General features: G+C 33.5%; 1 non-coding gene and 2 pseudogenes across 1 annotated transcript; 1 reads left to right on the forward strand and 2 right to left on the reverse strand.

Moving 5' to 3' along the window:
- The first annotated feature begins 18073 nt into the window (after window positions 1-18073).
- On the forward strand, window positions 18074-18205 carry LOC143388003 (small nucleolar RNA SNORA72). The gene has a single exon (XR_013089935.1). It is a non-coding gene; the product is annotated as a small nucleolar RNA SNORA72 (small nucleolar RNA).
- A 15469-nt stretch (window positions 18206-33674) lies between these two features.
- LOC143389261 (splicing regulator RBM11-like) lies at window positions 33675-117779 on the reverse strand (annotated as a pseudogene).
- An 11443-nt stretch (window positions 117780-129222) lies between these two features.
- LOC143389172 (actin-related protein 2/3 complex subunit 1A pseudogene) lies at window positions 129223-131082 on the reverse strand (annotated as a pseudogene).
- Window positions 131083-144179: the final 13097 nt, after the last annotated feature.

Genomic DNA, 144179 nt, shown 5'->3' on the forward strand with positions numbered 1-144179 from the left:
ATTATTTCTTTTAAAGGCTTGGCTTAGAACCACTCCTACTGGCAGCTTTGCACTATGTTTCATAGCCAGAGTTTTCTACCTTGGAATTTTATGCTTCGTCATTCATTTAGGGCCAAGTAATTGAAATTAGAGCTTTGAATTTCAATTTTCTTCTGCCTTTGCATTCTCCTGAGGACTTAATTACCAGAACTCATACTTACTCTTGGGAGTACTGGAGACCTGGGCTGTATTTGTTCCCAGAGATTTGTAGTGATCTCCATTGAGAAAGTGAAAGAATGGGATATCACCTTTACTTGGGTAATAAGAGAGGGAAATATGGATGTCATTGATGAATATCCAAAGCAAACAAAATCTTTTTAAAAAAAAATTTATACTTTTAAAATGGTTTGGATTTGGGACTTAAGGTGGCACAGAAAGAAAGAACATGTGAATGGGTCAGTAGAGAGGAAAATTTTAAGGTACTTTGGATGAATAGAGGACTGTCAGATTTAGCCCTAAGAAACTATGGGAGTTTCAATCAATGAAGCTACAAAGTACTTGAGTGAACTAGACTGTTATGAAAGAGGAAAAAGGGACGATAGCTAAGAGGACATACCTAGAGCTGTTTACTTCCAACAACCACTAGAAGTGATATTAGATGAAGGAACATACCATTGAAAAGCCCCAAAGAAACCCCAAAGAGAAAAAAGGGTGGAGCATATATGCTACCCACAAGGAGCCAGCTCTAGAAAATTATTATAGTTTAATTTCAAAACTTTAGATAGAAACTATTGATAAGTTCTTCTTCAAAATTGGTAATTACTGAAATGCTGACATGTTCTCTCTTGAAACTGCAGAGACCCACCTCCTCCAACCACACCTGACCTGGCTACAGTTATCACCTTGTCAGTCCCTATCAAATTAAAGCATTGATTAGGCTAAGATACTTGACCCAGTCATTTTTACTCTAAACTTTCTTGCATTGTCTCCATGAGCTTTTATATATAAACCATAACAAATGGACTACTGGGTGGTAACTGTTGGCAAATTGGGTACAGACCAAGGAAGTGGGCCACTGGGAGCATACACTGGGGATTACATATCTTGTCTCTGGCCCTTCCTGCACTTTCTCTGTGGCTTCCTGGCCACTGTGATCTGAGTAATTTTCCTCCACCACACCCATCAACCATGGTGTTCAGTCTTTGCTTTCAGTCCAGAGATGGAGCAAGAACTGAACTTCTGAAACCATGAGCCCAAAATAATCTTTTCCTCTTTTATGTTGTTTTGGTCAGGTATTTTAGTCACAGTTACAAAATACAGACTTACACAATCACAGAGTCTATTTTATGGAAGATGCAACCTTTGACACGTATCTTAAAGATTATGGGGCAATACCAATGGATTGCATAAAGTATGGCAAATGTGACAGTGAATGCTGGTAAGATCAGTGTTTTATTAGTCAAGGTTATATAGATAAATAGAACCAAAAGGAGAATGGATCTGTGTGTGTGTGTGTGTGTGTGTGTGTGTGTGTGTGTGCGCATGCACGTGCAAATGAAGACTTATTTGGAGGTTTTGACCTGCATGATTTTTATAGGGGTTGAGAAATCAGTGGTGTAATTCAGGCTAAGTCTGAAGACCTGAGAGTCAGATGATGTAAATTCCAGTAGAAGACAAGGAGCAGATGAGATGCAAAGTTCAGCTCAAGCCACTGACATTGGAACAGGGGTCTGAATTTCTCCTTCTTTTGTTCCATTCAGGTCTACAATCTATTGGATGATACCTGCCATAGTTGTAACATGAACGTCTCCTAAAGACCCACACATGAAAGGACTGATTCCTGGAGTGGTTATAAGTAGGTGATAAAACTTTTGAGATGTGAGACCTAGTGGAAAGTCCAAAGGTCACTGAAGTCATGTCTTTGGGGGGACCTGTGTGACCACAGCCCCATCCTCACTCTGTTTTGTTTCCTGGCTAAAAGAGAAGCAGTTTTTCCTCCAGGTGCTTTTACCAAGATATGGTGCCTTGCTCCAAGCTCAAAGTAATGGGGCCAAAATGTTACGGACTGGTACCTCAACAAATTCGAGTCCAAATAATGGTTTCTTTTTTTCACAAATTGATTATTTCAGGAATTTTGTTATAGTGAAAGAAAGCTGACTAATACAATGTCCAATGTTTTTTGGAAGGAAGACTGTCTATTATTACTCAGTTCACTGACATGAGTGCTAATTTCATCTGGAAACATATTCACTCAGAAATAATGTTCATTCTGGACACTCAGTAGCACAATCAAGCTGATGCATAAAATTATCCATAATTTGTATAATGTATAGGGACCATTATTAGGCAAGAGGTAAGGTGACCCAATATTGTCCCAAGTCTGGGAGAGATTCTTCAGATTCTAAGGCATCAGTTCCCTAAGAAGTTCCCTTTATTTCTTAAGAAGAAAATAAAGAGATGACATAGGCTGAGGGGGATCTGAGCAGATGGTGTGCAAGATACCCTACCTGGGTTAGATATTTTGATAAAAGAATACTTCCTGGGCAAGGCAAACCAATTCATTGTGGAGCAAGTGGAAAGAATTGCACAACTGATGCTTCTGAAGATTCAGAATTTATTATGCATTTTTCTAAAATCTATCTCAGTATGTGTGAAATCTATCTCAGTATGGCTTCTCAAAACAAGAAAACTTGTCTAGTCTGAAAAGAAAAGAAAGCTAAAATGAGAGGTACAGCCAATATTAGGGGAACAAAAATTCATAGTACAAGGTTAACTTCCTAGAAGTTTTCAGAGACTCTTGAGTCTTGCTGAAGCATTGGAGGGGTTGCACAGGGAAATTATACTCTAAAATATGTGCTGTGGATACATCTTCCTTATGTACATTTGGCCACCTGAGTTCACTAGCACCTAAAGAAAGCACTTTGTGTGCACACAGCTGTCTACCTCCAGGTGACCAATCTCTCTTTGTCTGGAAGCTTGTCCAGAGCCCTGGATAGGCTAGAGGGGGGTGTAGTTAATATGCCAGGGCAACTCTTGACTGATGGGAGATGGGACTCCAAAAATAAATGGGTAGCCTCCCCAGCCTCCAGGGCACTTTTGTTAGTCATATTTTCATCACTGTGATTGGAATAACTGGAAATAACAACTTAGAAAAGGAAAAGTTTATTTTGGCTCATGGTTTCAGAGGATTCAGTTCATGGTTCATTGACCCCATTGCTCTGGGCTTGAGGTAGGCAGAACATCATGGTGGAAAGGCAGAGTGGAAAAAAGCTACTCAGATAATGGTGGTTAGGAAACAGGTGGGCGGGGGGCAGAAAAAGGAGAATTTAAAAAAAAAGAAAGAGGAGGAAGAGGAAGGGGAGAAGGAGGAGGAGGAGCTGCTGCTGCTGATAGGGGAACAAGGTATTATCCCCAAGGATATGATCCCAATGACCCACCTTCTCCAGCCATGCCCCACCAGTCTACCTACAAGTAGCACCCACCATAATAGTTCTTTTAAAGTATAAATCCATCAAATGATCAAATGAATTATTCCACTGATTAGGTTACTCCTCTCCTAATCTAATAATTTCAATTACTGCATTACATAGAAATTTTGGGGGGGCCCCTCATATCCAAACCATAATAAGCCTGGTTTACATCGGATCTCAGAAGATCCCTATAGGATGAACTCCCAGTTGCCCACAGCCATGAACTGTTAATTAATGGGTTCTTTGTCAGTTTTCTCCCGTTCTTGTATCACTTTCTCCTCTTCTTCACTTGTGCTTCTTGAGCCCACTTCCCAAATAATCTACTAAATGATCTATTCTTTCGTGCTAGAGCATTGCCATGCTGAGAAGGTCCTATCTTAGGAGGTGCATGGAAGAAGCAGCGTTCGTCACTAGGCCTGCTTGGCCATAGACTTCAGAAGTTTTAGAAAACAGCTGCAGTGCAGAAGTTGGGTGGTAGTAACAAGGGCAATGGGAGAAATCAGTGTCCAGAGAACAAGAACAAACAACTCAATGTCTAGAGGGAGTTTCCACTTCCTGCAGGTTTAGAGGAACAAATAGGGTAAAAGCGGGCACTGAAATGATGATGTTCTGAACTGTTGCAAACTGGAGAAGGGGACTGTCACTGTGGGAATGTCCTATATTGTGCAACTAGGCAACAATCTCTATGTTTGTCTGGGAAATGAAATGAGACACACAGATGAAGTTTTCCTTACACATTTGATAAAACATATTGCTGTAATGTACCTTTTAATAGGTGTCCATCTCAATGTATTTTATTGCGTCTGAAAAACTCACAGAGACTATGAGGCAGAGTTCAAGACATAGCCAGCAGACACTCTCAAATCCTCCCTCGTATGGAGAACTGCTTGGGATGTGACTGAACAGAATAAAATTCAGAATATATTTGAATTTTTTTGTACTTGACTTTTGGGACTAACTCACAAGGGCAATCCCTTAGGTTTTAATTTCTTTGAATTTATTTTGAGTTGTAAAAGGATAAACTCTGTTGCTTAATCCTTGTTAGTCTGATTTCTCCCTGCAAATGTCCTAAGGAATTATATTAAAGTTGAGAAATCTTATACTGGCATTTTTACTACTGGAACATTCATAAATTTTATTCTTGCACTATCCCAAGGTGACTTGAATTCATTATATCACCTCTTGTTGCCTACATCAGCTATCATGTTGTGACATAATACAAATGCAAAATTGAAACTTATAATTCCAGTTTTCAATTCCAATTCCAATTCCTTGACCCTAGATGAAAAATTGAGCTTTGAATTTGAAGGCACAAAAATAAAAATAAAAATAAAAATAAAACTCTGTGATTGTGAAACACAACAAAAAGCCTGCTATCCAAGTGTTTTAGTCAGCCTTTTGGTTGCTGTAACCGAAAAATCTGACAAGAACAATTTTAGAGGAGGAAAAGTTGATTTGGGCATACATGGTTTCAGATTTCAGAGATCTTGGGCCATTCCTTGGGACTGGAGGTGGGGCAGAACATCATGGCAGAAGAATGTGGTGGAGGGAAGTGTCTCACAAGATGACCAGAAAACAGAGAGAGAGAGAGACAGAGAGAGAGAGAGAGAGAGAGAGAGAGAGAGAGAGAGAGAGAGAGAGATATTCCACTCACGAGACACAAAATATATACACCAAACTCACACTCCCAGTGCCCATCTCCTCCAGCCACACTCTACCTACCTTCAGCCACCACTCAGGTAATCCCATCAGGGGATTAACTCTCTAATGGGGTTAAGGCTCTCATAACCCAATCACTTCTCCTTTCAATGTACTTGCATGGTCTTACACATGAGTTTTGGGGGCACACCTCACATCCAAACCATACACTCAGATTATAAGGTGGCTTTTTAAAAGAATTAAGAAAAACTGGAACAATTTGTGAGTATTTTGTCCTATTGAGCAGAGTAGACACACTGTCTTAGGAATGTGGCATCATACAAGTTAGGGACTGATTGAGGGAAAATTACAATTGTTAAAACTCTAGGATTTTCAGATTTTTATAGATATTTCCATATAATCAAGAAATGTGCACCATCATGTTTTGTAATTCAGTACCTCACATCTGTAAGTAACTAAAAGATAGGACAAGAGAAAAATTATTTTGGGGATACTGGTGGGATAGAAACACAAGGAGAGAGAACAGCTCTGTAACTGTAACATCTGTGGGTATTTTTTTCTCTTAACCTATTGGATTTGATCTTTAGGCTAATGATCAATCAAGGGCAGGACTTTTCTTTTAGAAGGAATCTGCATTCTATCAGGGCTAACAGCATGAACCTTTAGAAGCCAACTTCACCAAAACAAATACTACATTTTTTCGATTACCTTCTATGACTATTAGCAAGCAGTTTATATTTTTCCTCCCAGGAAGCCATGAGATAGAATAGATAGAAACCAAAAAGTGAGTTTCAAGCTGACAAAGTAGTGCCCCAACTCAGAGACGTATGTTCCAGAACTAAGGAGCTGAGTATTTCTCTAAGAAAGCACCAAGTGCCATCCGAATGCTTGGGGATATGCTGATCTACCTACCCTGTAACTATTTAAATAACTTGTTAGGTAGACTAGGAATTCTTTAGCATGAAATACTTTTGGTTAAATTCTTCTGTCCCATCAAAAGCCATGAAATTCAGACCAACATTGATTCATTAGTTGTAAACATGCCCCCATACATTAGTTTTAAACATGCCCCTTGAACTACAATGGAGTTATGTCCCAAGAAACCCACTGTGAATTGGAAAATCTGAAGTTTAAAGTGCATTTAATACACCCAACCAACATCACGGTGTAGCAGCATGGTATGCCAGAGACTATTGATGGTTTACTCTAAAAAATGGCTGAGTGAGATGCATGGCTTGCTGTCTCAGAACAGCAATGAGAGAATAACATATTGTGAGCTCATGAAAAGATCAAAACTCAACATTCTAGGTACAGTTTCTACTGAAGATCTATCACTTCCACTCCACTGTAAAATTGAAAAACCATAAGTGAAACCATTGTAAGTCGGGGACTATCTGTATAATTTTGTCTCTATCATAAAAATCTAGAAATAAAGGTAATGGAAACAAAGAACAGTTGAATAGGCATTGGCAAGCATGATACACCTCTTCCAGATCCCCATGGAGGCAGAAGGCCTGGGGTGGCTGCCAACAGCAGGAGTTTACAGTGGATGGACCCAAGTGTCACTCAGCCTAAATCATCCTTTTGCTGGTTACCCAACAGGCCAAACTGGCAGCTTCTCCTGAATATTCTTTTGCTCCAGGTATCTGCAAACTATGAGTCTAGAGTACTTTTATTGTAGTAGTAGTATATTTGTAGTTTATAAACGTTTGAGGCTATACTTTTCTTTCTTCTGGGATTCTTCATGGTTTCTTCTCCTTTAGGTTTTGGCACGTAATGCATATGATATTCATTATATGTATTATAATAAGCTTGGTTCAAACCCTAAATATACATCTTGTGAAAAACTAAAAGGCATCCCCTAGATTTCTAGGAACAACTAACATGGTCATTGCCATAGTTATCTTGTTTTTAAACTACTACTTCTAAAAAAGTACTACAAATAATATATGGCACTGTTCCAAACCTTGTTAACTCTCATTGAACTCAAAACTTTTGAGTTTACACACTACAGTACTCACAGAAGATCTCTGAAGGCATAGCTGACTTTACCTTTATTCTGTACATATGACCTAGACTGATATTGCTGCAAAATACATAATTTGAAATTGAATATTAAACACTATCCTTTTTGTTTTCTACCTCAAATAAGTCAGTCTTGAGCCATATCCAAAACAAACACTACATTTTTCTTGCTCCCCTTTATATTTTAGCCTCTGTATTTGTTTTCTTTCTCACGGTCCCATTCATTTCTATGAAGACCTAATGCATTTTGATTTTCCTAGTTTTCTGCTAATTATTGCCCTCTAGTGGTGGTAAATAAACATCTACCTTACAAAGACTCCATTGTTAGCTTTTAAGGTTTTAAGATTAGTTTCTTTCTTTTCTTTTCTTTTCTTTTTTAACTTCATTAGCAATAGACTGAAGTAATTTTCAGCACAATTTTATGATTACTTCATTTAGAAACTCATCTAAATTCTTGAGGAGAATGTTAAGAATTTTTACATATTATGCAAAACCATGGATTTTCTGAAAAGAAATCATTGATCAATGAATAATATCAAATAAGTGTATTTTCCAATATATTGATTAACTTGGACAAATTTCATAGTAGTTTACCCTGCTTTTGTGTAATAGAAGAAATAATTTAAATCAGAAAGTTTAAAGGAGCCATTCTGAGTTATTTTATTTATTTTGTTTTGTCTCATTTAATGGTATTGAAAACTGACTTTTATAACCTATTTGTAAAATTCTGTGAGCCAAAATAATATCTTCCATTCACAGTGATAAGATATCAGCTAAATACTTATACAAACACAAGTATGTGATTAAAAAATGTCTCTAAAAAAAGCTGTTAAATGCCACTCCTGCTATACATCTCAGGAGGGGTTCCTGCCTGAGGGCAATCTAGGGAGTGCTCATTTCTTGAAGCAGAGTATGGACTTGACTTTTCCCCCTCTGTTCTCCAAAATAATCAACAGTATCAAATATGTCCAGCTAAGGTACATTATTGTAATGACCTTAACCTAACTAAGTAACTCCTAAGTAACTCCATTTTTAAAATAAACCTGCAGTTCCACAAGACATAGCCTACAGAGTCCTCCAATAGGAATCAGGCATAGCCTGATTAAGACAAGTTACTTTCCACAATCCTCATAAAACTCAGAGTGAAGTTACTGTCATTTGCCTTTGCCCTGATGAGAGTTAGAGATGAGAGATCAGGGTGGAAACCACCAAACCAGACATCCTGACCTGAGAATGTAAGATGTCACTAAGAAAACCAACAGCTGATAGGGACTTAAGGGGTGAGCAGAAGCCCCCAAATTTAATATTAATGATGGAACAAATGTAGGACATTCAGCCAGCCGACACTTATGCCCACATGCCTGATAACCTGATGAGGACCTGGACAGACATCCCATCTCTTCTCATCATCTGCTTGATCCTCTGCATCATCCTCACTACTCTCAAACTCTACAGACACATCTTGACCTTGATGAGAAAGGCGACTTCTCCATAGGACCCTCTCCTCAACTGGCCTTCAGCTCTACCCCTGGAGAGACCTCCATCAATTCCAGACCTGATTACTGCAGTCTGAGTGAGTGTGCATCTGCTGGACTTCAACCCTAAGATTTTAGACTCTAGACCTGGCACTTAAGCCTAGCATGCAGAAGGAATGTCTTTCATGAGCCTGTCATGATTAGGTGTGTTGCAGTGCTTAGAATTAACTTAGAATTGTTCATTTTGAATTGATTGTGTCTATTGCAGTGCCCAGCATGAAGGATTGTCATTTTCTTAAGAACCTATAAAGTGAAATTGTATTGAGTGATTTGAGTGAATAAAGTATTGAAAAAGGCAGAAGCACATGGACATTCTTTATTTCTCCCCTGGACTCCATATGTTGCACCTTTGTCCATCACGACAATTTTAGGGACTGGCATTCAGGGCAAGCCCAGGGATGGAATATGGACACTGGTGTGATTCACAGAGATAATGGAAGAGTTCTAGTTTTGACATAGAAAGTAGGGAGAGAAGAGCAGAGGGTCAAGAAGAATTTTTGAGCAGTCCTTAATGCTTTGATTCTATGCCTTTACTAGAAGTTAAATGTCTATATCTTCTGGAATTAGGTCAGTAGAAGTTTGACTTTGCTTATATATAATTTATATAACTTATATATTGCTTTCTCTGTAACCACTTATATATAACTAATAGACAATATATAATTAACTGATAATTGCTTTCTATGAATATAAAAATTCAAACAAAAAATCCTCCACATAATAATTAGCTGGAATAATAGCCAAACCCTGTTTTTAAGGTTATTTACACCCTCCTCCAAAGCACCTATGTTTGAAACCCAAGAAGAGTACTATTGTCCAGAAGTAGCATTTAGTTTGTCTTTTGTTATGGTTTGGAAGTGAGGTGTCCCCCAAAAGCTCATGTGTTAAGAAATGCAAGAATATTCAGAGGCGAAATGATTGGATTATGAGAACCTTAACCCCTTCAGTGGATTAATCCCCTGATAGGTATTAACTGAGTGGTAACTGAAGGCAAGCAGGGTGTGGCCAGAAGAGGTGGGTCACTAGAGGCATGCCTTTGGGGTATATATTTGGTGAGCTGAACTGAGTCCCTCTCTGCTTCCTGGTCATCCTATAGCTGCTTCCCTCCACCACACTCTTCTGCCATGATGTTCTGCTTTACCTAAAGCCCAGAGGAATGGAGCTGGCTGTCTATGGACTGAGACCTGTAAAGCTATGAGCCCCAAATAAACTTTTCCTCCTCTAAATTTGTTCTTTTCAGATCTTTTAATCATGGCAACAAAAGAGCTGACTAAAACACAATTACAGTGCTAATGATTGGAATTATTTCTGTAGGTTTCCTTTGACATCTGCTAAGAAATATTGATGATTTTGTGTAATGATTCTATATTCATAACTGCTATTTGTCTTCCCCCCCAAAATGCAGGAATTCAGTACTAAGACACTTTAAAAATATGTTTTTCTTTTTTCTATTTCTCATTGCAAAAATAATTTTTGTAAGGTATTTTAGGCATTGTTATATTCAAGGTTGAAAAGGGCATGACAAGTCAAAATATTAACCTTAACTTTATGGAGAAGAATGTAGAATTAAATGATCTATTTATTGAGCACTTGAAAGAACTAAACCTGTTCCTACCTCCTAGCATGCAATCTGGGATACAAGGACAGTGGCCTCATGTTTATAAGAGGAATTTTAACTCACTCTTCCTGCTATGTCACTTTGTAGCACTCTATCCCTTACAATCTTAATAAACTAGTACAATAATGGGTAAGCAATAGGTATATTTGACTTCTCAAAATCACATTTTTTTCCCATAGGACAAGAAATATTCAGGTTCACCCTTGGCTAGGTAACTTGAATTTGAGGATTATATCAATTATCTGACTCAATGCATAAACATAGGCACAAAGATTTGGAAAACTGAGAGTACTCATATTATACTCTCATGTTAATATTGAAAACTACTAAACTGTGCTGTAGTGTTAAGTGTCAAGTGTTTATATTGAGAGAATGCCTGTCTATTTTCCATGCACCTTCTCATGATTGCAGATAGCACTCTTGAAATAAATGTGATGTATTAACATTGTTTCATAGTTCAGAGTAAAAAATGATATATACAAAGCATATGCAGGTATATAGAATAATCTTAATTACTTTAACCTCAACTTGTGAAAAAGCTATAAATTCCCACTTCGCATATGAAATGGCATAATTTTCATTGGTCCACAATTCTGTATTAAATATGGATTGGACATAGATTTCAGACATTTGTTTTTTGAAGAAATATTAGATGCTCTATAACATATGGAATTAAAAACAACTAGCATAAGGCAATTTCTGAAAATTTTCTAAGTAAAAATAAAATTCAACTTAAATTCATGTTATTGCAATCCAATAATTTTTCATTGCACATTTAAGTATTCAATATTAATAAACAAAACTGTTTCAGGTTAGCAGTAAGAGGAATCCATACTGTTTACTTGATTGGAAGGTACTAGATCTCCCTCAGAAAATACAGTGACAGAACAGATGTGCTTTCTTTCAGGATATAAGGTGGCCATAAAGAGAAAATATTGGCATAAATGTGATTTTTAAAAATAAGCTTTCTTTTTCTATTTTAAATTAATTGTCTCCTAGCATGTATTTAAATATTTTTACTGGTAAAAAAAATAACACAAATGACATAAAATATCAGTAATCTAAATGTTTTGGGGGGTCATTTGAAAACAAAATCAATGTTTTGTATGGTATCTTTCCCCACCTGCTTGCTTTGATTTCCTTTTTTTTGCATCTCATGAATAAAAAGTATTTAGTTAATGACCTCCCATCCTTTTAAGAAAATGACTATAATAAATTTGCCTCACTCAGCCTCTAAGATAATCAATGGTAGAAACGGAAGAAAATAAAATTTACAACAGCCGCAGTAGTAAACTTTTCTGAATCTGAGAAAATGCTCTATAAACAGCAGGCTGATGGAAATAAGAAACCAATCAGTTCAGCTGTAGAAAGCAATAAGCTGTCCCCTTATGATCCTTTGCTCTTGTCTTCCTGTTTTAGGATTTCAAAATCTTTATCAACTTGACAGCCATTCTTCTTTTTCTTAGATTCAACTTCATCATATCAGCATCTACATGTCAACTCAACATCTTCTATATTGAGTTAGAGACCGTTTGTGTTCATCAGCTTTCCATTACTATAACAAATAGCTGGGATGGTCAACTTTCAAATACACATTGTTTATTTTGGCTATCAATTTTAGAGGCTCCAGTCCACGATCAGTTGGGTCTTTTGTTTTTAAGGCGGTGATGAAACAGTACATCGTGACAGAAGATCGTGGCAACACAAAGGGGCTCCCTCTTGGCTAAGAAGCAAAAGAGAGAAAGGGAACAGAGCCTGGGAGTTTCACTTCCCTTTCAAGGACAATCCTCTGGTGACCTAATGACCTCTCACTAGGCCATAGTGCTTGAAGTTTCTATTACCTCTGAGTAGTGCCAACTGCAGACCATGATTCTAACACATGGGCCTTGGGAGGACTTTTGAGTGATAAGAATTTGGGTGTAGCATCTATATTCCCATAAAACAAGTGGGAGAGAGCCAGAGGGCACTGGGGGAAAAATGTTAGCTTACTTTTTTTAAAAATTAAGATGTAATGACTATAAGTTGCGTATTAGAAACAGCGGTGGGGTCAGACCACCAGTCATGGTGCACAGTGGGATTTTTACAGATTCATATGCGCTTTTCACTCAGAATGTTAAAAACTCCAGTGGTATAGAGGGTAAATGAAGAAAGGGCACCTCTTGTCACTGTAGGACCCAAATTGAGAAACTTCTTCTAGTTAATGAAGGAGCACATGAAATCAGCACACACTCCTGACAGTATTCATGTTCAAGAAAAGAATAGGACCTGCACTCAGGGTGGTACATAATGGTTATAACCATTTCTTATTCCATGTGATTTGCTGAGCACTGAAGTCTGGGGAGAATTCTCCTCATTTAGTAATGAGGGACTTTTAACAGAGAGAATATTAAAATGCATGATAAAGAAACAAAATCATCATGAAGTTTCAGAGAAGTGAAGACTCTCAAAATTTTATATTGTAATAAACATTTATGACCATTTTTTACTATTCTTTTCAGAACACGGGATGTTTCAGCATTAATTAAAAATGGGCAGAAGACCACAAGGAAGGAACAAGTTCCGATGAAAATGTGTAAGATGTGGTAAGTAGAGAGATGGACAAATAAAGTGATTTTATGTATTCTATAAGTTAAAAAAAAACATAACTTGGAAGAAGAGTGGAGAACATTTCAGGAAAAATCAATGAGAATAAATTCACACCTTAAAGATTCTATAAATGAGAAAACATGAACACCTTGATTATATGTCCAGCTTTTTAAAATTGGAATTATAAAGCAAGAACTTCTAAAAATATAAAGTAGAGGTTTGCTTGCAGAGAATAAAAGAATGTTCATACTGGCTTCAGAAATCATCTTTGCAAAAATTTTTCCAGATATATTCATGGGCAAATTGTTTTTCACCAGTAACAGTTAATTTATTTTTTTTTAAACTAAAAGCTTTCAGTTACATAACTAATACATAAATTCTAGTTCTTTTCAAACCTTTAAAAATTTTTAAAAATTACAAAAATATCAAAGTACAGAAGAAAAATAACAGGTTTTTAAAAATATTCTCTAATCTCTTCATAACTCATTTGAACAAAAATAGCCACTTTCAAATAATTTCCTACAAGCAACAAAAAAACTCATCCTTCTAAATCCATTAACTTCTCCAAATGCATGTCATTATATAATTCATTAGCAATCAGCAATTTGCACAAAGATATCTAGTATGGCATTATCTACAAAAGTAAAAAACTACTCGAATTTCTGACAGCAATGTTCTGAAGCAATTTTATGAAACGTGTATGTCTTTAACCTGCATCATCTCAAAGTTTAAAACATGATCATTTCAACTCTAAACATCTCTATCTTGGTCTTGCCTATGAATATTAATGGAAAAACAGGTGTCAGTGCATAAAGAGTGAGTTTTTAGAAATTGAAATAAGAAGAGGTTGTGGTTTTTATTAATGTGGAAAGATCTATGATGGCCATGGAAATGAATGTATGAGAAAGGTCAAGAGCTTGGCTCCTTGGAGAAGTATTTAGGGACTAAGGGACCAGTGATTTGTACTAATCATTTAGTACATGGGTATACATGGGTATACCATGGGTATACCATGGTAAATGGGTAGACATTTACATCACAGAAGTTTTGTAGAAGAGTGCTAAAAAAGAAACTGGCAGTGAGCCAGAGTTATATTCAAGACAAAAGAACTATGAAAAAACACAATACAATGAAGGCATAGCTGGTGATATATTACAATGTCAGAAAGAAGTGGGTAGGATATGAGAATGTTGATGTTGAACCAAGAGGCAACTACCTGTCTTTAGGTAGAAGGGTGAGGAGGGTGCAAGAGAAAATTGCTACCCCTTGAGAGTGCTACAAGGCAACCAGTGTCCTCAGGAGAAAATATGGATTCAGTTATACTAGGAAGGTAAAGGAACAAATTTAGAATATGAGGCATCTAGCTGTAAAATGACTGTGACTTCCAGAAACAGAGTGAGAAGATCTAGAAATTAAGAAAGGAGTAAAGATCAGAGTAGACATGTTCTCATGCCTCATGGTGCCCAGTCTGAGAGATGAGGGATAATCTGTTGTGCTTTAGGAATATTTGCAGCAAATTAAGGTAATACCATATAAAGTTGATATTAAGGGTCTCAAAGGAAATAGGGAACAACTTTGAGTACAAGAGCTAGAGGAGGCATAGATGCCAGAATAAGGGACAGCTTGTCAATACATAGATGGCTGGCCCTTTGGTTGAGACCTCCAAACAATCTATTCTATGGAGGAAGGGTTGAGTTCTCAAACTTCCACTTCTTCTTTAATAGTTTTAGGAACTCTTTGGGAACCTAGTGCGGCTTATATATTTAGAATTGGAAAGCCCAAGAGAGCTAGGCCGGATCCCTGAAACAGGGACTATGAATAAATGGGGAGAGAAGACATGGTCCTCCTGAATACAACAAAAGAAAATAAAATGTGTTTCACCATTTAGTGAAATAAAACGTGTTTTGTAAATCTTGACCAGAGAAGATCAAACCAGGTTTGAAAATTTCTAGAACATGTGGCTTGTGATAGGCAGCGTACATGCATGAGGGAAGATGACCAAGAGAGAGCCACACACAGGGCCAACTTGGAGAGAAACCAAAAGTCAATGAGAAGTAGAATATGCAAATTCTTAGAGCAGCTTTAATGTAAATCATTTCCTATGCCTTTTTTAGACCAGGTTTTAAACATATCTGTTTATGGATGTAGCATATGATCAAATGGGCTTTTTTTAATGTTTAAAATTAAATGAGAGGTTAAAACTTTAAAATTTACTTCTAGAGATTAAAGCTACATTATTTTATTCACTCTCTAACCATAAGGAGAAACATGTGCCCATGTAGATCTAAAACTCCCAGTGAACAGATATATTTCAAAAAGATTAAAGGCTTGTCGATTTGCAGAAATTCATTTAAATTGTTCAGGGAGCACATGGAAAATTATTTGAGTTGGTTAATGGAACATGACAAATCAATTCCATCTTTTCCATCTCACTGGCATATAAAAGCAAACAAAACCAAACTGATTTCATGAAAATTCTGAAAATTGTGATGGGCAGACATATAACATTGGTAAGGTTTAGAAGAGGATGAAAAGAAATTCTTTCCCCTCCCTCATCTACCTGAGTTCTGAAGATAAGAGAAATAGAACAGATGGAGGCCAAAATATAACAATTGCACTTGGGAAAACTTGGGAGAAAAATGAGGTTGAGATCAAATGGTTTCAAATGGTTTCTAATTATTGGAATCCAAAGTTTAAAATGCTTACTAACCCAGTAAAGATAGTGCTGGAAAGATTCTTGGTATTAGGAACAGAGAATACCTGACATGTGGAACCAAATCACCCCCAGAAGACCAAGGGAAAGAGAAGTGGGCTTTTTTTTTTCAACATAAAACACAGTCCCAACAGCCAGGATTTGGGTTGTTCTACTTTAAAAACTTATTTAATTTTTATATTATAGTGTAGTCAATTATCCAAAACTTAGCAACTAGAAATAACATTTTGTTATATCTTGCAACACCTGCTCCCTTTGGTGCTGACTGGGGTCATGTGGGTGACATTCAATTGGTAGGATGATTAAAGGGTTCAAAATAGATTCACTCACATGCCTGGCCTTAGCAGAAACTGTTGGAAAGTTGTGTTCATTATGACCTTTCCTCCCTCTATGCAGTCTCAAGGTTTCTGCACATGATTTATTCAGCAAGGTAATTGGAGTTCTCACATTGAGAATCAAGACTGTAAAGGCAAGAATTCCAAGACCCAGAAAATGCAAATGCTAGTCTCTTAAGGGATAGGACCAGAGATGGGCACAATATTGCTTTGATTCTACTCTGTTTTCCAAAGCAGTCAGAAGGCCATGCAGGTGCAAGGGGAGAAGTCATAGAATAGTGTAGATATGGTCTGTTTCCCAAAGTTTCATGTATGGAAAGCTTAGTCCTCAGTGTGGCGACATGACATCAAGGTGTAGAACTTATAAAAAGTAGGGCCTCATGGAAGGTAATTAGGTCATGAGTCCTTGATCCTCATTAATGTATTAATGCTTTTTATCAGGTGGGTTAGGTCTCATTGACTGAACTAGTTCCTAAGGAATGAGTTATTATAAGGGATTGTGGCTCCATCCTTGAATCTCTTTCCCATATGGTAGCTCACTAGCTTTAACCTCTACTGCCATTCTGATATCACCTGATCACCTACCATTAGGCCCTACCAGAGCTGAGAAGATAGCTGGCACCATTCTCCTGAAGCTCTACAACTATGAGCTAATTAAAACTTACCTTTATAATTTACCTGGCTTCAGGTATTTTTTTTGTATCAATAAATATGGATTAAGATAATGCATATATGTCATTACTCCATGAGAGGAATGTAAAAATAAAAACAACTTATGGCCATCTTTACAAGGTCATAATTTGCCCACTGACCACACACAAAACACATTCACAACTTCTGTTCTTTGAAGTTCTCATTGCCTTATTGTTAGGTATGATGTGTAAATGCCACTATGACTGGAATTTACAAATTTTTTTTTAAATTGAGAAATAGTCTGTGGGAAAACATTAAATTTACTTTTTATAAGAGCTAATAGGTAAACAATGAGAGTGAGAAAAAAAGGACAATTTAATAATTCACTATCCCTTTTTATTTATTTTTAATAATATATGCAAATAAGTTTTTCAAAACTATTTATCCTGTTTTATCCTTTTCATCCTGATTAAAATACACTCAAAACTAGTATGGCTGATAGAAGTGTAAATTACTTTGTCACAAGAGGGCAGAATTTTCAAATGTATTAAAAATAAATGCCAGTGCTTCAAATAATTCTGAAGCTAGGTTAGCTTACATTAGAAATGAGAAAAAAAAGAAAACCAAAGCAAAATTAACCCTTCAAAGTAATTATTTTGACAGGCTACTTTTAAATTATTGATAAGTGGATTTTGAATTTAAAATATTTTACATCAATAAAGTAAAATAAGCAGAAAACCAATTTTTAATCACAATAAAATTTTATTATTTTAAATGTTTTATGAAGATGCAAAATTCTGTGGAAATAGTATATTAGATTGTGAATCTAGAATAAGGAAAATGATGTAAAATTGTTTTAAAGCAAAGTAGTTCAATGAAATAGAATAAAAGATACAGAAAAATAAACTTAGAACTTCTTATATGATAAAAGAGTCATTTTAATTATTTGAAGAATAAACAAGGCTAGATCCTTAACTTATGCCACACAATAATATTAATTCTAGGTAGATAATACATTTAAATGTTAAGATGAGAATTTGTGAATATTCACATAATAATTTAAAAGTTTCCTGAGTCTCTCACACAAGTCATTCATCAAGATGGAGGCAATGGTGACTTGGGCACATATTTCAAATTCTCCAGTTTGTTTGAAGTTACCTTTGCAAAACTGAAGGCAAAAGACAAAGAATCTATATTTTCAAGAATTATAAATGCCAATCATTACTGTTCCTTCCATATAAGTTCTTCTTAAAAATAATTAAGAAAACTATGAACATTCAACAGAAAAAAGTAGACAAAGAATACAATTCACCCAGACAAGGAAATTACCAATAAGCAAGAAAAAAGATTCTACATTCTTTCCTCAGAAATTTCATTTATAATAAAGTATATGAAAATTTAAACAACAACAAAATGTTTTTTTTATTAGACTGGTGATTGGGAAATACTAAAGAAGCTAAATTTCTAGTGAGAGTTCTGTTGGAAAATGAGCTGTTTCATACACAGCTGGTAGAAATCTAGTGCAAATATTCTCACTGTTCTGATTTTGTAGTAATCAGGACAGGCTAAACATATGCTGTATTAGAACCATGCATTTGTCCTCAGACCTAGTTTATTCTTTAGATCTGGTTTTATAAATGCTGGTGATAAACCCTATCTGATTTATTATATGATGTTTTTGTGTGGCCACACAATGGCTATGATTGTAGGTTATCTTTGATCTACCTTAAGAAAAATAACAGAACAGCTAGTGTAATAACTTGCAAATAATCAGGCTAAGTTGCAGACTTATCTAAAGAACATGTAACCAAAATAGGGAAATTTTGCTACTACCAGTTGCCAGTAAATGTATTGTAAAATTACTGTTTTTATTTTGTAGGTGATTCTGATATCATTAGAAGCATGCCAAAACAGACTGGTGAAAAGTAAAACATGGAAAAATTTTCTTTCATAAAGCTTGGCAGAACTTGTTAAAAGAAAAGAAAAGAAAAAGAAAGAAAAGAATAGAAATCTAAATTACCACTCTTTTTCTGAAGAGAATACCAGGACAAAGAATATTAAGCAACATACCATAAGTGACAGATAAGAAGTAATAGAAATCAGATTTTACTACAGAGATTGCTACCAGATGATCTATTATCTTTACTTTTTAAAAATGGGATTTAGGGATATATTATTTAGAATCTAAATCAAAGGCTTAAGCCATAATAGAGAATTAATGTAAAACTGCTGATTTTAGGAAAAATTTTGAACCAGGGTCTCGAATGCCTTATTGTTTTCTATGGTTTCTGCTTTCTCTCCATAATATATTTAGCTACCCACCATATCTAAATAGATATGTCTAAACAGATATCTACATAATTTACATGTAAATTCATTTTGTAAAGAGCTTCAAGTATTTCACTTATCCACAACATGAAAAATACAGCTACTGAGAATGACTAAATCTGCATTTACTGTTTTTTTTTTTTTTTAGAAGAATCAACCATTATTAGCCCTACTTGGACTGGTGCTAATTCTGTTACTGTTGGTCAAAAACAAGATATGGCAGGAAAGATTGATTGGCTGGGATTCTGTCATGTACATTTAGTTCCTTCAAACATATGTAATCTAAGGAAGCTGTGCCATTATTAATAGTTAATATACTGTAGAATATGTTGAGCAGGATTGGTATTTATTTATTTATTTTTGTAGTTCACGGGTTGCCACTTTTTAATTTTTATTTTGAGATAGGGTCTCCCTAAACTGCCAACGTTTTCCTTCAACTAGAGATCCTCCTGTATCAGCCTCTTGAATGTCTAGGATTACAAGATATTATGCCTGACAGGAATTGGTTTTTAAGTGAGATTATTCAATGTGAGGCAATCCAAGGAAAGCATGCAGACATAATCAGGTTTCTGAATTTCAGAATTAAGGACCAGGTGCTGAACTATGCTGAATTCAATGATTCTACAATGTAAGGGCTTTTGAAAGCCAAGCTCTCTAGCCAACAACTCTGCCTTATATTGTATTTTTCTTTCAAGCTTCAATAAAGTCATGCTTCAATTTCAGATTTGTTTAAGCAAGAGACATAAAGCTTTAACTGGGCAAAACAAATAAGTGAATTGTTTTAAAGTAGTTAAGAATATGGCATTTCATTTTTTACTCATCTTAATAGGAAGTAGTTTTTTTAATTTAAAAATTTATTTAAATTCTGTTTGTTTTGTTTTTTGCTACTGATATCTGTCTTCTTAAAAAAACCCCCACTGCATTAGTTCTTTGCAAATATCTTGTCTATATTTTCTAAATAGTGCATACAATATGGAGAAAATACAACTGAATCTTGTGGAAATGTGGATCTGAAATAGAATGATTAGGCTATCAAAGAATAAAAAAGTAATTTTATCATATATAGCTGTTTCACACAGAATATTGTATGAAACCTCCATTTAACTTACCCAAATTTAATAGATTCGAAATTTGGACTAAATTACTGTACAGTCTTTGCATCGAGCCACATCTTTAGAAACGTTATGTTCAGATTTATACCAAGGAAGAATGATGATAAAATCAATTCCAAAAAAATAGGTAATCATGATAATGGTTCAGCATATTTCCATTCAAAAGTACTGTCCCAGAATTGCAGACCCTGAAAGCAAATCTTTAGTACCAAACATATGGTATTATACTGAGGCACTGGAACAAGTTCCATGAGACTTATATTCTGACTCTTCTCTTTAGAAAAAGGCATGTGTCTTTGGACAAATGAACTTGGGCTTCCTCTTCTCTGTGGTATCATTCTGGAGACTAATGTCTGCCACATAATAGCCTGAATAGGTAGTAGTTATGGTGATTATTAACCTTTTTCCGGGTCAGTCCTTTTGCTTCATTCTTTCATTCATTTACTCAGCTATTTATTAATATCTACTCCTGACATTGGATAATGAACATTTCTGGTGATAAACAAAGAAAATTTGATTAATGTTCTTTTCCTATTATTGCTTAGTTCTTTGAAACAGTTCAGTGAATTTATTGCCAGTGTTCCTCAGAAAAGTACACTATGATATCCGGCACAAATTCTTTCATCTGGTTCCCAACTACTTCTGTGGTACAGTGTATCAGAATGATTGTCAAAATTATACTTTGATGGGGAAGGAGAGGGGTAGAAGCTGTTGTTTAGGTAACTGGGGGGTCTGTGGGAGGAAAGTGGTGAAGGTTATCAGTCCGTCAGAAATGTAGACCTAAGATTCCGTCACCTGTAGCTGCTTCTCCATTTTCATGTATAACACACAGTCTGATCTTCTGAGCTTTTATTTATTATATAAATATTATTTATAATATAGTTAAAATATTTTTACACCTTTATGACTTACAAATAACAATGTGATACATGTATATGAGGTATAAGGATCAAATAAGAGTAATGAAAATTTTCATCTCATTAAATATTAATTATTTCTGTGGGTTGCAAACATTCTTATTGTTCTAGTTATTTTAAAGTCTATCAAAAATTGCTGTAACCAATCATTACCCTCCTTGGCTATAGAAAACCAGATATAATTACTTTTCTTTGAACTTTAGTGACTCTTATCTATAATGTCTTCCCCCTCCTTCTCACTCTATTCCACTCTATCATTCTATGAGAGACATTTTAGTTTTTTTTAAGTGGGTTTAAACTCATGCTGTTTGTCTTTGTCTAGCTTATTTTATTTAACACAATGACCTCCAGTTCCATCCATGTTGCTATAAATGACAGGATTCAGCCTTTCTATGACTGAAAACATTCCATTGCATTTATTTGCCCCATGTGTCTTCTCCATTCATCTACTGATATATACCCTGATTGATTCTGGATCTTGACTATTGTAACTAGAACTACAAAGAATGTTTGGAATACAGGTATTTCTGATCTGATAATTTAGTTTTCTTTTTTTAACATTCTTACTATGGAGATACCAATATTTTTATTTTCTGAATATGGTATTTATCTTAATCACTTTTACTACTGTGCATTTATTTTGAGGATGGAAGTTGGAGCAAATTACTCATTGATTTGTACTAAAATATCTTGTGACAGGGTCCTGACCTTTGCCACCATCTAGAAATGGACTTTTAAACACAATTAATTTTTTAAAAACTAAAATTATTATTTTAAGAATTTCTAGTTAATAGAACACACTTTTTTTAGACCAAAGTATTGTATAGGTATTTGGATTTTTTTTTAAAGTACAGTACTTGTCTGGACTTAAAGGCTTGGGTTAGTTGAAGCAAAATGCCTTATCATAATAAATGTTGCTTAAGAGTTACTAAATTTTTACCAATTAGTAATTTTGTTTCAAAATATAATGCCAGATTCTTTATATAAACAGGAAAGTTTATTTGTTATTAAAGGACCCAAAACACATCAAAATGGTATAAGGATTTTATTAAACCGAAAACATCTGAACAAACAGAAGCCACAGGAAGAAACTTTATCTCAATTTCCCTTTCCTGACATCCAAAACCACCCAAACTTACAGCTTCCATAAATCCCCCACTGAGGGAGGTTCCTGTTCAACTTTTAGACTGATCTCTATTACTGGATGTGAGTAATCAGCTGCTATAGTTCATCCATTTGAGGAGTTCCTGGCCAGGAAGAAGGCTGCCAATCAGCACTGGTATGAAAAATTGTGTAAATGAGCCCAGCAGCCCTTCCAGACTTTCCCCCTGAAGCCCTTAACACCCTTTCCTTTGTTAAGTGGGTAGACAAGCACTTGCACCTGGCTGTTTGGGAAGCCACTCCTCGCAGAGTACTGCACCTGTGTGAATTAAACTTTTATCCTGTATGACTGCTAATTTTTGTACCTTGACAGAGTCACCAGGTCAAACATAATTCTGAGTGTTTCTGTGGAGGTGTCTGAGATGAGCTTAACATTTTAGTTAATTGATTGAGTAAAGCAGATTGCTCTCCATAATGTGAGTAGGCCTCTTGCAATCAGTTGGAGGCCTGAATGGAAAGAACTAATCCTGCCTGAAATATTAATTTTTCTGCTTGGCTGCCTTTATGCTGAAACAACAGTATCTTCAGGCCTTCGGACTAGAGCTACATTATTGACTTTCCTGGTTCTCAGGTCTTCAGACTGAGATCTCTTTTGACTGCCCTGAGTTTCTAGCTGGTCTATTGACAATCTTGAGACTCGTCAGTATTCATGATTGTGTGAGCTAACTCCTTATTATAACTCTCTTTACCCATAAAAGTGCACACTGATTCTCTGAAGAACTCTGATAAATCCTGCTAATCTATCTATTTATTGTCAATCAAATTGTGGACCCTGACCACCCAGAAGTGATTTAGCATTCAAATATTTTCCCTCCAAATGTTTTGAGAACAAGGAAAGTTGTCAAAGTATGGTCAGGACTTCCTGCTTATTCTGGAGGCTGCAGATGAAATCTAGGGAACTCTGATCAAACTGAAAAAGCTAAGCTTTCCCACAGGTCATTCTGCTGGGTCTCTGCTCAGAATCTGGTGGAGCAAGGTAAAAACAATCTTTACTTGCCCTTTACAAAAGAGGAATTTCCAAAATTTAGATTTACAATTTTTTTATTGTTATTGTTTAGAACAAGTTCTTTGACTGTTCTGACTTGGTTTGATTAGTACTTCAGAGGCTTCCAAGAGATAGCCACTGTATCCATTTGTCTCTCTCTTGTGCTATTGTTCTGTCTTATACTAAGTGTACTTTGTTATAAAAAATGAGAATCAAAGGGTAAAACACAGTCAAAAGTACTATATGTATATTGTTTTAGTTGGCCTCACAGACACATTATCTAGAGGGAAAATACAGACCTATCCCATCAGTAGCCCCCAAACCTCTTTCTTGAGATGAAATTGAAAAACTGGTTTAATTATAGATTTCCTTTTACAACAGGGTGTTCTTATCCTCACCTTTTCACCCCACACTACTACAGTCTTTTCAGTGAAGAAATAAAGGACATTGGATTCAGGAGGAAGTCAAATCTATTAATTTGTGCAAAAAGTATGAACCATAAACTCTTTCATGATCCCTCACTACTCCATGGTCTTTGCCATGGCCCTTACTTCAATCCAGCTCTCATTCCTCTTCAGTGATGGAGATCCCCAGTCTATTCCACGTGATTGCCTTACATCTATAGAAGTGTGCTCAAAGCTGAAAAAATTATTCTCTCAGACACTTCCTTAGACTTAACCCTCTTCTTCAATATCCCTTGCAAATGAAATTTTTAGGGAAACACAATCTGCTGGCTGATTCATGGATCAACTTGTTTGGACCAAGAAACACCAAGATTGCTGCTAAAACATTATTTCTTAGTGTTGGTGAGACTGTTTCTAAAAGAAATAGCATTTTAATTGGTAGTCTGACAGAAGAAGATCGTCTTTGCTGATAGGGGTGAACATCATCCAATTTGTTGAGGGCCCGAATAGTATAAAAGGGTGGAAGAATGAATTTGCACCCTGTATAAATTAAGACATTCATATTCCCTGCTCATAGACACTGGAACTCTGGGTTTTCAGGCCTATGGACTTGAATTGGGATTGACACAACTGCATCCCCCACCCCCAACACACATTCATACACCATTTTCAAGCCTTTGGACTGGGACTTAGACTTAGATCCTTATCTCTCCTGGTTCTTGGGCCTTTAGACAGACTGAATTATACTGTTGGTTTCTTGGTTCTCCAGCTTGCAGATGGCAGATGATGGTGTCTCCGGCCTCTATAAACTTGAAAGCCAATTCCTATAATAAACACCTCTCTCTCTCTCTCTCTCTCTCTCTCTCTCTCTCTCTCTCTCTCACACACACACACACACACACACACACACACACACACACTTATACAGACATGGACTAAGTAACATATCCATCAGCAGTGAACCATATATAAGGCAACAGTCGCATAGGATTACAATGGAACTGAAAAATTTCTATTGCCTGCTGACATTGCAGCCATTGTAACATCATTGAGCAGACACACATGATGTATTACTTGTGTAAACAGACTTTCTGCCTTCCAATTGTATAAAGGTATAGCACACGACAATTATATACAATATAAAATATGTGTTAATGATAACAACGAGGTCACTGGCTTATGTATTCATTATTCTATGTTTTTTATTGTTATTTTAGAGTGTACTTCCTCTATTTAAAGAAAATAGTTAACTGTATCTAACCTCAGGCAGGTCCTTTAGAAGGTATTCTAGAAGTCATTGCTATTATAAGAGGTGATAGCTTCATGCATGTAATCATCTCTGAAAACCTCCCATTGGTAGAAGAGATAGAGGTAGAAAGCAGTAATAGTGATGATCCTAACCCTGTGTCTGCCTAGGCTAATTCATATCTCAGTCTATAAACCAAAAAAAAAAAAATTAAAGCTTATTGAATATGACAAAAAGAATATTTTTGTAAAGACGTGCATTGTTTTGTTTCATTACAAACTCAAAATTTGTAAGTTTAAAAAAGTAAAATATTTTGATAAACTAAGTTTAATTTATTTAGCATTAAAGAAAATTATTTAATACATTTACTGTAACTTCAATGTACATGGTTAACAAAGTCTACAGTAGTGTGATGGTTTGGATGTGAGGTGTCCCTCTAAAAGCTCTTGTGTGAGACAAATCAAGGTTCAGAGGAAAAATGATTGGGTTATGAGAATACTAATCTAATCAGTGAATAATTTCCCCTGATGGTATTAACTGAGCTGGGAAAACTGGGTGGTAACTGAAGGCATGTAGGTTGTGGCTGGACGAGTGGTCACTGGGGGCATATATTTTGTATCTGGTGAGTAGAATCTCTCTGCCTCCTGATCATCATATGAATTGTTTACCTCCAACACACTCTTCTACCATGATTTTCTGCCTTATCTTGGGCCTAGAGGGATAGAGCCAGCTGTCTATGGACTGAGACCTCTGAAACCATGAACCCTTAAACAAACTTTTCCTCTTATAAAATTGTTCTTGTCAGGTCTTTTAGTCACAGCAGCAAAAAAAAAAAAATAAAAAATAAAAGAAATAAAAAAAGAAAAGAAAAAAAAGCTATCTAAAACAAGTAGTCAATGGTAACAGCCTAGGCCTTCACATTTACTCATGAACATAGTACTCACTGAGTCACCCAAAGCAAATTCCAATCCTATAAGCTGTATTCATTGTGTCTTAATAAATGTAGCCATTTTCATAATTTGTACCCTGCTTTTACTGTATCTTCTCTGTATAGACACAAAAATAACATTATGTTACAATTGTCTATAGCATTAGGTATTCAGCCTAGCATGCTGTACCAGTGTATAGCCTAGGAGCAACGGTCTATACCATATAGCCTAGCTATATAATAAGTTATTCCATGTATTTATTTGTACACATGCTCTGATATTTGCACAATAATAAAAAATGCCTAATTACACTTTCCTCAGAATGGATCTCCATCATTAAATGACATATGACTATATATCTGTAGATAACATATATTCATACATTTAGCCACACATGTATCCTATTTGTTTTGTTTCTTCCGTGTACTCTAATGTATATAATAACTGGTTACACAATAGTTTTTTCACAAGAAACACCTGAGGCATACTCTTTGCCTTCTCTAAGATCAGCTCATTGTCAAAATCCTAGTTTTACTAGCTCTTATACTTTGTCAAAGGAGAAAATAACCATATTTACTGATTCCAGACATAGTTTTGAAGTTTTGCATGTTATTGGGACAATTACAAGTCTTAGATTCTTGGCCTTTGCCAGCACTCCTATTGCTAGTGGACATAAATATGCTGACCTATGATAGACTGTTCATCTTCCTACTGAACTTGCTATTGTTCAGCACACACCAATAAAACTAATAATCTCTACGAAACAATGGGGCTAAAAAGCTGATGAAAGTATCCTGCATTTGTCCTTGATATTACTATCAGGCAAGTGTTGAACAACCTGAAAAAGACAAATGGCTATCAAAGGCTGCCAAACAATGATTAGATGTGTTTATTATACATTGGAACAAATGCACATGCTGTAGCTCCCTATCCTTTGACTTTTATCTCCCATCTAATAGGACATATGTAAAAAAGAGAGGAGGTCAGGAAACTTAATGACAATTGGTTCTGTCCTAAAATCCCAAACATTCTGACCAAGCCACTTCCCAATGCATTGTTTGTTAATCTCAACAAGTTTCTGGAAGTTATCATCATATTTCATGGAATTATTTAAGACACATTCTGCTCTTGGCAGTAGTCCAAGTATACTCTAAAAATTTATCTCCAGCCTTTGCATATTCTTACTCTTTGGTTATTGTCTGTCTGTTTGGTGGACTAACTGAAACTATCAAACCAGATATGCTGATTCTAAAATAGTGGTGAAAAAAATAAAAACTGAGGTTTTCCCTTATTTTGGCATTCCTTTATAGATCAAATCAGATCAAGCCACGTTACTGTAGAAATAATTTTGATGAAAAATACTAGGGTAGTCATTGAAATTTAATATCTCCTATCATTCTCAAACCTCAGAAGCAGAGAAGCATTACCTCTCTCCTCTTTCTCCTTTTATAAAAATCCAGTCCAACGCTGGGTGTGGTGGCACATCCCAGCAGCTCTTGAAGGTGAGGCAGGAAGAACCCAAGTTCAAAGTCAGCCTCAGCAACTTAGTGAGGCTGAAACAACTTAGCAAGATCTTGTCTCAAAATAATGAAAGAACTAGTGCCGCAGCCGGGCTGGCTGGGCAAAATAACCGGGGGGTGACGAATGACTTGTGTACGTTGATGCAGCAGGAATGGAAGCCCTTTATTGTAGGATAACAGAGGTATTCATACATTTTGCACAGCTTATCTTTATTAGCATAAACTAGATACAGCAGTCAACCAATCAGGAATCTTCACACTTAATGGCTTGCTTTTGCTACTTTAGAAACTATTCCCTCTGGCATTTTGCCAGGCGCCATCCAGACTTGTTTACAGACTCTAACAAACTAGGAATGTGGTTCAGTGGTTAAGTGCATGCCCCTGGGTTCAATCCCTGGTACACTCACACACATGCAAATCTAGACTACCCAAATAGGAGACATGGATTCACCCTGTTTGAATTAGCTTTTGGTTGTCCTATAGCCAGGCATCTCTAAGCCTCTCATTCCAGGATTAAGCAAGCATTATTGGATTTTCAATGAAGAGTTGTTATGATGTCTATTTATATACTATATATATATATATATATATATATATATATATATATATATATATATGCTTGGAATGTATAATCAACAGGTATAAAAAGTGTGGCTTCTACCCACTGACAAATCCTGCCATCTTTTTCAATGAGGAGATAGAGTACATATCAAAGTTTCTATTTATTTATTTTAAATAAATGTTATAGTGTATATTTAAGGTATACAACAGAGGGCTATGGGACACATAGAAATGCTACAATAATTACTATAGTGAAGCAAATTACTGTGTTCATCATCTCATAGTTACCTTTGTCTGTGTGTGTGTGTGTGTGTATGTGTGTGTGTGTGTGTGTGTGTGTACAGCAAACTCTACTCATTTAGCAGAAATCCCTAATGCAATTCAATTTTTCCAACTATGGTTTCTCATGTCGTACACTAGTCTCTAGACTCGTGCATCCTAAATCTTTGTAATTTCTATCCCTTGACCTATATCCATTGTTCCATTTCCTCTGAATCCTAACCCAGGTAACTGTTCTCTAAACTCTGTATGTTTGACTTCTATTTTGGATCCCACAATCAGAGAGATTATGAAATATTTTTCTTTTTTGTCTGGCGTATTTCATTTAGCATAATGTTTTCTAGGTCCATTCATGTTGTGACAAATGTCAGAGTCTCCTTTTTAAGGCTCAACAATATTCCATATTAAACATACACACACCACAGTTTCTGTATCATTTGTCCACCGATAAACACTTAGATTGTGTACATATCTTGGATATTGTGAATAACGCTGAAATGAACATGGGAGTACAGATATCGCATCAAGGTGCTAAATACATTTCCTGTGGGTGTATACCTAAAAGGACAATTGCTGATGCACATGATAGTTCAATTTTTAATTTCTTTAGGAATCTCCTACTTTTTTTTCCACAATAGCTGCATTAATCTACATTATCACCCACAGTGCAAAAGGTTTTTTTTTTTTTTTTTTTTTTCTCCACATAGCTAATATTTGTTCTTTCCTGATGTTTTGGTACTAGCTATCCTACTGGCTGTGAGGTTATATCTGACAGTACTTTTGATTTGCATTTTTTTCATGAGTAATGTTAAGCACCTTTTCATTAACATCTGACTATGTTAGTGTCTTTTTAGATAAATGTGTATATTAAAATCCTTTCCCATAAGTTTTTTTTCTGTTATTGAATTGTATGATTTCCTTCTAAAATTTAGACATTAGCCCCTTTTTAGATATATGGTTGTAAAGAAATTTTTCCCAAATGGTAGATTACTATTTTATTTTATTGACCCTTTCCTTTGTTATGCAGAAGCATTTTAGCAGTACTGAGTATTGAACGCAGGGGTGCTCTCCCACTGAGCTGTATCTCCAGTACTTTAAAAAAAATTTTTAGGTCTAGGTACTAAGAGTTGAACCCAGGAGCACTTTTTCCAGTCCTTTATTTTTTATTTTGGGGCATTGACCCACCAAATTTCCTAGGCTGGGCTTGAATTTGTGATCCTGCTACTTTGGCCTCCCAAGTCACTGAGATTACAGATGTGCTCCACCATCTCAGCATGGTCTACATTTCATTGAGGTAAAATTACTGGAAGGAAATTTCTTCCTTTGAATTGAAAACATAAATGGCATTGAACTGTTCTTAAGTAAAAAATACCAAATAAATACTATAATCATTCTCTATAATTTGACTGCAAAGTAGGTTTCTTTCAGTTCTCTAATAATATCACAGGGAAAGAGAATGACATTTAGATGGATATTTACTCAATCACAGGAAAATATTCCTGGGCTTAAGGCTCTACCAAGGGAACATGGAATAGAGCTTACCTATTCTTATCTTTCCTGGTGACCAGAAATATAGATGAGTACATTTAAGATCTGGAGTATCCTGATTGGGTAATATTTCCTCTGTGGAGGCTAAGCTGAAGGTTTCCTGTACCTTCTATTTCTCAATTTGATTTTGCTATTGTAGCCTGATGGAGGTGCAGGGAATACGGAAATATATAGATGTTAATACAGCTGATGATAAATGTCATAAGTCACCAGACCTCATCCTTGTGGGTCACAGATTCTAGCCTGACCTTGGTCATGTTCAACCTTGATCTCTTTATTTGTTATGACAATGAAGTATATAAAAGGTTATTACTCAAGTGGTCAGGGCAATGTAGACTCAGATACCTGGTGCCACTTTCTTCACCAGATATCCTGCCTTAAATGCCAAAGTGTGAGGTCCTTTGTACACAAACATCACAGTATAGATGTACCAGGTAAGTCATTCTAGAAAACTCACTTTTGAACTGAAACATCAAGCTTCATTCAATAATGTGGATAGTTTTTCCAAATTGAGGACTTATGATTTAGAAAGAACAATTATAAGAATTTACAAAGCAATTATCTAGATATTTAATGTCTCTATGTGGTTCTTTGAAGCTTCCAGTTGTACTCTGAAATCATCCCATCTCAGATACACTGACTACCCAACAAGGAGAAGGTTGTGCAGTCTGCAGTGAACACTTCTGATTGTTTTTAAATCAGAATGGACAAGTAGCATCTGATTTACACCATTTCAAAGATGGTAATATTCTATATGACATTAAGGAGACATAGCCATTTAATTGCATTGACCCATTCCCAGAACTAGAAGACTGCTTCAATGGGGGTGGGGAAATGTGTTTAGATTTGTTCCTTCTTGCTTATTCATTCTTTTAATCTATATTATTATTTTTCTTTTCAGATATCATACAATATAAATATGAACTTGACTTTTCTTCCCATAGCAATTGGTTCAGCTCTTTGTGAAACTTCTTGTGAAGTTTCAAGTAGGGGAAATGAAGTAACCACCAACTCACCAGAATGGCATAAAAATGACTTTAAGTTGAAAACATATGAACAAACAACAGTCATTGAAAGAAACCTTTCCAAGCTTATCTTCATGGAGTTAACCAGAGCCTTCTGAATGCACAGCTGCCAAAAATCTCCCTCTTTGACTCTTAGCACTGGAAGGTGAGAGTTCACTTGCCATAAATCCTTCCCTGGTGAGCTCCCAGCCAGGAAGGAGACTGCCCATCAGTGTCTGGGTGAAAAATGGAAGGCTCCCAATGGAACCTGCCATATGTTACCACTGAAACCCCAAACTCATTGTCTTTAGTTAAGTTTACATATAAACCTTTACCCTGGCTGCCCTTGGAGCCACTTTTTATAGAGTGTTCTCATATGCTCTAAACTTTTCTGTTAATCTGTCTGTTTGGGACTGTGATCTAACTTTAATTGTAGGTAATTTTTCTGATTTTGCCACTTCCTCATGCATTAGATATTGATTTATAAAAATTAGAAAATATGAGAATATGCATACTGTCTAATTTTGTTCTCATATTTAAGATTCTTGCAGCATAGTAGAATGGATTCAGGCTTACTTAAAAGTGAACAGATTTTGAGAGTGAGAGATTAAAAATTGGAAAATAAAATCCCCAAAGTTAAATAATTTTAATAATTCTTAACTCAAATATACAGCATTGGGGAAAACTGATAACTCAAAATTTTATAGGATGGTGACAGATATTTCCAGGCATATTTTATATTTTTATATATGTATTTTTTTTAGTTGTTTAGATCTTTTATTTTATTTATTTATGTGCAGTGCTGAGGTGCGAACCCAGGGCCTCACACATGCCAGGGAAATGCTCTACTGCTGAGCCACAACTCCAGCCCCTATTTTATATTTTTTAAATAATGAAATACACCATGGTAAAGGTGACTTTTCTAGTCTTCCATGTGTTTCAAGTTGGTTGACTTGTTCAAGTTAATACTGAGATACTGTATTAGCTTTTCATTGCTGTGAAAAAAAGGTGCCTGACATGAATAACTTAGAGGAAGAAAGATTCATTTTGACTTATAGTTTCAGAGATTTCAGTCCATGGTCAGCTGGCTCCATTGCTATGGGCCTGAGATGAGGCAGATCATCATGAGAAAGGTCATGGTGGAGGACAGCTGGTCAACTCATGGCAGCAGAAGGAGGGGGAAGAGAGAAAAAGAGAGGAAAGAGAGAAAGGGAAAGAGATAGGGAGAGGGGCAGAGAGAGACAGATAAATAGGTAGATAGAGACAGATAAAGGGTAGGATGGGGAGCGAGACAGAGAGAGAGAGAGAGAGAGAGAGAGAGAGAGAGAGAGAGAGAGAGAGAGAAACAGGGACAAGATAAAGTCCCCAAGAGTGAATCCCCAAGGATGCACTCATTTTTACTAGGTCCCACTTCCTACACTGTCCACTACCTCCCAATAGTCCATTCAAATCGTTAGTCTCTCACTTAACCCACAGATGACGGCAGAGACCTCATGATATATTCACATCCCAAGGATTCCCACTTTGGATACTGCTGCATTTGGGACCACATCTTCAAACACATGAGTCTTTGTGGGACCCAACATTTCTAAGTCACAACGTGCACTTTCCTGTCTGTGATGGAAGAATTTAACAAAAATATCTTGCAGTTCTAACATTTTAATTAATGTAATAGTATTTCAAGATATATTTCTTACACAAAGCTATTCTGAATTGCTAAGAAACATTTTTTTATATACTTCCAATAATACCAATCACAACAAAATAATTTAGGTTTAAGGTAAGTTACAGAATTAAAGAAAAGATTGAGGTGAAGGTGAAGCTAAGCTTTTTAAAGATATGCTATTTCCTAATTATGCAGAAGCCATTTTTCCCTTTGGCTTGATTCTAAATTGAAAAAAAAAAATGTGAATGTAAAACGAGAAGAGTATATGTTTCAAAAGCCAAGAAAACATAGTTAAAACTACATAAAGCACAGGTCAGGTTTTCATATTGATCAGATTAAAGTATATTAATGTTTGTTCTAAATTCTACTTTACTTAGTTAAATTCAGTTACTCCTTTTGTTAAAAACAGATCTTTATTATTTTAAACAGTAAGTATCTATAAAGTGCTATTCAACATGCAAAAGAAACATTTAAGCATGGCCCTTCCTACTAAATTTGGTGCTCTACGCACAAAGGAGTTGCATGATTCTTTCAATTAGCTTTAATAAATATAATTCTTATCATTCTAATTTATGGTGGGCTATAAAATTAACAAAAATGTTTTAAAAAACCCCAATTTGTTTAATGTGTATTCTATCTTCTAAAATAAATGAACCCAAAATAGAAACATTTTTTGGACAATTAAGTATTAGATATCAAACATTAATGAAATATCATTCTATTTACTTTTTAATTATCAAGATTTAAATACATTAAGCATATTCTCTCAAACCTGGCTGGCAAAAGAGGTAGATAATGTAATACTTACATAGCCAACTTAATGTTCATTATAAACAAGTAAGAAGAGGCAGGAATCCCCATTGAACTCATAAAACAAGTTAATGACTCAAAAGCCAATCCCATGATAATAATCTTTCCTTTGGTATCACTGTCATATGTCTTCATTTGATAAAATAAACCTGAAGAACATTAAGGCACAGAAAAAACTTGAGTGAATGTAAAAAATAAAATGTTATTAACAAAGGAAACAAAGTCTATTTATAACATATTCACTAGGAACCACATGCAACACTTAAATATTTGCATTACTTTCTTTTGGCAAATCTAATGTTCCTAATTACAGCCTAATTGTACTTGAATATTATATTAACAATATAGAGAAATCACAGTACCTTATCCACAAGTGTTCAGTAGCTGACTTTTAGTTAATAGTTTAATGAAATTTCATCATCAGTACTAAAATAAAATTATACAAAGTATATTTTTATTGGCAATGGGTCAAATATATTATGACATACAAAAGTAGTACATTATATTATTTTTAAAAGCTTTTATCATTTGAGGCAAAAAGATAAGTCATGTTTTCATATATTTCAAAAACGACAAGACACTCAAGAAATTGGTCAGTTTTCTTTAAACAGAATTGAGATCAATGAAGATATGTATTATCTGAAGGTAATACTAATATATTTTCTTTTTCTTACAATTTAGGAATTTTTGGCTGAATTCATTTCCTCTATTGTTTTCTGTGCTACTATCACTGTCACTGGTTTGCTTTTGCCTCTTTCGGGTATTCATCTCATAAAGGTCAGAGTCACTTGGTTGTTGGATAGTCCATTCATAGGAGCTAGGTCCAGCATCTAGATCTGGAACATGACTCAGTGAGGAAGACCCAGACGTGCTACTGGGAATTGGGCTGTCATCTCATAGAAAGGAAGCTGCAGCACTGGATTATGTGCATGCCGCTGCTGTGGGGGAAAAAAAAGTCAACTTATATACCAAAACAAATCCAAAATGCTAAGTTAAATGCACATTAAAAAGTCTAATGTATGTTAAAAGTAACATGAATTATGCAAATAGTCATGAGTAAATCAAATTGTATTTTGGTATAAGAAAGGCAGTGACTTCATAGTAGGAATGTGGGAGCTTCCTTAAATCCTTAACATAAACATTTAAAGGTTTATTAGTTTACTACAATATAGATTATCAAAGAAATATAATGCAAACCACATATGTAGTTTTAACTCTTCTAGGAGCCACAATATAAGAATAAAATGAAATAGATAAAAATTTTTACAAATGTAATAATCTCAATATATGATAGAGACATGATAACTAAAATTTCTAACTACTCACAGCAGATTAGAAATAAACTGTGATACCTTGAACTTGTCTTTCAACTCACTTCCATCTCTACCAGAGGGGGGGGAGAAACAGAGAGACAGAGAGAGAGAGAGAGAGAGAGAGAGAGAGAGAGAGAGAGAGAGAGAGAGAGAGAAAAGAATAGAATGGAATATGTTGGGAAAAATACTTTCATAGTTTCAGGTAATGAGTGGTTGTTCATTAATATTAACTATATGAGCACCAAATACTATGAATGTTTTTCATGTTCTTCATAAATTTGTGTCATATATATGCTAAACTAAATGGGTATCAAACTTACCAATTTATGAAAGAAAAAATATTCTTGAGGTAAAGCAGTATTATTAATGGGAAAAAACTGCATGGGAAAGGAAGGTCTGCCCAAGATTTCTTCATTCCTTTTGAGAAATAAAATGGAAAGCAAAAAAAATCCTTAAAATTCTTAGGTACAAATATTCTTTTCTCTTAACAACTTAACGAGGGTTGTCCATAATCAGAAACAGAGACAGAAAGATCTTCTCTGGTAGCAGTTAGAATTAAATATCTTTAACAAACACATGCAAATAATGTTATTATATTGATAATGTAGTGTCAAAACAATACATTAATTAATTATTTCATTACTAAATATTAAAATTTCAACATTCAGAGTCACATTTGGTTTTCTGATATGAAAATGTTAGACCAGCGCTTGTATTTACATAAAGATATACAACATTTAGATAGCAACAGAACAATAGCAAGTCATTAATCATCACTGGACATACAGTTCAATCTTCTACAGATATACAAACAAAGAGGGAGAAATTATCATCAATTTATTTTTAAAGTATCTTTACTATGTAAATATATAAACTGTACTCCTTCCTAAATGGACTACTAATGTTAACATAAACATGTTGACTGATATCTTTCAGGCATTAAGATAATCAAAACATCTCTAATTAAAAAACTGTGGTGTTCCCCAAATTTCATTTATACATGTGATCGTTGCTCTTATGGAGATGTTATAAATCCTGGCTAGGTTCTGCAGCTACTCTTCAATAGTCTACTAGCTCTATAGTATACCCTAATTTTAATGCTAACCACTAATCCTTAGGCTAGGAAGCATACTCTAAGGGAGGCTGAAATCAGCACTGGCAGATTGGAAGAAATGACAGAATGTAGTCAGATGGATGGGGGAGACTCCATTTATAAATACTGAGAGTAGTATCCCAGAAGTCAATAGAAGTCAGAAGTCCATACTTCATTAAGAAAGAAATTAGAAAAATATAAGTTGTTCCATAGGGGTAAACTGAATAAACATTGAGGCTGCTGAATGGCTGATCAGAAAGTTCTCATCACCTTAAAAGAGTAGCTCTCATATAACAGTGGGGTTCAAAAATGAACAGGAAGAAAGGATGTGAAAGATAAAAATATTTATTAGTGAGAGGAAGAAGAAAAATATGGGAGCCCAGTTAGGAGACAAGGTGAAAGGTGAAGGGAAATTACAGAGTAGGGAAGACTCCACAGCAGAGGTGAGATAAGCTGCATTATGAAAACAAGTGTCAATTGTCTAAAACCAGTATTTTTCCCACGTGAATCTTTGGACACATAGTTGTCTGCATGGAGGAACCACATGTAAATTAAAAACTGTTATGGATTGATACATTCTCTTCATTTTCAGTTAATGAAACCCTCAGTACCTTAGAATGTGGCCATATTTGAAAACAGGATCATTGCATATGTCATTGGTTAAGACATGTTAATACTGGAATAGGATGGATCCATAACCCTTTGTGACTGGTATTCATATAAAAAAGGAATATTTGGAGATAAAAACAGAAGAACAACATGTGAAAATAAAGGCAGAAATGTGGGTAAAACTTCTGTCATTCAAGGAATACCAAGCAATGCTATCAAAACAACAGAAGAATAGGGGAGAAGCATGGGATAGATTCTTCTTCATAGCTTAGAAGAAACCAGTGCTTCTAATATTTTGATCCTGGATGTCTAGCCTCTGAAATTTTAAGGCAATTAATTTCTGTTGTTTAGGCACTCTATAGTACGTTGTTACAGTGGCTCTAGCAAATTAAAAATTAGTTCAATTAAGAGCAAGGCATAAGAGGCAAAAAGAAGTCAAAAAATCCATTTACAAGGAAGACTAATGAAGACTAGATTACATTTGCACATCACAACCAGGACATGATAACTCATTCTCATACTTCCTTTATGAAATACCAAATACTAGAAAAAAGTACTACCAATGAAATGTAGTGTCATGGGATATACATATGACTTTTTTGACATTATAGTCTAGACTCTGAGATGATTTACAAACGATGTATCAAACATAAGATAGTTATACTGCAATCTTCTATTGCCTATCTATTCTTTTAAACTCCAAATCCTACAAATATTTTGTTCTTTTCCCAAACCCAAAAAAAATGAAGTAGTTTTTTGCTCTTGGTATTAAAGAAGAGGGGAAGCTATTACATCACATATATGGCTCAATCCATAAGTCTATAATGATTCCCCTATCTTAGTAGTAATTTTCCTTTTGTTGAATACTTACAATATATTCAGTATTTTAAGTACCTTGTATTTATTATAAAATTTTATTCTCATAAAAACTTTTTAAGTATTATTTTAATTTTAGAGATAAGGATACAGCAAGGTAAAATAACCTCCTCAGAGTCACAGCATTAATAAAGTGGCACTGGCAGAATTCAAATCCAGGCAATCTGATTTTATTACCTACTTTATTAAGTTCTCTTTATTCTCCCCAATATAGAAATTCTGGGGAGAATAAAAATATGGAGCACACTTATTTGAGGTTTAGTACTTCTGCCAAAGATAATTCTGGGAATTTTCCAGTCCCCAAAGGTCACTCTCCCATGCCTTAGGGGGCTGATACAGTTAACAAGGGATAGGATGTTTGGTTATTATTAGTTTATTTGAAAATATTCAGTTCTGCCAAAGACAACAAGAAAACAAACAGGATGGACAAAATTCTTAAAAATGCTTAGTGTAGATTGTAAGTAAGTTAGCAGTTTATTAATAGCAACAGAACTGTGAGGGATAAAATAAGCAAGAAACCTAGGAAGCCAAGATAGAATTCATAATATATACTAATGGATAGTGAATGATTTAGATCTTATAACACACAAGAGAGATGGATACCTACTCCTGATCATGCCTAACAGTTATAATATAAAGAATAGTAGTGTACAGTTTATCATATTTATTTTATCATTTATATTTATATTCTGTTGCATAAGTCTCTTAATAAGTGTTTGTTTATGTAGTACTTAACTTGGGCACTTTAAAAGTTAGGAAAATTTGAACTCTGGGCTCCTAACCTTATGTGTCATTTTAATGTCATAGTTTATGATCATTTTCATATTGTAGTTTCACTATGAACTGTTGGGCAGACTTCCTGAGATTGTTTTGATTAAAGCTTTAGTCAGTTGCCTGAGTTTTTTAATTAGGAAAACTCAAAGAATATTACTCAAAATGTTTCTCCATTGACAGTTTCATTCATGTATGATAATGATTAAAATATAATAGAACCTTTATATATTAACAATAGCAAAAAGAAAATAAGGTAATCAAAAATTTTGGTGTGTCTTGAAATCATTTTTAACCCATGCAAACTCTTAAGATTTCTCTCATCTTCCTTGAATCTATACTTGATAAGGGAATTGTGTTGAATTTTCAGTAGATTATTTCACATGATTGTTTTATTCAAATCATACCTGCTCTTCCTAAACCCCTAGATATTTACCTCTAGGATGGCATGCTTTGCTCTTGTTGACATGAGAAATCATTGATTACATCTGTCTTTTAAAAAGGAAAAAAAAATCTGATAAGTGAAACTAGTCAGGTATTTTAAGAAAAATGAATATAATGGAAGTGGAGAGGTAACAATAAAAACAATATATAATTTATATGTCTCTCTGTGTATATTCTAATTATATGCATATATATTTGTAGTATAGTTGCTGACTCATACTACCTGTAAAACTGGCAGTTTTTGTTGTTGCTATTATTTCTGTCATTTAACAATATGAAAGCTATTCTTAGATTTCTGACAGTATTTGTCTCATAGGATATAGTTTTCCAAATTCTGTGTTCTAATATTCTGGCAAAGATGTAAAAGATAGATCAATTCAGCTTTCTCATTTCATAGATGTGAAAAGTGAAATATAGGAAGTTGAGTCATTTTCCTAAAAATCATGAAACTTGCATTTATGGTAAAGTACGCTTAGCAAACTTGGTAAAATGCAAATTCTCATTCATGGGCTGGAGAGGAAGCCCCAGTTTCTGCATTGCTAATAAGCTGTTAGGTGATGCATGGGTATGGAAGCACACTTCAAGTAGCAAGGGAATAGCATAGCAAATCATGCAACCTTAATAGACAGTATGTAGGACAGTGACTTTTCCAAGACCCATGGGATTCTGAGCTCATTGTCTCAAACAAAATTATTATTTTTGTCTAAATTGTACCAATACTCTTCTGATGTGTCCAGTAATTTATTACTGTTGACTTATGAAAATCAAGTGCATACAAATGACTAATTTACTGTACTAAAGTCACTTTAACACAAGGGTGTTGTGAAAGAACATGAAATGTGTAATTTTAAATTCATGTCCTGGTGGCTAGATATCAGGGCTAAGTGACTCAGCCTCCATGAACTTCAGTTTGCTCATTTTTAATTGAAAAGAATAGTTACAATACTACCTCATAGAATTGTGAAGCTCAAATGAGATAATGTAAATGTGTGATATGATAGATTGTAAAGCAATAATCCACTGTTTTCCCTTTAAATGCATTTTCTTTTAATTCTGTTGAATAATTTCCAACTGTAGATCTTCTCCATGCAGTTTCATGGACTACTTGAATCTCCTAGGTTATACATTTAAAAATGCAAATCTACCTATCAATCAGAAATTGCCCCAGGAAACCACATTCTGAACAAACGTACCCAGTATTTTTTCACACAGTTTTTTAAACCTATGCTTGGGAAATCCTAGTTTGTTTTGCTTGTGTAGTCAGATTTCTTGTCAGTCATTGTCCACATATTTTTATAAATAAGTGATTGAATATCTTGATTTTGTATAACACATTGAATCAATATTTATTTTCTGAATTTGCATTGGTGGCTCAGAACTAAAATTTAAAATACATTTTTGCCTTTACTTTTGCTTTTGGCCTCTATCCTTGAGGGATCTTAGAGTTTCACCTATACAATTTTGTTTTAACTGCTGCTATAACCACATAAACACCTGTCTTGGTGACATCAGTGGGTCAATTGTTTCAGGTTTGGGATTCTGCTGTCCCCAAAGGCTCTTTATTCTTGATACACACAAATAGGCAAATGGACTAGTGAACTTCTGATGGGGGTCTTATTTGTGTTGCTCAAATGTGTACAAAATAGCTTATACCATAAATATGTTGCTATGGCTTTTTGGATTTCACCTGAAAATGTTCTGTTGTTTCTTATTTTATGACCTTAGGTCATTTAATCTGATTAATCATCACTTTATTCATATGTAGAATATGTGAAGAGTAAGGAAATATAAAACAACACAGGACTTGGCATGGAGTGAGTGCTAAATAATCATATGCCATATGATTATTGTTGATATGAATGCTGTTGATAACAAATCCATTTTGTTTTCAGAAATAGGGAAAGAGAAGGAAGGAGATTTTCGGGTACACTTTTTGGGATGAGATTGTGGTTTAAGGGGATTATCATAGAACAATGGATTAAATTCAGGATATGTGTGAGGATTTGTAACTTTTTATGCAAGTGTTGGTCAACACTGAAAGTCACAAGATAAAATCATTTGTCTTAGTAGTTTACCAACCAGGAAAATGTGTTTGGAGTCAAATAATATTATAGTAGTAGAGGACATTTGTCTCAACTCCTTCCATTTAAAAATTAGGGCATTATTATATTAAGTGAGTAAGTCAGAAATATAAATGTCTCATGGCATGATCTTATTCATATGTAGAATATTTAAAAAGTTATCTTGTAGAGGTTGAGAGTTGGATAGTGGTTACCAGAGAATTGGGAGGGGAAGTGGGAAAGGAAGATCAGGGAAAAGTAGGTCAACACATCCAAAGTTACAATTGGATAAGAATAAGCACTGGTGTTTTATCACCTGTTAGGGTGACAATATCTAATAATATATTGTATATTTCAAGATAGCTGGAAAAAAGGATCTAGACTTATCACCAGAAAGAGGTACTAAGGATTGAGGTACTATATATGCCAATCTGATTCAGTTTTTTTTAAAGGTTTAGGCATTGAAACCAGGGGCACAGTATGACTGATGTATATCAATAGACTTTTTATTTTTTATTTTGAGACAAGTTCTCACTAAGTTGTTCAGATTGACCTTGAATTTGTAATCCTTCTGCTTCAGCCTCTATACAGGCATGTGCCAGTTATTCAGTGTATATATGTGTTGAAATATACTCCATAAACATGCAATTATTATATGGTTGATTACATAAAGTAAGGCAATAAAACATTTCAAAAAGTGAAGAAACCCGGGCTCAGGGTTGAGAGGCATAAGAATTTGTTCAGAGCTGTAAGGGAAGTATGAGAGGGACTAAAGGCCCTTGGGTTTTAGCTGCTCATGCCAAGGGCACTGTTCATTCTTTGGAATGTTGTGATCATTCTGTTCTCATTATTACAGCCATTGTAACTGTAATGAGAATGTATTGTGAAGATACAGTTGCACAGTGTAGAACAATTTTCCCTAACTTCACCATGTATCTGACATTTTTTAAACATTTTTCTGCTACTTTATTTAAAATTTGAAACCTAAAATGATTTTCAGCATTCTTTATCAGTGTACCACTCTTTTGACAATTTCCAGAATCATTATCTTCCTAAGAACTAGCAATAAACTCCTATATTGTTTCCCAATTCTCAATTTTTAATCACAATAATGTTACATAATCTAATCCTCAGACCCTCAGTTTGTTATTCAAAAATTAATATTTCTTTTTCTGCTTTGATTTCTTTGACTTTTTTTCCAATAACATTACTTTTTGGTGTTTTCAATTTTAATTCAGTGGGGTCTTTTTAAACCATTTTTCTTCACGATAACACCAAAACGTGAATATTTTAGATTCAAAAACCTAAGAAAACATAGAAATACAGGAAATAGAAAAGACAAAAGTACAAATAAGGAGAAAAAAATCGCTGTAATAGTAGCATCGCCATAAACTATACTTTATGGATCTGTATCCTGGTTCTATTACAATAAATATGTATGGTTGTGTATGTGCACTTGTACATGTGTATATTTGTATTGTGCATACACATACATTAAGTATTACAGATGAAATTAGGACTATACCTATGGACTACACATAGAAATATATTTATGTGATTTATTTATATGTTTTTGTAATCTTGCTTTTTATTTTATTTTATATAAAAAGTTTTATAATTTATCACTAGTTTTTATAAATGATTTTTAATTTGTTTCATAGCCTTCATCTTAAGGATCCACTATAATTTATTTTATTAGTCTCTCATTGCTATAATTTAGTTGATTCCTAAATACTGACCATTAAAATTATAGTACATTTTGATGTATTAATACTAATAAGTTCAATAGGTATGATAGTAAAAATAATATGGTAATATTTTAGTTAAATTTTATTTCTTTGATCATATTTTAATAATTTTGTGAGCCCTTTACTTTGGATAGTATCTGTTTTTCCTTTGCTTGCATGTATCATTTTCCTTTACTCATTTATGGTTTTTTTAAAAAATGCATATATATTTTTCTTTTCTACCTTATATTGAAAATATTTTTCTAATTTATTTTTTATATTTTAGCTAGTTTATAGTTTCTATATACAGACATTTTAAGTTTATGTGCTGTGGAATATGTTGGCTTGTATTTATATTTCCACCTTTGTTTTTATGCTTAAGATCATTTCTCAGTCTGTAATTGTATTAATTGTATCCTTCTAGTTCACACAACTTGGCTTTTACATGGAATGATTTAGTATAGCTAGACTCAAATAATCATCTTAGCATTGTTTATTTAGAAATCTACTGCCTTGACTGTTTTAATTGCCCTCGTTTTCATAGCTAACATGATATACTTATTGGTGTCCTCATTTTGTTTCATCTATTAGTTCTTGATTCAATTTCACAGGCCTCTTTATTTATAATATTGGGATAATTTTAACCATGCCCCTTATTATCTTCAAAAGGTCATTCTTTTTTAAATACATTTTCCCCTTCCTGTGACATCTTATTAACATCTTAATTTTAGAATTGTAAAATTAACTTGAATAAAAATTATTTCATATTAAATCTTCCATTCTGGATTGTGGTATATCTTAGTGTTATTTGAATCCATTCTATTTCTATGTACAGTTTCTTTGGCTTCGTAGCTTTGTTTTCATTTAAAAAAATGTTTATTGTATATATTTTTGTGTTTGTTTTTTTTTTCCTTTCTTCCTCCTTTTCTTCCTCTTATTCTTTTTTTAAAGGTTTTGAAGTATTTTTTTCATTGCACAAAATATACATTGTTATTCATCATCATAAAATTTGAAACCATAACAATATCTACTATCATAACATTATCTACTGATTTTTAAAAAATGGTAATCTTATTGTGGAAAATGACTTGCTTTGTTCTTCTTTTCATCATGATTTCTATTTTCCTGTTCCTTACTCCTTATACTTACTGCACACCTGCCTTTATGCCCTATTGCTTTTTTCAACTGTTCTTCTATCAAGATGGCCCTCTGATATTAATACCTCATCAAGCAAAAAAAATCACCTAAAATCAATCAATCAATCTATCTATCTATCTGTCTATAATGTTTTGTTGTTGTTTTCTCCTAACACCTCTTATTCTTTCTCCTTTCTCCTTACACTCTGCTTCCTCTTCTTTTTTTGAAAGAACTAGTTGACTTGCAAATCATAGAACCTTGTTCAAACTAGGTTAAACAAAAACATGAGTTTATTATCTTCTATAACTTAAAGAGTTTTGCATGAAATATCACTGAATACAAGTACTCAGGAAATAATAGCTTCAGGATGTATTTCCTTCTAGCTTGAGCTCTCAAAAGAATAAAAGCACTTTTTATTTCAATGCCTCTCTCAAAAAGTTCCTAAGTGGGTCTGCTTAGATTTCACACACTCCTGTGGATCCAATCCAATACTCTGTTTGAGTATTCAGAGTTCACTGAGATGGAGAGAGAATGCACCTTTGCAAATTAGCTTAAAAAAATCATTTAGGATTGGGAGAAGTTTCCAAAAATGTAAGGCAGGAGAGCTGAAAAACAAATTATACAGATAGTAATATTAATTAATATTTTTTGTGGTTCTGAATATTTTTAAAATTATATTTTATATTGACTACTGTTGCTATGAGCCAAGTTATTGACTTTTATATATTAACACTAAAGTTTCTCACTGGATTACTTTTTCAGTTGCCATCTTCTTATTTTTGGTAGAATATCATGTCATATGCAATAATAAAGAATAATATCTGCATTCTTTTGATTACATCATATTTCTTTTTCTTATTGCTAATTTAAAAATATTAAAAATGCATAATATAATAGTATTTATTTTTATATTTTTTACATTATTTTAATGGATATATGCTATTATTATTTCCTCATTAATAGGATTATGACTCTTAGCATGAAATTCACAGAATTTTCTCATTTTAATAAATAATATCTGTTTTAACTTATGTAGAATACTTTGTAAAATTTATTTGTTCTAATTAGTTATGCACGCAACAGAATGCATTTCAGTTCATAGTACACAAGCGGTGCACAAATTTTCATTTTTCTGGTTGTACAAAATGTAGAGTCAAACCATTTATGTCACCATACATGTATGTAGGGTAATGATGTCTGTCTCATTCACCATCTTTCCTATCCCTATGCCTTCTCCCTTTCCCTACTTTGCCTTTGCCCTATCTAAAGTTTCTCTATTCCTTCCATGCCTCTCCCAACCCCCATTAAGGATCAGCATCTACTTATTAGAGAGAACATTTGGTCTTTGCTTTTTTGGGATGGGCATAATTCACTTAGCAAGATATTCTCCAACTCCATCCATTTACCTGTAAATGCCATGATTTGATAATATTTGACAACTCCATCCATTTACTTGTAAATGCCATGATTTTATTCTCTTTTAATGCTGAGTAATATTCCATTGTGTATATAAATCACTGTTTATTTAACCATTCAACTGTTGAAGGGCATCTAGGTTGGTTCCACAGTTTAGTTATTGTGATTGTGCTGCTATAAACATTGATGTGGCTGCATCACTGTAGTATGCTGATTTTTAAGCCCTTTGAGTATAAACTAACAAGCATCATTGTTGATCCATTAAAATGTTTTTTTTTAAAATTTCGTCTAATGCTGTGTATTTTTGTCAATATGTTATTTAGGCATTTTGCTTTTGAGGTGTTGCATCACTTAGAATAATTTCTAATTCATGTATCTCTGTGTGTGTGTGTGTGTGTGTGTGTGTGTGTGTGTATGCATGCATGCGCTTTGTGCATGTGTGTCTTTGTCCTATTTTCATGTTTGGTATTAAGGTTATTGAACTATTTAAAGTGATTTTAAAAGTTTTTTTTTTCTATTTGCTGCTAAATATTGGGTACTTACTATGACATTTTTATAAAATTAAGGTTATTGAGGTATAATTTAAATACAGTAAAATATATACTTTAATTATGTTTTGATGAACCATGAATATGTATGTGTACGGTTTTATAAGTCTTAGTAAAAACATATTAAGATTTAAACATTTATTTTACTCTAAAAGTTAGCTCTTTGCAATTAATTCCCTTTCCTTCTCTGATTCCTTATAAACTGGACATATTTTCTGACATTCTAGATTCAAGATCCTTTTCTAGAATTTCATATAAATGAAATCTTCTTTTCTATAGGTTTTATAGCTATAGTTTTGCTTAGAATATATATTTTTGTGATTCATCAAAGTTGTTCATGAATAAATACTCTATTCCTTTATATTGCTGGTGGCTTTACATTATATAGATAATCACACTTTGTTTATTCATGCACTTCTTGATTAGCATATGGGTTCTTTCCAATTTAGAGTTTATATAAAAAAAATACTACTGAGTGGTACATGCCTGTGATCCCAGCAACTCAGGAGGCTGAGGTGGGTGAATTGCATGTTCAAAGCCACCTCAGCAACTTATTTTGAGTCCTGTCTCCAAATTAAAAATAAAAAGGGCTGGGGTGTTGCTCAGTAGTTGAACATTTTTGAGTTCCATCCCTAGTACCGAAAAAGAAAAGAAAAAGTGCTACTATGAAAATGTACATGTTGTGGTGAGGACATATTTTCAGTTCTCAAGGGTTAATACCTAGATGTGAGCTTTTTGTGGTTATGTAAATTACATATTTAGCATTATAAAAAAGCTATCAACCTTTTTCCCCAAAGTATTGTATTATTTTGTCCTTTTTCTTTATTAATGTAGAATGGTTTCAGCTTGCTTTTGCCAGTTTTTTAAAATTCTAGTGGGTGAGTAGTGGTGTATTATTTTGTTTTTAATTTGCATTTTTTGAATGACTAAAGACATTGAGCACCATTTCTTGAGATTCTTGGCCATTATTACAATCTTCTGTTAAATGTCTTCAGTTCTTTTGCCTATTAAAATATTGGTGTGTTTTATTATTATATGTATATTCTACACACACTCACACACACAAATCGTTTGAGCCCAAGTACTTGTCAGATATACATATTGCAGGTCTGCATGTTTGTATCCTTGACACTGTTATTTGAGGAGCAAATTGGTTTTATTATGAGAAGGTCCAATATATCACTTGTTTCTTTTTTGTTTCATTCTTGCAGTTTCTTATTTGAGAAATCCTGGCTTCACTCAAAATCGTTAATGTTTTCTCTTAATTCATACACATATTCTGCTTCCTGCCATTAAATGAGACTGAATCAAAGCAGGTAGAATTGAAAACATGAGAGGGCGAAAGGGCTTGTCAAAGTTATCTTTTACTTTATATGTGGTTTAGCAGCATGGCAACTAATGTCTGACTTTCTGGGGTCTCTAGAGGATGGATATGCTTTTCACTAATGTCCTTCTACTCTATCTAGTTGAGACATTAGTGTCTTCTTTCCCTGCATGACCTCTGGAGTTGTTCAGCTTGTAGCTCCTTGGGCTTTATTCTATGCATGTGTAGGTTTGTATACAGCAACAGACACAAAGAAACTGCCCTATAAATTTCAAAGCTCTTCTTCTTCATGGCTTCTTCCTCTCTAGCATTCTGCTGTTCAAACTTCAATGGCCAAACTCCAGCTTTCTCCTATGTTAGCAAGATCGCCATGCTCTAACTGGATTCACCCTTCCTACACTGCAGTCAAGAAAGGACCTCCTAGCAGAAAGATATTAGATTATAGGATTCAAATAATTTGTTTCTCTTCTTTCAGGGAACACATTCCTGTGATTGTTGTTGTCAAATTTTAAACTTATTTGTTCCAATTCTTATCCAGTGTTCTTTTTTTAGAGAAATATCTGCAATGGATATCCATCATGACAGGAATTGGATTCTGTAAAGCATTTACTTATCTATTTATTTTTGTTCTTAATTGAGGTAAAACACATAAAATTTTTACATTTTAGCCATTTCAAGTGTATAATTCTGTGGCATTAAGTATAAAAATATTGTCATGTAACCATCATCACTAACCATCTCCAGAACTTTTTCTCCTTCCCAAACTGAAACAATGTTCCTTTGAAACATTAACTCCCCTTTACCGCTTTCTGTTCAGCCTCTGGAAACCACCATTCTACTTTCTCTCTGAAATCAACTATTTTGGTCATTGAAACTAGGTTGATCATGTAAGTGGAACCATAGAATATTTGATCTATTTTTGACTTTTGTATTTTCACTGTATCATATCTAGTCAAGGTTTTCCCATATTGTAACATGTGTAAAATTTTCTTCCTTTTTAAGGTTGAATAACATTCCATTGTATATTAGAGATTTCGCTAATCCATTAATTTATTGATGGGTATGTAGGTTGTTTCCACTCTTTAGCTATTGTAAATAATACTGCCATAAGCCTCAGACTTCAATTATTTGGTTATTTACCTAAGAATGGAATTACTAGATTTGTTTCTCTTCTTTCAGGGAACACATTGTGGTAATTCTATTTAACTTTTTTTTGAGAAGACATCATATTGTTTTCACAGCAGTGGTACCATTTTGCATTCCCACCATCAATGCACAAGAATTCCATTTTTCCATATCTTCATCAATAGTTGTATTTTTTGATGTTTTAAAAAACAGTAGAGGTTCTAAAGAGTTGGAAGTGATATTCAATTATGGTTTTAATTTAATTTTCTTAAATTTAGTATTTTTTAAATCAGTTTATTGACCATTTACTTTTCCTCATTGATATGTCTATCCTACTCCTCTGCCCATTTATTTTTTTAAATTGAGTGTTTGATTTTTATTTGTTACATTGTGGTATTCATCTGAAAATTATCTGCTTTTTGATGAATATATTTTCCCATTCTGTGGGTTGTCTTTTCACTTTGTTGATTCTGTCCTTTAATGCACAAAAGCTTTTAATTTTGATAAAACTAAACTTATCTATTTTTGCTTTCATTGCTTGTGCTTTTTAAAATCTTTTTGGTATTCTTTGAGAAATCAGGGAATCAGTGCTAAATCCAATCTAATAAAGTTTTCTATTTCTGTTTTTTTGTAGGTTTTATTGTTTAAGCTTTATAGTGTTTTTCCTAATCTTTTAACAATTTTTAATTTAAAGCAATTTTGTCTGGTATTAGTGTAGCATTTCTACTCTCTTTTGAATTGAATATTTTTTTTCATCTTTTGACAAAATGAGTCTGTTATAGATAGAATATAGTTGGAGGCTGGATTCTTTGTTTTGTTTTGTTTTGTTTGTTTGTTTCCCATTCTGCCAATGTACACCTTTAGATTAGGGGTTTCAATACATCTACATTCACCTGCGGTGATCTACTCTTTTGTCATTAGTTTTCTACATGTCTTTAAGTATTTTTTGTTCCTCATTTCCTACATCAGTGCCTTTTGTTGGGTTTAGTTGGCTTTCATACTGACATGCTTTTAGTCTCATTCCCTTTCTTATAAATCCTATAGATAGTTTTTATGAGGTTACCATGGAGACCACAAATAACATACTAAAATTATACCAATCCAACTTAAACTGATACTAACTTAAATTCAATCGCATGAAAATACTACCTCTCTAAAGTTCCACTCCACCCTACTTAATGTTACTGATGACAAAACTTTTGTCTTTATACATTGTCTACCCTTGAACATGCAGTTACAGTTATTTCTATTCATTTGTCTTTTAAATCCTTTTTTGTTCCTCATTTCCTACATTATTACCTTTTCTTATGTTTAGTTGATTTTCATACTGACATGCTTTTACAGAAAAGTAAAGTTATAAACCAAAATTATGATAGTATTGTTTTCTGTATTTGTTGTGTGTTTTGTCTTTACTGGAGAACTTTGTATTTTCATGACTTCAAATTACTGTCTAGTGGACTTTTATTTCAATTTGAAAGATGCATCAGCATTTCTTATAGGACAAGTCTAGTAAGTAAAGGAGCTTCCAGCTTGTTTGGGAATATTTCAATTTATACCTAATTGTTAAGGATAATTTTATGAAGATTCTGATATATTTTTGATGCCTAGAATTTTATTCTTCTTTCTACTCCAAAGATCTAGAATTAAATCAATTTAATGTTCTTTAAGTCTAACAATACACTATGTTAACTCTTTTGTATTATTTGGTATCTCTTGTTTTCACTCTCTTTCCTACAATATTATAATCAGGCAAAAATAAAGCCAAAACAAAGTAAATGCTAACATCCTTAGTGGCACTTGATGTGAATCCATTAGTCTCACCTGTGGACTCAGTGAACATAATAAGGAACAATTATTATTCTTGCTTTTGGTTGTGAGCACCAGCATGTCTGATTGTTGAGTGGCCATCATCTGGACTGACTAGTGCCTAGCACAACTGAGGAAATAAACTTTTCCACACATGTCTCATCTTCTAGCTGGACAGAACAGTCACCTGGTACAAGTCCATTTCAAGCCTCTGCTTCCTTCAAGTCTCCTAAGGTACTATTTGTCAAAGAAAGTCCTATTTTTGTTTCTTCATTGTGGGTTTGGGGCAAATCACCCCACTTAAATGAGAGAATACCTCAAAGTGACACAGTAAATGGCCCAGACTTGGGAAAGGGTGATGAATTGGAGCCATCATTGTGCTCTAACAAAGCTACCTATGCCCCTTTTGGGAGGAATATACTTATCTGTCCATTTATATTCTTATTTATTTTTAAAATATTTTTAGTTGTAGATGGATACAATATCTTTATTTTGTTTCTTTGATTTTTTTATGTGGTGCTGGGGAACAAACCTAGCACCTCATACATGTAACGCCATGCATGCTAGGCAAGCACTCTTACCACTAAGCCACGACCCCAGCCCTGTGTTCTTATTCTAGATGTGTTATTCTTATTTATTTATTTATTTTTACAAAAGCTGAAATTGATTATTTTTTAATAGGCCAACTTTACAGTTACATGTCTATTTACATATTATATATTTTTCTCTAGTGTAACTTTATCATTGTCTTATGCTTTCTAGTTTCATTACTTCAATTTTCAAATTTTCTTTTATTTTTGTATATATATATATATATATATATATATATATATATATATATACTGTTATATGAGTAAATATTTAATTTATATTCTAAATATTTTTATATTTAGAAATTTATGTGTTATGTTTTGCATAGCATAGCAGTTGACATTTGGGTTTTCAATATTTTTAATACCCTATTTTTCTATTTCTACAGTTAAAAATTTTGAATTTTTACAAATTCCTCCTCTATTAAGAACTTTTTGCACCAAGCCCACTTTCTCTATACTCCTTTTAATATATGCTTCTGTCTTATTAGTTTAATTTGGACATACAGAAATAACTTTTGTTATTGCTTTTCTGTTTTATCCAATTTTATATCCAATATCTTTTGGTAAGTCTGGAAATTTTATCATTAATCTTGCTATACAATATATAATGTGTTATGTAATACTACTTGTGATAATAAAAGTAATACTTTTTTCCCATAAGCATTTAGAATTATAGCTTTGAAATTCTAATTTGTGCAGTCTTATTATCTTTGCATCAAAATATAATTGTATATCTAGATTTACCTTATTTTAAAATAATTCTCATAAACATTTATTATGATTAATTTAAAACATTGTAAGACTTTTTGACTCTAACTAAATTAACTTTAGAATAAAGTAGTAATCCTAAGTGGGCAGAGGGGATAAAGTATATAATCTTTTCATTCTTTGGATATTCTCCATAAAATATGTCTTAACATGTTTACATTAATCAAATATGAATTTGGTAAAAGACAGGGGAAAACAGTCTGAAAAGTAGATTAATTTTATCAATGTCAAAGGAAATTCCATTCAGGTTTGCTCAAAGTGTGGATGGGTCAGGTAAATTTAGGCCAGTTCTGGGTAATCTATAGTTTGAATGAGTTTTCTTAACCATGTCATTCTTTACGGAGACTCATGTTTGTCCTGAGAGGTGGTGGTTATGGGTAATTAAAATCAGAGGCCACTAACTGGATTGTGCTACTTATATTTTAGGAAAAACAGACACAAGGAGGTGGAACTTCTAAAGCTGTTTTATATCTCACACAGAAAACCATGTGAATTTAATCAAGTTTAGGATGTTCATGTGAAATTTGAACAACTTAGGTTACATACATGCCTATAAATCTGTCTTTGAAATGGGAGTCAGAGTATTGCATTGCAAAGACATGTGAAATCCTAGAACCTTGGTCTATTGAGGGCATAATTGGTCTATTGCTCATTGTAGAAAAAATGTTAAAGTATACCCTTGGATGAATACCCTTCTCCACAAAACTGAAAATGATGGATACAATATTTAAGAGAGTTTCAGGAATCATCTATATTTAGTTAATGTTTCTATAATTCCTGTATTTCTAAATGCCTAAGCTTTCAAACTTTAGCTTAAAATGTATGAATTTAATTATTTTTTTTTACATAGACTAACCCTTTAATAATTTTACTAACTTTGTAAGACAGGTAATGCATGTGCATATTCTTTGGGGATAGTGAACATTCTGTTTCTTAGTGGAAAATTGAGCATAGTCTGTGGCCAATAGAGTAGAAGAAACAAACTGGTTGCATCAAAAACATAGCAGCTGAAGCCAATAAATAGTTTAAAATAAAGTTACCATGCCTACCTTTTCGTGCCTTTGGTTTGTCTTGGTAAAATTTTCATTCATAAATAGTAAGATTATCTTGCTCTGCTACAAATCATATATGTATTTACTTTAATGTCATATATATGTGTGTGTGTGTGTATACACACACACACACACACACACACACACACACTTTTTCCTATACAAAGAAAGCTTACTTTCTTTCCAACATTCATGCTTTATTACTACTGTGTTTGTTGCATTTTGCATAAACAGTCAGTAACTATAGTACAAAATGTATGTGGAGTGTGGTCACCTAAAATAAAAGGTAAATATTTGTTTCAAAAATGCTAGCTTAATTTGTGTTAAATATTTATCTCTCATATACAACAACCAGATGTAACATTGATAGAGTCTCTTCCCAGTATTTAACATTCAATTAAAATGTTTCCTTTAATGTTTTATTGTCCATACAACAACATACCTTCCAAATTTAAAACATTGTATTTTTATTTCTTGTATTATATTTTATTTTTTTGCATTGTTGACTTACATATAGCATACTGTTATGGTTTAGACTATTTCACAGCAACTATAATGAGAAGTCAGCATATTATTTATATTAAAGAAAAAATAAGTCTTCAAAGTGAGGCTATTTAGCTTCTCTAATAAAAAATAATCACTTCTTAATTTGAAAAATAATTATTAAGAAAATAATATTTGTGATAAAAGTACTAACTCTTCAATAAGAAAATAGCCTCTACTAGATATTTAAAGAAAGACTCATGCAAATGCTCCTCAAATTATTACATGAAATAGAAAGTGATGAAACACTTTGAAATTCATTCCATGAAACCAGTGTTGCCCTCAAACTGAAACCAGATAAGGACACATCAAAGAAAGAAAACTATAGAACAATATTCCTGATCAACTTAGATACAAAGTCCCTAATAGGCTATTAGCAAATCATATTCAACACATATGGTAAGATGATTGAACATTGTAACCCAGATAGTTTTATCCCAGGAATGCAACAATGGTTTAAAATATGCAAATTAATAAATGTAATTCACCATATAAATAGAATGAAGGGAAAAAATCCTGTAGTCATCTCAAAAATGCAGAGAAAGCAAAAAATTCACTATCCATTTATAACAAAAACACTGAAGAAAGTAGGGAGAGAAAAAATTATCTAAAATCATAAAAATTGTATATGACAAACCCAAAGCAAAGCCATAGTGAATGGGGGAAAGATGAAAGTATTTCCTTTAATATCCAGAACAATTCAATTATGTCTACTGTCACCTGTTCAATATAGTACTTGAAATTCTAGTCAGAGTGATTAGGCAAGAGAAGGAAATAAAAGGGATTAACATAGGAAAAGAAGAAATCAAATATCAATGTTTACAGCTGATGTGATTCTATACTTAAAAGATCCATAAATATCCACAGAAGATTACTTGAACTAATAAACAAATTTAGCAAAGGAGAAGTTTACACAATTAATATACAAAAATCAGTAGCTTTCCTATAAACAAATAATGAATCTTCTAAGAAAGTAGTAAAAAAAATCCCTTTCACAATACACTCAAAGAAAAAGTACCTGATCAAATAGGTGAAAGACCTCCACAATGAAAGCTGTAGAACACTAAAGAAAGAAATTGAAGAAGACACAAGAAAATGAAAAGACTTCCAAGACCTCCATGTTCATGGATAGGCAGAGTTAGTATTTTTTTACAGGGCCAGTCTACTTAAAGCAATGTACAAATTCAATGTACAGAGTCAATGTTCAAAATACAAATGGCATTCTTTACAGAACTAAAAAAAAAGTCATAAAATTAATTTGGAAGAATAAATGACTCAGAATAGCCAAAGCAATTCTAAGCCAAAAAGTTGTGCTGGAGGCATCATGATATCTGACTTCAAATAATACAACAGAGCTGTATTAACAAAAACTGCACCATACTGACATAAAGTCAGACATATAGACCAATGGTACAGAACAGAACACAGAGAAATCCACAGATAGGGTCTGATCCTTAAAAAACGTACTAGAAATATACACTGGAGAAAAGAGACTTTTTAACAAAATGATGCTGGGAAAACTTGTTACCTGTGTGTAAAATATTGAGACTACATTCTTGTATCTTAGCCTTTACAAAAATAAACTCAAAACAGATCAAAGCCTTAGGAATGAGATCAGAAATAAAGCAAACTCTAGAAAAAAATAGATGGTATAGATGGTAAATATTCCAACTTACATACATAGGTCACACTTTTTCATTAGGATGCCCGAAAGCACAGGAAATAATGCCATTTTTCAGGAAAATGGATTGAACTTAGAATATTATGTTAAACAAAATAAAACAAACTCAAAAAGTCAAGGTCTCATGTTCTCTCTAATATGTGGAAGCTAGAGAGGAAAAATATAAAGTTGTGTAGAGGAATCTTAGGAAAATCAGAGATCAGTAGAGGAGAGGGACCAGGGTCAGAAAGAAGGTGAGGGAAAGGAGAAATACTGGGGAATGATTTTAGCCAAATTATATTATTTTATCATTGTTAATGTGTGAATATGTAACAACAAAACCCACTATTGTGTAGAATTATGATGCACCAATAGAGAAAGAAAAAGAAATAGCCAATGATCTGTGAGAAACTCAGCAAATCAATATAGGTATATTTTATAATATCAAACTGTAGAACTGTAGAATAACTGAAGATAGAACAAATAAATATTAGTCCCATTGAACATGCACTAGAACTATTTAAATTTTATGATTAAATCCTCAATTTCAATTTTCTTTAAGAGTATTTGGGAAGTAAATCACTTTTTTTGAGATTACCTAGGCATATCTTCCCCATATTATGAATGTTAAACTGATTCTAAATTTACTAGTTTAAAATAAAGGCTTATGTAAATTATAAGAAGCAAAATGGTAAGTTTCCAAGTAACTTATGAATTTAGATTATGTTTCCAGCCATTAATTGATGCTTCCACTGTAGGAGAAGGGGAGGGATAAGAGGGAGAAAGGGAATGCTATCTAGTTTGACTGAACATGACTGAAATTCACAAAGATAATTGACAACTTTCCCTTTGTAGTGCCCAGCCTGGGTGGTAAATCAGTTACTTTAAATCATCCCACATGGTGAAGTTTATCCATTTATAACGTATTAAAATCTGGGAAATCTGAAGCTACAGAATATTAACAGCAGGTCAACAGAGAATCACATCTGAAATTCAAAATAAACAATTAAAAAAAACTAGTCAATCTTAGGCTCGTTAAGTGCATTTTTATTGATTGTATTTTCTTTCTTCAGCGTGAATCCAAAGGACAAAAACTGGCCCTGTGGCTTTTACTCTTTCATTATCCCAAACAAGAAAGGAAAGATGGTGTGGAGAACAGAAACATAAAATAGCTGTTTCTGCAAAAATGATCATCTTCCTCATAGCTTCATAATTTCCTCCCAGTCCATAAGGCCCTCAGTTCCTGTGATTGCAATGATGGATGACTCTGCTTCAGCTACATCGGGCAAAGATGCTGTAGGATGTACAATAGAACAAACGAACCAGCAGGACGAAATGGCAAGCGGGTGTGCCAAGGGAATTCTCCTCAGTGGAAGAGTAGATAGTCAGTCCCCAGAATTATGTAAAATGTGGCTTGTAAATATTGCTCCCATTGTGGACATGCGCATGTATAACTTGGCAGAAAGGGGCAACACTGGCATAGGATAATGCAAAATATTTTCCACTTCAGTGCCCATATTTTTCACATGACCAGATTTTGCATTAAACAGAGCTCTAACTCAATGCCCAGTGAATTGTTGAGGATGTAAATATATGTATTTAAACACAGAGGGAAACCATTTATAGTTTCATCAATGAAATTTGGTTTACTCTGAAGCTTGTAATTCAGTACTAAGGTAATGCTAAATTGTTGGTAATACTTGATTAAAATCATATTTAAAGATTACCCTGAATCTCTCTATAAGTCAATATTAAATTTGGACTGACTCAATTAGCAAGTGCAACAATACCCTGTATATTTGATCTCTTCTGCTCATTCTGCCATCCATTAACAAAAGGAGCCTTGGATTACAAGGCAGACATACTTATTCCTACGCCTGTCTTGTGCAAATTGTATAGGGAAGAAAATTCTAAATAACCATACTTTACACTGTCTCATGTAATCTAATAGATATAGACCCTATACTGAAGACTAAACGCTTATAATCCTAACAGGACCTTAGTAGTTTAGACCTTGAATCAGCAGTGAATTAGAGTGATCATTTGCAATTACTTTGAGTTACTATTATCTGGCCAGATCCACTCCTTGGCCAGTTCTTAGGAACAATTTACAGATCCATTTTGCCAGATATGTCTTTATCTTCTTTCTCAAATAAAAACTTCTGTTTCACAGGGGTCCTATTTTTTGGGTGTGTATAGTTTATCTGTTTTGAATTTTTTTTAATTTTTATTTTTAGTTTTTTTGTAGGAAAGAAATGTGCTATTTTCCTATCATACCAACAGAGTAGAGTTGAAAAATAAAGTAAATAGAGTAGAAAAATAAAGTGAAAACTCTCAAGTAAAAATAAATAGAGTAGAAAAATAAAGTAAAAAAATCTTAAGAAGTACCCTAATATTACCCACCCATATAGAGTTCTGTCAGATTTAATTCATATAGACAAGAAATAAACTGTTGCCTGTGTGTACGTGTTTGGGATGGGGAGGGGGGAACCATAATCTTAAGATTGGCTCTCCGGACAGATGCAGTGACCTGTATTCATTCATTCAGTAAAAAATGAATGAAACCAAGATGTGAGTTCCATCTTTTTCATATTGAAGCAGTTTCATTCAATGTTTTTGACTATTTTTATCTTTTGTGGGTTTTTAATTTTTTGCCTCAGGAAAGAAAAGGAGAAACTAAAAAAGGGATGATTATCATGAAATAATATTTTGTGCAGTTTTTATTTTTCAGCAAAGGGATTGGAAATTATACTTCGGCTTGGAAATGAAGATAGGACTTTACTGTAGTTTCTCTGTACACACGATATGCATTAATTTTGCATCACTCATTGCACTTTATGCAATGTTCTTATTTCGTAGGGGGTTCTATGGAAAAAGAATTTGGAGAAACAGTGAAACAAAGTTAATTGGATAGTTTTACTATATAACTTAGCAGAATGTTTCATATGGGCATACGAAGTGTGCACATCATGAAGAGATATTTCATAAGTTTCACTCAAGTATATTTAAGTTGGAAATTTTTGTTTTCACTTTTACAGCCTATTCATATCCTGAGAAACATGCCTTGTGCAAACTATATTTTGAAAAAGTCTATCTAAATGTTGCATGAATAAGCAAGAATTGTTGATCTTAAATTTTATTTATCATTGCCAGTATTTTGATAAAGTGGATTGCTATAATACATGCAAATTTCTCTTTGTGCATTCTACTTTCTTTATCTTCTGCTGCTTTGTAGAGTTAGAATATTATGTGAGTTATCTCTTGCTTTATTGAAAAAACTTCCAAATAGGTTGATGACCATTTTTGACATGCTGAAGCATTGGCTGTGCTTTGGAAACTAGAACACTATATTGTTTTTTAACCACTATGTAAGTGGTTAGAAAACATCCCATACCCATGCAAAATCACATGTAATCTGGTGCTCTTATTTATACTGGTTGTTTTTAAAATATACTTTTTTCATTTGACATTCAGGAACTCAAGTTCAGTGAAGGAAGATGGCATATTACAATGGAAATAGCATTAGACTGAGGTTTAAGGAATGAGAGTTTAATTAATATTGGCAGTACAACTCCTGGCAGTTCATTTTATGGGCCTCAGTTTCTTATATAAAAGATGAAGACTGTATGATTTATATATTCTGAGTGTAAGATGTGAAATCAAAACTTAATAAGGATTAAGAATAATTATTTCTTTATAAATATATGAGCCATTCTTATTGCAAATAAAAATCATGAAACAAAAAATTAGCATTTCTATATTTTCTCAACATTTATCTAAAACATAAATATTAACATTTGAAATAGACTAGATGTTTATTAAGTGAGACTTCATATAATAAGGAAACATTTCTTCCCTACCTTCAGACTCAAATTATTTCTGGTTAAAATATTATTTTTAAATACAAATTGGGCAAGGAGACCAGAGAATCTTGTTTTAGTGTGTGTTCATCTATAGAAATTTTTCTCTATCAAAATAGTCTTTAGATTAATAGATTCCGAATTCAGTTGCATATCTTTCAACACATCAATCTAGGAGCACAATGCTTTTTAGTGCGTTTTTGTTTAAAGAAGAATGTGTACCTACTTGTTAGAAATCTTGGCACCTTCCCTCCTCTGTATGTAGAAGATATAATAGCTTGACATTAAAAGAACTTAGCTTCAACAAAATATACCCATTAATTGTCACAGCTAAATTCTTCTTGGCAAAGAAAAAAGGGTACAAAAAAGAAAAGTGCGAGTTCATGAGAAGAACACAAATTAAGCCTTTTAAAATTCCTTTGGTTTAAATGCCTATGTTTTATCCAATGTTCAGTAAAAGACATTCATTACGTTTTTTTTTTCTTATGATTCATTGCTAGCATTTTTATTTTAAAGATGTGTCAATTGTACCCTTTTAACATAAATGCAAAGTGCTTTATACCATTAAAATATTTTAAGGAAAAACATGATCTTGAATTTTTTAAAGACATACTTCAAAATTTGTGCTTAAAAATATACTGTGGCAGAAAAGATTAAAATGTTTGCAATTCATCTGTCTTGTGAGAGGTTTAGAGCAAATCTAAACATAAAAATGTTTCATCTTGAAATGGGCAGAAAAAAACTTTACTTTTTTTGTAAACATAAATATCTTTTATTTTGAAAAAGAAGGAATCGTTTTACTTTCTTTGTTGGGCCACTCTATGTGGGTCTGTTTAGTTTCTTGTTTATCATTTCACTTTGACATTATGGTGGCACAATTACCCGGATTAGAGGCTACTGTAAGCTTGTTGAGGATGATAGGTATTCAGTTATGGCTTTAGGGCAAGCAGATGGACTCCCCAGAGCCCAGAGACACTGAGTCTTGTTCTACCTGCAGGCTCCAAAGCAGGTGTGCACTGCTGATGGGGTTGCTCCAAATGGAAAGTACACAGGTGATGCTAATTAAGGAAGCTCAGGGACTAGGAAGGAGCTCTCAGTTTATTGCTGATGGTGGAGTGCCAAAGGTTAGTGAAAAGCAGTATTGTCTGCTGGCCCAGGGAAGATAAGAACACAAAGGGCACAGGAAAGGATTTGAATACAGGCACTTATCAGTGTGCCTTTTAAACTACATAATGCTGCAAATAATGGAGTGCTTTTACCAGTAAAACTGGGAGTCCTTTTATGAATGTACTAATTTATTAACATCAATTTGTGTTACCATTTAAGTAGTTAGTTTCATTTTTTCCTGACTTGAAGAGAAAACAACAAGAAAACCTTACACCAACCTCAAATAAGCTATGATTAAATTAAAAATCAGCTATATCACACACTTATAAATAGTTTCATATGGCATAATTTTATACCCACCTTGGCAACAATTCTTTCAATTCAATTGGCTATGTGTTAAATATATTTTCCTGTTATTTGGAAAATATGTTTTAGAGACATGAATACTACATTCCACAGAACAATGTAATTGCTTTTTTTATGTGATGATCAAATGGCTAATTTTAATAATTATAAACCTGAATTCATGATAAACTTGTAGATAATTGTGAACTTTACATATGCTACTTTGTATTAACTGTATTAGATTTGCTTTAAATTAATATCAAACTATAAATTATCAAAAGAACAATGTTTAAAATTAGAAGCATATCACTTGAATATTCCAGACTTCAGCATGGTTTTCCATAAAGTAACTTATTGAAGGTAAACAGGTCATAGATCACCTCAAGTGTAGGCATTCTATAATTGGTCATTATGAAATTTAATTAGTGTCAGGTTTGTTTTTGTTATCTTTTGTTACTCAACTATCTATCCCAATATTTAGTGGCTTAAATACAGAACAGTTTTATTTGCCTAAGATTTTATAGGTCAGGAAATAAGGGGTAGGTGTGCTTGACTGGGTATTTCCTCTGTTCCTTGTGGTATTTTCTGGGATTGAGCATTTGGCTGTATTCATCTGGGTTATCAGCTAGTGATCAGGGTCAGTTGGAGTGCACAGCTAGCTGATGAATGGAATCCATTCACATATGTGGTGTCTCAGCTTGAATGGCTGAAACAGCAGGGGGATGGCTGGCTGGACCTCTACCCATCTCCATGTTCTTTATCCAGTAGGATAGGTGAGGACTCAGAGAAGTTAAAAGCTGAATATAAAACCTGTGTCTAGAATTACAAGGTGGGGCTGGGGATGTGGCTCAAGCAGTAGCGCGCTCGCCTGCCATGCGTGTGGCCAGGGTTCGATCCTCAGCACCACATACAAACAGAGATGTTGTGTCCACCAAATACTAAAAAATAAATATTAAAATTCTCTCTCTCTCTCTCTCCCTCTCTCACTCTCTCTTTAAAAAAAAGAAAAAAAAAAAGAATTACAAGGTGTCATTCCCGTCACATTCTATCGGCCAAAGACAGTAAGCCTAGATTCAAATGGAGGGAAAAATAGATTTCAAAGCAGTATGAGATAATGGAATGGCAGATATTATTATATCTTCTTCCCAAATGCATCTGAATCATTTTAATGTCTTTCACTTTGCAACCAGAATTTGCCCCCTATTTATGGAACTATCTACCTAAATAAAACAGAGGTGACTCTAAAATACAAATATTTATTTGGAAATGGCAGAGTATTGCAAGGGGACTATGCCTGTTGTAGGAAATAATGGGCCTATTCAAAGACACTGATGCCAGGGGAAGTTTTTAAAGACAAAAATGGAGAGGATTACCTCATGTATTTCAAAACAATAATCCTTAGTCACAAGGGTTAATAACAAGTGTGGCACCAATCCAAGTTTGAACAGACGGTTGCTGGGCAGATGACCTTGTGGAAGTACTTTTTGCATGAGTTTTTTGGTGGCCTCTGTGCAAGTTAATGGTTCTAGCAGAGCCTTTTGTGATAGTTCTTATCAGGCAACAATTCATAACCCTTCCTTCATAAACTCCTGGCTGTGTTTGCTTTTTTAGAATTCACCTACAAGCTAAAAATGATTCGTTCTCATGAGGAATGGGGTTCAGGTTGAACTCTGCCCCAACATCCTTCCCTAAGCAACACCCAAACCTACCTGGACACCAAAGGCAGGAAAAGTCAAACATCCCACACCCTATTTTTAAGGTCTCATTAGACTGTAAACACAAGCTCTACATTTGGTCTTTTATGAACTAATCACTTTTAAAGAGATTCAAAGCCAGGGTCAGGAAAGGGATAGTAGAAAGACTAAAAATCATCTTGAGCCTCAGAAAAGATAGAAAAAGAACACAAAAACTTTGTTGTTGTGTTGATGTCTCAACTAAACATACATTTGTAATTGTATTCAAAAAAGGAAGTTAAATGGTAATCTATTTTAATAGATGCAAATATTTAACCGAAAATACTTAACCCTCCTACAATTAAGATTCATTAACTTTAAGCCTAACATTCAAAGTGGAAACATTCTTAAACCCCACATATGATCCCTAATAGTCATATTTAAAGTCAAAGACTAAACTTAAACCTGAACTGAAATTAGCTTGGAAATTGCTTAGCTCACCCCACTACTGTTAAATGTTTAACAAGGCAAACTGCTAGTCCATTCAAAATATTAATAGATTCTGATTGCTATGGTTTCATTGTCTGTGCCCCTCCCAAAACTCATGTGTTAAAATTTAATCACCAAAGTGATAGTATTAAGGGGTAGGGCCCTTTGGGAAATGATTAAATCACAAGGGCAGAGTACTTATAATAGGATTAGAAATCTTATAAAAGGGTTGGAGGAACTAGCCCAGACCCTTTTACCCTTCCACCCAAGTAGAACACAGCATTCAAAACACCATCTTGGAATCAGAGACCTAACCCTCACCAAATATCAAAACCTACCAAGAACTGTGAAAAATAAAGTTCTATTATTTACAAGTTACCCAGTCTCCAGGATTTTGTTTTAGCAGCATAAACACATTAAGACAGTGACCAGGCTTCAAGGATAGATGCCCGTTTGAAAGAATAAAGGATGTATTGAGACACAAACATTTAAGATGATGCACATCCACTTAAGATGGTAAATTAACAGGTCTTTTCTAAACCTTGATAACTTCAATTTTCTGCCAGACATTGTTTTTCCTTACTGGGATCTTAAGTATGGAAGAAAACTGAACCAAAACTACTTATTAAATAATAACTTCTGGGGCTGGGGATGTGGCTCAAGTGGTAGCGCACTCGCCTGGCATGCGAGCAGCCCGGGTTGGATTCTCAGCATCATGTACAAACAAAAATGTTGTGTCCGCCGATAACTAAAAAATAAATATTTTTAAAAAAGAAAGAAAGACAAGGTCTTGGCTGCTCTTTAAAAAAAATAAATAAATAAATAATAACTTCCTTGAGAGAAAAGCTGTGGTGTTACAGCTATTTGGTCACAATCTGACTATTTGGTCACAATCTGACTTGGTGTTAGCATTCCAAAATAAATAATGTGTGCCTGTATTGGTAACAGTAGGGAAGAAGAATCTAAAGTTTCTTCTGGTCCCATCCAGTGATTTACATATCATAACTATGAGTGACCTAAAAGAAATATTAGTTTTCTGTTAACTTGTCATGATTAGCCCACATCATGATTATAAGTCCATTTGGGTAGAAGGTGATTTGTTCTAGGGATTCAGTTAGCTTTTTTAGAATCCTTCTTCGTGAATTTTAAAAAAGATATTTTCATTATAGGCCTGTTAAGACTTTCAAGGAGGGGCTGGGGATGTGGCTCAAGTAGTAGCACGCTTGACTGGCATGCTTGTGGCCCAGGTTTGATCCTCAGCACCACATACAAACAAAGATGTTGTGTCTGCCAAAAGCTAATAAATAAATATTAAAATTCTCTAAAAAAAAAAAAAAAAAAAAGACTTTCGAGGATATGCCAAAATCTGTATGAATCATTTCAGTAGGTGATTTTGGGAGACTTCTGATGAGTAAATTTGGGAATGGTAAGGTATCTATGTGGTCTAGTTAGCTCCCTTACTCTACTGTTTATGAACAACATGATACTTGGCTAGTTCCTATAAAGTGACCTGACAGGAAACTATTTCTTTGAGGTTTGATGAAAAAAGATATCTGAGAGCCATTTTATATTTTCTTCTGGTTTTGAGAACCTGTAATTGCCAAGTTTATATATACATATGCATATATATGTACTTTTTATTGTTCTGAAGATTGAACCCAGGGCCTAACTGGCTACAAACCAAGCCCAATTACCAAGTTTTGTTAAAAGTGGTGAAAAGGGAATTTAAACAACTCAATTTAAAATTAACACCCCAGGCCCCAAAATTAATCCAATTAATAAATGAGTTAAGCAGATACTTCTCAAAAGAATTAAACCAGATACTTCTCAAAAGAAGCATACAAATGACCAACAAATATATGGAAAAAATGCTTAGCATCTTTAGCAATTAGGGAAATGCAAATCAAAACACAACAATACAGCTGTGATTTGGGAGGTTGAAGTAGGAGGATCAAGTGCAAGGCCACCTCAGCAATTTAGTGAAGCTCTAAGCAACTTAGAGAGATCCTGTCTCAAAAAAACAAAAAGGATTGGTGAGGTAGCTCAGTCTTGGAGCCCACCTGGGTTTAATTACCCCCCCACACACACACCAAAAAAAAAAGGAAAGAAAATACAAGTAATAATACAAGCTGGAGAGGATGGGAGGAAAAAGTAACACTTTTAAACTTTTGGTGGGATTGTAAATTAGCACAACCACTATGGAAATCAGCATGGAGAAACCATCATATGACCCTGCTAGACCACTCCTATTTATCTTAAAGAATTAAAGTCTGAAAACTGTACTGATACACGCATGCTCATGTTTATAGAAGCACCATTCACAATAACCAAACTATGGAACCGTAGCCTAGGTGTCTCTCAGTGGATGAATAGATACAGAAAATGTGGTGTAAACATAATGGGAGTTTTATTCAGGTTTTATTCAGTGATAAAGCAGAATGAAATTGTGTCATTTTCGGGAAAATGGATGGAACTTGAGAACACTATATTAAGCAAAGTAAGCCAAACTCAGAATGTTAGAGGGTCAGTATGTTTTCACTCATGTGGAAGCTAGAGAGGAGAAAGGAAAAGAAAGGTTGGGGGAAGGGGTCTCATGAAAATGGAAGGGAGATCAGTAGAGTAAAATAAAGGGACCAGTGAGAGGGAGGAGAAGGTTAAGAGGAGATCCTGGGGAATGATATATGAACATATGTGTTAGCAATGAATCCTACCATTATGTACCATTCCTTTTCTTTTTTTGTACTGGGGATTGAACTCAGGGGCACTCAACCACTGTGTCCATTCCCAGAAGTATTTTTGTATTTTATTTAGAGACAGGGTCTGTCTCACTGATTAATTAGTGCCTTGCTGTCGCTGAGGCTGGCTTTGAACTCGCAATTGTCCTGTCTCAGCTCCCAAGCAGCTGGGATTATAGCTGTGTGCCACTGTGCCTGGCCTACCTTTCCATTCTTGTGGTTGTACATGATTTGGAGTTACATTGGTCGTGTATACATATATGAAAACAGGAAAGTGTTAAATAATATAGTTCTTGTAGTTTTTATTTTGAAAGTTAAAACTATATTTTAAAGTTTTAAAAATGAAGGAAATTAAATCTCAGCAGGGAATTTATTTAGAACCGCTTGTAATCTATGATTTCTTATTACTTTATGGACTGAAAATATTGTTTTTCTGTAAGAAAAATGGTTTATTATTGGGCTGGGGTTGCTGGCTTGCCTAGCATGTTCGAGGCTCTGGGTTCAATCCTCAGCACCACATAAAAATAAACAAAATTAAAGTATTGTGTACAACTATTAAAAAAAATAAAAAATGACACTTTTTGTTTTTGGGTGTACAGGGAATTGAACCCAGGGGCACTTCACCAATGATATACCCCCCCAACCATTATTATTTTTTGAGATTGAATTCTTGCTAAATTGCTTATGGCCTCACTGAGTTGCTGAGGCTGTCCTTGAACTTGTGATCCTCCTGTCTCAGCCTCCCCAGTTGCTGTAATTACAGGCATATTGCATCACCATGCCTGGCTAAAATTTTTAAAAAATCTTTTTTCTGTATTGCCATGGATGAATCCCACAGCTTCATTCATGCTAGGGAAGCCCACTACCGCTGAGCCGCATTCCCAGCCTTTAATCACTTTATTGATTAGGTTACATGATATTTTCCTTTTAGATTAAGTGTTGAGTTAGAAAATTTCAAAATGTTTGTAAATGGAGATCTTATTATTTGACTTCTTAATTTGAAAATCATTTCTCCTAATTTTTACTTATTAGAGCCTTTTTATAATGGTTTCTTATCTTTCTTTCTTAATGGCTTTCCCATCCTTATTTAAAACACATGACCCAATGAGGCCAGACTTTGCCAAGGCTCTCTTGGGTTCCCCATGATAGTGAGCATTCAAATAATGTGCAGTTCTTGTGTTGTTGTTTTTTTAACACTGGGGATTGAACTCTGGCACTCATCCACTGAGCTACATCCCCAGCCCTAGTTTGTATCTTATTTAGAGACAGAGTCTTACTAAGTTGCTTAGGACCTCTAGTTGATGAGGCTGGCTTTGTGGTCCTCCTGCCTTAGCCTCCTGAGCCTCTGGGATTACAGGCACATGCCACCACACCATGCAGTTCTTTTTTTTTTTTTATTGGAGTACACCTTTGTTACTGAAAATGAAAGTCCCAAAAGGAATGGCATTTATCTTTTTTCCTCTAATTTGCAACTGAAATAGGAGGCAAACATTTCAGTAGATATTTTAAAATGAAAAAAAAATGATTTTTGCAACCTTTAATTATAAATTTTAATTGATGTGTCATTATAAAATATAATTGAAGGGACTCTTGATGTGTCACTTTTAGTATTCATTTTATTTGAGGCTACAGGCTAAAATAAGCATAAATTACTTATAGAAATATAAAGATATACTTTAATTTTTCAAAGTTTTTCAGGCTTATCAGGACATGAAATTTCTATATCATGTGTTTATGTTTAGGGATTAGAAGGCTTATTATCTATCTGATCAGTCAGGGAATAATTTATATCACCTTCAAATCCTTTTGGATGGTATGATAAAACTAAATATTTGATCACTTGTTCGTATATGTGATACAGGGATAGAACCCAGGGACGTTCAACCATTGAGCCACCTCCCCAGCCCTATTTTGTATTTATTTAGAGACAAGGTCTCACTGAGTTGCTGAGTCTGTCCTCAAACTTGCCATCCTTCTGCCTCAGCCTACTGAGCTTTTGGGATTATAGGTGTGTGCCTCTGCACCTGGCAGACTTTCATCTTTAAAAAGATGGACACAGCACCTTTATTTTGTTTATTTAGTTTTAAGTGGTGCCTGAGATTCATCCCAGGGTCTCACACATGCTAGGCAAGCGCTCTACCACTAAGCTAGAACCCCAGCCCCTAGACTTTCATCTTTTTGACTAGTATGGAGTATTTTTAACTTTCATCTTTAAAAAGATGGACACAACACCTTTATTTTATTTAGTTTTAAGTGGTGCCTGGGATTCATCCCAGGGTCTCACACATGCTAGGCAAGCACTCTACCACTAAGCTAGAATTCCAGCCCCTAGACTTTCATATTTTTGACTAGTAATGGAGTATTTTTATTTTTTTATTATTTTAAAAAGAGAGAGAGAATTTTTAATATTTATTTTTTTAGTTTTTGGCGGACACAACATCTTTATATGTGGTGCTGAAGATCAAACCCAGGCCGCACGCGTGCCAGGCGACCGCGCTACCGCTTGAACCACATCCCCAGCCCTAGTATGGAGTATTTTTAACTTGAATATAACTACCATTTAAATATTAGCCATAGTCTTTATTTATTTATTTATTTGGTACCGGGGATTGAACTCAGGGGCACTCGGCCACTTAATCATATTCCCAGCCCTATTTTGTATTCTATTTAGAGGCAGAGTCTCAACTGTTGCTTAGCGCCTCACTGTTGCTGGGGCTGTCTTTGAACTTGTGATCCTCCTGTCTCAGCCTCCTGAGCTGCTGGGATGTCATAGTCTTTATTGAGAAGGCAGTGTGACTGAAATGGCATTAAACATTGTATTCTTAAACAACTAACCCTCACGTGTTAGAACTTGCAGGTGGGCATTTCAACTGAAGTCTTTTATATCACTAAAACAAAACTAAACTTCTATTTTTTGTTACCCCCCCACCCCCATCCCTGGTACCACTGGGGATTGAATGCCAGTGTGCTCTACCACTGAGCTTCATCCCCAGTTTCTTGACAGTCTCATTAAATTGCCCTGTTGTTATCCTGGAACTTAATCCTCCTGCCTCAGCCTCCTGAGTTGCTCTGTCATGCCTGGCTTGTTTTATTTTTAAACAAAAAACTATAGTGATAAATTCCTGCAGTATAGGTTCGAAAGGTGAAAAAGCCTTTCTTCCTTCTTCCTGTTATGGTAGTCTTTAAAGTACATAAAACTGTGAACACAATTTTTCATGTTTTGTTTTTGTTTACTCATTGAATCTTAGCTATTTTCAATGTTGAATGTCTAGATATTTTATTTATTACCGCTGATTAGTTTTATTATTTACAGATGTACCAACATTTGTTTAACTTACTCCTCACTGATACATATTAGGGCTTTGTTGCCATTTATTTTTGTTTTGTTTACTGAGGACTGAACGTAGGGGCTGTCTACTGCTGAGCTATGTCCCCAGTGCTTTCTGTTTATTTTGCTCAAGCTGGCTTTGAACTAGTTATTCCTCTATCTCACCCTCCCAATTAGCTGGGATCACAGCTGTGTGTACCACCAAGCCCATCTTAGTGTATTTGGGTGTGTTTTTTTTTTTAATAATTTTTAATTTATATGTTTATTTTTAGTTGTTGATGGACCTTTATTTTACTCATTTATATGTGGTACTGCAAATTGAACCCAGTACCTCACACATGCTAGTTAAGTATGCTACCACTGAGATACAATCCCGGCCCAAGTATTTGGTTTTAAGTTGAAACAATTCTACAGTGAATTTCCTGTGTCTACATCTTGTTATTGTGAATACTAATGCATATTTGTAAATTGCTGTCAGGGCATTTCTGGGTCAGAGGGCATATGCCTTAATAAGCTTCCTAAATATCTTACCATTAAGAGTGCACAGTTTGTCACAAATTTCTAATATCGATGGTATGTGTATTTTTAGTCTTTGCTAAGTAAGATAGGTAGAAACAATATAAGCTTTGATTATTTCTTATTTGGAATTAATTTGGACACTAATCTTGGGATGATTGGTCATTTTCCATTTCTTTTTAAAAATTTGGTTCGGGGGATTAAACCTAGGGCCTTGTGCATGCTAAGCATGCTCTCTCACTACTGAGCTACACCCTAGCTACACCCAATTTTTTCTTATTGATCAGAGATTCTTTATAAATCTGGCACTTGCAAATGCTGTATGTTATTCATTGTTATTTTAATATCCTAATATTTCTTCCTAACATAATACTGCAGTTAATTTCACACATGAAATTTGTTCACTCTGGTTGAATTATTCTCTTAGGATAAATTTCTGTGTATGAAATTCAGTTAAAGGATATGAACTTCCTTGAATTATACCTTTTCAATATTTTATTTTTCTATTTCAAAGCCTCTTTTTCTTTTTTCCCTGATCTCCTTGATCTACTTTATTGATTTCCCTGTTCCTATAATAATGATTATGATTGTTTTGGTTGAATACATTTACATTGTTGTGCAACTATCACTGCTATCCATCTCTGGACTTTTTCATTATTATTTCAAATGAAATTCATTAAAAAGCATTTTTAAAATATTTTAGCTCTTACCTTATTGTAGATTTTTGTTTGTATTTAGCTCCACATAGGTAAATTTATATGTTTTTCTTCTTGCTTGATTCTTTCCTCATGATCTCAGTTCTCCCAGTATAGAAGGATTCTCTAGAGATCAGGTATCTATATGAATAGACATATTAAGGATAGTGAAAATTGGTTTTGGATGTCAGTTTCTCCTTCCCCCTATTGAAGAACTTATCTTCAACTTTTTAATAAAAGCTAATGTGACTAGAAGTTTAAATATATAAAAATATATATTATGGTGTTGATATAGCTGTTTTGTAGTAAGATACTTCTGTAGTAAATAAGAAGTTAGAGTCTCTTTACCTAATCCTGTTTTTTCAACACAGGCTGGGGCTTAGTGATGTTTCTGGGCTCAGCAGGGAACGGGGGGAGTATATGTGATATATCATTCATTCATGTATATATTTTGCTACTAAATGTCAAATAATTATAAATTCTTCTAATAAGAGCTTTTGCTCTCTCCTAGGATTGGCAGCCACCTTTTGCATGTGATGTTGATAAACTTCATTTTTTACTCCATGGATCCAGAGGCTGAATGAATTGGAAGTAATGTCTTTACTATTGTTCCTGTTTCCTGTATTCCTGAGGGGTCCACTTTGAAGAGGCTTTGTCACCAATCTGGTAGGGAAAGAAATTATGTCCAATAGTTGATGATCATGGTAAAACAATTTGCAGTAAGGCCATTGAAACAGACAAATTTTATTAAAAGCAATGATACTTGTCAGACACTTTTTGGTCTGTTAGTAAATCCTATATTAAGGCGATAATCATTAGAATTTAGGTTTTGAAAAGAATTACACAGTAGAACAGATTCTATAGTCCTAATTTCTTTAAAATGCATAACTTTGTCACTTAGATTTAATAACACTTTAGTTTCCTAAGGAAGAGTGAGGAACACAGAACATTCTCTAGAGAACAGATGTTTTTTCAGTTTCTAGCCACCAAGAGCAGGGTAGATAAGACTTGTGTTTTTTGTTAGTTTTAAAATCTGATTTTAATATTGAACTAAACATCCTTAACTGAAACAGAGCACATATCCAACAGAATTTTATAGACATTGATAATAGGATTAAAATGTGTATATTGTAAATAATTTCAGTGTATTTTCAAATTCAAATTAAACCTGAAAACAGAAGATAATTACTAACTTGAAATCTTGGTATGATTGAGAATATCTGAATATTGATCCAAATTTTGGTCTGGCTTCAAGTTAAATCTCCCCAAACTGTCCAGCTTATATTTGGCAAGGAGAGTAAAAATAAAAATGACTGTATAGTAATAATATGTTTAAAAAGTTTCCTTTTTTATCTTTAAATTATAGGCACTTTTAAAAATTGATATGGGGGCTGGGGTTGTGGCTCAATGGTAGAGCATTTGCCTGGCATGTGAGAGGTACTGGGTTTGATTGTCAGCACCACGTATAAATAAATGAATAAAAATAAAGATCTTCTAACAACCAAAAATATATATATTTTTTAAAAACTGATATAGACCGCATCTGGTGTTGCATGTTTATAATCCCAGATACTTGGGTGGCTGAGCTAGGAGGATCAGAGCTGGGGATGTATGTAGCTCAGCAGTACAGTGTTTATCTAGCATGCACAAGGCCCAGAATCCAATCCCCAGGACCATTGTAAAAATTTGCTATAGAAGCACTATTATAAATCTGGTTTTAGATTTGTGTTTGAGCAAGTAAGAAAATTTCTACTTGCAACAAGCCTTTGAAATCTTGTTGTAAAAAGACCAAGGTGGGCATATAAAAACTTAAGCTGTAAAATGAAATTGTGTTTACTCTGGTACCTCTTAAATGAAGCACATTTTAGGGTAAGAACTTATGTTATAAGACTATTTATTGAGTGTAGAACTCCTTGCCTGACGCATGCATGATAAGGGCTAAATTAAGGTTTTGTTGAGTTAGTGTATAAGTTTTTAGCCAACTTCATTTATTTACTTTCAGCTATTTCTCAATTAAAGTATGATTGTTTAATCAGCTTTATCTTGTATCCTTTGATTATTTCTCTTGAATTCAGAAATAGTTTTGCATTTAAATATTCTAAGAATGAAAATGTGGCACAGGCAGGTAATAGACATGAGCTTTAAAATAAAACTAGGTAAGTTTATTTTATAAGCAGGCATATGTGCCTGTGGTCTGAGCTATTCAGGAAGCTAAGGTGGGAGGATCCCTTGATCCCAGGGATTCAAGCTCATCTTGGGCAACATAGTGAGACATGTCCAAAAATAAGTAAACAAAGACATAAACAAAATATCTGAGATTAATGCTCAGTTTTTTGTCATTTAGGCTCAAACTCGTGTAAAATTGAATTTCCTGGACCAGATTGCAAAGTACTGGGAGTTACAGGGAAGTACTCTAAAAATTCCACTCGTGGAGAGGAAGATCTTGGACTTGTTTCAGCTAAATAAGGTAAAGGGCTAATGACTATCTTACTCATTTATATAATTGTGAACAGTGCATTTGGTTTTCTTTGCCTTGTGAAGAAACTTGTTTAAAATATATAAAGTGAAGCTGGGTGAAATGGCACACTCCTGTAATCCCAGCAACTGGGGAGGCTGAGGCAGGAGGATCGTTAGTTCAAAGCCAACCTTAGCAACTTAGCAAGGCCCTAAGCAACTCAGCAAGGCCCTGTCTCTAAATAATTGAATGTAATAAAAAGGGATGTGCCTCAGTGGTAAAACACCCCTGAGTTCAATCCCTGGTACCAAAATCAAAGTAAAGTGAGATTTTTAGTTCCGTTGAGTGATAAGAATCAGGTTCCATCTGTCTGGTCTGGAAGTCTTGTGTATTTTGCTGCCACCCGTTTTTGTCATTTTTAAACTCACCAATAATTCTGTAAACTATTTCTTTCCATTTTAGTATAGACAGACAAACTGAAGCTCATGGGGATTTAAACAAACAAACAAACAAAAAAAAAAAAAAGAAAAAAAAACGACCCAGTTAAAATGGCTGAGCTCATAGTTAAATTCCAGGTCCCACTTTTTTTTAAAAAAAATATTTTATTTACATTTTATTTTTCGGCAGACACAACATCTTTGTATGTGGTGCTGAGGATCAAACCCGGGACGCACCCATGCCAGGCGAGCACACTACCACTTGAGCCACAACCCCAGCCCCCCAGGTCCCACTTTAATCTAAAGCCTGCATTCTTTCCACCAAACATTATTTCAGGCTTTCTGTCCCTTAGTTTGTGGAGATTTTAAGGGTCACGGAGTAGGACCAAGTACCTAGGGCCTTTGCTTTAGTAGAGATTTGATTATGATTCTTTTAAGATGACTGCTTTGGGGAAGCAAGAAGTCATTTTGGGAGGGACAAAATGTTTATGAACATATTGTTAAAAGAAATGTTTTAATTGTCTAGCTTGATATTAACAGCACATGCATTTTTTCTTTTACTTGGGAAAAGTATTTTTAGAATATAACATTAGCCAAGAACATTTTGTTCTTGGAGTCTACCTAGGCATGATTTCCACATAAGTGTTTCTAACTATTGCTATTTTAACAGTTAGTTGCAGAAGAAGGTGGATTTGCAGTTGTTTGCAAGGATAGAAAATGGACCAAAATTGCCACCAAGATGGGTTTTGCTCCTGGCAAAGCTGTGGGTTCACATATCAGTGGGCATTATGAATGAATTTTCAACCCTTACAATTTATTCCTGTCTGGAGACAGTCTGAGGGTGAGTTTTGGGGCTCGCCACATACCTGTTTCATTCACTGCTTGTTGGTATATTATCTTTTAGGGGGAATAAAAAAGCTTTAGTTGTGTTTGAATGACACTGTTCAGAAGACCTTGGTTTTTGGCTGTTTTCTCCAGCGTTGTTATTCTGTTTTGAGAGCAACCATACTTAGACATTTGTTTTTAGAATGAGTAAGATTATAGAGGACATTTTATTTTACTGTCAAAACCTGAAATCTGTATTTACTCCACAACAGGTGTTTATTTACAGCAAGAAGTTATTTATTGTATACTGTTAGGTTTATACTTTTGCATTTGCTTGCTATTTAAAGCATCCCTGGTTCCCATATTATGAAAGTATAACTTGGTAAATAATTTATTTGTTCTTTTTTGCCAGCAGAGATTCCCAAGGAAAGGGTCATGTAGAATGCTTATATTTGTAAAGGAGAAGGAACTTAAAAATACTGCATAGCTTCAGGGTGTGTGGTGGGATTTAAAACTGTAATCCAGTTAATGGGAGGCTGAAGGAGAAAGAATACAAAATTTAGGACCACCTGGGCAATTTAATGATGCCCTATCTCAAAATCAAATTTAAAAAAAGGCTGAGAATGTAGCTCAGTGGTAGAAGATTCGCCTAGCATATGCCATTCCTGGTTCAATCCTCTGTAACACAATTCAAAACAAAACCAAAAAACCCAAAAGCTTTGAAGCTAATGGGTTCCTTTTTCAGTAGTTCTTACCTAGCCATGTTTGTTTCCATACAGAAATGGTATTTGTGAATTTACTCAAATAAACACTTTTGTTCTCATTAATTAAGGTAAAACAATATTGTAGAAACTTCCCACCTATTTCAAGATTCTGGCAAAAAAGAGAGTCATAATTTATTTAAATCCTTTGAGTTATTCTAAGACTAGAGCAGTGAGCCCTATAATTTTAAAATTTGTTTCTATGTTATAGAAAGGTAGATAATAACATGGTTTCTGAGGGCAAACCAGTAATCAAAACCCTGTTCTAATATTATAATCTAGTACCATTTGTAATGCTTAAATCCTATAGATTTTCTTCCCTTTCTCCTTTCTTGATTTCAAGTAAATTTTCATTTTAGCCTAGAAGAAAGTGACCAATCTGATATTCAGAAAGCTATGTGTCTATTTTTGTTACTTGGAACTGAACCCAAGGGTGCTTTTATTACTAAGCTACATCCTTACCCTACCACCGGCCCCCCACCTTTTTTTCCTTTACTTTTTTTCCCCCAATTTTGAGGCAGGGTCTTTTTGTTAAGTTGCTGAGGCTGACTTCAAACTTGATCCTCCTGCCTCAGCCTTCTGTGTAGCTGAAATTACAGGCATGTGCCACCATGCCCAGCTCTTTTAATGTATATTACGTGAGTGGTTAGTGAGTCCATGGATGAAATTAAAAACAATATTGAATTTGGAACTTTTATGGTTCTGTTTTATAATCAGACCTAGATAGAGTTGTCCATATAGATTTTCTCTTTTTGAATCTGAAGTGTGGAGGTTGCAGTGACTCAGGGGAGAGAAAGTTCCTGCTTTAAAGTTCCAACATTTCAGAAATATGCCATCTGTATACTTAGGCAGTGGAGTTTTGTTGTTTAAAAAGCATTTAAAAACACAGGGAAGTATCATGAAAATAAATTGCCCCTAATCCTCCTGCTTGTTACTTCTCTTGGCTGTTTTTTATGCATGTATATACAAATTGGCAATGGGTTCTTCCTATACAATATTGTTATCCTGTCTTTTCGACATGAGCATCTGCTATGTCATTGAATGTTTTTAAAAACACAGTTTTGAATGATGGTGGCTTTCCATTTTATATCCAGGTCTTGATTTAATTTCTCCTACTATTGAAAGTTTATATTGGTTTATATTGGTCCCCCTTTTTTTGAGGGGGGGGGCGTGGACAGGGAATGGGGGTTCTGGGATTTAACCTAGGGTCTCACACATGATGAACAGGAGCCATACCACTGAGCTACACCTCTAGCCCCTATGCTCATTTCTCATTGTCAAAATTTGTTTTTATGGTAAAGGAGAATTAGAAAATATAGAGTTTTAAAAAATATGTGCACATAATGAAGGATTTATTGCAAATTTATTGCCTAAATTTGGAGAAACTTGAGTAAAGTTGAGCAATGATATATGGGCATTATAGAACACAGGTCTCCATCTTGCATCATCATGTTTTTTAAATGTCTTAAGGGATTACTCTGTGGGATGATGTGCTTATGGTGTGATGCTATTAATCATTTGTAAACTTCTGTTTCTCAAGTAAAGGTTAAAATTAGTGTTTGTGGTAGCATTAGATATAAAACCAAGGCTTCAGGTGTGTGTTTTGATTTATGGTTCAGAACAAAATAATGAAGCTCTTCATGCATATTTCTTTTTTTATATATATAGAGAGAGGATTTTAATATTTATTTTTTAGTTTTTGGTGGACACAACATCTTTTTTTGTATGTGGTGCTGAGGATGGAACCCGGGCCGCAAGCATGCCAGGCGAGCGTGCTACCGCTTGAGCCACATCCCCAGCCCTCTTCATGTATATTCTAAAAAGCTGCTAAGCTCGTAGGTCTCAATATATAGAGTCCCTATAGAACTGAACTGATCATAGATAATGGAAATCATTGAAACTAGTGGGAAATAAAAATGGTCTGAATATTTAGTATCTGAATTTCTGACCATCCTTACAGTAATTAGTATTTCCCAACTTTGGTGTCTCAAATTGAGAGTTCATAGAACACATAAATGGGTTAATTAATGTGATGGGCAAGTTTATTCTTCTCTGTTTGCTTTCTTTAAATGTGCTCCAGATGCTCAATAGAAGACTTGTTATAGAATGGTAGATATTATTTCATAACAATTTTTTAAAAAACTCAGGTTCTCTCACTTATTACTGGTATTTTATTCATAAGTTTTTCAGACTGTTTAATTATAATATTAATGATATAATAATAGACTTCGAAATAAAATCACTTAGAAAGAACAAAATATTTAGTATTGCTATGTTGTTGTGTCTTTGGTATATTCCTCACTTGATATTAAGTAATCACTTGATGTTCTGTTTTATATATTATATTTCTTAAACATTAGAAAATAGACTGATAATTTGTTTCTCTATGGTTTCTTTTGTTTATTCTCCCCATAGCATCTCTATTTTCTCTGCAAATGTAAAGGAAAAGGAGCTAAACATGTAAATAAGACTATATGGTAATAGTGGTATCCATAATGCCAATAATTCTGGAATTTTGTTATTTGGGTACCTATCATAAAAGTAGGACATTTGGCAAGGTCATAATCTTAAGGCAAACAAATCTTTATTTAAAATTGTATTTTGGCATAGATAAGGGGTTATTACAAATCAGTCTGATGGAAGAATTTTTTTATAGAGTGAGGGGAAGATTTAGGTAGGAATTCTAGGAAGTTCTAGATGAGAAAACAAGCAATTGAAGAAATGAAAATAACAAAAGGAAGAAAGATTTCTGTGATTGCAGGATGAACTTCACGTATTTTCACAGGAGGTTTTAGAGGAAACTTGAGGGACACAGTAGTGTAGTGGGAGCAGGGATAATAAGAAAATATCAACATTTGAAAACAGTGATTGATTAGATACAAGAGTGAAAGGAAAGTCACCATGAATGAAGACACCCACCATTCTGACTTGGTAAGGTAACTGAATTTAGAGATCCCATCTTTCAAAGGTGAACTTACGTATAGGAAAAGTCTCATTTGGAGCACAGTAGCTTTGAAGTGTCTATGATTCACTGCTGACATGTAGTGGGCTTTATAAGGTGAGTGGAGGAGAAGCAAATTGAGCAAGAAATAATGATTTTTGACCATCAATATTTAGATTGGAAACATAACTGTGAAAATGAATAAGTTCACTAGCAGGAAATTTAGAGAAACAACTTAACATTGAAGACCTTTATTGTAAGACGTTTGAAATAAGATATTACTATTAGTGCATCATAGTTACACATAATATTGGGATTCATTTTGGCATAACTATACAAACATGAAGTTTAATTGGCTTCAATTTGATCCCTAATACTTTCCCTTCTTCCCCTTATTATAGCTCTTTCTTCTATTTATCTAAAGCTTTTAAAAAGTTAGTGCACTATGATAGATATACATAAAGATGACATTCAATGTTGTATATTCATATATGTACATAAAATAAGTCAGTTTCATCCCACTGTTCCTCCCTTTTCTCATCCCTCCTCCCTCTCCCTCAATCCCCTTCTTTGACTCCAATGATTTCTCCTCCATTTTTATAGGATTCCCCCTGTCTTTTCCTCCTAATTTTGGTCTAGCTTCAGTAACTGAGAATAAAATATTCGACCCTTGATTAATTTTCTGGATCTAACTTATTTCACTTAGCATGATGACCTCCAGTTTCATTAATTAACCACAAATGCCAAAATTTCTTTCTTCTTTATGGCTCAGTAAAACTCTATTGTATATGTATGTATACCACAATTTCTTTATCCATTTATCTGCCAATAGACATCAGTGCTGACTTCATAATATGGCTATTATTAATTGTATGGCCATAAATATTGATGTCACTTTATCCCTATAATAATGCTGCTATTAGATCTTTTGGATAAATAACAAGAAGTGAGAGCTGTGTTGTACGATGGTTCTATTCCTTGTGTTTTGAGGAAATCTCCATACTGCTTCCTGGGGTAGTTGTACTAGTTTGCAGACTCACCAACAAAGTATGAATGGAACGTTTTCCTCATAATCTCACTAACATTTATCATTATTTGTATTTGTATTCTTGATGATTGCATTTCTCACTTGAGTAAGATAAAATGTCCATGTAGTTTTGATTTACATTTCTAGATGTTGAATATTTCTTCATGTGTATGTATTACTTCTTTTGAGAAATGACTGGTTGGTTCTTTTGCCCATCTATTAATTGGGTTATTTGGTGTTTAACATTTTATATTTGGGATATTAAGCCCAACTCTTGGGAAAGTGTGGTAAATATCTTCTTTTTGTAGATTCTCTTTTTATGCTCTTAATTGCTCCTTTTGATGTGAAGATTTTTAATTAGATAATATTCAACTCAATGATTTTTGGTTTTATTTCTTGTGCTTTAGGAGTTTTGTTAAGGAAGTTGGGGCCTGTTCCAATGTGTTGGAGTTTTGGATTTATGTTTTACATTTTACATTTGTGTTTACTTTTTTTCTCTAATATGTTTTTGAAACCTTAGTCAAGTATCAAACGACTGTAACATTGTGGATTTCTCTTTTCATCTTCTATTCTATTGTGCTGGTGCTTGTGTCTGTTTTGGTACAAGACATTATCTCTATTTTTTTTTTTGTATTTGCTAAGAGTTGCACTAAAATATGATGTATTTTAAAGAAACTTCTATGTACCACTGAGAGAAAAGTGAATTCAGTTATTGATGAATGAAATACTCTATAGATGTCTGTTAGGTACATTTGATTAATTGTGTTTTTTCATTCTGAAGAATCTTTACTTAATTTATGTCTGCATAACCTATTTTTTGGTAAGAGGGATGTATTGAAATCCCTCAGTATTATAGTTTTGTGGTTTATTTATTTCTTTATGTTAGGAAGGGTTTGTTTTATGTACATAGATGCATCTTTATTTGGGACGTAAATATTTGTATTCATTGTAACTTGGATGATTTCTTAATCAGTATGTAGTGAGATTCTTTATTTCTTCTGATTAATTTGCATGGACATATACTTTGCTGATATGGTATATTTTAGGGGTTTATTGCAGGGTCATAATGTATTCATAAAAGGGCTATTCCTCTTGAGAAAAACTGTGATGATTCAGTGAGCCTTCTCTCTAAGACAAAATTTGACACTTTGACATTTTCCTTAGTGGGTATCCCTGAAGTAGCTGTTGGGGCTTACAAAATCACTATAAAAATGAACCCTGCTGTGGTAAATAATATTAATTATTCCTGTATGGCAATTAATATGCTTCATGAAGAACAAAAACAACATCGTCAAATGATACTTGACAATTGAGCTGCAATTAATTATTTGTTATTATTACATCATAAAGGATGTCAGGAGTTTAATACTATGTATTGCTTTAACTTACGTGATAACAGTAATTCTATTTCAAAGGAGCTAGATTATTTTAATGATATAATTGATAAGGTCCCACAAGATGATGGAGCTTTAGACTTATTGGGTTGGCTAACTTCATGGTTACCCAACTTTACTTGGGTCAAACAATTATACATAAGGTGCATGTTTACTAATACTGGATTATTAATGTTGTGCTTGCTGTTCTCAATGCCTATTCTATTTTTTTTTCCACCAGATTTAAAAACAAAACAAATATTATTCATCCGAAATGCCTTAAAAAAACAAGAAAGGGGAGCTGAAGGGATTCTGTGTTTGGGATTGGGGCCCCTGATGACTTCATGGCTGAGGTATGTTTGGTACCTGGGAAAGCTTCTGTACATGCTAGAGTCTTATCAACTTTGACCTTAATTTTAGGCACATAACTCCTTGGAATAAAGGAATTTGCTTGCTTTATAACCTCAGTGTTTCACCAAGCTCTGTTGCTCCTGGAGCTGCCCACCTAACAGTAACTTCAGACAATGGACTTCTTGAGAACTGCACTAAGCTCTAAAGTTGCATATTGTAACTATGAAATGTAACTGCAGAATAAACAACCTTACTGATACTCTAAACAATAATGTGATTATGGTACTAATGACCTAATGTAACCTATTGTTATAAATAAACTTGGCCACTTAGACAAAGAGCCACTCTGCACCTTGTCTCTCTTCCCACTCTTTATTATTATTCTTTACAGGATATTGCCTGCTTTTGGTTTTCATTTGCATGGCATAAACTTTCCCAAACTCTCACCTTCTTTCAATGAATGTTTTTGCTGGTAAAATAAATCCCTTTTAAGCAACACTTGTGCTTGACTCTTTCTTTTCTTTTCTTTTCTTTCTTTCTTTCTTTCTTTCTTTCTTTCTTTCTTTCTTTCTTTCTTTCTTTCTTTCTTTCTTTCTTTTATTTTTTTAATTAAATGCTTAGCCACATTTTCACCCCCTTTTAAGATTGTTTTTAGAGACAGGGTCTCACTAAGGGACTCACTAATTTGTTGAGGCTGGCTTTAAACTTGCTTCTGCCTCCTAACCCACTGAGGTTACAGATTTGTGTCACTTGCACAGCTTGTAGCTTGTTTCTTAATTGAATTTGTCAATCTATGACTTTTTGAATGGAGAATTTAGGCTATTTATATTCAATGCTTTTATAGAGATGATTTTTATTTCCCCCAATTTTGATTTATTTCTACTGATTAATTTGGATTGATTATTTTTCATTACACTGTTGTGCTACTGCAATAATTCTGATCTAGGCTGTTTTTCACTTTTATTGTTTCAATTTTTCTGCAAGAAATATGTCATCGAGTATGTTGTGTAGTGAAGGTTTAATGATTATGATTTCTTTTAGAGTCTGATTGTAATGGAAGGTTTTTATTCACATTCAATTATGAAGGATAGTTTTGCTGGATATAATGATATTTTTTTTAAAAAAATTTTTAGTTGTAGATGGACACAATACCTTAATTTTATTTAATTATTTTTATGAGGTGCTGATGATTTATTTTTATGTTTTGCTTCACTCTTGCTAGGCAAGCGCTCCATCATTGAGCTACAGCCCCAGCCCCACAATTATAATTTTTGTTGGTACCTATTTTCTTTCAGGCTTGCTATGTATCATTCCAAACCCTCCTTGCTTTTAGGGTCTGGGTTGAGGGTTCATTTGAAATCTTATGGCTTAATGCTAAATGTGTCCTGCCTTTATTTCTTATGGATTTTAAAATTCAATTCTTATTAAGTATATCAGGCATTTTTGTTATAATGTTTTTGGAGAGGAGATTTTTTGATCCTATTTGGTGGTTTAAATGCCTCTTATATTTTCATTTCCATCTTGTTCCTAGAATTTGGAAAATTTTCAGTTATTTTCTCATTGAAAATTTTGAGCATTTTTTAAATTTTGTATTTTGGATCCTTCTTGTACTACAATTAGTCTTAAATTTGGTCTCTTCCTATTATCCAAGATTTATTAGATATTCTGGTTATGGTCTCTTAACCTCTTTTCTATATATCCACTTTTATTTTTTTAAGCTTATATACATTGGGGTTGGGCTTGTGGTTCGGTGGTAGAAGGCTCATCTATCATGTGTGAGGCTATGGGTTCGATCTTCAACACCACATAAAAACAAATAAAAGTATTTTGCCCCATCTAATATATATATATATATATATATATATATATATATATAGAGAGAGAGAGAGAGAGAGAGAGAGAGAGAGAGAGAAATGCAATGTCTTTATTTTACTTTATGTCATACTGAGGATCGAACCCAGTGCCTCATGCATACCAGGAAAGCACTCTACTTCTGAGCCACAACCCTAGCCCCAATATATATATATATATATATATATATATATATATATATATATATATATATATATATATTTTTTAAAAAGAAAAAAAAGATTGTGTACTTTCTCTTCATGGCCTGAGAATCCATCTTCAAAGTGGTTTAATCTGTTGGTGATACTTTTTACTGAATTTTTAATTTTATTTATTGCATCTTTCATTTTTATTATTTCTATTTTATTGTTTTTTAGAGTCTCAATAACTTTATTGAAATTGTTCTTCCATATCCTGTATTTTCTCTCAGATTTCACTCCTTACATCTTCTTTTAGCTCATTGTACATTTTAACTAAAAACTTTCTATAATCTTTCTCTAACATTTCCTCCACTGAAGTGTGAATGGGATCAAATTGTTGAAGTGTCTTGGGCTGTTCGGGGTGGTTTGTTTCTCTGATTTTTTTCATACCACTTGTATACCTACCCATCTGTTGGGATGATTATTACTTCTTTGGTGCAATGGACTATTTATTAAACTTTTTTTTCTCCTGGGCTGGTTGAATATCCACATATTAATATTTTCACTAGCAATGCATTCTCTGCTGTTCCCAGTATCAACATCTCTTTGAGAGAAGACCCTAAGCCATACTTACTTTGATCACCTCAGAGAAGAGTCACAAATTAATCAACCTTAGTAAAAGCAAGAAATTGTGGATTGATTTTTCTGCAGTTCCTCTAATCTTGGTATAAACTTATAATAATGTTCATTTCTTGGCTTTCAGAGTGACCAGTATTCTCCTACCAGGTCTTCTAGAATCTGCATGGCAGAGCAAAATGGATCTCCAGAACATAGGAGAAGGAGCCTAGTGATGGATCCTAAGAATCTAAAATTGGTTATTATTCTAAGGCATCACTAGGCTCCTAGTAAATTATATGACCTTTTAGAACTTAAAATTTATCATCTGTAAAATGCGGAGCCAGAAATATAGAACATATCATTCTAAAGTTCAACAAATACAAGTCTCTTTCTATTTTTATATCAGTCCATTGCCTGAGCCAACCAACAAAACTGGCACATACATCTATAATGAGTTGGCTTCAACTGGACTGAGAATTTTCTTTTACGAAAGCCACATGTATTACATAAATTGCATTTGTGGATAATATGGATACAAATGTTTTACCATTCTCTATAGTTTCTACTTAAATTTGTCTGATATTGTCCAAAGGTGGTTGAGTGAACAAATATTTGTCAATTTTATGCTTTATGATGAACATTGGTAATGGAACCTCAAAAACATCATTTACTTACTATAAACATTGACCTATGTTAGAGAATTATAAAACTTTTCAATTTCTATTATTTATTATTTTTCTTGTATTTAGCATTAACTTTTGTGAAAATAGTAACTTTAGTGTTAAGCATATATAATATCCTCCCCAAATTTTATCTAATATTATTCTGACTAGGAACTTACAACAAAATTCAGTTAGAAGTAGCAAGGGTTAAATCTAAGCTGGTTCCCTAGTCGTGAAGTCCTGGTAAGCAACTTTCAGATCCAGTGTGTTTTCCAGCGTTATATTCTCTGAAAAAGAAGAGAACCAAAGAAAACTCTAAACTATTCACAAAGTCTAGTTGCCTTTTAAATGCCATCTGCTTCATCTGTTCAGAAAAATCACTTTCATTATATTTCAAGTCCAAAGTCTCTTTTCTTTGTCTGTGATAATTTTTTTTCCTTATCCAGTGAAAGAATCCACACCAATTTTATGGTGTTTTTTCACCCATCTCTTCTCTTATAGAATTCTTCATTTTGCCCTGTAGAAAGCAGCCCAAGAATTACTGGTCAATTGACAATTTATTCTATTTTATAAGGCACATTTCATTTTTTCTATTAGGTTTTCTTTTAGGTTTTCTGAGACGGGGGAAGGACCTACTTCTATTCACAATCAGTATGGCTTTGTTTGAGCTAAAAATTCTACTACATGTAATATCTTTGCTGAAATGTAATGAATAGTATTAATAATGCCAAAGAGGGTCACATGGCTAGAAAGTTATTAAAACTTACAGTAATTAATAAGCAAAGTGAGCTTTATCCTGAAAGACTATTACTGAATAGCCAAGTCACCATTTGTTAAGATTTACAGCTTCTGTAAAAGTGGTACTTTCACACTTCAGATTACACAGTTAAATACTTAATGAATATTTACAAATTATATAACAATGATAAAGAACAGTGATGTATCTGTATCACTACACAGATATGTTTATGTCCATCTATTCACAGGCCATATTAGAAAAGATACACATGCCGAAATTTTTATGAATTCTATTTAAAATAAAGTAATCATACACACACACACACACACACACACACACACACACACACACTATTAAACAAAAGGGCATGATTTCCGGATTAGACAATTTCCATTTATTTTGCTCTCCCCTTCCACCTTTGACATGCCATTGTAAATTACTGAAATTATGGAAAAGAATATTAGGGTCTTGGGCCAGGGACATAGCTCAGTTGGTAGAGTGCTTGCCTTGCATGCACAAGGCCCTAGGTTCAATCCCTACCACCAAAAAAAAAAAAAAAAGAAAGAAAGAAAGAAAAAATTAGCATCCTGTAGAGTGACCAAGCACAGTAAGAAATAGAAACAGAGTGCATGTTACTAAGAAAACTAGTTGTTGCATGTATGCTTCATGTTAATCCTAGATATACTTTTATTTTGTTGCTAAGCATTTTATAATTGCTGCTAATTGCACATTTCAAAGTTTTGTACAGGGACTGGAATTTCTGTATAAACAATAGAAACATACATATTATGAGCATCCATAAGGCTATTGCCCACTTGTAATTCTGTAACAGAATACTTAAACCTGGTAATTAATAATAAATATAAATGTATTTGCTCACAATTCTGGAAACTGTGAAGTAAGTTCATGATCAAGGGGCAGGCACATGGCAAGGATCTTCTTCAAATATAAATACTGTTACAATACCAATTAAATTCCTACATGAGTTTTAGACAGGATGAAAATTCACACCATGGCAGCCATATAAGATATATTTACTTTTGATGAATAGCCAAAAAAAAAACCATTGGATTACTCATTAATCATATGACCAAGCATGGAATTTTCATGTTGCATACGCATATGAATAATTTTCTGCTTTAGAACTTATAATGAATTTATACATGGAAAAGAATATATAGTGTTGCTTTATGCTAAAATAAGCAGTATGGTACAGCTCCTTGCAGTAACATGATAGGAAATAAATTAGTGCATTGAAAGATAAATCAAAAAGGAATTTAAAAGCAAAGCATCAAAGATCACATTCTGGCATGTTTTAATTAGTGCATAATGTCATATGTTATAGTGTGATTCACACTGACATAATCATAAGTTCATATAATATAATTAGCTTCAGTGGACACAACATCTTTATTTTAGTTTTATGTGGTGCTGAGGATTGAACCCAGCGCTCCACGCATGCCCAGCGATTGCGCTACTGCTTGAGCCACATCCCCAGCCCTGGTCAGTTTTATTCTGCAGCTTCTCCCCCTTTTTTCTCCATACTTTCTCCCCATCAATCCCTTCCTTAACTCAACTGTTTTCCCTTCTCTTTTCATGAGATCCACCCATCCCTTTTATTTTTTCCCCTTTTCTTTCTAGCTTTCTCATAAGAGAGAAAATATTCAACTATTACTTTCTGAATCTGGCTTATTACACTTAGCATGATTTTCTCCAGCTCCACCTATACCAGAAAATGACATTATTTTCTTCTTTTTATGTGAATATATATCATATTTTCTTTATCTATTTGTTGATGGGCATCTGAATTGTTTCATTTATGTGACTTCTTTTGGATAAATACCAAGGAGTTGCACTGCTGCATCATACAGAAATGGTAGTTCCATTTCTAGATTAATCTCCATACTACTTTCCAGAGCAGTCACATTAATTTGTAGTTCCACCAAAAATGCATGAGTCTGTCTTTTCCCCATATCCTAACCAGCAATTATTGTTATTTGTATTCTTTATGATTGCATTCTAACTGCAGTGAAATAAAGTCTCAGTGTAATTTTTTTATTTGCATTTCTAAGATTGCTAAGAATGTTTAATTTTTTCATATATATGTTGATCATTTGCAATTCTTATTTTGAGAAATTTCTCTTTCATTATTTTGTCCATTTATTTTTTTGTCTTCTTTATATGTTATGAATATTAATTCTGTATTGGAAGAATAGCTAACAAAGATTTTCTCCCGTTCTGTAGACTTTCTCCTCATGTTCTTAATGGTTTCATTTGTTGTACAGAAGCTTTTTAATTTGAGGCCATCCCACTTAATGGATTCTTGGTTTTGTTTTTGTTTTCCTCAGTATTAGGAGACTTATTAAGGAAATAGGTGTCTATGCCAATAGTTGGAGTGTTGACCCTATGTTTTATTTGTAGCAGTGTTAGTGTTAAAGAAATGTAACATCTTGCCAGAATCCTTTGTTCTGTTTTTCAGACAGCTAGTGCCACACCACACTTTATTTTTATTTTTGTAAAATATTATTATGGTAATATCACTTAAAAAGTAATTTATAAAATCATTGTTTAAAAAAATATATTCCCATGGACACATTAAATAAGTAAAAAAAATATATAGAATTACTGAAGTAATGTCTTAATGAAAGAATTTTCTGTGAAAACTCTTTCCTGTCATAAAAATTGAAAATATACTTATTAAAATTGTAAAATACAGCATTTGGGGAGAAGAGCTATTTTGAAAAATAATAATAAAGGCCTGAAATGAAGGCATATGTAAGGTGATAATGGTGATGGCAGAAACATTTTGACACATAGAGATAAAATACCAGAATTATTTTTCTCCAACTGTTTCATAATTTTATAACTTCGATAAACACAAATTGATATTATCCTGTAATCATTTTTCATTGGTAGACATTCTAGTTATTTCTTTTTCTGTCACTCCAACTCAGAACCTGGACACTGAAGAATAAAAGTCATTAAAAATGATTATTTATAATTTACCATATATAGAAAACTATAACAATAACCCAACACATGTATTTTAGATTTTATTTATTGAAAGAGTTGTTTATTTAAAAAAATGAAAGAAGGAAAGAGGGTTATGTAAGAAAAAGAAGAGAAAATATTTGGCATTTGGTTTTGGGGGAATGGCTAATTTCACTTAGCATTATCTTCCCTAACTCCATTCATTTAAGATTCATAGTGGGGTAGGGAGGGGGAGCATGGGAGGAATAGATGAACTCTAGATAGGGCAGAAGGGTGGGAAAGGAAGGGAAAGGGCATGGGGTTAGAAATGATAGTGGAATGTGATGAACATTATTAACCAAAGTACATGTATGAAGACACTAATTAGTGTGGATATACTTTGTATTCCACCACAGATATGAAAAATTGTGCTCTATATATGGAATCAGATTTGTAATGCAATCCACTGTCATATATAAATAGAAAATAATTTAAAAAATATAAAAAATAAAAAGAAGAAATGATGCTAGAGAGTTTTGAGAATCACTCCCTCTCACCTTTTTCTAAACTGTAGTCGATTAGTGTAAATAATTTTTGCATGACAAGAACTTACAATTGGAGACTTTTCTGAGTAACTGAGGATTAGTTTCTGAAAATTACTGTACTAGCTTATAAACTTACAAGCAAACTTTTATTGCAATTTTATGTAGCCTAAGATATCAGAAATAGCATGCATAAATGAGAAGCATCTCCAGAACCTCTGAAGGAGAATTCAAAGAAACTGCAAAACTGTAGAAAGAAATGCCAAACAGTAGCAGAAAAATCAACTATGTGATACATGGAAGAAAAGAGCTTCATTAAAATAATTCACTCATTTGAGTTTCCAGAGTAAGTTTCAATTTCCATGGAAACCTGTTAAGACATAATCAATACTTGAGTTTGTAATCCAAAGATGCTGGTTTTATGCATCCACCCAATTTTACTGGGACTATGAGTAAGTATGATCAACAGATTGGACCCTCAGCACCAGGAGGAATAATTCACTTGTAAATTAGAGGCAAAATATCAATATTGTTTTTCCCACATATAGCAGTCTTAAAAATAATTCTGTAATAAGAAGAGAACCTAAATTACTTGGGGGATGATCAAATGGACACTGCTTTTCAAGATGTTTTTCTTTCCTTTCTCTTGGACTTCATAGAGGTCCTTAGTGATACATTGTGATCCTGAAATTAAAAGAAAATGTTACTCCGAGTTAACATCTATGTATCAGGCTTGAAGTTGTAACTTCTAGGTATAAAAAAACAATATTTTTCATATTCTAAGCCAGAGAATAATTTAACATAGCCACATCATGAGAATAAATCAACTTTCTTGGGATTGAATTACCAATCAGTTGACTTTCAATTAATTAAAAATTTTATTATCCTGAGCATGAAAGAACTATTAAGTTCTTTACTTAAAGGAAGCATTAAAGAGATACTTTCCTGATGGCCTGTAAGAAAATTAGCAATGTTTTAAACTATCTGTGACATTTGTCATCTAAGACTTTAGTACTTCAATACTAAAACTATAATGTTTTTAATTCTGTCAAGGATCTGAATAAGCAGGAAAGAAGATGCTGAACTTCTAATGAAACTCCCGTCTTCCCCAAATTAACTGCAGTCTTATGAAACCCTGAACAGAGGTCTCAGCAAGGCTTTACTCAGTCTTGTAATTCACAGAAATTATGAGATGTATACATATATATATGTATATACATATATACCAACATATATTTTACATTTATATAATGTAAATATTATATATAAATAAATAAATAAATAAATAAATAAATATATAATATGTATAATATATCTGTTAGTCTAAGCTGATAAGCTTGGGTAAATTTTATATGGTATTAGAAACCCTTTTCTACACCTCTGAATACAAACCTTGATGTACCATAAAATACCTGTAAGTGTATATGGAAAACTCCAAAGCCCATCTACATTGCAGTTGTATTTTCTCAGTATCAGTTACCTTTCACTTTTCTTATAATCTATCTCAAACTTAGAATTATCAGAAGAAAAAATTGTGAGTGAGGACTCAGAAGCTGGGAAATTATCAATTTTCTTTTGCTTCTTTTTTATGGTTTTATTAGTGCTTTACAGTTATATGTAATTGTGACATTCATGGTGACATATTCATAGATGCACATAACATAATTGCTCCATTTCATTCCTCAGGACTTCCCTTCTCTCTTCCCTCCTGCTGATCCCCTTCCTCCAGTCTTTTGGTCTCTGTTCCAGTTATTTTTATAAATGGTGCACTATAATTATACATAAGAGTAGGATTCATTGTGATATATTTGTACATGCCCATAGCATAATTATTCAGTGTTCTTTAAAGCACTGTTTATGAAGTACTGCTTAAAGTTGGTTACAAAGTACAGTTTAGGGAGAATTATGCAATGTTGCGGTAAAGGAGAGGCCATTTTGGAGTATTATGGGCTGAATTGAATTCCCCCCAAATACAATATGACGGTATTTAGAAATAGAGCCCATAAAGAAGCAATTAAAATAAAATAAGGTTGTAGATGTGGACTTAAATTCAATATGACTGATGTCCTTTAATGGGGGGAGGGGGCAAGGAGGTGTTTTTAACACAGAAAACACAAGCCAAGGGATGATAATGTGATATGTGAGTGAGGAAATGGCCATCCACAAGCAAGGAGAGGCCTCAGAAGAGCCAAATAGGCTAATACCTTAATCTATGACTTGTAGCCTCTGGAACTATGAGGAAAGAAATTTCTATCACTTAAAGTCATCCAGTTTGTGATATTTTGTCACAGCAGCCCTAGCATATGAGTACATGGAATAATATAATTGTGCTTGGAAAGGAATTTTGGGGGGGATTAAGTATTTACATCAATAAGCATTTTTGTTGCAATGCAAATACCCTTGACATACACAGCATATGATTAAAAATTCCTGGTCCCTGACTCTTTCCTTCAGAACAGACATGCAATTACTATGGAGACCTAAGTAGCATTGACTCCTGAATTACCTTAGGCTGTTGGAATACTGATCTATTAACATAAATTTATACAAGACAGTTTCTTGTTGAAATTTAAGTGGGATATTGCATTAGCTTCCTGGTGTGTCCTGAAAGATCAGAAGAAAAATTTACCCCAATTATTCTTCTGAACCTAGAAAGGAGCATAAGTCTCTCTCTTAGATCTTCTACCTACTCCCAAATGCTTAATGTTCCCCGAGGAATTAGCTGCTCTAGGTTCTTTCAGGAGATAGGAAGCTTTCTTCCAAAACAGACATTAGCCAGGTAGGCTATGTGGTCATGCAGAATTTTAAAAATAATATTTCTATTTTAATATTTTACTTATAGCAAAACATTGCAAATATAGAACATCAAGTTCCCCTAGACCATCAACCATATTTTTTTCTATTATTGATATTTTAGGTTATGGTGCATTTGTTGAAATTAATATTGATACATATATCATTTCTTCCTTCAGATTATCTTTGTTTTCTCTAATATCCCCCCTGCCCCCATAGGACTCCATTCAGAATATATATTACATGTTCATTGCTATGCTTCCTCAGTTCCTCTTGCCTATAACATTTTTCTTCTTTTTCTTCTTCGTCTTTTTTTTTATCACCTTGACAATTTTGAAGAGTTCTTACCATATATTTTGTAGAATTTCATTACTCAATTTGTGCTTGATGTATTTGTTATGATCAGATTTGGCTTCTGTAATTATGTATATTTATATATATGATTGCAATATATGTTTATGTGTATTTAAATTATACATACACACACAAGCACACACACATACACATACATATACATACACACAAACATGCCTGAAAGTAATTTATTCTTTCTACTTCTTCTATAATGGATAGTTGGTCTGAAATTTTCTTGTCTACTTATGCTGAAAGTAGATAACTTATAAGCATGTTACTAAATTAACAAGAGAGATTTCATGCTAAATCTTTTCAAGGAATCAAGTTGGCATAGAAACTGTTGCAAGTTTATAAAATAACAGGAAATAATAGGTTTTTGAAAAAGTATACATTTTAATCCCACCTAAAGGAGGTAGGAAGGTTTCTGCCAAAACAGAAATAGTATACAAATATAGAATATCCTCTGTATTGACCACATAAAAGGCATTAATAAGAAATTTTGTGCATAGATTTCAGATGTAGAACATTCAAAATGTGGATGTGAACAACACTGAAATTTAGGATTTTCTTTATCTCAGTAATTTCTTCCTTTTTATACTAGCAAACTACTTTTATAGAGAATCAGTTTTTAATCTTTATAAAACTTTTCCATACATTTTTCACTTTACAAGAATATAAGTACTCTAGAGAGATATTTGTTATTGCATAGTTGATAACTGGAATAATTGAATATGAAGTTATTTTATTTTAGTGTCTACATAAGATTGCATAATAAGAGTATTATATTTTGTAAAAATACACAGTGGTAAATGTTGAGAGATTAGCTCAAATTGTACAATTTATAGCATGCTTTAAAGTGACAATTCATATACATTATTCAACTATGAGAAGATAAGGTATTGGATAAAAGTTCCCAAAAATAAATTCTCAAAATAATAATTTTGATCATATTATTGAGAGAGAAAGCATTTACTTAGCAATATGGATGTGATTGTGAGTGGAGAGGCCTATATCATATGGTATTAAGTTATCACAAGGACGTGATAATTTTTTAAAAAGTTTTCATTTCACTGTAAGAGATTTAAAACTTCAGTTTATTATTTCTATAATAATAAGTAAATTTATGATGTTTTCCCCACCCACATTACTGGGGATGGAACCCAGAGCCCTGTGCATGATAGGCAAGTATTCTTCCTCCAAGCCGTATCCCCAACCTTTTTTATTTTGAAACAGGGTCTCACTAAGTTGTCCAAGTTGTCCTCAAACTTGTGATTGTCCTGCCTCAGCTGGGATTACGGTGTGAGCTGCCACCCCAGGCTATATTGTTTTAAGTCTCAGAAACTCTAGCACATGCTTACTTTAGGAAATTACTACTCAAAGATTTGGAAAATCTCTTGTTAAATGTATTGTCAACTTATTAGTAGTATTTTGTGTTAATCTTGTGAAATGATATAATTTTTTCTTATAATTTCTGATTGTCTATGACTGAAAATGATGACTAATAATGACCTTATTTGTACCCAATTCTCATGAGTTTTCCTGATTAAGATTATGTGTCCTGCAAACCTTGTAAAAATTGATTTAAAATACAATACAAATAAAAACAAATATACAAATTTATTCTTCTTGAATGAGAATTTAAACTTGATAAATACAACAAATAAACATCTAACAGAATATTTTACTTAATGTATTCTATTACCCATTGAGGCATCCATTAATTTTTTGTACCATATTGTGTATGCTGTCCCCCAAATGCTATCATTGTAATACACGATAGGTAGATAGGTACTTGAGTATTATTTTTGAACTTTCCAGGCAAAAGTGCACAGAAAAGGAATTTTAGTATTTTCTAATTTCATAGACATTGAAAGTTAAGGGATTCTGTTTTGGTTTGAAAATGTTTCAGCTTTCAAAATTTCCTTACATGCATCCCAAGGAAAGAATGATATCTTGAGGATGCTGTCAATCAACAGTTAATGAGAATTTGTTAAAAGACAGTTGAGACCGAATCCATGGAATCACTATTCTAACAGTAAAAAGATTGGTACTGTATGCTACCAGTAGGAGAAAAGCATGTTGATTGTGACTTAGAAAATACTCATCACTTATTTAGCTTTCTAGATTATATGACCCAATACTTAGTTATTTTATACCTTTATTCAAAGATATGCAGAAATACAAACTAAGGTGATAGAATGTTTATATGACAGACTTTGACAGTGTTTCTAAACTTATTAAGATACATAATGCCCAAATAAACATTTAGAACGTTATCTTGAGATGTTAAGATTTAGGAAACTTTTTGAAACAATGTTTCTGACTTCAAACCAGATTAGAGGAAGCTTCCACTGAAGCAACCACCAACCAGATGGTGGTGTAAAGAATAACTAAGCTTTTGCATCTGGGAACTTCCACATAAAGAATAATGCACACCTAAAATAAACATCAAATGGTTATTATGTAACACTCTGTTCTTTTGCAACATTAACAAATGAGTTGTGAAACTAAAAATGGAAACAGTCTACATTTGCTCTAGTGTCCTGATTAAAGTGTTGTCAGATGTGTGAAGCCTTGGGTTCTGTGAGGACCAAAATAATCTTGCACCTTTTCTTTCTGCACTTGATAGGGAATCTCACATATTAGCATTTTAGTATGGTAGCTCAGCAGTGAGATATGTAGTAGTTTTGAGATATCAGAAAACTAAACACATAGTTGAATGGTTGGTTTCCAGTGAGCTTTCCATTGCATTCTTTTTCCAAATATGTCAATTTGCAACTTAAATTCAGAATACATTTAGAATGAATCTTTCAAACAACTTCATTTAATGATTTTTTTGGTAAAACAAACAAAGAAGCTCCATTCTTTTAAAAGACACCTTGTTTTACTTTTCTTCTGCTGCTTTTGTGAGATTTCCCTCTAATTTTATTACTAAATAATAAACAGCATGTATAATAGGAGGAGATAAGCAAATGTTTATCTAACCACATGTCCATATTTTACTTTATACAAATGCATGAAGTCTGCAAATTCATATTATAAATAGTATGAACAGTTTGAGGAACTAGACTTGAGAGTGATTTATTTTATTCTATTCATTCCCATTCTATTTGCTCATTTAGATACTCTGATATATTTGTTTCCTGAGAAAACTCATCAACCATTTTCTCAAAAGAAATTACTCATCAAAAGGAATAAAATGAAACTTTCCTTTGAAAATGTCCTGCTTTATAATTTAGTATTTTTGATTAAAATGTAGCTTGTCAACAGTCCTTACATATTGAGTACTGACAATGTTGTATCTCAGAATTTCTATTGAAGTATGAGATCCAAACTTACTTCTGACATACTAATGAATGATAACAGATGTATGGAAAATGTCTGGAATAATTATTGAATATAAATAACTACTAGGACAGGGCACAGTGGCACACATGTATAATCCCAGCAACCTGGGAAACTAAGAAAAGAGGATTGTAAGTTCAAGGTCAACCTCAGAAACTTCACAAGATCCTCACCTATTTATTGTGAGATAAATAAAATTAAAAAATAAATTAATAAAATAATAAAAATAGTAAATAAATAAATACCAGGAACAGTGAATACATATCTAAAAATCCTTGTGACATTTTTGGGAGTCTTGAATATTTCTCAGTTAAAAAAGTTCATTTTGGAGGCAACTCTATCAAGTTAACAACTCTTAGAATAGTTCTAATTTGCATTTCTCTGATTGCTAGAGATGGTGAGCATTTTTTCGTGTATTTGTTGATTGATTGTATATCATCTTCTGAGAAGTGTCTGTTCAGGTCTTTGGCCCATTTGTTGATTATTTTTGTTGTTGTTGTTGTTTAACTTTTTGAGTTCTTTGTATACCCTAGAGATTAGAGCTCTATCTGATGTGTGAGGGGTAAAAATTTGTTCCTAGGATGTGGGCTTCCTATTCACCTCACACATTATTTCTCTTGCTGAGAAAAAACTTTTTAGTTTGAATTTGTCCCATTTGTTGATTCTTGGTTTTTTTTTTTTTTTTGATGATTCTTGGTTTTAACTCTTGTGCTATAGGTGTCTTATTAAGGAATTCATGGCCTGACCCCACGTGATGGAGATTAGGACAAACTTTTTCTTCTATTAGATGCAGAGTCTCTGGTTTGATTCCTAGATACTTCATCCATTTTGAGTTAACTTTTGTGCATGGTGAGAGAAAGGGATTAAATTTCATTTTGTTGCATATGGATTTCCAGTTCTCCCAGCACCATTGGTTGAAGATGCTATCCTTTCTTCATTGCATGCTTTTGGCACCTTTGTCTAATAAAGGTAGTTGTAATTTTGTGGGTTGGTCTCTGTGTCCTCTATTCTGTACCATTGGTCTACCAGCCTGTTTTGGTGCCAATACCATGCTGTTTTTGTTACTAATGCTCTGTAGTATAGTATACTCTAAGATACCAACTCACTCCAGTAAGAATGGCAGCCATTATGAAGTCAAACAACAACAAGTGCTGGCGAGGATGCGGGGAAATAGGTACACTCATACATTGTTGGTGGGACTGCATTGGTGCAACCAATTCAGAAAGCAATATGGAGATTCCTTGGAAACCTGGGAATGGAACCACCATTTGACCCAGCTATTCCTCTTCTCGGACTATACCCAAAAGACCTAAAAACAGCATACTACAGGGACACAGCCACATCAATGTTTATAGCAGCACAATTCACAGTAGCTAGACTGTGGAACCAACCTAGATGCCCTTCAATGGATGAATGGATAAAAAAAAATGTGGCATTTATACACAATGGAATATTGCTCAGCACTAAAAAATAACAAGATCATGGCATTTGCAGGGAAATTAATGGCATTAGAGCAGATTATGCTAAGTGAAGTTAGCCAATCCCTAAAAAAACAAATGCTGAATGTTTTCTCTGATATAAGAGGGGTGACTCAATATGGAGTATGGAGGAAGAGCATGAGAAGAAGATTACCACTAAATAGGAAAGAGAGGTGGGAGGAAAAGGGAGGGAGAAGGGGAATTGCACAGAAGATGGAAGGAGACCCTCATCGTTATACAGAATACATGTATGTCGATGTGAGGAGGAAAAAAAGTGTGTCACATTAGATTGGGTAGAGAGAAGTGATGGGAGGAGGAGAAGGGAAGGGAGGAAGTGAAGGACAACAGAATAAAATAGACATTTTATATATATATATATATATATATATATATATATATATATATATATATATATATGACTGTATGACCAATATGATTCTGCAACCTGTACACTCAGAAAAATGAGAAATTATACCCCATCTGATTCAAATGTATGATATGTCAAGATCATTGTATTGTCATGTGTAATGAATTAAAACAAATAAAATAAAATGAAATGCAAAAAAAGTTAACAACTCTTGATCTTTATGTCTATTTCATAATTATACACAAAGCTCAAAACCCCTGGTAGCAACCCTTTCCTGCAAGGTCGCTGACTGATCTTAGCCAAAATATTTCTCCCTTGAATTTAACGTTTCCTCATTTCTTAACACTTAAAAGCAAAAGGAAACATAAGATTCAGAAGAAGAAGAACAGAAGTGTTATTTGGATGCAAGTGAGGCAGATTTACTCAACTTTGATTTTTAGCTCTATTTTCTTCTAGCCATGTGTCATGAATGTACTCTTTACTTTAGCATATGTAAATCAGAAATTTATGCTTCCTGATATGATTATGTGGCCATCCTATGAAATTATGAGCCATTCAAAAGCATGACTCATCAGAATATATGATAATTAATGCCTACAACTAAAATATTTGAACTTGTATATGTAAATGAAATTTCATAACAAAACAATAGTTAAGCTTAGGGAATTTCGGAGAGGATTTATGAGCAATTCCAAGAATGAGAGTTAATGAGAATGCTGAGAAGAAGCAATGTTAGGTAGGAAAAAGACCAAAAGGGTAAGCTTTTACAGATTAATGACTATGTATTATATTGGTATCAGTCAAGGATTAAAAAATAACCCAAAGAGAAAAATGAGCAAGTAGAGTAATTCTTCATTACAAATGACAGTGAAAATGTGAGGAGCCTACTAGATTTGGAGATGAGATAATTTCTATATTTAATATAGTAGTAGAAAGAGTTCAAGGGAGAATTTGTAGTAGTTCATGGAATGTGTGAGAAGTAAAGAATTAGAAAGGAGCTTTTACTTTTGCTTTTCAAAGGATGTGGTGATTACAGGAGAGAAAAATTGATGCCTCTGGATGTGAGAAGCATAAGAAAGAATTTTGACTATGAAAAAGAGTAAAAAGACTGAGGTCTATTTATGTTAAAAATGGAATGGAAAAGAGGGTGATACATTCTGATTTTGGTGCTGGTGATGTACTAGTGTAAAAAGGCACTCACAAATACTGACCTCATAGGACTGCTGAATTTATGAACAAAGAAGCAAGTGGGGCCCCATGATCTCAGGAAGATAAATCAACCTTGACATCATTAAATAAATGCAAGAGTGAATGAAAGCAGGGGTTTAGAAATGTGGGGGATGAACCTTAGAGAAACCACATCCAATTCACTCAGTTTCTTCATATATGGAACCCACTATTTGACTCAGAGTAATGGGCTAAATTTGAAAAGTAAGTTAAGTTTCAAACTGCTGTGTCTGTAAATGCTCAAATAGAAAAAGGAGGCCTTCTAGATTATTTTCTCTGCATTGCTATTCCTTGGCCCAAATTACTAAATATCAGTGCAATGGCTGAACTCTCAAGAAAGGCATTAACTGACTTGATCCCCACCTTTCCTGCTCCCTGAAAACTATTAATTTAGCAGGAGATAACACATAGGAAGCCCATTTGGTGAGAGACTTCTATTAACCACAATTTTTGGTCCACTTGGTGAGCAAATGAAAAACTGATGATACATTCACTTAAATACTTTATTTAATTGTTGGATGGTTGCTCTAGGTACTTTAAATAATTAGATGTTGTGCCTTTAAGTCAGAATATATTAAATGAATTTGATCTTAGAAACTGAAAGCATAGAAGTGCTTCTATAGTTTGTCTGTCTTTAACAATGCTTACCCAAATAAGATATCAGCTTCTTGCTCATAGCAGTAAATATTATCTGAACTAAATGCTTTGGCAGTGAAGCAATTCTCTATATCCTATCTACACCTTTACAGCAGGCTCTCCTGTTTTTCGCCATGAGTCAAATAGAATCTGTGCAGCCTGGAATCACATAGTTATTTGTCTACTCTTTCATGCAAATTGCAATATGTTAATAAAACTGATTTTACTTTGTAAATCTCTGTTACTTTCTTTAAAATTCTGATCTATTCAAAATGATTTAAGAAAATGCAACCTGATACATAGAATTTGAATTAAATCTCTAATTTAAGCATAATACTTCTTATTTAGTAAATTCTGTGTAATAAATAATTTCTGAAATTTATGGCTTGTATGAAAGCTTTGAAGATGACATTATTTCTTACTTTCTTATAATACCTCCAGAAAGATTGTATAACAAAAATAAATTTGTACTAAAAATAAAAAATATTTTAAAGTGGAACAATAAATTAGAATTTAGGCAGTAAGATAAACACAGCAGTTTAAGGCTGTATAAAAAGCTTATACGGTTTTATTTCAGTAGTTGTTGAGTCACATTATCCTGAAAATGTTGATGATTAACTTCAGTCAATATTAGATGTTGTACATGAACCTAAGTATAAAACCTTCCAGATGTATAAAACATACATGTACTTACCTGTGTATTTAAAATTGTCGAATTGGTAAATTTTATGATTTTACATATATACCAAATATAAATATATTTGTATGTGTATACACACACATATATCCCCAATAATAGTACCTTCTATACATAAGAAAAGTCAAAGTATATGTTAATTTTATATCAATAATCTGTACAGATGTATCAGATGTTAATAATGTAAACTGAACACTATTAATATATATGAGATCTTTTGAAATGAAAATCTATTATGTATAGGGCACTTACATTTTATGGGGCATGTATAAAGTTGTTCAATATCAGTTTTTATAGATGTTCTACAAATAGGACAATGGGAATAATGAGACAATTATTCATTAATTATTTATTATTTTTTGCCTTTTCTTCCTCATGAAGCATTGTGTCTTTGCTCTTTAAATAATCTTGCTACTTACATTCTTACTGAAATAATATGATGAAAATATCACATGCAAGCTTCATATGATCAGAAATTTTGAGTCTGATGAGCACAAATATTGATGCCATAAACAACCCAACAAATTCATTCAGACATGTTTTGATAAGTGGAATTCTTTTAATTCCGTGGGATCATGTGATGATCATTTAATTTTAAAAGTGTAACAATGCCATTAATTCAGATTAATACACAAAAGAATAAATTTTCAAATTTATATTAATTTCTTGTACATGTGTACTTAAATAAAATTATCTAATGCCTGCCACATATATTCTTTATAAAAGAAATAGAAAAATGTGACAAAACATCTATAAAGTAAGAGATCATAATAAGTTGTAGACCTAGCATAACACTTTGTGAATAGGCATTTTATTATATATAATATGATCTTAAAAATAATGGCTTCTCTAACTTATGCATTTTCTTAATTTTAGTAGTAGATGTATGAATTTCATAAACAATACTTTGTAAATTTTGGCTGAGATGGAAAAAGCAAATTTTAAGATTTATAAATAAAACTTTAAGATATATGCTGTGTGTATATATCTATCTACCTATCTATGTATACATATATAAATATTAGATACATATTTGTGGAATAAATGAGTGAATGAATGAAATACAGACCTATTCAAGTTGATTTTCAAGTATAAGAGTGTTAGTTTGTGATTTAAATTATTCTTATCAGTCATACACTTAGGACAATATTTTATTTTGGCAATTTAGGGCATTGTTTTAAGCAATACTTTTCAATTTCCACATAAAGTACATATTGGAGGTAAAAATGAAACATAGTTCTTTAAGCTTGTTTTTAACAGCAAATCTACTTGGGAAGACTATATGTTCAGATATATAAGCAGAACTATATGTCTGCATGAATGTGTACATGCCTGGATTATTATCTGTAGGTGTATGTCCTAGTGCTGTCCTCTGAGGGCAGGGGAGCTAGAATAATGGTGCCCAAACAGAAATGAGCAAAGATCTTGTTTTCTAAATTTCATTTTCCAATGTAAAGAACCAGGAGTCTTTATAAAAATGACTCAGTTTTACAAATGTGGTTGGAGAAAAAAAACATGAATATTTGCAGTACCTAGTACCTGAAAGCAAAGTAAAACTCAAAAAAATAAAATAATTAAAGAATGGGGAATGCCAAAAGATCAGAGAAACGAAGGCTAGATAGCTCCCAACGGCCAAAGTGGGAATAACATGAACAATATATAACCAAGAAAGTATAAAATGCATATGCATTAGCTTGTATTTATATAAATTAATGGGGGCAGAGAAAAAAATTTTTACACATTGGGATATATACTTACACAAAGCTTTTAGAATATGTCTTCACTTCTCACATTTTAAAAAGATTTCACAAATCATAGTATATGTGTTGAATGTCACTATTCAACAATTCTTCCCAATTTCCCAGTTTCAACCATACCAACACTATGATTTTGTTTGTTTTGGTTATGCTAAAAAATGATTTTTTGATAAGGGGAAATAAACACGAAAACAAATAGAATAATCAGCTACAAAGGAGACATACCATTTAACCAGAAGCTAAGATTTCCATCTGAGAAATTGAGAACTACTTATGCCAGTTACAGACAACACAACAAAATACAGGTTGTATAACAGGCTGGCATTATTATGTCACAAACTGTAGGAAATACAATTGATTTTCTAAAGAATGGGACAGGGAAATAAACAGATTAATTGGAGAAACTCTTTGTGTTACCAAGTCCAGAGTGATATAATAATGGAGAATCTCTATGACCTTATAAAGGCAAGGGCACTGAGGGTTCCAATTTCTCAGAAATGGAGAGATAAACGCCCTCCTTGGGACAAAATTTATGCATACTACAGAGCTCTGTCAGTTAGACTCTATTGTGTAGAGTTGTCAGTTCTGAGGAAATGGTCCATTCTAATTGTGGAACTTGGAGAGATTATCAAGTACTTCTTATCTCTGAGCCCTTCAGAACTTGCCAGGTTCTATACCTTCCCTCTATTTTTGTAAGCTGCCACAATGCCCTCTAAATTATTCCTTTTTTACTTAACTGAGTTTCTTTTTTGCTCCACTTAAATTGAATCTGTTGTGTTCAGAGAGGCTTAATTGACACATGCTACCAAGCCCTCAGATTGACTAATACTTTGCACAAAGTATTTATACACTTTCCACATTTTGTGATAAATTTCAGAAAATTGGGGACATAAAATAGACCCTTGCATGATCTTATCTTCCATTCTAAATATGTACTTGAGCATATATTTATTTAGATAAACAGCTTCGAGGATGGTCTTGGCAGATGCTGCTTAAATAGTGGGAAACAATCTGAGTTAAAAACTGAATTTTGTCAAGCTTCATGTACTCAGCACGAATCCTTAGTTTTAGTTACAAATTTCTATCTTCTTATCCAACTCTTTAGCTATTTTTTCAATAATAGATCATAATACTACTAAGCTGGGGTTGTGGCTAAGTGGTAGAATGCTTGCCTAGCTTGTGTGAGGCACTGGGTTTAATCCCCAGCATCACATAAAAAATAAATAAAATTTAATTCAATTAAAAATAAAATTAAGGTACATGTTCATCTGCAATTTAAAAAAATCTAAAAAAAATTAATGAAATAAGCATGTGAAAATTCAAATTTAAAAGTTAAAATGTGAAAATTAATATTTCCATAAGAAAGTAAATCAAAGAATAGCTGCAACAGCATGGTATAGGTGTAGAAGTCAGTTGGAATTGCATTTTACATAGAGTTGGATCTTGGCTAAAATGAACACTTAAAGTATTGTATCAAGTCAAAATAAAACAGTGTGATCACAAAATAAAACCTGATATTTTTTAAAATGACTTTGATCATTCTCTCTTTAAAGCATCTTCAAAACTATATTAACTATAAACATTACTCAAGACTTAAGTACAAAATAATTAAATTTGTATAATCATAATTTATTTATCTGGGCTAAAGTTATTTGCAGTTAAGCATGCCATCATATCTTTCTATAATCTTGTCAGAAGAAAAAGAAGCTATTATGTGGTGTGTATTCATCTGGATGCTCCAGAGAAACAATATCAATTCAATATAATTTAAGAACACATACTCATAAACCAGGTAGATACATGGTGATGTTAGTTGACAGAATAAAAGGAAAAGAGTTATTTTAAGAATTGGTTTATGCCAATTGGGAGACTGGAAAGTCCCAAATCTGTAGTGCATATTAGGCTGGCTGGAAATTCAGGTAAGAGTTTTAATTGCATTCTTGAGTTCAAAAATCTGCAGGACAAACCAACAAGCTGAAATCAGAGGGAGGATTTCTATATTGTAGTCATGAAGCAGGATTCCTTCTCTTTTGGGAAATCTCAGTCTGTCTAGCCCTTCAATTGATTGTGCAATTTCCACCCACATTATGAAGTACAATTGGCTTTATTTAAATGAACTCATTATATATAATGATATATATATATATATATATATATATATATATATATATATATATATATATATAATTTCAGGGGTAAGAATTATTGAAGAGTAGAAACAAAAACAGAAATCTTGCAATGCAAGAGGGGAGCAGATAGCAGTTTTTCTCCCTGATTGTAAATATTGATCACATACAAAAATGTCCTCAGAGCAACATCTAGTAGATATGTATTTGATCAAAGAACTAGATACCATAATTTAATCAGGTTTATGATTGGATTATAGTATCAAATGAGAAATTGACTATCACTGTTTTGTGAAATACTTCATTCCCTGGATTCTATGAAGGTACAATGAACCGCACACTTATGTCATGTGCCATACACCAATATTCCTGGTGTCTTTCCTATCTAGTTTTTGAGACCTATCTTTGGCATGAGAAAATCCTTCTCACAAATAAACTTTTTATACCTATATTTGTCACACAAAAGTTTTTAATCTGAAAAATTATAATGAAGAAGGAAAGTAAGAAAATCATTTATAGTGGCTCAAAAATCTGTATAAATTAGCCTGCTAGGTAATGTGATGATGAAATTTTATCTATCTATCCTAGCTAGAATCTACTTAGGCTTACATTATAGCTATATATTTAAGTTTGGCCTTATAGCAGTATGCATACTATTATTATTCCACAACCTATATAAAGCAACTGAAAGCTTGAGGGCCATTCCTAGAAATAAGGGCTTTCCTTTCTTGAATCATGATCATTTTGAGCATTCATATGTGGAAATTCTAGTTGCCAAGCCGATGACATTAGGAGATAGTGTCAGCACCCTTAGGAAAAGAGAATCCAAGAGCTGCTGGGCCCTTGCTATCACCTACATAAAGAAGTCCTCAGCTATGAGCTTCTGGTCCTCACCTAACATCAAATCTGCCAGGTCTTTAATTTTTAGCCTTCCAGCCTCCAGAACTGACTAATAAATATTCACTGCTTATAAACCCACCTATTTCCAAGATTTTTGCAAAACAACACCACAATTTGTACTGATATCATTCATCAAAATATTATAAATGGTATTACTTAATTTAATTAAAATTCCAAATAAATATTTCCATTTTGAACTATGTCAGCTTTGAAATTTATATCCTTCCTGAACAAATTAGTTAGACATTTAATTAAAATAAACATTACTCAGAATACATTTGTGATTACAAATTTATTTAATTTAATATAATACTACTACTAAAAGTGAGGAATTTTCTAGGCTTTTCAGTAATAAAGTGGCAGGATTGCAACAACTTTCTTAACATATGGGCTACGAAGCAGATCTTTAATTTAAATACAAATAAAATATAAATTTGTGATTTATCAATAGAAGCTGGAAAGTGACAAATTTTGCTGTTGTTGTTGTTTGCCTATATATGTGTGTATGTATACATAAAATGTTATCTGTATGTTATAATTTTATATTAAATGTTTAATATTTAATGATTTTTTTCTATATATAAAAAGCTACAGTGAAATACATTATTGATCTATTTCTATGTAATCTAAATAGACAAAATATCAATCACATTTCTATTATTTCTGATATTATTTTTGTTTCCAGAGAGTCTTTCTTAGTTTTGCAAGAAGAATGAGGTTTAAATTTTTTTTTTTTTGTTTCCACTCATACACTCACTAATGGAGATGATAGCTTAGTTTGGGGAGGCACAGGGGTTAAGGGGTTCATTCTAAGAGTTCAAATTGTTTCTAAAACTTCAATACACATATGATTTTTTAAAAATCATGGTTTCATTTATATGTAAAATATGGCAGCCTTTCTCCTGTTTTTTTGCCAATCAGTAGTTTTTCCGCTCAAGCAACCCTGTATTTATTCTGTAAGAAAATATCTATTCATGTGAAAGAAATCTTGTTCTTCCAATTTTCATTTAATTTGTGTTGGTATCTCAGAGTTACTATGAAATCTATTTTCTTTCTCACTAAAAGGCCACTTTTCTTCATGCTGCTTGATTTGTAAGTAATGTAAGAAGCATGGTGTACACAGACTAAGGTGAACAATAATATTTCCTTTGTCTTTATGAATTTAGATTCAGAAGCAAAAATATAAGCCAGCAGTGCCAAATGATAAACCTTGGAAGGTAAATAAAAAATGGAGAGGAGTGAAAGGGATGGACACTTCCACATGCTGCATTAAGGAGAAACCAAAAATAACCTGAAAAATAACCTGAAGCCTCAAATGCTAACCTACAGTGGAGTTTTTTAAGTTGTTCTCATTTCTAGTTCTCCATGAGAGAACCAGAAACATACCATTAACTTCATGCTGAATGACATCATATACAATATCCCATTGAGATTGTGTAGAGGAAATTCTGACATATTCCCACACAAAACCAAAAGATTTAACTGGGTAAAGTAGCAAATCAAGCTTTATTATCATCCAATTTTATTTAAGATCAAATGCATGTCTCCTCTTTAGTGGGAGGTTATTGTTACGAGATGTAACAACTGTTCTTCTATTCACATTCCTATTTCACTTATGTAAGATTTATTACCATAATGGTGGACTGACTTTGGATAATAGGTCAGCACTCTAAGTTTTTCTACTGTGCATTAGTAAACATGATCATGAGATAGAGAGAGAAGAAGAAGAAAGGAAAGAGGTAGGAAAGGAGAAGGATGGGGAGTGGGAGAAAAGGAGGCAGAGTGAGTTGAGAATCTACAAAGTACATTAGAAAAATAAATAATTGTATAGCATAAATAGCATCATTTAAGTCACTCTAAACAGGCATTATATTTAACAAATAATTGTTGAAAATCTTACCATGAAAATGATAGAATATGAAAAGTAAATTTTCTGCTTCTTCCACAAGGTCTAGTTCATCCTCATTTCCCAGCTCATAGATTACAGACTTGAAAAATAATGTAATAGTTAGTTTAGGCTTCTGTAAATTTTTGGTGGATGAGGATATAGAATCAAAATAATTTTCTAGGAGGATCCAAAATGGTGGGCCAGAGGGAGGCAGTGTCCTGTGTCACTCCATGATCCGGGTGTCAAATAGTACGAATACTGCTTCTTTCAGAGTAATAAAGGACCCCTCCACAGGTGCTCCTGTGCAGGAATCATGGCCGCTGTGCCACGCAGGGCCCCAGCCTCAGCATTGAACAGGACTCCCAGCTCCTGACTACTCACCCATGCAAATCTCAAGGGTGCCTTAGTGGGACCACAGCATTGTATCAACACAGAATTCCCAGATGCCACTGCCATGCAGGACACTCAGCAGCTACCCACGCTCAGGAACTCCAGCCGCCACTCCCTCCCGTGTGGACCAATATAGGACTACCCCAGTCGCGTCAATCTTGGGACTCAGCAGCTACTGCCACGTTAGCCACCGGTGTGGTAGCCTGCATGCACCTGGAGACATCACACAGGAACTAAAGACAACCAACAGCCACAACGCTGCACAACACAGAGCTCATCTGTGGAACACATTGCACAACCCCATCACATGGCTCCCCCATCTTACCCAATACCCCATGGCTGAAAGCAGCCCTCCTTCTTGGGTCACCTCTATCACCATATTTGGTTGGGATGACTACCAGTTTGGAACACTGGATAGCCAGGAGAGGTATTGGAACCCAGCAGGGACCCTATAAGCCTATAGGGTAAAATGGTAATGCCTCTGATCTGCAGTGTTAGAATGGAAGACACAGGATCAACATGAATCATCAAGATATTACATTATTAAAATTGATGGCCATAACAGCAAAAGAAATGACAGAGAAAGCGTTCGAGATATACAAAATTAAAATGTTCTGTGAATTAAAGAATGAAATAAGACAGCAAATACAGGCAGCAAAATATCATTTTAATAAAGAGCTACATAAGCAAATACAGGAAGCAAAAGATTGCTTCAATAGGAAGATAGAGGTCCTAAAAAAAATAAACCAAACAGAAATCTATGAAATGAAAGAATCAATAAATCAAATGAAAAGTTCAATTGAAAGTATCATCAATAGATTAGATCACTTGGAAAACAGGAACTCAGACAATGAAGAAAAAATATATTATCTTGAAAAGAATGTAGACCACACAGTGAAGATGGTAAGGAACCATGAGCAGAACATTCAAGAATATGAGATAGCATAAAAATACCAAATCTAAGAGTTATTAGGTAGAGGAAGGCATAGAGTTCCAAACCAAAGAAATGAACAATTATTCAATGAAATAATATTTGAAAATTTCCCAACCATGAAGAATGAATTGGAAAACCAAATACAAGAGGCTTACAGGACACCAAATGTACAAAATCACAAGAGGTCCACACCAAGTCAAGGAATGAAAATTCCTAGATACAATATAAGGAGAGAATTTAAAAGCTATGAGAGAAAGGAATCAGATTACATATGGGGAAAACCAATTAGATTCTGTGCAGATTTTTCAACCCAGATCCCGAAAGTCGGGAGACCCTAGACCAACATATACCAAGTTTTCAAAGAAAATGGATGCCAACCAAGAATCTTAAATAAAGCTTTAGATTTGACTATGAAATAAAAACCTTCCATGATAAACAAAAGTTAAAAGAACTTACAACAAGAAAGCCCACACAACAGAGCATCCTCAGCAAAATATTCCATGAAGAAGAAATGAAAAACAATGAAAATCAGCAGAGGGATGTATTACACTAAAGAAAAAACTTATCAAAGGAGAAACCAAGTTAAGTTAAATAACAAAAACAAAAAATGGCTGGGAATGCAAATCATGTCTCAATAATTACCTGAATATTAATGACCTAAACTCATCAATAAAAAGTCACAGAGTAGAAGACTGGATCAAAAACAAACAATCTGCTGCCTTCAAGAGATTCATCTCATACAAAAAACACCCACAGACTAGAAAAATCATACCACTCACATGTGTTGCAGAAGCAAGCAGATGATTCCATCCTAATATTAAATAGATTTTAAACTAAAGTTAATCAACAGGGATAAAGAAAATCACTTCATATTGCTTAAGGGAACCATACAACAGCAAGATAACAATTATAAATATGTATGCCCAAACAATGGAACATCTATGTTCATCAAACAAACTCTTCTCAGGTTCAAGAGTCAAATTGACCACAACACAATAATTCTGGGTGATTTTAACTCCTCTTTCACAACTGGATAGATCTTCTAAACAAAAGCTGAACAAAGAAATTAAACTTTCACCATTGAACATCATGTTATCCCTTGGACTTTAATATGGTATTCTTTATTATGTTGGGGTAGTTTTCTTCTGTTCCTAAATTCTTCAGTGTTTTTATCACAAAACATTGTTAAAGTTTTTCAAATGCTTTTACTGCATTGATTGGTGATCATGAGGTTTTTCTTTTATTCTATTAATATGGCAAATTATGTCAATTGCTTATTGTATGCTTAACTATATTTTCATTCCAGAAACAAATCTCACTTGATCATGAATATCCTCTTATGATGCTGCTGAATTCAGTTTGTTAATATTTTCTGGATGATTTTCCCATCAATGTTAATGAGGCATATTGGTATATTTTCTTTTCTCTTTACAGTTCTTTTTCTAACTTTAATATGAGTTAAGAAATTTCTCCCAACTCAATTTTTTGGAAGAAATTTTTGGCAGATTGATGTTATTCTTCTTTAAATTTTGTAGGATTTACAGGTAAAATTCCTAATCATTCCAATGTTGTAACTTAAGATCTTTTCAGGCTTTTTCTGTTTATGTATCGTCCATGTGTATATGTGTATCTTTTTATCTAGTTCATTTGTATATATGCCTGCTTTTAAATGTCTTCATTTCCTCGAATCTCACCCCTTATTCTTATCAACACCTTTATTACTCTGTTGTATTCCTCAATCAGCAATATCTTGCCCCAGATTTATGTGGGATTTTGAACTTCTACATTCTTCATGAGCTGGGCCCAGCTGGTTTCCATGACTTCCTTTAGTCTTGCCCTCTGGGCTCTGAGGTAGGCTTCACAAAGAACAGTTTCAAGTAGTGTACATACATTGCAACAATCCAAATCTGTTTCCATTCTGCTCTCTGCAGTTTGTAGGAGGAAATTGGGGCTTGGTTTCTGCATTCCCCAACCACACCACATCATAAAATTATTATTCATGTAGATTACTTGAACACACTATTTTTAAAATATTTATTCAACTAATATATAGTTTTGAAATAGTTTTTGATAGCCTATTTGATTTTTCTTTAAAAAATCAATGTTAGAAAATGTAAAATTAGTTCCAGTCCTCACTTTGTTTCTTTTAGGAATCACTTATGCAGATTTCCCAAAAACTTCCAGATCTGATATGTACCCTTAATAGAACATTATAGAGACTAGTATTTTCTGTGCTTAATGTGCTTGAATTTTTAGCTAATTTCTAACCTACTGGATCAGAGTATGAAACCAGAAAGCTTTTAAAAGCAAGATGCTAATTGACAAGATGAGTGGGAGAAAAGGAGAGTTAATGTTCAAACAACAGAGATCATTTTCTAAGAAAAATAATCCCAAGGATCTTCATGCCTGATGGTGATGAATAACAATATTTTAAAGATTTAAACTTATGGTGATTAAACGTATGGTGATTAAGAAGGAAGTTAAGTTAAGCAGAGGTCAAATATTACTATGTACTTAATTATATACTAAAATTTCTTTTAAAATCATACTACTGATTAATTATTCACTAGCACTGAAGGTTTTATTACTACTTTACATAAAATTGCTCTTGACATCTCATCTAAGATGAAATTAAAAGAAGTATATAAAATAATTTTTCAAGCAATTTAATTTTGATTTTTTTTTACATGCTTTAGTTTAGATCTGGAATGTTCCCCTGAGGACCCACGCATCAAAATTTGGTCTCCAGCTTGACACTATAGAGAGGTGGTAAAACCTTTAAAAGCAGGGACATATGGGATGTGACTCAGTGCAAGAGTACTTGCTGCACAGACATGAGGCCCTGGTTTTGATCCCCACCGGGAAAGGAAAAAAAATAAAATAAAAAGGAGATGGAACCCAGTGGGCTGGGTTTGGTCACTGGGGATGAGCCCTCAAAGGGGATTGTGGGGCATAGGTCTGTCATAGTTCTCACATTCCTCTCTGTTGTTTGTCTACTAGCCTTCAGAGAGGTGAGCTCTTTGTGCCATGTGCCCACACTATGATGCTGGGTCTCTCCTATGGTTCAACAGCAATGGGCCAAAAGACCATGATCTAGAACTATGAATCAAAATAATGAAGCTTTCTTCTTTTTAATTGTTTATATCAGGAACTGTTTTGCAACACAGGTGCAATAAGGAACACAATGTACATGAATGTGTGTGTGTGTGTGTGTGTGTGTGTGTGTGTGTGTGTTAGTTTCCTCACTTGTCAGAATTTTCTTTAACGGTTTCATATAAAAACTTTTACAAAATTTATTTAGGTACTTATCTCCCATAATATAAAGCTAAAGAAGTAATCAGAAGATATTTTAAATTATGGTTTGAAATACTCAGTTTTTCTAGATTAGTAAAAACCACTGATATTCAACCTTTTTTCAGTTAGGTATTGATATTCGGAAATGGGTTCTTTTAATCAGTTGGGTTTTTTTTGTTTGTTTTTTCACTGCTGTGACTAAAGGATCTGACCAGAACAACTGTAAAGAGGAAAAGTTTATTTGAGGGCTCTCAGTTTCAGAGGTCTTAATCCACAGGACAGCTCCATTTCTCAGGGTTCCAGGTAAGACTGAACTTCATGGTGGGAGAGGGTGGCAGAGGAAAGCAGTTCACATTACAGTGATCAAGAAGCAGAGAGAGTAATCCCACTCTCCAGATAAAAATATATAGACCAAAGACATGCTCTAATTTCCACCTCCTCCAGCCACACCCTAGCACTTCAGTTATCAGTCAGTTAATCCCTATAAGGTGATTAAATCACTAATTGGGTTAAGACTCTTACAGCCTAATCATTTTTATCCTTAAGCTTCTTGCATTGTCTTACATGTGAAAATTGGGGGACACCTCTCATCCAAACCATAACAATGGGTCATTGTGAATTTTCAAGATATTTACTATCGCATCATATATTCATTATAATAACATATTTCTAACACTTAGAGTAGGGAATAAATGCAATGATTTTTTCCTTAGGAACTTATAATTAATTTATTATATTTACACAAACTCCTACAAACTCCTACTTTTCCCCCTAAAACACTTACATCATTAAATTTCAACATTAAAACATATATGTTAATTTTATCTAAACTAAATTATATTTAGATGAGTTTGTATTTATGCTTCTTTAATCCACTTGTATACTTATTATTTGATCAACAGAACATTAGCTAATGATTTTCAAGGATAGGACTATATGACTGGGCTTTTTATGAAACTATTAACTTTCTTTTTAACTATCTTGATTATTTGAATGTTAATCACTTTAATCAATCTACCTTATTCAGTTGTCAAAGGAGCCATATTTTGGAAAGAGCTAGAATATATTTAAAGGAAGCTGCAATATAAATGGAATATTATTCAGAAGGTTCTAGATATCTATGTAAACAATACAAAAAAATTACATGTAATATATCCTAGAAAATAAAAAAACTACATATAGAAAAAGGAATATTGTGATAAAATAAATGATGAAAAACTATCATTTCCACATTTTGTGCCTTAGATCACTTTCACCACTACACTCACAGGTACCAGTTCAAAATAGAGCCTTAAAAGGGATTTTTTTTCATAATATCTTTATTTGAGCAAAAGAAGATACATAAAAGGAGGAGATATTTATAATTCCTGTTATATAAAATTATAGAAAACATGAAGTTGGATGGGTGTGGCAGGAAGAGTTCTTTTTTTGATTGTGGCAGTGATGTTCTCAGAAGTATGCATGGATATGTCACACTTGATCAAATGTAAATAGAATTATACCTCAAAAACAGTTACAATATAAAATCACTGGTGAGGGATGGATCCAATCTTGGTGTGATTACCAAATTAATTTTTTTATTATTTTTTATTCTAATTTGTTATATATGAGAGCAGAATGCATTACAATTCATATTATACATACAGAGCACAATTTTTCATGTCTCTGGTTGTACACAAAGTAGAGTCACACCATTCGTGTCTCAATACATACATTAGGGTAATGTTGTCCATCTCATTCCATAGACTTTCCAATCCCAATGCCCTGTCCCTCTCCCTCATTTCCCTTTGCTCTTTCTAGAGTTCATCTAATCCTTCCTTGTTCCCCCAACCCCATTATGAATCTGCATCCTTATATCAGAGAAAACATTTGGCATTTGTGTTTGGGGATTGGCTAACTTCAGTTAGCATTATTTTCTCCAATTCCATCCATTTACCTACAAATGCCACTGCTGGGAGCCATCAGCCAAGTAGGTATGACAATCTCCTTGCCAGCTTACTCCCATGCGGAAGGACTTCTGAAAGGTGACCTTGCTCAAGGACCAGGGCAGGATCCGTGTTTAGGGTGTTCCCCCTTTAGAATAGGGCGGTTTAGCATAATAGGAGATTAGGGTGTTCCCCCTTTAGAATAGGGCGTATCCTGCTGCTGAGTTCCTCTTGAGTTCTTAGGGTCAGACAGTATATTTTGGGAGACAGAAGCCCATGTGGAGTGGATTTGGGCAGAGAACGTGGATTCCCCCAGAACGTGTTTGTAGACGGCCGGTGTGAGTTCGGGAATAAAGAATTGCTGTTTGAATCTACAAGCTGTGTGGAGACTCGTGATTTGTGCCCAGCCAGAGACTGCGGCATGCCACAATTTTAAATATTCTCTTTTAACTCAGACTAATGTTCCATTGTGTGTATGTACCAAAGTTTCCCTATCCATTCATCTACTGAAGGGCATCTGGGTTGGTTCCACAATTTAGCTATTGTGAATTGTGCTGCTATAAACATTGATATTGTTGTGTCCCTGTAGTATGCTGTTTTTAAGTCCTTTGGGTATAGACCAAGGAGTGGGATAACTGGGTCAAATGGTGGTTCCATTCCCAGCATTCCAAGGAATCTCCATACTGCTTTCCATATTGTCTGCACCAATTTGTAGTCTCACCAGCAATGTATGAGTGTGCCTTTTCCCCCATATCCTCTCCAACACTTATTGTTGTTTGCATTCTTGATAGCTGTCTTTCTGACTGGAGTGAGATGAAATCTTAAGAGTAGTTTTGATTTGCATTTCTCTAATTGTTAGAGATGTTGAACATTTTTTCATATATTTGTTGATTGATTGTATGTCCTCAACTGAGAATTGTCTGTTCAGGTCCTTGGCCAATTTATTGATGGGGTCATTTTTTTGTTTGTAAGTTTGTTTGTTTTTTTGGTGTTAAAATTTTTTAGTTCTTTATATATCTTAGAAATTAATGCTCTATATAATGTAGATGTGGTAAAAATTCAGCAAATTAGCAGGATATAAAATCAACACCCACAAATCAAAGGCATTTCTGTACATTAGTGACAAATACTTTAAATGGGAAAGGAAGAAAACTACCCCATTTACAATAGCCTCAAAATAAAATAAAATACTTGGGAGTCACCTTAATGAAAGTGGTGAAAGACCTCTACAATGAAAACTATAGAATGCTAAATAAAGAAATCAAAGAAGTCCTTAGAAGACGGAAATATCTAACTTTCAATTAGGCAGAATTAATATTGTCAAAATAACCATGCTACCAAAAGCTCTATATAGATTTAATGCAATTCCAATGATATTCCTCATAGCAATAGAAAAGGAAGTCATGAAATTCATCTGGAAAAATAAGAGAATCAGAATAGCTAAAGCAATACTAAGCAAGAAGAGTGAAGCAGGTGGCATCACTATACCAGACCTTAAACTATACTACAGAACAATAGTAACAAAAATAGCATGGTATTAGCACCAAAATAGATTTGTAGATCAATGGTACACAATAGAGGACACAGAGACAAACCCACATAAATACAGTTATCTTATTTTAGACAAAAGTGCCAAAAATATACATTGGAGAAAAAAAAACAGCCTCTTCAACAAATGGTGCTGGGAAAACTGGAAATCCATATGCAACAAAATGAAATTAAACCCCTATCTCTCACCATGCACAAAATATAACTCAAAGTGGATCAAGGACCTAGGAATTAAACCAGAGACCTTGCGCCTAATGGAAGAAAAAGTAGGCCCAAATCTCCATCATGTTGGATTAGGCTCCCAACTTTCTTAATAAGACTCCGATAGTGCAAGAAGTGAAATCAAGAATCAAATAAATGGATGGATTCAAACTAAAAAAGTTTTTTTCTCAGCAAAAGAAACAATCAGTGAGGTGAATAGAATGCCCACATCTTGAGAGCAAGTTTTTACCACACAAACATCAGACAGAGCGCTAATCTCTAGCATATATAAAGAACCCAAATTAAATTTTGAGTGAGCATTAGTCAGTCCTAGAATGCAGCAAATCTACCACATAGTAATCTTGAAAGCCAATGTAGGCAGTTTTTTGTTTTGTTTTGTTTTGTTTTTAGAGGGAGAGAGAGAGAGAGAGAGAGAGAGAGAGAGAGAGAGAGAGAGAGAGACTATTTTTAATATTTATTTTTTAGTTTTTGGTGGACACAAAATTTTTATTTTATTTTTATGTGGTGCTGAGGATCGAACCCAGCGCACGTGCATTACAGGCAAGCATGTTACCACTTGAGCCACATCCCCAGCCCCATGTTTTTTAATTTATACATTTTTCTCTCTTGAAATTCATTAATATTTTTTCCTACCATGTCTAAATTGCCATTAATTCCATTTAGTGTTTTTCATCCAGCAATTTAATTTTATTTTCTATAAGTTCAATGTTTTTTTCGTTTTTATATCTCTCATGTCACTCTTTAACAAATTCAATCATTGTTCTGACTTCCTCTATGGAATATGATTATTGCAGTTTAATTTATAATAATTCAAATTTAATATCCCAATTTCAATTTAATGTTTAATTTCCTATCCTCTAATTCTAACATCTGTCCATTTTGAGTTAGGTCTTGTTGGTGAATTGTTTTTGTTGTTTTTTCCTGTTTCTGATTTTGTTTTGTTTTGTTTTCTTTTTATTTATTTATTTGTTTGTTTGTTTATTTTGGATGCCTGTGACTATTTAATGACATGGGGAAATGTAAATATTGTTAATGGATATCAGATTGTTATTTCTATCAATATTCTTTATCTTTTGTTTTTGAATATGGTATGTTACTTTGACTGAATTTGATTTTGCTTTTGTGATTTGCCAGGTGGGATCAGATAGCCTTTAGAGTTTAGTGAATTACAGCTGATTTCTGAGTTTAGTCCTTTCTGAGCACTCTACCTAAAGTCCCATTAATTATGTTTTTTTTAGTCTGATGGGAACAAGACTTATTTTTGGCCATAGGGAAAATCTGGATAGAATACCTTTTTTATTTTTCAAATGGTACTTTCCTTAGCTACAAGAAATTTCTTCACCTGTGTGAACTGATAAATATTTACATGAGTTTTTGAGGAGAACTCCGGATATCTGGAGCTGGCCCTTCATGCAGGGGTTTCCTCTCTAGTCCTGAGAGAGCTAATTACCCCTACTTCCATGTATTGTCAATTCTACTTCTCAAACTCTCAGAAAATGCCAGAAGCTGAATTTTTCTGAGGATCTTGATGGTTTTGAAGCATCCTGCACAGCTACCTTGTGGACTATCTGTAGGAACTTATTTGATGTTCTTTTCACAATTAGACTTATATTATGGGTCTGTGAGTAGATCACAGGAAAGTGCAGTTTTCATCACATCACATCAAGGTTATATACTTTCAACAGGAGTGATAACTGTGGATGTTAAACTTGATTGCCTGGCTGAGGAAGCTTTTTCAGATTTTTTTTTTGTAAAGTTACTTTTTCTCCCTCTTTCCATATTGTGGTTTTTAAAGAAACCTGCATTTGCATCCCATAATAAAGGAGTGGATTTTTATGTTCCACCTCTCAAGGGCAGAGTATCTGCATAAAATATTTGTAATTTCTTTGTGCTAGAGATTTGCCTGTTTTCCTATTTATTCATTTACATTGTGTGCTCTCATGGGCATTTATTTCATATTTCTTATCCAATAGTATGTTATGTATTTTTTGCTCATATTGTTTCAGCTTGGACCACTGGGAACTCTTTCAATTGTTTTCTCTATCTCTTTTGTATAGAAGTTAATTAAAAAAGAACAACAATAACAACAAAAAAAGTTTCTTATTTTCTTTTAATATAAGATGTTCCAAGTCCATATTATATATTTTATGCCCAGCCTTAGAATCAGACATTTCTCCAAGGAGTCCTGGTTTCCTGTATTAAAGAGTGTTATTAGAAACCAATAAGTGGATACTCACTGTGCTAATTGGTATTTTGTTAAGATTGATTCTAGGCCCTTTCAGCTGAAAAAGTGAGGAATTTTATTTGTATGTACTCATCAGTATGTATGCATATACCTACAAATATTTCTATGTAATTATTGTTATCTATGTTAAGCTATGCATGACTTCATTCAGATGTTGCTAACTGTTGCATTTACAATGTGGATCATTCTAGTTTTCTTCTTTTAGTTATCTGTAATAACTGAGAAAGCTAACATCCACCATCCATTTTCTTAACTGTTCCAGTTAAGTATGCATGCAAGAAAGTATCAAAATTGTTAACTCTTTGTGAAACAACTTTAGATAGCATGATATGATGATTCTACACACCACTTCTACTTTTAGTCTTGCAGATTCTACTCATGTCCAAAATTATTTAAGACAGCATATTTACTACTCACTTCCTTCACTGAGGTTATTACATCTATTTATATTGCAGTTAGATAGTATTCTCATACATTTTATTTCATTAGGGGATTCTTCTGTCAAATAAGCTTGATTAAAAATGTGCATACATTCAGGTTCACTTTTGTATCATCAATGAAAATCAGTTAGTTTTGTCAAGTCCAAAACTATGTCCACAATTACAGTATAATGTAAATAGGTACACAGTTCTAAAAATTTCCTTATACTCACCTACTCAACCACTCCACCCTCAAATCACTGATTTTTTTCACTGTCTTCATTTTAGTTTTTAATTTTCTAGCTTACATAATATGTCACTAAATACTTTATAACTTGTTCACATTAGTTCTTTATCTTATATTCATTGCATATAACCACCACCATTTAAACCTATTGAAGAACAGTTTTATTCCTTCTAGTTTGAGGAAATTATGAATAGACTATGAATACTCAATCACAAATTAATAATAAGAATGTTGATAATATTCATAATACTAATATAAATGTTCAAATTAGTGACGTTTATAAAATAAGAAAGCTTTGCCAATGTTCTTATGCAATTTTTCATGTGGACAAATTTTCACATTAGGTGAATAAATACCTAGGAGGAGGTTTTTTTTTTCCATAAATGTAGTTGGTGCTTATTCTGGTTTATATATCAGGTGTCCCCCAAAAGCTCCTGTTTAAAGCTGGAGTGTTCAGAGGTGAAATAATAATATTATGAGAGCCATAGCCCAATCAGTGGATTATCCATTGATGAGTTCATAATTTAAATGGACTAACTGGGTGGTAATTAGGTAGGTAGGGAGTGGCTGGGTAAGTCACTTGGTGTGCCTTTGTGCTTGATAACTTGTCTCTGGTTGTTGTTGTAGCCCATGCAACATGTACTCAGTTTCTCCCCAACCTGTGCTGATCAGGGGACTGGAAAATTGACAGGCACAAATATAGAGAAAGCAGGACTTGCTTTCTGATGGGAGAAGACTGGCCACGAGCAAGCTTCCCACTTACATTATATAGGTTTAAACATCTTTTTTACTGTGAGGAAGCTTCTTCAAGTTAAACCAAATGAAGTCGTGGTTAAAACAGCTCAATTAAAGCCTAACATCTCGCGCTCACAATCCTCCACCTCTGAGCAGCTGGTGTTTGAACACAAGGCCATGAATCCAATAAATTCTGTGAGCTGTATAGAATCCCCTTTGAAAAAGGCATCACCATCAACTAAGCAATCTCCATTGGTGCCTTTCCACCAAGAGTTCTCAAAAGGGCATGTTCATGATAGTTCTTTCTTATCCATTTTTGTTCATAGTTTTTTTTTATATAATTTGAATATTAATTTCCTGCAGGCAGATTTCTCTTAATGTGTATGTTTATCCTTCTTGGCTCCTCTGAGATGTAATTTAGTGTTTGTCAGCCATTTGGAAAGTTCTCTGCTTTTGTTACTTCAGATATTTATTTCTTTTGCACTGTTCTTCAATTGCCTCCTTCACGTATTTTGATAGCATGAATGTTATTACTCTTTTGAAATGGTCACAAATTTCTTTGATGACATGTCCTGAGGTGTCCTCATCACAATCATTCTTCTTGCAGTTAAGTTTCATAGTTTCTGTTGGGTAATCCTTAAATTCACTGATTCTTTCCTGGGATGCCTTCTGTTCATTGATTACCACATAAAAGAAAGTCTTGGTTTTTACACCATGGGTGATTTTTAGAATTTCCTTTTGATTCTTTCTTAGAGTTATTGTCTTGTGGTTTATATGGTCCATTTGTTCTTACATAGAATATATTTTTCCTTTAAACACATAAAATAGTCATCCCAGTTGTTTTAAATTCCCTGTTTTATAATTCCTACCTCTGATTCATGTCAGCATCTTATTCTGATGGTCTTCCATTTTTACTTCAAACTGTATTTCTTGAGTATGACACATAATTATTTTTATTGAAAATGGGGTGCCAGGTAATGAGGGTGATAATAATTGAGACAATGAGAGTTTTAATGTGAGTTTTTATGTTAATCTGGCTGGGCTTTGGGCTCTGTTTAACATTTGCTATAACCATCAGCATCAAAGGATTCTAAATTCTCTTATGTTCTTGTATTGTTCTCTTCTAGTTTCCTTGTACTTCCTTAAGAACTTTTCCTCAGATAAAATCTGCCTCTTGCTGTTATGTCAGCTATAATCCACTGCTACTATACTAGAAGTCTGCTGGTTTAATGGGACGTTGTACAATCTGTCAAATTAATTTTCTTGCTGTAAGGACATGAATAATGACTTCCTATGTCTTTCCATGTTAGAGCTGAAACAGAAGTCTTGACTTGTTTCAATGGGAAAAGTAATGCTGGGTCCTGTTACTACATTTAAGAGAAAGAATCTAGGCTTGATTGTATGCATGGATGCCTAAATATGTATGTAGTTTATTGTGTTTTTTTTCCTAAAACTAGGGATGCAACCATTAGTAGAGTAAAATAATTTCAGACGAATTATTAGAGAATTACTAAACCCTGGCATTTTCAGGATAGATTCTACTAACCATCTCAGCTTTCTAGGTGGTTCCTCCTGTTGCACCTATCTTATCTACTTCTGCTTCTCCTTTATTCCTGAGTCCCTCTCTTCTCAACACTGAAACTTATTTGTCCTCTGTACTCTCTTTCCCCCAACTCAGGTCCTTCAGTGACTAGCTTACACTTGTTAATTCTAAGTATTACCTCTTCTTGTATTTGGTTATTGATTCATTAAGAATTTTTAAGCACCCCTTTGGTCTTCTCAAAAGAAGAACCCACTGTATATGTTTGTCAAAGTAACAATCATAGCTGTTGTGATCACTGGTTTCATTTCCCATGCTTTCTACAAGAACAGGGGTGTTTGGGGCATGATGTTTTACACTGTGTGCGTATTCTTCCAAGTACATGGTTCCAGGATTTCAATACATGTTCTAGGTGGTGCTACTCAATATGTACTTCTTAGATGGACCATCTGTCCCAAAATATTTGTTCCTAATTAGTGAAGATGTAAGACAATTAGAGTGTGAATCTTTATTACATTTATTACTTCAGCTAAAAATTATTTCAGGCTTCTTAAACAAGGATACAGTACCTTAAATTTTATTCTTGGATAAACACTTTAGTTAGCACTAAAAGAAGAATAGCACTTTGAGTAGCTATTCTAGGTCTACAGACTCTATGGGAAGTCCTCGAGGTTACAAAAGTAGACAATCCCTGAGAAGTATCTCTAGGTAGTGAAAGAAAAAGAAGTTACTACTTGCACAGTGGAACTTCCCCAAATTCTTTCCTGGATCTTCTGGAATACATTTGAAGAAATGCATTCAACAATGATATATTTAAAAGAAAAAACAACAAAACATGAAATAAATTCACAGTAAACTAAAAAAAAAAGATTTTGCTTTGGGACCATTAGTTATAAAGAAACAAAAATCCTTTTTCTATGTATCCTCTGCATTTCCCATAATCTCTCTTCCCTCTTAGTTTTGTGCTCTTTGAGAAATAAAACTTCAACTAGCAAGAAGAGAGAAGCAGTATATTTTTAAAGCACTTAGAAAGTTGCTGGATGTTTGCAATTTAATTTTTAGGAGCTGTAAAGTAAGGTAGAAAATAGGTATTATAAAGTGTCATTATGGAAAAATTACATTCTGATTAGTTAACAGCTCTGATATTATTTGAGATTAGATCAAATTTAGGCAATTGAATCTTTTTTGTAATTCTAGAGCATTTTACTAGGTTTACTCAGAGAAATTTCACTAATCTATTGTCAAGGGATTTAAGTCGCCTTTTTGTATACTTATGCAGCGTGCTCAGCCTTCAGGAACTCTGAGAGGAGAACCATTTTCGTCATCTGTCTCTCATTCCTCAGTAACTTCCAGTCTCTCCCTCTGCACTTACCCTGATTCTAAAATATCCTTGGTTAATAATCTGCTTATGAGAAATGTTTAAAATTACTCTCTATGTATATTACTTATCTAATCCTATTCTTTATTTGGTGAGCAAAGAAAATAAACTTACCAGGTGATAAAAATATCTACAAAATGTTGTTTTAAATTTTAAGGAAAAGGCATAGTGCTTTGGATATTGGTGCTTATTGTGTTGAAGTTTTAACAGATTTCTGATTTTGAAAAGTAAACATATTTAATGAGATCAAGAACAGGGATCTAAGACCAAGAATTTTATTCTATGAGAGTTCACAGCTATTATAGTTTTAGAATAATATTACCAATCCTTTAAATTATTTTATTTCCAAATGGTAAGAATAGAAAATTTTATTTCACAACAACTTTAAAAGTTTATGAGTCCCTTCATCATTTCTCATAAACATATTTTTTTCTTTTTAATTATGAAAGATTCTTAATTGTCTATAAAGAAGCTTAAAACTGAAAATTACTTATCTATGCTTGAGTCATATCTTGTTTAATTTTTCAAATAGTCAACTAATCCCTTGATTCTTTCACTTTTGTTAACTTGAGAAAATATTAGTCAGATTCATACTGTTTTATAATTTTCACATCATATTTCTTCTAAGTAAAAATCAGAGATATCAAAGTAGTCAACAGGTAAATTATAAATAAGCAAACACATAAGCAGATAAAGTAAAATGAATATGAAGGAAGCATATATTTACTATATTTTGATAGTTATTTGGAGTCATTTCTCTATTTGGAAAACTGTTTGGAAGTTATATAGCCCATCTACTCCTTAAGATACTGAAGAGCCTATTAAGTATCTTAAATTTTAAGCCTATCCTTAAATTTTTACTAACAAAACTCTATAGGGTCAGCCAATATTCTTGACCTATTTGTTCACATTTCTGCTTGATAAGTGTACATTAAAAGAAATTATTTAAAAATTTTAACTAAATTAGTCATTATTGAGTTGAAACTAATAGGAAACTACCAAAATGTATTCCACAATGCCAAAAATATTTCGTTTAGACTTTAACCACATTTTTGTATCCATACTTCCCTCATATTATGGGGTACTTCTTTATTTCCTTCTTTTTTCTTTTCTAATTTAATTTACCATGAAGTTAGGTCCTTACATCTTATAAAGTAAGAATATGACTTAGCATGAAATAAATAGAAGTTCTAATATTTCTGATTAAATAAATCCTTATCCAAATGGAAAACAATGGTAGGAAAATGAGGGGATACTTTAGCAAATGTAAAATTAGAACACAGCACCAGACCAAAATTCTGTGCATTTTCTACACATGGACACATGTATATAAGGCAAAAGGTGGGGTGGGGGGGGTGCCAAAGGATAGTCAGTGTAGGTTATGAATGATTGACTTGGGAAGATGGGGGTTGAGTCAAGAGGAAATAAAATATTAATACCTTCACAATGTTTCCCCTCTTCCAACCTGTTGTCACATGTCTCCAGGGAATTGTTCCTCCCTCAAGAAGTTGTTGTGAATGAGTAGCCCTGGGTAGTTATCCTTCTTGCATGTACCCCTGGGCAGCTTCTTTCAACCTTGGATCACACCACCTTTTGGGTCAGGTAGGCAGGTTTGGAGGTGAGAGCATGAGAACAAAGGAAACCTAAAATGTCTAAAACTGGGAGGACACCTCCACTTCCTGAAGCACCAACTTGGATCTCCTCCTCTGCAGAGGAGCCTCTGTCCCTTTCTCTGTTCAATCCTTTAAATAAAACTTTTTGTTCTTGCCTCCGCATTTCTAGGGTGTGCAACCTTGAACAATGGGAGACAGGACTTGAACCTGATTCTCAACCTTGGTAACATCTCATTTCACTCAGCACCAAAGTGTCACCACCATGCATTAGCAGTCAGTCTTTTCCTCTATAATATATAAAGAAGAAATTTTCAGCAACTTTAATTTTAGAGAAAAATGTCCCAGTGTTCCTTGTAACACTTTTGGAGGCATACAAAAGAGCTGGGTTTAGCCAAGAGGCTAAGAGGATTAAATATATAGGGGTGAAAAAGCCTCTCTCTGTCTCTCTCTCAATTTCTGTTTTCTTTCTCTCCTCCTCCTCCTCCCTAATTTGAAGGATTTCTACTTGCATGAAGCTAAAGAAAGAGAGGTAGTTGATGCGACAGAACCAGACAGTTTATGGGCTCAGAAAGAGAAAATCAGATTGGAAGGGGCTAAATGTTAAGTGGACAGAGCCTGTGGTGTTAGATTGCCTAAAATTGCTAACAGCAGCCTGGACAGCGCCCCCAAAGGTCCTAGCTCATTGCTCCTGTTTAGCAAGTGCTTCCTTTAAGAGCCATAGGACCCAACTTCTTCAGGGCACATTAGTCCTAATTAGTCTGCAGGACTTCAGCCTTTGCTAGGGCTGGGTTAGCATTACCTGTCTTCTGCCTCCAAGGTCCTCCTGAGCCCAGAAGCACCCTGAAAATCTACAGCTTGCAATGATGGGGAAGATCACACTCTGCAAGCATATTTAAGTGTGGTCACATAGGATGTTTTCATTGAACCCAGTTCTTAAGAACAGCCTCCAAACTCTCTCTAAAACCCTCTATATACAAAACATTGAGACACAAGAAAAATTGTGAGAATTAAGAAAAATAAAAGTTTATAATTCTTTTTTTGTTCATACCAGTTTGGAAAATGTCAGGATATTTGCAATAAATTATAAGTTTTAATATGCTGACACTTGCCATGAATCTCAGGAAGTTTGAGAAAGGAATGGGGTGCTAGAAATGCAGAATTACAAATACATTTTACTATAAACCATTTTGACTGTTTGTGTAGAGCATTTCAAAAACATGTTACAGGAATCATTAGAATATGTTGCCTATATACTGTGCTTTCCCTCCTTGGAGAAGACTCACAGAGACAATCTCTCTGTGATTGCAACACTGAAAGTCCTGACAACGATCCTGTTGTGTTTCACACACGCCCAGGAAAACTTACATATAAATACGTATGCTTCTAGCAAATGCATAATTCATGTGGTCTAATGCTAGAATCCTAACCTTACCCTTTCCAAAATTGCATTGCTTTATTTTCCTTCAATTATCTTCCATTGAGGTAATTTGTATATTTTTATTTTTATTTTTTTTAATTATATGGCATTCTTGTGAGCTAACAGAGAGTCCTGTGGGGAAAAGGCTTGAATACATAAATAATAAAAAGAAACAATATATAAGTAATACATAAACAAGAAGATAAATATTGATGCTGTCATGTATTTTGTCAGGGTTTCATTTAAGTTAAAAGCTAACAATCATTCTTTGAATTCAGACCTTGAGATAAAACCAGTGTCATTTTTTTTTGCTTCATATAAGTGAGAAGAATCGTTTCTCTTTTCCAGAAAGTTTTATTATCAGAGCTATTTGATTTCTTTGCATTCCCCTTTGTGTTTTATTATTCTTTATAGTTGCTATATATGTATGAGCATCAAATAATATTTTTTAGCAATATGTTTGTGTCTTAACATTTTTGGTGAGCTGTATATTACTATATTTGATGTTACACAAATGTAATAACTTTATACTGATATAGAAACTCTTTTTCCAATCTGAGTCTATGTTTTCAATAATAGTGACACCCATTTACCAAAACAATTGTAGCTATGTGAAAAAATGAGTTTATTTCCAGGTAATGCATACCATATTAAGAATATCATTTATACCTGGCATTATGGCACATGTATTTAATCCCAGAAGCTGGGAAGGCTGAGGCAAGTGGACTATGAGTTCAAAGCCAACTTCAGCAATTTAGTGAGGTACTAAGCAACTCAATGAGAACCTGTCTCAAAATAATTTTAAAAAGAGCTGAGTATGGGGTTCGGTGCTTAAGCACCTCTGAGTTCAATATCTGGTAACAAAACAAAACAAAACAAAACAAATATCATTGACAACTATAAAGTAGCCCTAATGAAGTTGGAGGACATTATTTTTAAGCACAATGAGATAGGCACGGAAAGACAAATATCCTATGTTCTCTCTCATATATTAAAGCTAAAAATGTTGATCTTATAGATTTGGAATAGTGGTGGGGAAAGGACAGAAATGTGATGGGGGGATGGTCATGGGGAGGATTTCAAATAGAAAATTTCATTTAGACAGCCAGTTATATCTATAGCAAAATAGGGACTCCATAGTTAACCATAAGTTGTTGCTTATTTCAAAAGAAGGTCTAGAAGAAAGAACTTTAAAAATTCCTAACAAAGAAATAGTAAATATTTGAGGTGATGCTGATTTTATAATTACACATGGTATACAAATATCAAAACACTACTTTCTATGCTGTAAATTTGTCTTATGATTATTTATCAATCAAAATAAACATTAATTTATTACTTTGAACTTTGCCCTAAAAAATTTAATTTTACCCTTCAGATTAATTTTTATCCTATTCTTTTTTTTTTTCTGAATTGAACATCAATATAGGGTATTCACTTCAAATAATAATAATAATAATAATAATAATAATAATAATAATAATAAGAAGAAGAAGAAGAAGAAGAAGAAGAAGAAGAAGAAGAGGAAGAAGAAGAAGAAGAAGGAAAATTTATTTAGGAAACATTTAAGAAAATAGTGTATTTCCTAGCATTTATTTTATTTTCCTCAAAGAGGGTCTAGTTGTATTTCCCATGAATTCAGAAGTACATCTATTCTGAGTTCTCATTAGCACAAGATTATCTGCATACCATAATCTAAAGCACCTTGGAGAAATTCATTTAGGTTTTCGTGTATACTATTATCTAACTGATATTTCATTTTCTTTTATTTATGTTCTATCTCTGTTTAAATACATGAATGATAGATGATAAAGTTAAATTTTGAACCACATGCATTGTTTTTCTGATACACCTCCTTAAAGAGCATATTTTTGTTCTGTATGAATATAGGTAAAAATATTTGAAGCTGATAGCTTTAGCAATGTAGTAACTTTCTCATTTGATATTTAAAGGTCAGGATTCCTGAAAGCATCAAGGTAAATATAAGATGCAGTATTGATTGATTCTTCTCAATATGCTCTCAGTAAAAACTCCAAATGTGAAATACTTTATCAGTCCCTTCTGATAGGGTCCCTTTTTATCTTATACTACAAAATAGCTGTACAAATTTAGATCCATCTGGACATCACAATGGTTTGCACAGAATATTATATTTCAATAACTCTATCTGACATCACAGTACTTTTGAATGGCTTAAAGGATTTTACTCTGAAACCATTGCTGTCATCATAAAAATGTGAATGGTTTGAAAATATTTCTGTCAGCAAATCTGAAGACTGGGGAATAATTTACTAATGTAGTAAGTGTTTTCAGCCTTCAAATGCTTTGAAATATATGGTTATAATTTCAGTATGATGTTTAATGTTATATATGTGAATGATAAAAATGTATCTGACATTTATTTAAGCCTAAATAGGTACAAGGCAAGTTTATCAGCATGTAACATTTATAGGTCATTTAGATACCTGTATAAGTTTGGAAATATTCTTTTTTTTAATATTATAAATGAAAGAAACTGAAGTCTTGAGTGTTGAAACATTTGCCATATCCGTACAATTCTATGTACAGGAATTGAGATTTGTTCTCAGGAAAGCTGATGCCTGAATCCAAATTCTTAATTCCTCTGTTTTCTCATATACAAATATGTATTATAAGATAAAACCAAAATAACATGAGGTCAGAGAAATGATTTATAAAAATAGTATTAGTGTTAAGAATATCAACACTGATATAAAATTATGTCACCAGTAACTATATTCCATTCATATGTGTATGTATTCAAAATATTTTACATATGTCTTCTTACAAAAATCTAATGGATAACAAAAATCATGCATTTATTTAAAATAAACATAGAACTAGAAAGGTGTTAATGCCAGTACTCATACTCATTAAATTATTCTAAATTAATGACATCTAGTATTGTTGCTTATGAATAAATGGAGTTGCATCTCAACTAATTGCTGAGCCAATTGAACATGGAAATATCCAAGAAATATAAATAAACATGAAATTAAGTAATTTCAATTAAGTTTAAAATTGTTTCAGATGATATCTCAAATTTTATCTCAAAGACAATGATAAATGTGAATAGGATGGTCACTGGAACCTGTGATACCACAGATACAATTACAGCAATATTTGTGATGAGATGTTGATTTTAAGTAAAACCTTTGTTCCTCTATTATTTTTATAGTGGTTAAGTATATATAATATAAAATTTACTATTTTAACAATTTTTAAAATTACAGTTCCATGACATAATAGATAGTCATGTTGCATAACTACCTTTACCATCCATTTCCAGAACTTTTTCCTTCTCCAAATGAAACTTTATCTAGTGAAGACTACAAACACTCCGTCTTTCTCCACCTTTACTTCTGCAACCACTACTCTACCTTTCTGTATTTGTTATTTGATTTTTTTAGGTATCTATTAAACGTGTAACCATACATCATTCTTGTGATTGGCTTATTTCACTCAACGTGTCTTTAAGTTTGGTTCATTTTTTAGCATAACAGCAGTTCTTTTCTTTTTCTAGGATGAATGTGTGTGCAATAGTGTCTGTGTGTGTGTATGTGGGCACCATATTACATCTTTTCTACCTTTCATTGTTAAGTCAAATTAAACTCTAAATTTAGAGTAGAAATATTTTCCCCTAATTGGCAAATGCTTGGAGAATGTCACAATTTTGGTTAGACAATAAATATATTTCTGATTTTGTGTTTTTATGTTGACATTTAATCATGATATACAGCAATGAGTTTCTGATTAAAGGCACCCAAAAGACTCAAGAAAACATATACAGTAAACCATTCCTAAGTATCACATCCATAAGTTAAACTGTGGATTAAAAAAATTTCTGTAAAAAGTTGTATCTATACAGAACAGGTATACACTTTCAATCTTTTCTCCCTAAATAAATGAAGTATAACAACTATTAATATAGCTTTCTCATGGCCTTAGATATTACAAGTAATCTAAATATGATTTAATGTACATAGGAAAATTTCTGTAGGTTTATGTGCAAATTTTTTATTTTCTATGGGGGTCTCAGAAACAATTTCCCATGGATTCTGGAAGCTGATAGAATTTGAAAGTTACATCCCCAATAGAATGGTGCTTTTAGAAAATGATTTGCAGATTTGAGAAGTGTGTTAAGTTATAAAACACAGTGAAAGATCATGAGTGCCCACATTAAAATGTGAACTTTTTTTTTATTTCTTACATACATGACATTAGTGGAATGCATTAGAATCAAAATTATCTATTCACAGCACAATTTTTCATAACTCTGTATATAAAGTATATTCACACCAAATTATGCCATTATTCATGAGCTCTCTTATTATTTTTTTATCATTACAATTCTTAATACACCTTTATACCACAATTTATCATATCTCTGTTTGTATATAAGATATGTTGACACCAAATTCACATCTTCATACATGTATTTTGTATAATTATGAGGGTCTCCTTCCACCATCCATGCTATTCTCCTTCTTCCTCCCTTTCCCTCCCACCCTTATTCCCTATCTAGAGGTAATCTTCTTCCCATGCTCTCCCTCCCTACCCCATTTTGAGTCACCCCCTTTATGTCAAAGAAGACATTCAGCATTTGTTTTTTGGGGTTTGGCTAACTTCACTTAGCATAATCTGCTCTAATGCCATCCATTTCCCTTCAAATGCAATGATCTTATTCATTTTTAGTGCCGAGTAGAGCTCAATAACACAATTAATAACTTAGACTTAATTGACATATATAGAATATATCAACCAACATCAAGCAGATATACTTTTTCTCAGCATCACATGGATCCTTTTCAAAAATAGACCATATATTATGCCACAGGGCATCTCTTAGCAAATACAAGTAGAGATACTACCATGCATTTAATCCAATCATAATGGGATAAAATGGGAAATCAATGATAAAATAAGGAAGAAAATTCTTCCATCACATGGAGAATGAACAATATGCTACTGAATGAATAATGGGTTACAGAAGACATCAAGGAGGAAATTAAAAAATTCATAGAGGTAAATGAACTTTTTTTTAAGAAAGAAGCTTATTTTGAAAAATTTTTACAATTTAGATTTAAATTATAATTCATTTGAAAAAAATAATTAATACTTGTAATATGTAAAGCATTGTGTTCACATTGCAATAGAACTAGCAGACGACTATGTATTACTATACATATATTTTTAATAAATATTTATAATTTTGCATAATGCTATGAAGCCAAATCCAGAGTCCTGTGAAGATTTGAAAAGGAAGACATATCCTGGGGTGCTTGGAGACAGGTTTGAGTACTTTTGTCACTCAGATTTCTCTTTTACCTACAGCTCCCCATCCTGACCATATTCTCAGAATTTGCCTCCAAGTTAATGATATTTGTATAATATTGACACAGTTCTCCACTTTTTTTTGGTGGGGGGAGGTGGTATCAGGGATTGAACTCAGGGGCCTCATGGGCCACTCAATTGAACCACAGAGCCACATCCCCCTATTTTGTATTTTATTCAGGGTCTCACTGAGTTGCTTAGCATTTCACCTTTGCTGGTGCTGGCTTTGAACTTGCTATCCTCCTGCATTAACCCCCTGAGCCACTGTGATTATAGGAGGCCAACTAGTTCTCTACTTTTGATGTTCCTATTTTTGAAAATTAGACTAAATTGCCTCCATTTCGGCACCACATGTAGGAGTACCTCGGTTGCAAAATATTATGTCCATCTTTGCTTTATTAAAGGAGTCATGACAGGCTCTAAGAGTATGTGCTTCTTGTGTTTAAATTCTAGATTAGTTATGCACTACCTGGGTGCATCATCATTGTATGCTTGTTTTCTATCCCTAGATCATTTTCAACCCTGGACTGGAACAATTAAGCTATAAGTGAAAAGGGTAAGACAGTCTTTCATGAGAAAAAATATTTTGCTTGTATTTGAGTTTTTATTTCCTCTTGCTTTGCAGCAAGTGAATATCATCTTTGTCCTTTGCTATTCAACATATTAAAAAGGAAAGAAATGAAACTTCTTTTTCCTTTTCTTTGAAATGATGTTTCCTTCTCTACTCATTGCAGCCAGTTTTTTCTGGCTGCTTATATCATGTTAAATAAGTTCCTCTGTAGCACAGAAAAGCATCAGCTTTTCCAGGAGCAAAACAACTGTTGGTGTGCCAAATACAGGAGAGTCACCTTTGTGTGATTTCCTAGGGACACTTACTGAAGGTGTTTAGCTTGTCCATCTGTGATCTGGGAGGAAATCCAGACGTCTGTCAGTACACTACAGTCTCCTATGATATTGATTTTAAGAATAAAAGGATTTGAACATTAAAATGACAAAAAAAGATTAATGGATATAGTTTGGTCAAAAGCCAAAATGGAGTAAATTGAGATCATAGACATACTATCTTCAGAAGTAAATATCTTGAAGCCAGAAAATTGAACATCTCTTTTTAAACAAGCTATGCCAGGAATCTTATCTGTCATTTTTAATAACTGTAATTTAATTAATTGTAATTGTAATTACTGAGAGAATTTGAAAATTTATTTTAAAATAATTTTACTTACTTTAAGATTCCACATTGTATCAAAATAAAATATTTTTAAAAGACCTGTCTTCCTTGTGGCTTTTCAGGAATAGAATGTTCCTGATACACTCTTGAAATCTGATTGCTTTTAATTTTACCTGAGAATAAGTTATGGGTTTCTGTGCATTATCTCATAGTTGTGGTGTGCTTAGAAGTCATTTCATGCCAAGACTTAAAGATTTTGTTACTATAATGTACAATAGTGGACTCCCACAGGCACATTCTGCTAACCATCTGAGGTCTTCCCATCTGAGCACAATAGTACAACACGTATCTTGCCATTTCATATTGGGAGCTAACAGCTTCCTCTAGGACTTACTGTCGTGAGCAAACAGCATATTGTGCTCTAGTAGAATCTATTAGTTTATGTGATAAGGGAATGAGACTTTTACTGCTTCTGACACTTTAGAAATGATACATTTAAATAACCTGTACAAGCCAGTCTTATTAAAAGATTAGTTCATCATATATTGAAAGCAATGTTTAACTCTATGGTAGTAAAGAATCATTTCTATTTATTTTCCACATTCAGGATTTTTATTTAATTTTCTAAAAGACAATGTACATACCTCCCTTATCTATTCCTTCTAGTGTAACAATTTTCCATAATAAAGTACTTAAAGATAAGCTTTCATCAAGAATGAGATGAAATAGCAAAAATAAACAAACAAAAAACACTGCTGCTTTTAGAAAAGCAACACTTGCTCCAATTCAAACAAAAGCACACAGTGTTTGCTGGATATGTTTAAAGTGTTTTCTTGGGGCTTACTTTCCTCACCAACAGGCAAGTGGTGGCTATGTTTCTCATGCTGGATGGTGGAGGCTTACTTGGTTTCACATTCAGAAGACACTGGATGTACTACTAAGTTCTTGAAATTCCAACTTTTCTTGACGCCATCAGTGCCAGTAGTATAAAATCTGTGGCCATCTTACTTGTTCACCTTATAAATAGACACTTTAGTGATGCTAGACTCGTACAGTGTTTACAAGTCTGCATTAGGTCTTGGGTGGTGGCCCTCTTGTCCATGTTGCAAAAATGGTCCATGACAGACATGTTGGGCATGATGCTCTATTTTGGAATGTCTAGGTTGAAGACAAAGAGTATTGTACAGTAGTCAGGGCCAGCAGCCACAACACTATTCTCGGAGACAATCAGGAGTGGCAAGACTTCATTTTCAGAGTGGAGACCTTTTTGAGTCATTGGCAGCAAGGCAGGGTGTGGTTGTGACTGAACCAGGAGGAGTTGCTCCCACTGGCAAAGACTTTGAATCTGTGGACCCAGTCACCAGTGTCATTGTCAACAAACTCTGATGGACATCAGCTGACCCAAAGGGATTTTGCTGCCCCTGGAAGTATTGGTTGGCTTTTCATCTACTTCTTTACTGAACCCAGAAGATACTATACATCTGAAATCACATGACCATGCAGCTAGCAAAATGTTGGGAAGCCCATACAAGGTGAGGACAATGTAGCTATGATATTTTTAAAGTCTTTGCTTACCCACTAGTCATTTCCAGAATTGAAGGAACAAACAAAAATGAATCGTGCTCTCCTTCCCACAGCAAAATTGTTCGCCAGAGGAGATGGATCAGTTCACAAACTTGCCTGCGTGATTAAACCTCAGGATCACCTGTGTTGGTTTCCAGACACAGTCTTTCTGACTCCAGATATAGGCATTGCTATCTGCCCTACAAGTGGCCATGCCATCCTTCTATAAAAGCAGTCAATAATTCCATGGGATCCCTGGGCCCCTTGGGTTCATTAGCTTTCACTCACTTGCTCCCATTCTTCTTACAGATGTGCACTTCATTATTATTGGGGTTAAGGGTCATCTGGGTAATGTCCCTCTTTTAGGTATGGCAGGTGATTCACTCTAGTAAAAACTGATGCAGGGGGGCTGGGGATGTGGCTCAAGTGGTTGCGCGCTCGACTGGCATGCATGCAGCCCGGGTTCGATCCTCAGCACCACATACAAAAACAAAGATGTTGTGTCCACCGAAAACTAAAAAATAAATATTAAAAAATTTTCTCTCTCTCTTTCTCTCTCTCTCTCTTTGCATTTTCAAAGGATAAAAAGCTGGGGGTCACAATGGTCAGGAACAGATTGGAGCCAAGAATTCCTGGGGTCAATTTGGAAGATCAGGCTTCAGCTGGCACAGGTGAAGGCAGAAAATCACTTTAGTAAATTTACATCTGTATAGCAATGATTAGGCTGAGTGCTCTAAAAGATGGTGAGATGCTTTTCATTTAGAAAAATGAAGAATTCATTGTATTTACACTGATGTATAAAACAGTATGCTATATAAATTTAATCAGATTATGTTATAGTTATAATTTTATTCCTTAGTGAAGTCTGTGACTATATCGTTCAGCCTTAGAAGTTATATGTCATAAAAATCATTTTTTTAAGTTAGTGGTCATGATAATGTGAAGTTATGAATGTACAGAAACCATCAGTCAGCTTGAACATTAGGATTGTGAAAAACGATGAAAAACATGTCAGGTTGGGATGGTGCTGAGTCATCTAACTTAGGTTCAGCTTGGTTAGTAAGCAGAACTAGAGATCTCTGAAGTATCTGCTTCCTGTGATCACTTGCATAGTGTTAAAAAAGAATGCAAGAAGTCATAAAGCAATAAACCGTACAGAATGTGCCAAGAAGTTCAGGATCATAAATGACAGACATCATTGAAAAAAGCTGAAAACTATACCTCTAGTTATTTTCACATGAATAAGTGTGGAAATAATTTTGAAATCTAGTATGTATTGGGTTAAATAATATATAAAACACATGAACTTATTATCTATTTTTATATACTTTATTTTTTGTAAACATCAATGCCTTAATCTTAAAAAATTATCTCAAATTATAGTTTCTTGTTTTCTAACAGTTCAGCAGGAATACAGCATCTTTCTGAAGACTTGTACTCAGTAAATAATCAACAAATCTTTAAGATGATAGAGATATAAAGGGAATCTCAGAGTGTGATTGCAAAAAAATAAGTCAACTATGTATGTAACAAAATATTTTAAGTATTAGATTTTATGAAAAAATTATATTTTTCAATCTATTTTCAACAATGAGTAAACAGTTATTCATGTAACAGTGACTTAGTCAATTCTAGCTAGTACAATTGTATATAATCTACCAGAACTTAAAAATCATCTACTTCCATTTTCAAATTTTATTAACAAGGATTAAAATGAGCACAATGAACTGGATTATTATTTAAATATATATCAATGATATATATTCAATTTTATATTTAAATATGATTAATAAATATATTTAAATATGTGAGTAAATATGTAATGATACAAGTTATATAAATAATTAATATAATACTAACAAATAATGACAATATCAATAGGAAATAATGCCAACATTTAGGCTGATGTTCAGGAAGTTATATCAACACAGTTTAGAACCTAAATAACTGACCTAACCAGAGGGATTCATTTAACCACTCAGGCCTGTTCAACTGTGAAACATTGAAAATGACTAATAATAGTGCCTATATTGACTTATGGCTTGGAGTTAATATTAGTCTGTCTCTGGTTTTTTGTCCATCTAGACTCTAGTTCTCATACTGCCACTATCACATAGGTACCTCAATCAAGTTATTTAATATCCATCTCAGTTTATTCACTGGCCAAATAAAGATAATAATAGTATTGTCCTCATAAGGTATTGGGGATTGAATGTACTGTACAAAGCACAGTGGTTGATGATAAGCAACCCAGTGCTACTGTGTTGGAATTTGCTGGTAGAATCAAGTTTAATTCTTGAATAAAGGGATGTCTGTGAGCTACCATCAGTACCATTTATTCTGGACTTGGTTTATTCATGTAAAACCCAATTGTGCTTAATTGCTTATTCTTCTTACATACATCTGAAAATAAAGTATTCTATGTGCATCAATTTCTTGTTGCCTGGTCTCATATTTACACCCTGATATCTTATTGATGATATTTCATGATATTGGGATTGAACCCAGGGGTGCTTAGCACTGAACTACCTTTATTTTATTTTGACCCAGTGTCTTGCTAAGTTGCTGAGACTCGCCTCAAAGTTGTGATCCTCCTGCTTCAGCTTCCCTAGTGGCTTGGATTACAAGCATGCACCACCATGCCAGGCAAATGCTAATTTCTTTTTCAAGACCCAAGATTTCGCTCTGATCTACAAGTTCTGCTTGATTACTGGCATTGCCTGTTTGGTACTAATTACTAACAGTTACTAATATGACTAAAAATAAAACAATAAATTATACACAAAAACAAAATAAAATGAAAGAAGTTTCAACTACTGTTGTTATAGTTTGGATGTGAGGTGTCACCCAAAAGCTCACATGTGAGACAATGCAAGAAGATTAAGAGGAGAAATGATTGGGTTGTGAGAGTCTTAACCCAATCAATGAATTACTTCCCTGATAGGGATCAACTGAGTGTTAACTGAAGTGGTAGGGTGTGGCTGGGGCAGGTGGGAATTAGGGCGTGACTTTGGGAGATATATATATATATATATATATATATCATGAAGCCAGCCTTCTATGGACTTAGACCTCTGAGCCCTCAATAAACTTTTCCTCCTCTACAGTTGCTCCGGTCAGACCCTTTAGTCATAAGACAGAAAAAGCTGACTAAGACATCTGTTTTAAAACTTTTCTGCCCAAAGAAAGTTGAGTGTTTTTAGTACTGCTTGGGTCAATAACACTATGAAATAATGTGTTCTTCATTGTTTTCTCTTTATATGTTTTTTAAGTATGTCTACTTTTTTGAAATCCACATTTCACCTTTTTAGAATTTCTAGTAATCTGGAGAACAGCAACTTCTTGCTCCCAAGAACAAGACTTTCAGAAAATAAGTCTTTTGTTTTTTACCCCTATTAAATTCAAAATCAGAGCCACTACTACTAAACTTTAGGAACATTCACACCTCTTAAGAAGAAGACTCACAATAAAAATCATGAAAAAGCAATGAAAATAAAATTTCAAATAAATAAATAATTATTTTCCATGAATATTCTTTACAGAATCTCTCCCACCTTCTCTTTCATCTCTTCCAACTTTGTTTCCACCTCCTTCATCTCCTTCTTCTTCTTCTCCTTTTTATTTCATTTTTTTTTACTCCAGAAGCTATAGATATCAGGGAAGTTATCTGATCCCCTCAGACTTCAACTTTCTAAAAAGTAAAAATGTCTTTACTTTAAAACAGTGATGGCACAGTTAAAAAAAAAAAAGTGCAGTGCAAAACAGACTCCCACTGTAAGAAGCATTAAAATAACATATTTGAACAGATGGAATGAAGATCACATAGAAATTTTGATTTATAAAAATGAATGAAGAGCAACCGTGATGAGAAATAGTAGACAAAGCTGAAACATATTTACCTCTAAAATAATCAGGTTTATAGCAGCAGACTAGAATGGTGGTTTGCAGCCAATGGAGGATAGTGGGTATGGAAAAGTAATGGTGAAGGGCATAATGTTATGTTTCAGCCATGCAAGACAAATGGATTCTTCATCTATCTTACAGGATAGTGACCTTAGCACACATTACTGTATTTTACATGTATAGCTTTGTAAGAGGGTAGATCTTCTATTGTACTCTTACCACACAAAAAATAATAATATAATAATAATAATAATAATAATAATAATAATAATAATAAAAAATGGTAGGAAATTTTGGAAGCTGAGAGTTATGGGAATAGATTTAGAAGTGCTCTTTTACTGTTGTATACCTATTCCTATACTCCTCAAGTTGTATGTGTTAAATATGCACAGGTTTTTTATATATCAATTAAAGTAGCTTAATAAACTTCCTCATTTGAAAACCTCATTGAGTGAAATAGACTACTTACAGCAAAGATAATTAGACCCCAATAATTCTCAGAGAAGATAATAATAGCACAAATATCTTAGGAAAGAAAAGAGAATGTCCTGTTTTAAGACTTATAATCTAAATGTGAAGTGATTGAAAATTATTTGAAGGTAGGTGGTGATATGTTAAGAGATTCATCTTGAAAACCTCGAGAAATCACTAAAAATAATATAATGTCTGTAGAGGATACAAAGTAGAATTGCAAAAAAATTAATTATCTAAGAGAATATAAGCAAACACTATTGATAAAAGAGCTATTCCACAAATAAAAAATTGTAAAATGATCTGTTTAAACCCAAATGTATCAATATTTATATTTGGTATAATCTAGCTACTCTACTTAAAAGAAAGGGTTTTCTGGATTTGGATAAAAGTATAAATAATAACCTATTATGTATTCTCTAAAAGGAAATTATAAATTAATTAAATTAGATATTAAATTAAATATAGATAAGTTAGAAGTAAACCAGTGGAAAATGGTATATAATTCAAATCAAAAACTTTAGCTTAAATATATTAGTCAAACAATGCATTAGATGGAAAACTGACAAAGGTCAAATGAAGAGTAGCTAATTCTATGGTAGCAATATTAATTTCCTGATTTTTACAGATAAGCTATGATTATGTAAGATATTAACCTGAGGATACTGAGTGAATAGGATATAGTAATTCTCTGTGCTATATTTGCAAATGTTTATTATTCTAGATTTATTTCAAAATAAAATGTTTAAATAAAACATATCTAATAACACAAATATTCTCTGAATATTTCAAGAACTCATCAATAAATTTAAAAAAAAACAATAATCTATTTTACAGGTTCCACCCTCCCCCTCAAATAGTGCCATCTCTGAATCATGCCTTTAAGGAAGAGAACTTTTCAAAATACTTAAGATAGAAAGTATAGCAAGTGCTCAACAAAACTAGCCAGTAAATTGGAATTGCAAATTAACATGATTGTGCCACCATTAAAAATCTACTATAATGGCTAATAGCAAAATTGTATGTTATAGGTACATCACTTTGTCATTAATATCTAAAGTGCATGGAAAAAATAATTGAAACTTTCTTATGAAGCTGATCATATACTTACCACACAAAGCTACAAAGCAGTAATCCCATTCCTAGATATTGACCCTTCAGAAATAAAATGTATATTGTTCTTTATTATTTATAGAAGCTTGAATTATCATTGCCAATATCTGGAATAAATTCAGAATTTCATCTATTAGTCAATAATAGTTTTAAATGTTGCATATATAAAAAAGAATATTAGAATTAGAAAGAAACTACTGAGAGGTGCAATATCATGAGACATATTTAAAAACAACACAGTCTATTTTTGTGAGGCTTTTTTGAGTAAGATAGTTTTCCTGACTTCTTTCTCAGTAGACTCACTATTGGAATATAGGAAACTATTGATTTATGAATATTCATCTTCTATCCTTCTACATTGATGAATTTGTTTGATCAGCTCTACAAGTCTTCTGGTAGAATTTTTGAGTATTCTAGACATAGGATTATATCATCAACAAAAAGAGACAATTTGACATCTTCTTTTTTTGTTTGTATTCTTTAATTTCCTTCTCTTATCCGATTGCTCCAGCTAGAGTTTCAAAACTATATTGAATACGATTGGTGAGAGTGAACATCCTTGTCTTCTTTTGGATTTTAGGTGAAATTCTTTCAGTTTTTCAATGATCAGTACTATGTTGGCTTTGGATATTTCATGTGTAATCTTTATAATGTTGAGAAAATTTCCTTTTATTCCTATTTTCTTCAGTATTTTTAACATGAACTGCTGATAAATTTTGTCAAAGTCTTGATCTGTACCTATTGGTATAATCATGTAATTTTGTCTGTAAGTCTATTTATTTGGTGAATTACATTTATCAATTGGTGAATATTGAAAGAACCCTGCATCCCTGTGACAAAACCAATTTGATTGTGGTGTACAATTTTCTCAATGCATTTTTGAATGCATATTGCTGATATTTTATGTAGAATTTTTCATGTAAATAATTTTCACTGGGAATATTGGTTTGTAGTTTTCTTCCCTTGATGTTTCTTTAACTGCTATTGGTATCAGTGTCATATTGGCTTCATAGACCAATATTAGAACTAAAGAACTAAACAGATATTTCTCAAAAGAATAAATGCAGCATGGTGCAGGAGTAATTCTAGCAGGAGGATTGAGGCAGAAGTTTGGAAGTTCAAAATCACCCTTATCAATTTTTTTCAAGGGCCTAAGCAATGTAGTCTGTCTCAAAATAAAGAAATAAATTTAACCCTTTAAATTGCCCTTTAAGGAAGGGGCAGGGACATGGTTTAGTGGTTAAGCATAGCTGGGTTTAATCTTTGGTACCAAAAGAAAAAGAAGTAGGAGAAGTGGCGAGTAGAAGGAAAATAAGAATGAGAAGAAGAAGCAATATAAATGGCAAACAAATATATGAAAAAATCTACAATATCCTTAGCAATCATGGAAATACAAATGCAAAATCCCACTGAGATTTTATCTCACTCTAGTCAAAATGATAATAATCAAGGATGCAAATAACAATAAATGCTGATGAGGATATGAGGGAAAAGGCAGACTCATGAATTCTATGTAGGTCTGAAAATTAGTACAACTTCTTTGAAAAGAAATATGGAGATTCCTTGAAAAATCAGGAATGGACTCACCATATGAACCAGCTCTCCAACTCCTTGATATAACTTTGCATTCATTCCAATGTTTATAGCAGTTCAGTTTACAATAACCAAACTGTAGAACCAGCCTAATCACCTATTAGCAAATGAATAGATAAAGAAAATATGGCATATATACATTGTGTTAGCCAGCTTTTTGTCACTGTGACCAAACAAAAACAATTTAGGGGAAGAAAACATTATTTTGGACTCATGGTTTCAGAGTTTCATTCCATGGTCAGTCATCTTCATTGCTCTGGTAAGACAGAACTCATGGCAGAAGTGCATGGTGAAGGAAAGTTTCTAGATCATGGCAGCTAGGAAAGAAGCAGGGGGAGAGAGGGAGGGAGGGAGAGAGGGAGGGAGGAAGGGATAATGGGAGGGAGGAATAGAGAGACAGGGATAGGGGAGAGCTAGGAGCCAGGGACAATATATAAACCCAAAAGCACATCCCCAAAGACTTATTTCCTCCAGCCATATCTTACTTGCCTAGGGTTATCATCCAGTGCAGAAGTCCTTTCAAATTATCTCTCTGCTGTGACCTGCACAGTCATTAACTCAGGTTCCCAGACTGGTTGGTGTGTAGATGGAGGAAAAATAAACAGACACACAAATAGAGAAAAAGCGAGATCTCAGTGGCAGACTATCACCCTGTTAGGGAGGTGGTGACACAGAAAAGCTCAGCACGTTTATCATATTGGTAGAAACATCAAAAGGATTTATTATAAGAAATCTTCTTCAAAGTAAGAAGAACCAAGGTCAGGAGTATAAGCAGCCTGATTATGGTTATCAGCTTGCACCCATAACTTTCTACCCCGGAGCAGCTGGTGTCTGAACCTCAAGGTCAAGAACAGAATAGCTCTGTAGCTGACACAGAACCTCCTATTGGACAGGATGTCACCATACCAACCAAGCAGTCTCAAATCAATGCCTCTTCACAGATAGCTCCCAAGAGAGGCATTGACTCCTTCATAAGCAGTTCAAGAACCATAATTCAATCACTGCTCCTGACATTACTCTATCAAATAGATTAATTCATTGATTTGGTCATACCTCTCATGATCTAGTCATTTCACCTCTGAGCATTCCTTCATTGTCTCATGCATGAGCCTTCATGAGACCCCTCATATCCTAACCATATTATATACAATGAAGTTTTACTCAGCTGTAAAGAAAAATGAAATTATGTAATTATATGTTAAATTATGTTATATGTTATGGGCAAATGTAAAATGGGCAAAATTGGAGAACATTATGCTAAGCGAAATAAGCCTGTAATCAAAAAATCAGCAGTCAAATGTTTTCCTCTCATGTGGAAGGTGGAAAGTAAACCGAAATTTTGAAAGAGTTCTGGAGGGAGCCTCATAAAAATAGAAGGAAGAACAGTGGAGGAGGGAGGAAGGAGGGATGGGAATGCTGAGTGAAATTGACCAAAACATGTCATGTGCATAATGAATATATTAGAATAAATTCCACCTTTTTGCATAACATTAATGCACTCATTAAAAGACACTAAATTAATAGAAGGGAGTCTAATGGAGGGGAGGAAGTGGATCAGTGGGAGAGAGGAGGAAAGGGAAAGTATGAAAGTTCAAAATAGAACAAATTATGTTACATGCATTTATGACTATTAAAAAATGAATCCAATATTATGTATAACTATAATGTACTTAAACACACACACACATGCACAAAATAAATAAATAAATAGATAGATAAATAAATAAATAAAAATTCTGTTAAGTGAGAAACAAACTAATGAAAGTAGCCAGAAACAAACCTAAATCCTTTATTCACCCAATTGTATAAGAATCTGAAAAAAAAGACAAAGTTTTAGAGATATAAATATTTGGAGCCTGGATTTTTGATTGTTGGAGTTAAGGATGGGCATATGAAACTGGCTGAAAAAAAATCATGAAAAATTTTTTCAAGGTGATACCAAAGTTTCTAAATAATGATTGTAGAAATACTTGTGTGATTGCATGTATGGGTAGAGTGAAGGAAAGCACAAATATCTTATTTTAAGCTAATTGCAATGTATTTGTTTATTAAAATAGTTGACTTATAAGGTATTCATCAAAAGTGCAAAAGAGTTTATACCGAACTAAAAATTAACAGAATTATGAACATCACATAAAGAAATAGAAAAATCAACAAGAAAGATGGAAGTATGAGCGAAGTGTTTTAAGAATTTTGGCAAAAATAATCATACTGTACACCATACAGTAAAATAAGTGTAATATAAATATAAAAGTTCTGCATGTAATTGTTATAGATTAAGAAAAATGAAGTGAAATTTACTATTATTTTTATATATCTATGTTCCTTCTTAAATATTCAAAGATAATGAAAGTAAGGTAGTATGGTAGGATCACCTGATAAATTTTACCTTCCAATAATAATTTGTTAGTGAGATGTTTCTCCATTTGTACACTTTTTCCAAGTTTCTCTGTTATTCTATGAACAAAGAGAAAGGCCTTCCCATAGTACTCCGATTCATAAGATTTCAAAATAGTATAGTCTATCTGAAGACATGATCGTTAAAATCTGTCCATAAGGTCTTAAAACCATTGCATTCTTTCGCAGTTTCTCACTAGGATGAATTCAATGGAAAGTAATTCTTGAATTATAACAGAATTTTTTTTCTACCAGATTGTTAAAAATCTCCCCTACATTAATGGTAATGCTCACATTTGAGATATTTCTCTGCAGTACAGCCCATGGGACATACAATAAAATAGGGCACTTCCCAAATTCTTCTCCATATTTCTTATATTTATAAATTTTTTGCCATTGTTACCACCATAATGCTAAGTCCTGAGTCATATGGAAAGGCCTTGTAACATTTCTTATATTGTTATATTATTCACCTGCATGAATTCTTAGACACTTGAAAAAAATGGTCTACTATTAAAGGTTTCATACATTCCTTAAATATTGGAGTTTGTCACCTTTATGTATTATTTAATGATAAATAAAATATATGTGGGACTAAACACATGTCTAAACTTCATCATTTATATCATTTCTCACAATAATGAATCTAAATTTGAATAAATCTGAGCTAAAAATAAGGTTATTTCTGAAATAATTAACATTCAGAGAATTCCTTTCATTATAAAAAGTTGAGTATTCAGTAAAAAAATAGGTAGTGAAAGTGAACATATCTTGCATGAGTGCAATGCCCTCCTAAGACTCATTATGTTTTTCAAAATGAATATTTTATTTCTAATAATCTTTTTAGCATGGAAATTCATACTCCTTCATTATAATTTTCCTATTCTTCAGGAATTTTCCATTTGAATGATTTTTTGTAGTCCATGTCAGTTTTGCAAGGAAATTTCTTGGCCTTATCTCTTGATTTCTAGTCTAATGATGAACCTCTTGTTAGCTTTCTGTCAACCACCCAAGTTCCTTCATTTACTCCAATAAGGAGATTAATGATGAATTAGAAATGCAAAGTCCCATTAATGCCAAGTGTCTGAAATTCTTCCATATAAATCTTCTAATTAAAGTGATTATCAGTGCCCCGGAGTGAAGTCTGTGGTCACATCACTGAAAATAACTGGTCTATGGTACATGTTGTTAAATTTTCAAGAAATGATTACTCTCTTTTAGACTTAAAAAAAAATTCTGAGAATTTGGGACCTCATGGAACCCTGTGAGGTATGCGACTCTTGTAGCTAAACTATAATACCTTTTTAAAAATTTGATTTGATTTGATTTGATATGGTACTGAGTATTGAATGCTAGGTGAGAGCCACTGAGCTACATCCTCAGTCCCTATAATATCTTTTTAAATGATAACAAACTGAGGTTATGAGACCATATTTAATTTCATAGAAAGGAGTATTATTCTAAAATAATCCCTGCCTAATTTATTCTTGACTTCACTGATTAATCATTAGGGACTAAATAGATACAATATTTCTTCTTTCTGGGTAACTCTAATATGTTTTTATTTTTATTTATCCTTTTTATTTAATCTCTAAATTTTTGATAAAACCTAAAACACAGCTTGGTGTTTTCTGTGGTTGGTTTTAATCATGCATTTGCCAAAATTAATGTTATTGTCTTCATTTCATTTCTTAAATTTATTTTTATATGTATATACTCTCCTGTGTTCTATTGATGTGTTGAAAATAGAAACACAAAAACATAAAAAATTTGATTTTAAAGTCACATAAAAACATATGATAATAGTTACTTGTACCACTAGTAATTAATTTCACTTATTGAAGAATAATTGTGTTACTTTAAAAGAATGCAATGTATTTAGCTAGGGACCACCAGCAGATTTGTTTCAGAATGATCATTATACAGTATGCAGCCCAACAGTCCCCACAGAGCCTCAAGTTCTCTTCCCTTAATTTTATCAGATTGTTTGGGCAACAGGAGACTTCAACACTCGACCATTTCATCCAAATTAATTAGCCTTTGAATTCATAGCTTGAAAATCTAGATTGAAAACATACATTGCTTGTCAGGTATGCCTCTGCTTTTGTACACATGACTAAATCAGAATTAAACATATTGACAACTCTTAATGTCCTGGAAATGATGAAGTCCCTCAGAAAGAAGAATTACATCATCTTTAAAATAACACTGTGACTGAAATGCTAGTTTAAAATAACCCCCAAAATAAATACTGTGGAAAGCAGTTGCCTGCTATATCAAAATGAGAAAGATACTTTCCATCTTCTGCGTTGTCTTTGCAGATCAAACTTTCCCTTAAACTGTAACATTCTAATAAATAACACCTTCCATCCACAATTTTTTTCTCTTAAATAGAAATTTGAATGAATTCATCCTCTGTGACATTTGCATTTATCTTTAAATGCCACAAGATAACAGGGTTTTAATCATTCCAAATAGGTTTTTAATTATAGACCTAATTACTTTTGCAGAAGGTTAAACTCCACAAACAGGAATAAAGCTGTTTGCTTGCACTTTGTGTGAAGAATTATGTTTTGCTCTTGATTTAGGTATTCGGTAAATTTATTCAGTCAGTTTTAGCTGACTTTTTAGTATTAGAAGAGCTGAGTTTTAAGAGAATTTGACATTATGCAGTGTGAATCAAATAATGTTATTCTAATTAATTACAGAACCAGAGAAGGAATAAGAGATGCTTTGCACAAGAGATCGCAGATTAGTAGGTGCTAATTCTGGCCTCCAAAGCAGTACCAGCAACAGACAGTTCAGTTACCAAGATACGCAAGGTTGATGTCTGTAGAGTTCATGAAGAAATTTACTGCTGAACAGTTTTTGATAAAGATAGAAGATTACTATTTTAAAACTGAGTTATGAGTGAGGACTCAACTAAATTATTTATTTGGGTAGGTAAACATTTGTTTCTTTCTTTCTTTTTTTGCTTCTCATAGCCTCCTATGGGTGATTTTTGAAGGTATGTAGCAGTTCATAAGAAATTTGTTGATTTCAGCTGTCATGTTTAACATATATGTGGACTCTGAAGATGAGCCCCAGAAAGGATAATCATAAATTATGCATCCTTTTCTATGATGAACTGTCTCAATTGTTTATATAACCCTATCTACTATAGGGAAAAGTGGTCAATTCATGCCAATGTATTATGATTGTTCCAATGTGTTTCAACATTTCTTTCACCCATTACAGCTGCAATAGAGAGAAGAAAATAATATTATACTGAGACTAAAATTCTCTGAAAAACAATCATGAGTCCCTTAATTGGGCAACTTGTTCAGCAGTGCTTGTTCATCTAGAGGAGATCACTACTTATTCCCATTATACTACAAACAAGACATACTCTTGATCTATGAGGTATATGAAATTGGTCATAGAAGAAACCTACACCATGTCCATTATGTATAGCCACCCAGATTTTCGGGTTGGATAAGAAATATGTTGCTTTCCTTTGCTGAGGATCACAATTAACATAAGGAGAATGAGACTATATAAAAAGGGGGTTACATAAAGAATGTTTGTAAACATTAGTAATTGTAAAATTTTCATAATGATTCATCTTATGCCTTATACCATAAAGATTCTTCAGTTAAGCTTTGTTGAGTGAGCTTTCAGTGAATGCCTACTGTTATCAGATTCTGTGCTTAGAATACAAAAGGGATAGGTTACATTTCTGTTTGAGGTGCTTGTACTCTATTCTGATATATATATATATATATATATATATATATATATATATATATATATATATATATATATTTATATATATATATATATATATTATGCAAGAAAAAAATATTATGAGGTGGCAAAAGTTTTACAGATGATGTATAGAATAGAGAGAACATATTTGGTTCAGATTGAGGAATTAGGATACACTTTCTGAAAAAAAAATGGATTCCAGAGCTTTCATGAGAGATAACTATGAGTTGTCTAGCTAGCAACATTAGTCAATTTTTCCTGTCAGAGAGGAAATATTAGTCATCAATGAAAAACTGAGACTATTATGTCACAAGAAACTGAGATAGTGCTACATGGGGCACAAAATAAAGTGGAGATAGGATGACAAAACAGATGAACTTGTACATCTTCAGGACAAGATGTGGGTCAGGACTAGATGAGTGAAATCCTCTAAACCATGACAAGGTTTGTGTGCTTTCTCTCTCATAGACGCAGAGACTGAAGGAGTAATAATAGAGAAGTATATCATGGGATTCAAAGACTTTTGTTTTAAAATACTGTACTATGTTTACCTGTAGAATAGAATGGATTGTGTTTATTTATTTGAAAATGATATAATGCTAATTCTTACATCCACTAATTATTAGCTGTGTGACTTTGAGTGAAACAATTATGTCCTCAAAAGACATCTCATATTCATCACCAAAATGAGCAATAACAGCAAGAACAACCCAATATTTCCTACTTCACAATTTTGTGTAATAATCAAATGATGCAATCTTTGTGAAGGACTTGACACATGATAGGAATAACAACTAATGGTTAATCTCTTTGCATATCCATATGATTGAACTGGCATCATTGATTTGTGAAAATTTGATTTCTAAATTGAAGAAAATTTAATTGGCTATTTGAAAAAGAGCAGGGTTTATTTCACACAGTACTAACAGTTTATCAGCTGTATTAAGATTTCATGTAAAAGTAAAAGCCTCCAAAAAAATCTAAAAAAAGAGCTGTATGAATCTGTGTTAAAATACATATTTAAATATGACACTTAACCAAAAAAAATGGAGAGATTATTTAAGACATC

This window comes from Callospermophilus lateralis, unplaced genomic scaffold, assembly GCF_048772815.1.
Source record: "Callospermophilus lateralis isolate mCalLat2 unplaced genomic scaffold, mCalLat2.hap1 Scaffold_250, whole genome shotgun sequence".
Classification (NCBI taxonomy): domain Eukaryota; kingdom Metazoa; phylum Chordata; class Mammalia; order Rodentia; family Sciuridae; genus Callospermophilus; species Callospermophilus lateralis.